The sequence below is a fragment of the Mobula birostris genome, chromosome 2, assembly GCF_030028105.1.
Source record: "Mobula birostris isolate sMobBir1 chromosome 2, sMobBir1.hap1, whole genome shotgun sequence".
Taxonomy (NCBI): Eukaryota; Metazoa; Chordata; class Chondrichthyes; order Myliobatiformes; family Myliobatidae; genus Mobula; species Mobula birostris.
In genome coordinates this window covers 76,837,257-76,959,152 of record NC_092371.1, presented here as the reverse complement: position 1 = coordinate 76,959,152, position 121,896 = coordinate 76,837,257, and the positions used below count along the sequence as shown (strand labels likewise).

Below are 121,896 nucleotides of genomic sequence, written 5' to 3'. Positions count from 1 at the left end.
CTTCTGATTGACTTAGTAGTCTCACCCACCCATCACCATACATCAGGTTTTATTTTAAAAAGAACACAGGTGGCCCTGCTCCCTTTTGCACATCAGCAACCAAGTCTTGACTGCAGTGATGACCTTTAATAACTTTATCAACCGATTCCAGAGGTGTTTTTTAAAAATAATTTTAGTAAAAATAGGATGTACACTGCTCAACTCTTAATTCTTTTATTGGGGAGAGATCCTAACGCTAAAGATAAAAGCATTAGAGAGAGTTGGAGAACTTTTAATTGTTAATGTGCAAAATGTGTTAGGAACAGGGTTTATTTTAAAACCGGGTAATTAAATGGCTTTAATTCTAACACTGTAGAAAGGTTTGCAGCTATGAAAAGTGTTTTTAAGATTGTACAGGAGAGATAGACGAGGAGATACTGGGGAATTAATGGGCGGCCCAGTGGACAACTGGAAAGTCATCGAGTTTGACTGCCTGGAGCAGGTTAGGTCACCAGGGTTTTGGGGGTGCATTACTATAAAAATGATGTCCAAATCCAATAAAGAGCTTTACACCCCCAAAACAATCAGAATTCATCACAGTCCCATTCCTGCGATCACTCCCAGTAAGAAATACAATAGCCTTGCCAGACCCCAATATGGACGGGATATGTAAATGATGTGGGGGGGTGCTAAAGGAACAATAATCTGTGTCAGGCATGTCCGCTTCTTTTTTTAAAGAGAGCGTCCTACCAATTTAAGGGCAGCTTGGTAGCATAGCAGTTAGCATGATGCAGTACCAGGAACCCAGGTTCAATTCCCAGAGCTGCCAGTAAAGAGGCTGTACATTCTCATGACTGTGTGGTTGGTTGGTTAATTAGTCAATTGGTCATTGTAAATTGTCCCGTGATTAGGGTAGGATTAAAATTGTGGGATTGCTGGGTGGTGTGAAGGGCCAGAAGAGCCTATTTTATCTCAATAGAATGAAAAAGTAATAATGTTAAAACCAGTCATTGGATTAAAAACAATAAAATAGGGAAAAAAGGCAGAATCACTGGATAGATAAGACTCCCAAAAATAAAGAGCCAGAGTTTAGACCGTTCATTGTCAGTTAAACAGCTGTGCATTCTTAAGCAAAATAAGATTACAAAGTTTTTGTGTTTTTGGGGTATTGAGGCAAGTTTTAACTGCTTTTAAAGAACAGATTGTTTAGATCAGGATGATTACCTGATGTTTTTGTTTTATTAAGGATGGAAGAGTGGTGGTTGTTGAGAACAATTCAGGATCCATGTGCACTGCTTCTATTGAGGAGAAGAACTAGTATAAACACCTGACAGCTACGGACGATATAGGAGTTACCACTGTCGAGCTCTTTGGTTCTATTATTGGCACAAGAAGAAAGTGGTTTTCAGAGAATTCAAAGGTTTTAGATTTCCTGGGCATCCAAAGATATCAAACCTTTATCATTCAAACTACTCAAGCTGTGTTCAAGAAGTACAGTACTGTGTGCAAAGGTTTTTAGCACCTATATATTAGAATCAGACTCAGGTTTAATATCACCAACATAGCAACCCTAACCCTAATGCAGTACTGCAGTAATTTTATGTATTGCACTGTACTGCTGCAAAAAAAAACAAACAAATTTCATGACATATGTGAGTGATGATAAACCTGATTCTGATCTGGGTCTCTGTTGTGGACTGAGAGTGAGAAGGGGGCAGGGAGAGAGGAATGATAGTTGGGTAAAGGGGAAGGGAGAGGGGAGGGAGCGGGAAGCACCACAGACATTCTGTAATGATCAATAAATTTGGAATCGAGTGACCCCGCCTGGTGTCCCAAAGCTGGTTGTGTCTGCACCTGTGCCAACCACCCACCCACCCTGGCACTCCTTCTCTGCCACCTGTCCCACGCTCCTCCCACAGTGTTCCACCCTCACCATTCTTTGCTCCCGCCAGATTTACTAATCTGCTCTCCACCTCACGTTGACCAATATAGTACTGTGCAAAAGTCCTAGGCAACCTAACCCTATATATATGTGCCCAAGACTTTTGTCCAGTACTGTACATTCAGCATTTTATTATTTTTAATGCATGGTTAAGTTTTTAAAATTGAGTGTTTATCTGTGGTAGTTTCTGGGTGCTTTAGTTTTGGTTCTCTTCCAAGAGGACGAGAGCCTTGTCGTAGGGCTTTGGAGCATGCCTGCCTCAATGACTCAGAGCTATGTTGGCTGGAGTCAGGGCTTCTGTGCTTTGGCTCTTGGTAGAGTCAAACAGGTCAAAGGGTAGAGGCCAGACTAAGAGCGGCCTACTGGTCCTCTGGGTTCAGGGGTTCAGCTCAGGGCTAACAACCCTGACTGGACAAACAAAATTGTCACAGAAACAGCAATGAAGAATCCTTCTACATCCCAGTGCGACGGTATTGCTGAGTCTCCACCCGGGACTTGAATGACTGACAGTAGTGAAAATTGAGAGGAAGCGACTGACACAACAAAGGAAACCCCGAACACCACCAGAGATGGAGGACCTTCCTTGCTGCCCTAAACGCCAGTGGCATAATTGACAGTAAGTCTCTATTGTGGTTTCTTTAATACATTGCTTTATTATTTTCGTGTTAGTTTCAATTTTCCTATTTCATCTCATTTTTCATATTTTGCACTGTTACAAATAAATGTGCATTAACTTTCTTATTTTTGTCTCAGCACATCTGATGATATCTTTTGGTAACTGAAATCGAACAGTCTAAACCCTATATTTTTTGTGCCTCTGTCCAACCAGTGATTCTGTCTTTTTTTCTATTTTATTGTTTTTAACCCACGGCTGGTTTTAACCGTAGTAAGCTTTCCTGAAGTAGACAAGCTCAGAATAGGGGTTTTGTCCTATTCAAGAGCCACTCCTTGTCCTGTTCTGCAGACAACAAATAAGCTCCTGTTGAAGATCAAGGGGAAAAACAGATCTCAACCATCAGGTCTGCCAAGCTCTTTCAGTGACAGGAGGGAAGGGTTCACCTCCAGATTGAACCAAGGAATGGGGCAAAATATTCATCTCCATTGACTTTGGAGTTAGATTTCCAGATAAGATGCTGCAAGAAAGATTACTATGGAAAATAAAAACAGTGCAAGGAGTAATTGGTGGGGATAGAAGATGGATGGGCTCTTAGGAAACAGGGATTGGGCATAAATGGGTCTTTTTTGTTCATGATTGGCAAGGTGTAACAAATGGTGGCCACAGATATCACTGCAGGAACTTCAAATCTTTTATAACAGCAAATGATTTGGATGAAGGCACTGAAGGTATGGTTGCTAACTTCACCAATGACACAAAGATGAGAAGGGAAGGAAGGTGTGAAGAGGACCCAAGGAAAGAACAAGGGGTCATGGACGAATTAAGTGAGTGGGCGAAGATCTCTCTAATGGAGTACGATACAGGGAAAAGTAAAAAAAGAATGCTTTCTGGAAAGAAAAATTAAAAATACATAGAAGATTGTAGAAATCTGAGGGATCTGGGTAATCTTATGCACAATTTGCAATATTTATTTCAACAAAATCTGCTGGAAGGAGTCAATGGGTCAAAACACCGGGGTGGGAGGGGTCCTGTCTTGACTGTATAAAGAGAGGCTTCTTCAGATCCCATGACAAAATAAGTTTCTGTTGAGTGTTAATGGGGAAAAGTAGATCTGATTCAAGTTCCTGGGTGTCAAGATCTCTGAGGACCTAACCTGGTTCCAACATATCGATGCAGCTATAAAGAAGGCAAGACAGCAACTACATTTCACTAGGAGTTTGAAGAGATTTGGTTTGTCACCTAAAACAATTGAAAACTTCTATAGTTGTACCATGGAGAGATTTTGACAGGTTGCATCACTGTCTGGTATGGGGGGGAGTGGGGTTTACTGCACAGGATTGAAAGAAGCTACAGAAAGTCATAAATTTAGTCAGCTTCATCATGGTACTAGCCTCCATAGTATCCAAGACATCTTCAAGGAACAGTGCCTCAGAAAGGCAGCGTTCATTATTAAGGAGCCCCATCACCCAGGACATGCTCTCTTCTCATTGTTACTGTCAGGAAAGAGATACACAAACCTGAAGTCACACACACAGCGATTCAGGAACAGTTTCTTCCCTTCTGCTATTCGATTCCTAAATGGACATTGAACACTATCTCACTTTAAACAAAAAAATATATTATCTGTTTGCACTATCTTTAATCTAACTATTTAATATACATATACACATTTACCGTAATTGATTTATTTATTTATTTTTTTGCTTTTTATATTATCATGTATTACCTTGAGCTGTTGCTGATAAGTTAACAAATTTCACAGCATATGCTGGTGATAATAGACTTGATTCTGATTCTTAACTATCAGGCCACTGGTTTCCTAAGCTCTTTCGGTGATTGGAGAGCTGATTTCACTCCCAGATGCCGGAGACAGGAATAGTGGGGGGGGGGGGGGGGGGGGGGTGGTGTTGCAGGGAGGGTCTGTCAATGTTGAGTTCCTTCAGAAGATTATTGCGTCAGACTCCAGAGTCTGCAGTTTATGTCTTACTCAAGGAACTGAACGCAAAGTAAGGAGGCTATGCTTCAGTTCCACAGGGCAATTGTGAGACAACACCTGGAGTACTGTGCCTAGCACACAGTCTCCATCTTCAGGTGCTAATCTGTAGGAAGCAGTTCAGAGGTTTACTGGGCTAATACCTGGAATAGATTGGACAGGCAAGGCTAGTATCTACTGGTGTTTAGGAGCAAAGAGGGACTTGATTGAAATTAGATGAGGGGAGAAAATAAAAATCACAGAATTATTACATCTCTTTGAAGCTGTGATGCAATTATATTAAATAATCTGATAGAGTTTTTAAAAAAGAGACAGCAGAAAAGGCAAGCGATAAATGCCACATACAGTACATTGACTTCGAGGAAAGCAAACCCATTAGCCTTGTTCCCTGCTCTTTCTCCACAGCCCTGTTAAATTATTCCCCCTCAAATGTCTATCCAATTCCAGGTCCAAAGTCCTGATAACTGTCCCCATCACCGGTTCTGGAACTAGCAGTACATTCCAACTCCCAAGGGGTCACCAACAGGGTGAATGTGGAGAGAACATTTCCTCTTATGGGAAAATCTGGAATTAAGAAGTCACCCCTTTTGACAGACAAGGCTATTTTCTTTTGTTTCCCTCTAAGAGTTTGAGTTCGGCAACTCTTTTCCTATGCCCTGCTCCTAATTTGTGTATCCATATAGCCCCTTCATCAACTTTTTCTTCAAAAAACGCGCCATCTCTCTCTCACAAAAGCAGACAGAACATAATTCTGCACCAGACTGAACAATATCTACCACTGAAGAGATTCAGGGATCTGCACTAAAGGAAACGAACAATGAGCATTCAGAGGTGGAAAATAGGCTAAATTAGTGCTAACTAATCTGCTGGAACTTTTTTTTTTAAGTACGGCAGAAATGGCAAACAGTAAATGCCACTTACAAAGATTTTCAAATGGCCTTTTTCCCTGAGCAGCTGATGATTAAGCTTGAGGCACTGGGAGCTGAATGGAGAGCAAGCTGGATAACTGAAAGTGGGGTGAAAGGTAGTTACAAGATTGGGAGGGGGTCCAGGGCAACAATTGGCTTGGACTGTAGTTTGGGAATAAATAACCAGGGTAGTTACAAGATTGGAAGGGGGGTCCAGGGCAACAATTGGCTCGGACCGTAGTTTGGGAATAAATAACTGAACAGCAACTTGACAGAGGAAGCAGATGAGGAGGAGATGGTGTTTACACCGTGCAGGAATACAAGGTGGTGGAATTAGGGAAGGAGGCCATTCTACTCATACTGTCCATGCCAGCCAACTCTCAATCTATAGCTAAGGACACATTCATGTGTCCGTAAATGTGGATGCCCCCTGCACCCTTTCTAACAGCAAGTTCCAGGTACTCCAACCACACACTTTAACTCTCCAACACTGACTGACAGAGCTTGGTCACCAGCCCTAGGCAGATCCTTCCCACTCACTATGCAATCTATCCTAGGGTTAAAAACCTGAAGACCAGATCACACGCTGAGCAGTTCAGCAGCACTTGAACCTTACTTTCAAATTTGTGCCGATGGAGTAAAATTGAAAGCATTCTACCCCAGAAAACATGGAAAAGAGCAAAAGGAACCTCGAGGAGAGGGTCATTAAACTCAGCATGTTCTCATTCCCACACCAACATGTCTGCTCTCTGCCAAGAAGAGGCTGAATGTGAATTTGAGTACGAGTGCCTCATATTCTGCCTGGGCAGTCTTCAACATGAACACAAACTTCAACTAACCAATTCTATGTCCCTTTTCTCTATCCTCCTGATACACCAGAACCTCATCACCCTCTCTCCTCTCCACTCACCCACTGCCCACACACTCCTCCCACTGGTTCTCCTCCCCATCTCCATCTCCTGATTCCATGTTCCATTTCGCTTTCCATCAGATTCCTTCATCTTCAGTCCTTTCTCACTTCAATCTATCACCTCCCAGATTCAGACACTGTTCCCACTCTGCCCCCGTGGCTTACTTGCCTATCAAATTCTCTCACCTGGATCCACCTACCAGCTCTTGGTCCACCCCTTCCCCTCCATCTTTTCATGCTTGCTATCTCCCCACCCCCATCTTCAAGTTCCGGTACAGGGCCTCGACCTGAAAAGTCCAATATCGATCTACCTGCAGAGATGCTGCCTGACCGCTGAGTTTTCCGATGCTACCTGTGTTATTTGAGCACAGCACGGCAGGCCAGTTAAGCTAATAAAATGCAAGCAAAGCCCTGAGGATCATTTACAAGTTCCATTACACTAGTTAATTTGCTTGTGGAGATGTGCTAGTCTCTATAAGAACGGGTGAAAGAAGGAGAGGCACTGTGGGAAGTCTAAGACAGATATACAAGTACTGAGTGATAAAAAACAGATAGGTTTGAGGTTTCTCTTTTGTAAGGAAAGATCAAACCTCACTTAAACTTATAGTTGCAGTGGGCTGTCACTCATGGGAGAACCCCCCCCCCACACCAGATTAGAGGCTTACACTTGCAACAGATTTGATCATAAATCTATTGGAAGGCACAAGAAATTTATAACTATTTAAAAATTCATTCCAAACTACAACCTAGAGACAAGGAGACTGACTAGAAAACATCCTAGATTCCTTCAAAACTGGGATACAGGAGGAAAATATAGTAGATAGAAAGGTTGCTAAGATGCAAGATATGGAGTGAGGATATAAACACAACACACACTTGATGGACTGAATGGCCTGCTTTAGACTGTAATTTTAAGGAATGGATCACTGGTAAAGCCAGACACGGTTTGGTCCTTAGTTTAATGAGTAACTTGAGCACAATTAACCATTCTGATTTTTGGGTAATTGTTTTGAACTTTAGAGCTGGTGGAGATGAATCAAATCCTGCTTGGGTGAACTACGACGCCTAATGCAAAGTTCAGGGTATGGTGTCTTCTGCAGAAGGATAACCTGACATGTCACTGTCTACAAGACAGGAAAGGCAGGAGGAAAATAGAGTGCTGATTGAGTTTACAGATGAAACCAACCAACATCTCTTCATAAAGACACAGTACCACAGTCTAAGGCCTTAGACCAGGGGGTCCCAACCTGGGGTCCACGGAACCCTCAGCTGATGATAAGGCTCCATGGAACCCCTGCCTCAGACTTTCCCTCATTGCGATCCACGTTAGCGACTACACAAGACCAGAATTGAAACTGAATGGTAAAGGGGCAAATTTGAAACACTCCCTCAGACTAACATGCACACAATTTGAGATTAAAAACTCGCCAGACAAATCCACCTCACTCTGGGAGGGCAGGAGGTACAACACAAACTCAGGAAAAACAGGAAATGGCAAAATGGAAGCAAGATCTCAACGAATGTCTGAATACTTATCTAAAGTGCTGAGTGCTTGAGAAGGGGCTGGTGAAGGACAGTGGGTGGAAGTGCAGGGCACTGCGAAGAGGGGGAGTGGAAGAGAGAATTCTCAAACCTGTAAGACTAAAATATTAATACACAGAGGGAGGCCATTTGGCCCATTGCCCCTATTCTAGAACATGTCTCTCCTCCAAATAGGCTCTGCTCAAATAAACCAAACTGAAAAACTGTGGTAAACAACAGAAATTCTGCAGATGCTGGAAATTCAAGCAACACACATCAAAGTTGCTGGTGAACACAGCAGGCCAGGCAGCATCTGTAGGAAGAGGTACAGTCGACGTTTCAGGCCGAGTCCTGACGAAGGGTCTCGGCCTGAAACGTCAACTGCACCTCTTCCTACAGATGCTGCCTGGCCTGCTGCGTTCACCAGCAACTTTGATGTGTGTTGCTTGAAAAACTGTGGTTCCCAGTCCCCTTCCCACATCTTCGGACCCTTTTATTTGCAAGCGGAGCACTTAGTACTTGGGACCCAGGATGTTGGCAAGGGAGAGTGGGGGGGGGGGGAGGGGGACAACTAGCTTCGCCATTTTATTTTATATAAAAAGTTGCTAAAGCCAGAAGTAATAAATACAGCAGAGGGTTGGAAAGTGAATCCTCTCCATGAAATGCTCTGGAGAATCCCAGCAGGAAAAAAAAGTGCTTTTGAGAAGGTGGCTGGGACAGGCTCCCCGAAGTAGTCCACTACACCAAGAGGGTTCAGGACCAATGAGATCCTTCTGCTGAAATACATCAAGGGGTCAAGATGAAACAGCTGCCTGCAAGAATGCAGATAGACTTCTCTGCCATCATGCTGGAACTCTGAAATTAAGTGGCCCTGATGGGCCGATTTGTCAACCCAGGTTCTGGGCTGAAATACCACTGCAACACAAAATCAGCACCACTTGCCAGAACAGCAGAACGTTTGACCCCCCCCTTCCACCTTGACCTCCAACCCACTTCAATCTAAACACCTCAGCCACAGACTGCTAAGCAAGTGGTCACACTGCCCCTCAGCACTGTTAGTCTTGGGGGTAGTGGGAAAATGAGGAGAGGGACGGAGAAGGGGCTAATCTGCCACCAAGGGAGTCAGTATTAGGAGCACTCATGTGGTAGAGAAGCAGGTTGTGGGGAAGGTGAGTGATGTAGAAACGGGGATCCGAGTCACAGCAGGGCTACACAGAACCAGATTTCAGCAAACCCACAGCCTCTCACACAGAACTCCAAAGTTTGCAAAGTGTCAAAGGCAGATCTGGGGTTGAAGTGGTACACGGACAGTCAGTATGGAGAGGGGTGTGAGGGGGAGGTCTGGGATTGAAGTGGTACACGGACAGTCAGTATGGAGAGGGGTGTGAGGGGGAGGTCTGGGATTGAAGTGGTACACGGACAGTCAGTATGGAGAGGGGTGTGAGGGGGAGGTCTGGGATTGAAGTGGTACACGGACAGTCAGTATGGAGAGGGGTGTGAGGGGGAGGTCTGGGATTGAAGTGGTACACGGACAGTCAGTATGGAGAGGGGTGTGAGGGGGAGGTCTGGGATTGAAGTGGTACACGGACAGTCAGTATGGAGAGGGGTGTGAGGGGGAGGTCTGGGATTGAAGTGGTACACGGACAGTCAGTATGGAGAGGGGTGTGAGGGGGAGGTCTGGGATTGAAGTGGTACATGGACAGTCAGTATGGAGAGAGGTGTGAGGGGGAGGTCTGGGGTTGAAGTGGTACACGGACAGTCAGTATGGAGAGGGGTGTGAGGGGGAGGTCTGGGGTTGAAGTGGTACACGGACAGTCAGTATGGAGAGGGGTGTGAGGGGGAGGTCTGGGGTTGAAGTGGTACACGGACAGTCAGTATGGAGAGGGGTGTGAGGGGGAGGTCTGGGATTGAAGTGGTACACGGACAGTCAGTATGGAGAGGGGTGTGAGGGGGAGGTCTGGGATTGAAGTGGTACACGGACAGTCAGTATGGAGAGGGGTGTGAGGGGGAGGTCTGGGATTGAAGTGGTACACGGACAGTCAGTATGGAGAGGGGTGTGGGGGGAGGTCTGGGATTGAAGTGGTACACGGACAGTCATTGAACTCAGCAGCTCTGAATCTACTTTCCATCACACTCCCTGGCAAGCCCGTACTCTCCAACTCACACCTCACACGATTGGCGCCAGTGGTACGGAGCAGGGACTGAACCTGCCCCCACAGGGTGGGTGGTGCCAAAACCCGTCACCCTCCCTGCATCCACCCGCCACTCCCAGCTCCCCTCCATGCCAGTGTTGGAGAGAGCAAGGTTTTCAGCTGTCAAAATTGAATCAAGCCGTTCTGTGCAAAGCAACAAAGATCGCTAGGAGAGCTGGGAGGCGGAGAAAGTGCTTGCCCGTCAGGGGTCTGTGCTTAGCATAACAGAGTCAGAGCTCAAGATACTCCTGCTGTGGACTGAAGGTGCTTCTGCAGCACTGCTGCGTTAACCTGTGTGGGGTTGGGGCCAAAACACTGGGGAAGGGAGAGGAAAGCAGGGCGCGAGGGCACAAAATATTCCCCACAGATGGAGGAAGCTTAGGGGATCGCCTCCCTTGTATGCAGGGGACGGCTGAACACCAGCTGGAAATAATCGCCCACGTCTCCAAATCCCTCTACGGCAGCCTGGTTCTGACCAGCACAGAACAAGAGATGGTCATCCTCGAGAAATCTACCTGCAACTTGGATCGATCGAGTCAGAGGCAGTGAGGGGGTGAGGGAGGAGAACGGTGGGGGAGGAGGGGAGGCAGTGTCAAACACCTCAAGCACAGGGGCAACACAGAACCGGATTTCAGCAAACCCACAGCCTCTCACTCAGAACTCCAAGTTTTGCAAAGTGTCGAAGTTGCAGTCAAACAGCTCGCTGATGCCCTCGCCCTCGTCCAACCCGAAGTGGTAGTCCTGAAGCAGCGGGGGGGAGAGGTTGATGAATGTGTCGTCAAATGGGAGGGAGGGAAGGATGTCTTCAGGCTGCTGCAGGAGGGAGGCAGCAGAGGTCAAAGGTGAGAGGTTAATGTCCACCAATGCTGGAGGCGAAGTGCCAAGATGCGTCTCTGTGAAGACACAACATTAGGCATCAGTGCACAGTCAGACCTCCACCCACCCCACCCCCAACAACCAAAAGGGAAATCAGGTTAAGCCAAAAGAAAAGATACAACACTGCGTGGTTACAACCAAACTGAAATGCAAACTAATCAGGAAAAACTGAAATAAAGACACCTCTGAGTCAGTACCTGGGGTGAAGGTTGGTCTAAACCTTTGCACTGCAGAGACCCATCAGTGAGATGAAGATTTGCATAATTTGCAATTGTCAAACAAGGCATTCTTATAAATAAAAGGCAGGCACTTCTTTCATAGTGTTAGGGATGCCATAGGAGGTCTGCAGGAATGCCTGAAGTCCTCCAGTAGCAGGTTCAGGAACAGTTACTTCCATTCAACCATTCAGTTAATGAACTAACCTGCACAACTTTCATCACTCCCTTAGTACAGCAACTGTATGAACACTTGGCACTAAAATGAACAATTTTTGTGCTAATTGCTTTTCTCTCAGGCAACAGGCCCTTCCGGCCCAATGAGCCTGTGCTGCGCAATTACACCCATGTGACCAACTAACCTCTTTAGAATGTGGGAGGAAATCCGAGCACCAGGAGCAAACCCACACGGTCACGGGGGAGCGCACAAACTCAGAGACGGCAGCGGGATTTGAACCGGAGACCCACATGGTCACAGGAGAGCGCACAAACTCAGAGACGGCAGCGGGATTTGAACCGGAGACCCACACGGTCACGGGAGAGCGCACAAACTCAGAGACGGCAGCGGGATTTGAACCGGAGACCCACACGGTCACGGGAGAGCGCACAAACTCAGAGACGGCAGCGGGATTTGAACCGGAGACCCACACGGTCACAGGAGAGCGCACAAACTCAGAGACGGCAGCGGGATTTGAACCGGAGACCCACATGGTCACGGGGGAGCGCACAAACTCAGAGCTGGCAGCGGGATTTGAACCGGCGTAGCTGGCACTCTATGAAGCGTTATGCTAACTGCTACACTATGGCGCAGCCCCGAATTTTGTACAATTCATGTTTTCCTTGTGAATGCAGTGTATCTAATGAACTGTGCCTGTGATGCTGTTTGAAAGTAAGTTTTTCACTAACTGGTACATAGGATAAACTTTGACCTTGAAAATTAAAACATTTAGACCTTAAGATATAGGAGCAGAATTAGGCCATTTGGCCCATTGAGTCTGCTCCACCATTTCATCATGGCTGATCCATTTTCCCTCTCAGCCCCAATCTCCTGCCTTCTCCCCGTATTCCTTCATGTCGTGACTAATCAAGAACCTATCAAACACTGTCTTAAATATACCCAATGACTTGGCCTCCACAACTGCCTGTGGCAACGAATTCCATAGATTCATCACTCTTTTGCCCTAGACTTCCCTACCATAGGAAACATCCTCTCCACATCCACTATCTAAATCCTTCAGACTTCGATAGGTTTCAATGAGGTTCCCCCCAACTCATTCTTCTGAATTCCAGTGAGTACAGGCCCAGAGCCATCAATCAGTTCTCAGATGTTAACCCTTTCGTTCCCAGAATCTCCTCTGAATCCTCTCCAATGTCAGCACATCCTTTCTTAGATAAAGGGCCTAAAAACTGCTCACAATGCTCCAAGTGCGGCCTCACCAGTGCCTTATAAAGCTTCAGCATTACATCCTTGCTTTTATATTCTAGTCCTCTCGAAATGAATGCTAAAACTTGCTTTGCTTTCCTCACCACCGACTCAACCAGCAAATTAACCTTTAGGGAATCCTGCACAAGGAGTCCCAAGTCCCTTTGCTCCTCAGATTCTTAAATTTTCTCTCCATCTAGAAAATAGTCCACATTTTTGTTTCTTCTACCAAAGTGCATGACCATACACTTCCCAACGCTGCATTCCACCTGCCACTTATTTGCCCATTTTCCTAATCTGTCCAAGTCCTTCTGCACCCTCTGTTTCCTCAAAACTACCTGCCCCTCCACCTACCTTCGTATCAAAATATTGCCAAATATTTGTCTGTGAGGGGTCAGATGAAATACCCAAGTGCTTCATTTGAAGGACACCATGTCTAGAGTGCAGCACTCCCTCAGTAACACATGCAGACTTCTTTCTATAAAGGACAAAGTGATTGAGGAGCAGAAAAGTGCACAAACCCTGGTCTTGACAGGACGATGGCAAGAGGGTCGTGCCCTGGGAAGTGCTTCCTGGTGGTTCCTGATGGGTGAGCTTGCAGAAGCTGCCCGTCTTGATGGGGCTGACTTTCACAGGGCTGCCGAGTGTCTTCACGGGACTACAGGAGCCTGAGCTGCTCTCGGGACAGAGGAAAACATCCACTGGGCCCTTGCTGCTTTGCAATGAAATCTGCAGTGCCTACAGATGAAGGCACACCCACGAGGTTAAAAAACAGCCATAGAGCAATACAGCATAGAAAAAGGCGCCTCAGCCCATCTAGATGGTGCTGAACTGTTATTCTGCCTAGTCCCATAGACCCGCACCTAGACCCCAACCCTCCACACCCAACCCCACCCCCCCATCCATCCATATACCCATGCAAAACGATTTAATTTATTTAATTTATTTATTTTTTGGTTGATTTGATTGGTTGAGATACAGCACAGAATAGCCCTTCCAGCCCTTCAAGACACGCCGCCCAGTAATCCCCCAATTTAACCCTGGCCTGATCACTGTACAATTTACAATGACCAATTACCTAGCAACCAGTCTTGTCTTTGGGCTGTGGGAGGAAACCGGAGCACCCACTGAAATACTTGCAGTCACGGGAAGAACATACAAGCTCCCGGGTCACTGGTACTGTAAAGCATTGCGCTAACCACAACGCTGCCGGGCCACTTCACAAACTTCTCGTAAAGATTCCAATTGAACTTCCGTCCTCCACATCCGCTGGCAGCTTGTTCCACACTCTCACCACCTTCTGAGTGAAGTAGTTCCCCATAAGTAGTTCACCTTTCACCCTCAACCTATGACCTCTGGTTCTGCTCTCACCCAACACCCATATTCTGCAATCTGTTGCTACTACATCGTGGAGGAGGTACAGGAGCCTGAAGAAACACACTCAACTGAAGGTGTAGAGTCTCTATTGGTTGAGTTAAAAAAATGGCAAGGGTAAAAGGACCCCAATGACAGTCGTATACAGGTCTCCAAACAGCAGCCGGAATGTGGATTACAAATTACAGCAGGATATAGGAAAGGCATGTCAGAAGGACAATGCCATGATAATCATTGGGGATTTTAACATGAAAGTGGATTGGGACAACCAGGTCAGTACTGGACCTCAAGAGAGAGAATTTGTGCAACGTCTAAAGGATGGTTTTTTAGAACAGCTTGCTGTTGTGCCCACTAGGGGATCGGCTGTGCTGGATTGGGTGTTGTGCAATGATCTGGTGGTGATAAGAGAGCTTAGGGTTAAGGAACCCTTATGGAATAGTGATCACAGTATGATCACGTTCACATTGAAATTTGAGAGGGAAAAAATAAAACCCAATGTGTTGGTATTTCAGTGGAATAAAGGAAACTACAATGGCATGAGAGGGAAACTGGCCAAGTTGACTGGAAAGGGACATTTGCAGGAAAGACAGCAGAGCAGCGATGGCTGGAGTTTCTGCAAAAAATGAGGGAAGTGCAAGACAGATATATTCCAAATAAGAAGAAATTTTCAAACAGAAGAAGGACACTACCGTGGCTGACAAGTGAAGTCACAGCCAAAGTAAAAGCAAAAGAGAGAGCATACAAGGAAGCCAGAGCTAGTGGGAAGATAGAGGATTGGGGAGTTTTTAAAAACTTGCAGAAGAAAACTGAGGTCATTCAGAAGGAAAAGATGAATTATGAGAGGAAGCTGATGAGTAATATCAAAGAAGATACTAAAAGCTTTTTTAAGTATATAAAGGGTAAAAGAGAGTCGAGGCTTGATATAGGACCAATACAAAATGACACTGGAGATATTGTAATAAGAGATGCAGAGATGGCAGAGGAACTGAATGTGTATTTTGCATCAGTCTTCACAGTGGAAGATGTTTGCAGTACACCGTACATTCAAGAGTGTCAGGGAAGTGAAGCTTGTGCAGTGAAAATTACGACACAGAAGGTGCTCAGGAAGCTTAATGGTCTGAGGGTGGATAAGTCTCCTGGACCTGATGGAATGCACCCTCGGGTTCTGAAGGAAGTAGCTGGGGAGATTGCAGCGGTGTTAACGATGATCTTTCAAGAATCAATAGATTCTGGCATTGTACCAGATGACTGGGAAATTGTAAGTGTTACTCCACTATTTAAGAATGGTGGGAGGTAGCAGAAAGGAAACTATAGACCTGTTAGCCTGACATCAGTGGTTGGGAAGTTGTTGGAATCAACTGTTAGGGATGAGATTACGGAGTACCTGGAGGCACATGACAAGACAGGCCAAAGCCAGCATGGTTTCCTGAAAGGAAGATCCTGCCTGACAAACCTACTGCAATTTTTTGAGGAAGTTACAAGCAGGGTAGACAAAGTAGATGTGGTGTACTTGGATTTTCAGAAGGCCTTTGACAAGGTGCCACACATGAAGCTGCTTAGCAAGATAAGAGCCCATGGGACTACAAGGAAGTTACAAGTGTGGGTGGAGCATTGGCTGGTCGGCAGAAAACAGGAAGTGGGAATAAAGGGATCCTATTCTGGCTGGCTGCCGGTTACCAGTGGAGTTCCACAGGGGTCAGTGTTGGGACTGCTGCTTTTTACGATGTATGTCAATGATTTGGAGTACTATGAATGGATTTGTGGCTAAACTTGCTGATGATACAAAGATAAGTGGAGGAGCGGGTAGTGTTGAGGAAACAAGAGAGCCTGCAGAGAGAGTTAGATAATTTGGGGGAATGGGCAAAGAAGTGGCAAATGAAATACAATGCCGGAAAGTGTATGGTCATGCACATTGGTGGAAGAAATAAACAGGCAGACTATTATTTAGATGGGGAGAGAATTCAAAATGCAGGGAAGGTACTTGGGAGTCCTTGTGCAAGATACCCTAAAGGTTAACCTCCAGGTTGAGTCAGTTGTGAAGAAGGCGAATGCAATGTTGGCATTCATTTCTAGAGGTATGGAATATAAGAGCAGGGATGTGATGTTGAGGCTCTATAAGGGACTCGTGAGACCACACTTGGAGTATTGTGTGCAGTTTTGGGCTCCTTATTTTAGAAAGGATATACTGACATTGGAGAGGGTTCAGAGAAGATTCACGAGAATGATTCCAGGATGAAAGGGTTACTGTATGAGGAACGTCTGGCAGTTCTTGGGCTGTATTCCCTGGAGTTCAGGAGAATGAGGGGGATCTCACAGAAACATTCTGAATGTTAAAAGGTCTGAACAGATTAGATATGGCAAAGTTATTTCCCATGGTAGGGGATTCTAGGACAAGGGGGCACGACTTCAGGATTAAAGGACATCCATTTAGAACAGAGATGCGGAGAAATTACTTTAGTCAAAGGGTGGTAAATCTGTGGAATTTGTTGCCATGAGTGGCTGTGGAGGCCAAGTCATTGGGTGTATTTAAGGCAGAGATAGATAAGTTCTTGATTAGCCAGGGCATCAAAGGCTGGAGGAACTGAGCAGGTCAAGCAACTTCTGTGGAGCAAAAGGAACAGTCGAAATTTCAGGCCGAGATCCTTCATCGGGTCATAATATAGGATCAGTATACAAAAGTTTGAGCAAATGCATGCAGGCCTTTTCCCCTGAAATTGGGTGAGAATGAACTACAAGTCATTGGTTTAGAATGAAAGGTGAAATAGTTAAGGGGAACTGGATTGGGGTCTTCACTCAGAGGATGGTGCCCTCCAATGAGCATAACTACACGAAGCACTGTTGCAGGAAAGCAGCTTCCATTATCAGGGACCCACACCACCAAGGTCGTGCTCTCTTCTTGCTGCTACCATCAGGAGTGACACCATCAGGTTCAGGTACAATTATTACCCCTGAACCATCAGTCTCCTGAACCAGAGGGGATAACTTCACTTGCCCCATTGTTGAGATGTTTCCACAACCAATAGACTTACTTTCAAGGACTCTTCATCTCATGTTTTCAATGTCCATTGCTTGCGTGTTTGTTTGTTTGTTTATTATTTCTTTATTTTTGTACCTGCAGTTTGTTGTCCTTTGCACACTGGTTGAATATGCAGTCTTTCACTAATTCTATTGTGGTTATTATCCTGTTATGGATTTATTGAGTATATTCACGGGAAAATGAATCTCAGGGTTGTATATGGTGACATATATGCACTTTGATGATAAACTTACTTTGAATTTTGAATGTGGAATGAGCTACCAGTGGAATTGGTAGATGCAGGTTCAGTTGTAAGTTTTAAGAGGAATTTGGATAAGCACATGGATGAGAGGGACATGGAGGGGCTATGGTCCAGGTGCAGGTAGTTAAAAGACTGTTTGTGGCCCTAAATGGTGGAGAAGGTGGAAGTGTAGGGGCAGATGTTGCACTTGTCAAACTTGTAGGGATGAATACCATGAGTAAGATCAGAGGGAAATGACGAGCGGACAAAGGAGTCACATAGAAAATGATCCCTATGGAAAACGGAGGGAGTAGGGAGTGGGAGGAAAGAACTCTTTCCTTAATTGCTTGATTCCTGACTCCCTTTTCCTTCAACACTACCAGTACTTCTTTAAAATTGGCAATTGTTAAATTAACTTATTTCAACAAAACCAATGCTTGCAGGACTTTTCTCCAAGATATCTGGAGACAGCTTAACCACATCAGAGAGCCGGCCACCTCTGTGAGGAGGAATTTGGCTCTGTGTCAAGTTCAGCTCCGTGCACACCATTACTGGGCCTTACCTCACTTGGATCAGTCACTTGCAGCTTAGTATCCGCAGGAGCTTTAATCACCATCACCATCTCTTCAGACAAGTCCTCGATGCTGCGCAAGTCTTGGCAGGTTACATAAGCAAACGTGCAATAAACAAAGGTTAAGGAACATTTTTAGACTGCAAGAACCAGGCAGGTGACATCAGAGACGCGTTCCCAAATTCCAACAGAGCAGCTGGTATTCCTTAATTCAAATAATGAAATTAAATTTAAATTAAAAAGGTGATATCAGTAATGGCTGTCACAAACTACTGAGCTGCTGAAAAACCCTCATTAAATATACAGTATAGCAGGATAGCACAGGGACAGGGCTTTCAGTTAAGCATGTCCATGCTGGCCACAACTGCATCTAAACTAATCTCCTCTACCCTCTGTTCCTCTATTCCCTGTCTATCTAAACCTTTCTTTATCAGTACTATCATATCCTCTCTTTTTTTTAACATTTCCAGGATAATCAGTGCATTCCAGGCACCTACCAGCTCTGTGTAAAAAAACATCTGCCTTACAGATTGCCTTCAAACTTGCCCTCTCTCACATTTTAGTACATAGTATTTCCACTCTGATGAAAAAGACTGATTGTCAGCCTTACCTAGGCCTCTCATAACTTTAAATACTTCAGCCCTCCAATGTTCCACCGTAAACAATCCAAATACTAATTTGACTTAACAACAGCAACCAGCTTTCAGACCTGAGTGTGGATAGTGGATTAAATTCAAAATGCAGCTCGGAGCAGTAAATTGAAGTCCAGGAAACACCCAAATGACTGAGATATCTGCATGCGCATGAAAGCAATAAACATCCCATTGCATCAATGGGACTCAGATGTCAGCACTAAGAGTAAATTATAGACCAGGAGACACCCAAAAGACTGAGATATCTGTATATGCATGAATGTAATCAACACTCCTTTGCAGTAACTAACACTCATTTTCGGTACATTGGTGGGAAGATCTAGTCATTTAAAAACTACATGCAAGTTGAAAGAGGCATTGTGAGGGCATTGTAATGATAGAAACCTTTGATTTTTAACACATAAAAATATGCTCTAATGTTGGATCAAGGAGTGACTCAAAAGGCTGTCAGCTTGTGTTTGTTTCCTAAATAAAGACCTTAATGACTTCTTATCTACCAGATGAGAGTCTGGTGACTTCATTCAACAACAAACCCCGGCAATACCTGGTGAAACTCTGCTGCACTGTCTCCAAATCGTCCACATCCTTCCTGCATTGCAACAACTAGAAATGCACACCACAGTCCCACTGTGACCTAACTGAAGTTTTATTCAGCTGTATCGTGACACACCGACCTTTACACTCAATGCCTGACCAATGAAGGCAAGCATGCTGCATGCCTTCCTTACACCCTTTCCACTCGCGTTGCCACATTCCAGGAGCTGTAGAATTTCACCTTAATATTCCTCTGCATGTCAGTGCGCTTAAGGATCCTGGCATCCCTTAGATTTGAACTAGTGAAACGCACTACCTCAAGCTTGTCTGGATTAAACTCTATCTGGCATTCCTCTGCCAAAATCTCCAACCGATCCACATCCTGCTCTGTCCGTTCCTATCTGCAGCTTGTATCCTCATACCACCTATACATGTTAAATCAGACCTCCTGCATTTCATCCAATCACGTACACATATTACAGATCAATGGCGTCTCGTGATGGGAATACAACATCGCTGCCCCCAACCCTCATGATGGCTGAAGCTTAACTCAGCTCTGAAATAGCCAGCAGGCCACACAGTTCATTAGACGTGGCCAACACCATCAACGTCCTGTGGACAATTAAACTGATGAAATATATTATCCTGCAGGTCTTGTTAAGAACACACAATCAATACACCACCATAATTACACCCAGCGGTACAAGGCTACAGAGGTTAAACTGCAGGTAGCGTAGTGGTTAGCATGATGCTATTACCACTCGAGGTGTTCTGGAGTTTAGAGTTCAATTCTGGCGCAGTCTGTAAGGAGTTCGTACGTTCCCTCTGTAAACTGCGTAGGTTTCCTCCAGGTGTTCCTGTTTCCTCCCACAGTCCAAAGACATAATGGTTAGTAGGTCAATTGGTCATTGTAAATTGTGTGTGGTTAGGCTAGGGTTAAAAAGGTGGGCTGCTGAGCAGCTCGGGGCATTGGGCCAGAAGGGCCTGTTCTGTGCTGTCTCTCTCAATCGGGGTTGCCAACCTGTTTATGCCATGGACTAAAACCATTAAGCAAGGGGTCTGTGGAGCCCAGGTTAGGAACCCCAGCTCTAAATAAATAAGTTAGGACTAGAAAACAGAGCTCAGGGCCATTAGTCCAATGAGATGAACTCAAACCCCAATGCAACAGCTAGTGAATTTCAACGCAAGCAATTAAATACATTTATTAAAAGAAAGGGTAGCCATGACATCAGGGATGTGACCAAAACTTATTTGGTTCAGAAATACCCTTCTTGCAAATGATATGTGACTCCACACATCTCAAAACGATTGAGTCCTTAGCTTGGGGACAAATAGGTAGGGATAGGCAGTAAATACTGGCAGTACCAGCAATGCCCACCTCGTGCAAGTAGATAAAACAATATCCAAAGATCTGTATTACAACAAGAAGTCCCAAGGACTACTCTTGGATCTGCTTTCATTGGAGTCTCAACCTAACATGTGGAGCATCGACATTGGGGTTAGATCAGTGATAAACCCAGACAGCAGCACAAAGCGCATGGTATTTGCAGCTAATGAAGCTCTGGCACTGGTCTAGGGGAAGGATATCTCTGGCTCTCCGCATCCTCGGTCAGTAGTTTGAGCTGTAGAGTGCAGCTCTGGATCAGTTCCTCCAGCTTGCGATCGCTGTCATCCAGCTCAGCTAATTCCTTCACCAGCGCCTGGTACCGGGCAGACATGTCACCATCCAGGAACTGGCTCCCTCCCCTGGAGAGGAAGAGAACAGTGGAGAGATGCCACAGGAGTAGCGGGCAGCGGCGGAAACTAATCGGGGGAAGTCGGTCCCAAGTCACGCCCATTTCAGGAGCCGCAAGGTTATGTGGCAGCTCTATAAAACTGTTTAGACCACACTTGGAGTATTGTGTTCAGATCTGGTCCCCTCATTAGAGAAAGCATGTGGAAGATCTGGAGAGGATACAGGGGAGATTTACCAGGATGTTTCCCAGGTTAGAGATAATGCCTTGTGAGGAGAGGTTACACAGACTAGTGGTTTTCTCTTTGGTCTGAAGGAAGTGACTGTATAGAGGTGTACAAGATAAGAGGCAAGAGTGGACAAGCCAGAGACTTTTTTTTAACCAGGTTGGAAATGGCTAGCACAAGTGGGCATAACTTTAAGGTGACTGGAGGAATCTTTAGGGGGAGTGTTAGAGGTAGCAAATCATAAGCACAAAAGATTCTGCAGATGTTAACCCAGGGTTTTAAAAGACTCAGAGTGGTAGGTGCATGGAACATGCTCTCAGGAGCAGTGATAAGAGGCAGATACATTAGGGACGTTTAAGAAAGCCACAGATAAGCACGTGGATGAAAGGAAATTGGATGGCTGTGGGGGAGGGAAGGGCTGGACTGATCTTAGAGTAGGTTAAAAGTTTAGGTTAAGAGCCTGTATTGAGCTATAATTTTCTTTTCTTTTTGGCGTGTGCCTGTGTGCATGCGCGTCTGTGCGTGTGCGTGCGTGCGTGTCTATGCGTCCATGATGACTTTTTCATGGTTTTTACAAGGCACGGAGCGAGAGAGAGACTATGTGGCGCGCCACTCCTCACACAGACATTTTCATAGTATTTTCCCTTTATTTTACGAGGTCGAGTTGCAATCTCGACACTCAACCCGGCACGGATAGAAAGCGTACTCGGGTGCGGACCCGACTAGTTTCGAACACGGGAACCTCCGCTCCCGGGTCCACCGCCAATGTCATTGTGCCACCAGCCGGCCCGAGCTATAATTTTCTATGTCTGAGAGAAGCTAAACATCATTACCTCCCAGTCTTACCTCACCTCACACAACATCTATCCAACACATTCAAACAGACCAATAAAACCCAGTTGCACCGGCTTGTCAGGAAACACACTTCGACAGCAACATGCGTGAAATGTTGAAAATGGCCATTCAAGATAGGCCTTATCTCTGGATTCCCCGAGCAAGAGAGGAACCATTACTATGATAAAGGTGAACTCTTTATCTCACAACCCAGCCCGTCGTAACACTTTGTTTACCTGCGGTGCACATTCCCTGAAACAGTAACACTATTGTATATTCTGCATTCTGTCACTATCGTCCTTTTGTATTTCCTCAAAGTTCAAAGTAAATTTATTACCAAAGTACATATATGTAAATGTGGATGTATGTAAACATGTGTGTGTTATATATGTACGAGAGAGCGAGAGGTGTGTGTGTGCATAAATATATGTGTTTATGTGTATGTGTATGTGTTTATCACTGACATGTCTTGAAAATTTGTTGTTTTGTTGCATCAGTGTAGAGCAAGATAAAAATTACTTTAAGTCACAATAGAAAATAAATGAAATAATGCAAATGAGGAAATGCGAAGTAGTATTCCAGTTCCCATACACCTTCACCAACCCCCCCCCCACCCCACCTCAGGACAGCCTTAAAGCTCTCCGCTACTTTCTGGTCACCTGACCCAACCAACTGCCCTCCACCACCGCTCTCCTCCGTCTGGCAGAACTGGTCCTCATTATCAATAATTTCTCCTTCAACTCCTCCCACTTCCTTCAAACTAAAGGTGTAGCCATGGGCACTCGCTTGGGTCCCAGCTATGCCTACCTTTTTGTTGGCTACACGGAACAACCTATGTTCCAAGACTGCACCCTAATTGCTGCCCAACTCTTTACGTCAACAACTGCACTGTTTCTGCTTCCTGCACCCACACTGAGCTCACTGACTTCACTTTTACCTCTGACTTCCACCCTGTCCTCAAGTTTGTCTGGTCCACTTCCAATGCCTCCCTTCCCTTTCTTGATCTCTGTCTCTATCTCTGGAGACAGTCTATCTACTGATACTGATCTACTGATAAAGAAGGCAAGACAGCGGCTATACTTTATCAGGAGTTTGAAGCAATTTGGCATGTCAACAAATACACTCAAAAACTTCTATAGTTGTACAATGGAGAGTATTCTGACAGGCTACATCACTGTCTGGTACGGGGGGGCTACTGCACAGGACCGAAAGAAGATACAGAAGGTTGTAAATCTAGTCAGCTCCATCTTGGGTACTAGCCTACAAAGTACCCAGGCCACCTTCAGGGAGCGGTGTCTCAGAAAGGCAGTGTCCATTATTAAGGACCCCCAGCACCCAGGGTATGTCATTTTCTCACTGTTACCATCAGGGAGGAGGTACAGAGACCTGAAGGCACACACTCAGCGATTCAGGAACAGCTTCTTCCCCTCTGCCCATCCAATTCCTAAATGGACATTGAAGCTTTGGACACTACCTCACTTTTTAAAAAAATATGCAGTATTTCTGTTTTTGCACATTTAAAAAATCTATTCAATGTACATAATTGATTTACTTGTTTATTTATTACATTTTATTTTATTTTTTCTCTCTCTCTGCTAGATCATGTATTGCATTGAACTACTGCTGCTAAGTTAACAAATTGCACATCACATGCCAGTGATGATAAACCTGATTCTGATATCTTTCATAAACCCACTGATTCCCACAGCTACCAGGACTATACATCTTCCCATCCTGTCACTTGTGAAAATGCCAGTCCCATCTCTCAGCATCTGCTCTCAGGACAAGGCTTTTCATTCCAGAACTAAGGAGATGTCCTCCTTCTTCAAAGAAAGGGGTTTCTTTCCTCCACTCTCGACGCTGCCCTCAGCCGCATCTCTTTCTTTTGTACACATCTACCCTCACCACATCCTCCTGCCACCACACCAAGGATGGGGTTCCTCTTGTCCTCACCTACCACCCACTAGCCTCCATGTCCAGCACCTAGTTCAGCATAATTTCTGCCATCTCCAACGGGATCCTGCCACCAAGAGCATCTCTCCCTCTCCCCCCCAACACTTTCCACAGGGATCATTCCCTACACTACTCCCTTGTCCACTCGTCTCTCTCCACTGATCTCAGTCCTTTCAGGTGAGCCTGTTGGGATCATCTACTGTATCCAGTGCTCCTGGTGTAGCCTCCTGTATATCGGTGAGATGCAACATAGATTGGGAGACCGCTTTGCCAGAAAAATCAAGATCTCCTGATAGCCACCCATTTCAATTCTACTTCCCATTCCCATTCCAAAACAGCAATCCATGGCCTCCTCTACAGCCACAATGAGGCCACACTCAGGTTGGAGGAGCAACACCTTATATTCTGTCTGGGCAGGCTCCAAACTGATGGCATGAACATCAATTTCTCAATCCTCTGGTAATTGCCCCACCCCCTCACCGTTCCCCAATCCTGTTTCCCTCTCTCACCTTATCTCCTTACCTGCCCATCACCTCCCTCTGGTTCTCCTCCTCTTCCCTTTCTTCCACTGTCTTCTGTCCTCTCCTCTCAGATTCCCCCTCTCCCAGACCTTTATCTGTTTCACCAATCTACTTCCCAGCTCTTTACTTCACCTCTCCCCTTCCTGTTTCACCTATCACATAGTAATTCTTCCTCCCCTCTCCCACCTGCTTACACTGACTTCTCCCTTTCCTTTCCAGTCCTGAAAAATGGTCTGGGCCTGAAACCTCATCTGTTTATTCATTTCCATAGATGCTGCCTGGCCTGTTGAGTTCCTCCAGCATTTTGTGTGAGCGTTGCTTTCGATTTCCAGCATCTGCAGATTTGCTCCTGTTAGTATTCACTGACAGCTCAGAGATCTGCTGGCAGAGGGATAGAAGCTGTACCTAAAATATTGAGTGTGCATCTTCAGCCTGGCTCCCAAGCTCTGGTCTTCCCTTCTCAAGTCTCTCTCTTTCTTCTAAAAACCCACTGCTTTAAAATCAAACTACGGCTCACCTGCCTCAAATCTTCTCAGTGTGGCAACACCCTCGAGCTCATTAAGGAATGGACAACAAGCCACATCCAAAGCACACAGTGGCTCAGATCACCATGGGAAATTTCAAAGGAAATTTATCATCGAAGTATGTACACGTCACCCTGAGATTCATTTTCTTGCAGGCATTCAGTAGAGCAAAGAAATACAATAGGTCAATGAAAAGTTGGACAAACAACAGGAGGCCTGGACAAATAACCAATGGTCGGCCGGTGGCGCAGTGAGATCAGTGCCGGGCTCCAGAACGGAGGTTCCCGAGTTCGATCCAGTGACAGACCACCCCCGTGCGCGCTCTCCATCCGCGCCGGGTCGATGTCGAACTCACAACTCGGCCTCGTAAAATAATACTGCGAAATGTCTGTGCGAGGAGTGGCGCCCCACACAGCCTTTCGAACTGCACCTTGTAAGGCATGCAAATGCCTGACGCTGGCCTCTCAGGTCTGAGTCGACGTCATCATCATCACCAATGCGCAAAAGAAGACAAACTGCGCAGGCAGACAAACAGACAGATAAGTACTACCAGGAACATGAGTTGTAGAGTCCGGAAAGCAAGTCCATAGGTTGTGAAATCAGTTCAGAAGGCTAAAGAATAGAAACCACCTGTAAGGAAGATGACTAAGCAGATCCCCACCCCCTCCAAAGACAATAACACAGAAGCCGTAGGTTACTAGTTTGGTGAGCACAGGGTTAGGACAGAGCACGCACAATGGTGCAATCCTTGCAAGAAAGACACTTCTGCTTTTACTCAGGAACCACTCGATCAATTTGCTCTTACACTGCCAGAAGTGTGTCTATTTTCATACCCACAGTGGTGCTCCTATCGCAAAACAACAACCCCATTTCACAACACAAGTGATTCTGCAGATGCTGGAAGTGCACACACTAAACACACACTAAATGCTGGAGGAACTCAGCAGATCGGGCAGCACCTACGGAGCAAAATAAAACAGTCAATGTTTTGGGCCGAGACCCTTCTTCAGGACTAGAAAGGAAGAGAGAAGATGCCTGAATGAAAGGGTGGGGGAAAGAGGAGGTAGGACTAGCTAGAAGGTGATAGGTGAAATCAGGTAGGTGAGAAAGGTAAAGGGCTGGAGAAGAAGGAATCTGATAGAAGGGAGAGTGGACCATAAGAGAAAGGGAAGGAGGAGGGAACCCAGGGGGAAGCAATAGGCAGGTGAGAAGAGAAGAAGGTCAGAGTAGGGAATAGAGGATGGGGAGATTTTTTTTAAAACGGGAAAGAGTAATCAATATTCATGCCATCAGGTTAGAGGCTACCCAGATGAACACTAAGGTGCTGCTTCTCCACCTTGAGTGGAGGCCATGGACTGACATGTTGGAAAAGGAATGGGAATCGGAATTAAAATGTTTGACCACCAGGAAGCCCCGCTTGTGGTGGATGCGGCAGAGGTGTTCGACAAAGCACCTCCCATTTATACGTCTGAGAAGAGCACAAGCCGCCCCAGATAGTGAAAGGATTCCATTTCTACAAAGGTCCGTCCATTCAGTAATCCTATCCACGAGTCAGAAAATACACCGAAACCACTCGATATGGTAACCATACCTCCACAACAGTGCTGTAATGAATGGTGTCCATGAGATCCATTTAGCATAAACATTTACTCGTTTAGAGCATTGTTTGTCTGTCTGTCCTTTATTAGGTAGTTTTTCATAAATTCCATTGTATTTCTTTATTTTCTTGAAAATGCCTCAAGTCCCGAACCAGCAGGAACTGTTATTTCCCCTTCAATTGATCAGGGTCCTGAACCAACATGAATAACTTCACTCACCTCAACACTGAACTGATTCCACAACCTACTGTTTCACTTTCAAACTCTACAACTCATGCTTTCAATATTATTTATTATTATGATTGAATTTGCACAGATCGTCTTCTTTTGGTTGTTGTCAGTCTTTCTTTGTATGTAGTTTTTCACTGATTATATTGTATTTGTTTGTTCTACTCTGAATGCTTCCTAGAAAATGGATCCCAAGGTAGCTTATGGTGCTAGGTAGGTCCAAGGTAGCTAGGGTGCCTGAGACTTTTGCACAATACTGTAGTGATTTTATGCATTACACTGCACTGCTGCAAAAAAAAAAGAACAAATTTCACAACGTATGTGGGTAATGATAAACCTGATTTTGATATGGGTCTCTATTGTGGACTGAGAGGGGGAAGGGGGCAGGGAGAGGGGAATCATGGTTCACAAAGGGGGAGGGAGCATGAAACTCCAGAGAAACATTCTGTAATGATCAATATACCAATTGCTGGCTATCAAATGACCTTGTCCGGTGTCTCAGGGATGGGTGTGTCCGCTTCCATGCCATCTTCCACCCTGGCACTCTTTCTCTGCCACCTGTCCCACAGCGCTCCACCCTCTCCACTCTGTTCCCGCCAGAGTTACAAACTCGCTTTCCACTCCACGTTGACAAATACAGTACTGTGCAAAAGTCTGAAGCACCTTACTATATATAGTGTATATGTGTGTGTATATACACATACATACACACACACAGTATGTACCCAAGACTTTTGCATAGTAATATACGTACCTTGATAGTAACTTTGACTTCATTGTCTTCTCCTGCCTAGTTACAACGATACAGAATCAATGGTTGGTTTCAGAGGGTTTGATGTATTAGTGGATGTGGCATTATTAAACAGCAACTGCTTGTCCGCTTCCAAATAAATTCTCTTAAGTGACCTCCCACTGTGAAACTGGCAGCCCCTATTTTTAGGAGGTAATGAGGTCTAACTATTGAGGAGAGGTTACATGTAAACAGTTCTTGCTGAATTTAATAATATTTTACATATGTATGAATGTCCGTATATCAGGTATTTACAACACTAGGACAGACTGAATCAATTCTCAGAGGAATTTAATAAATCAGAATCAGGTTGATTATTACTGACATACATCTTGAAATATGTTTTACAATAAGAAATATTTTTAAAAATAAATAGTGAAGAAAGAGGACAAAATCGTGAGGTAGTTTTCATGAAACATATCAAAACTGATGGTGGAGGGGAAAGGATTGTTAAAATGGTGAGCGTTTATCTTCAGGCTCCTGTACCTCCTCTCTGGTGGCAGTAATGAGAAGATGGCATATCCTAGGTGGTGAAGGTCCTCCACGATGGATACCGCCATCCTGAGTCATCGTCTTTTGAAGATGTCCTCGATGCTGGGGAGGCTGGTGCCCATGATGGAGCTGGCTGAATTTACAACCTTTTGTTGCTTTGTCCGATCCTGTGCTGTGGCTCATCCATACCAAACAGTGATGCAACCAGTTAGAATGCTCTCCACAGTGCATCTGTAGACATTTGCTGGAGTCTTTGGTGATACACCAAATCTCCCCAAACTCCTGATGAAATATAGCCTCTGCCATGCCTTTTTTGTAATTGCATCAATGTTTGACCCAGGATAAATCTTCAGAGATGCTGATACCCAGGAACTTGGAACTGCTCATCCTTTCCACCGCTGACCCCTCATTGAGGACTGGTGTGTGTTCCCTCGACTTCCCCTCCCTGAAATCCACAAACAATTCCTTGGTTTTGCTGATGTTGAGTGCAATGTCAATATTGTGACACCACTCAACCAGCCAATTCATCAGTCTCCATGTCACCATCAAGAAGAAATCTGACAGTGTGTGCAGATGATCGAAAGGCCAACACAAGACCACAAGTGGCTTCTTAAGGTGAAGGAAGAGAAAAAAGGTTAAGGAAGAATTAGAGTCTATGACCAAGGTAGAGCTATCAACATAAAGATATGTGATTCAGGGCCAACAGAAGACTAGCACTGGAGATCTCAGATAGTTGCTCAGGGATGGGGAACCAACCATACGATCATCTTTGCCCACTGCTACATCCCTTGATGGACGAGTATAACAGCCGCTGATGTGCCTTCTTTGTAATTACATCAATGTGTTGGGCCCAAGACAGACCTTCAGAGATGTTGACACTCACGAACTTGAAGCTACTCACACTTTCTACTGCTGACCGCTCGATGAGGACTGGTGTGCGTTATCTGCCTTTCCATCAGTGTCCTTGGTACAAGAGAGAAGCCCACTACCTACTCACTGATTGGCCAACAGATCAAATTGGACCCCCGTCCCCCCATCAATCGGGATCACGTGAAGTCGTGGAAGCTCATGGTGGACGGTCGTATGAGCAGCTTGTACATATCACTAATCCTGGTTATGCGACCACTGATGCCAGGCAGCAGGTAGACAATATTTGAAGAGTATTGATAATGGCTGGGGTCATCCATCTTGTAAAAACACTGCCCAGAAAGCAATGGCAAACCACTTCTATAGAAAAAATTGCCAAGAACAATCATGGTCATGGAAAAACCATGATCGCCCACGTCACAGGACATGGCACAAAATGAACAAACAATGCCTTGTTTTGTTTTTGCGCTGTTCTGCTGAACATGGTGGGCATGCTGTGTTAGTACTGGAATGTTTGCCAACACTGCGGGCTGCCCCCCAGTACATCATTAGGTTGTGTTGGCTGTTAAATCAAACGACACATTCCACTGTGTGTTTCGCTATACATGTGATAGACAAATGCCAATTTGAAATTGTGGCTCTGTTAGTGGCCGTCATAGATAATCGGAACTACAATCTGAGCTAGTTTCTAAAGTGGCTCCTGTGACACACGGTTTTTAGATACAGCAAATAATAATTTTAAAAAACAGTAACAGTAGTGTAGCTAGTACAGCTGCTGCTTCACAGCGCCAGCAACCCAGGTTCAATGCCAACCTCAGGTGCTGTCTGTGTGGAGTCTGCATGTTCTTTGTGTGATCATATGGGGCTCCCAGCTGCTCCTGTTTACTCCCACATCACAAAGATGTGCAGGTTGATAGGTTAACTGGCCACGTTAAATTGCTCTTAGTGTGCAATAGGCTAATAGACTTCAGAGCTACTAGTTGGTTAACCATTCAGAGTTGAGATGGGAAGAAATTTCTTTCCTGGGAATTGTGAACCAAATTCTTAGGCAGTGCTTAATAGTCTGCTCACCTGTTTGGGCTTTATCAAGATTATTCCATCAAAGCCTTGGACCAAATAGACAAAACCCCAAAGGAGAAGCAACATTATTAACATAAGAGATGCTGCAGCTGCTGGAAATCCAGAGTAACACACACAAAATGCTGGAGGAATTCAACAGGTCAGAAGGCATCAATGGAGAGAATTCTTGATTTTTCCCAGTACCGATGAAGGGCATCAGCCCAAAACGTCGACTATTTATTCTCCTCCATAGATGTTGCCTGACCTGCTGAGCCTCTCCAGCAGACTGTGTGTGAAGATTGCCTGCCATTGTGATCAAGATAGGGTTTGACTGTAGGGCCATGATCAAAACTGAACTCAGTGACAATCCCAGCCCTAGAGCTTCTCTACCTGGTGTCCTTGGCCCAACAATCTCCAGCTACTTCATCAACTTCTTTGGCATATTCAAAAGACGATGCCTCATGAAGGCGACATCCAGCCACAGTAGCGCAGTGGCTAACGTGACACAATTATAGCTCAGGCCGTTGGAGTTCAGAGTTAAATTCCTGCGTCTTCTGTAAGAAAGTTTGTATGTTCTTCCCATGAGCTCCTGGGTTTCCTACGGGTGCTCCAGTTTCCTCCCACATTCTAAAGACATAGCGTTAGTAGGTTAATTGGTCATTGCAAATTGTCCTGTGACTAGGCTAGGGTAAAATAGGTGGGTTGCTGGGCGGCACGACTCATTGGGCCAGAAGGGTCTGTTCCACACTCTCTCTCTAAAATAAGGACGCTCACCATCTGGGGCTTGTCATTAGAACCATATGGGATGAGATACAGAAACCTGAAGACCCGTACTCAACAATTCAGGAACCTCACCTCCACCATCAGATTTCTGAACAGACAATGAACACCACTTCATTGTTTCCTTTTGTTTTGCATTAATTTTTGTATTTTATAATAACTTCATGTATGGTCACTCCTCTACTGCCAAACAACAACAAATTGCACATCATCTCAGTCAGTGATTAGAATTCTGGATCTGATGAGGTCAGAAGTGAATATATTCCTTAATTAGAGCACAAAATTAGTTGCTCAGTTCTGGTGGAGCCCAAGCCTGTATGCAATATGACCTAGACAAGATTTACCTATGGGCTAAGTGGCCAAGTGGTTAAGGTGTTCGTCTAGTGATCTGAAGGTCGCTGGTTCGAGCCTCAGCTGTGGCAGCCTGTTTGTGTCCTTGAGCAAGGCACTTAACCATACATTGCTCTAATGTCTGTGCAAGGAGTGGCGCCCCACACAGACTTCCAATTTTCACGTAAGGCATGAAAATGCCCGACACAGGCCTCTCATGGTCTGAGTCGACGTTCCCTCTCTCCCCCCCTAAGTGGCACGTAAATGAAAAATCTAAACAACTACAGGATGCTGGAATTTTAAAATTAAAGAAAAAAATCAGAAAATGTTAGAAATGCTCAGGTCAGGCTGCATCTGTGGGAAGAGATAAAGAGTCAAATAAAGGGGTGGGACGGTAGCGTGGTGGTTAGCACGATGCTTTACGGTGCAAGTGATAGGGGTTCAATTCCCACTGCTGCCTGTAAGGAGTTTGTACGTTCTCCCTGTGACCACGTGGGTTTCCTCCGGGTGCTCCGGTTTCCTCCCACAGTCCAAAGTTGTACCAGTTGGTGGGTTAACTGGTCATTATAAATTGTCCTATGATTAGACTAGGATTAAATCAGGGGATTGTTGCGTGGCAGGGCTCAAAGTGCCTGGAGGGCCTATTCTGGGCTGTACCTCAATAAATAAATAAATTTCAGGTCAGAGACCCTTCATCAGAACTGGAAAGAAACAATAATGAAATAACAAATGGGGGGAAAAAGACAAGCTAAAACCAATACATGTCAAAGTTGCTGGTGAACGCAGCAGGTCAGGTCACCAGCAACTTTGATGTGTGTTGCTTGAATTTCCAGCATCTGCAGAATTCCTCTTGTTTGCGAGCTAAAACCAATAGTTTTGTTTCTTCTCTCCCTGGGATGGGACAACACATTCAGCCCAACCTGCCAGGCACGCGTTACTACTCTGCATTACGCAACTCCTACATTCCTTACTCAGTGTTCTCACTCTCAGACTGCTCCCACTCACACAGATGTGCGGATTGCTCTCGCACAGAGATGCGCCAGATAAATTAATAATTTTATATCTGACATTAAAAGACTTCTGAGAGCCAAATGCTTAATGGGATATGCAGGAACGGTGGGCGGTTGAAGTCAGGATATAAATCAGCCAAGGCCCTGCTGGATACAGGCCGAGCTCATTGGGTTGAAAAGCCCTCCTCTTTCTGTAATCGTGCTACTTTACACTTCATTATATCAACTACACTTCACTGGGAGTTTGAGGAGATTTGGGAAGTCACCAAAGACTCTAGCAAATTTTTACAGCTGTCCTGTAGAGAAACATTCTAACTAGTTGCAGCACTGTCTGCTATGGAGGGGCCATTGCACAGCATCGGAAAAAGCTACTGGAAATTGCGAACTCATCCAGCTTCATCACGGGCACTAGCCTCCCCGGCAACGTGAACATCTCCAAAGGGCAATGCCTCAAATAAGTGGCATCCATCGTTAAGGATGCCCTCTTCACATTGCTACCATCAGGGAGGAGGTACAGGAGCAGGAAGACAGACACTCAAACGTTTTAGGAACAGCTTCTGCCTCTCCGTCATAAGATTTCTGAATGGACAATAAGCCAACTCACAAACACTATTTTTTGCTCTATTTATTTAATTTAATATTTATTTACATATTTCTTATAGTTTTATATAAGAAACTATATAGTAATATATATTTCTTATATTTTTAATAGTTTTTATGTATTTCACTGTACTGCTGCCACAAAACAACAAATTTCAGGACATATGTCAGTGATATTAAATCTAATTCTGATTGTTTAAGCAGTGACAGATGTTCACATATGGGATTAAAGCTGTTTGACGATGTCTTTTAATAAAATCGCCCTGGATGCTTACATGGTGGTGCTGGTGGGGAGAGGTGCGTTGCCAAAAGCTCAGTTTATGGAAAAGACACAAAGGAGGAAACTAGTTGATCCAAATACCACAAGGAGAGGAGAAGAGGACTTTACTGACATCAGAAAACACTCCTACAGATATGGAGACTGGACAATATAACAACCTATTGTGAACCAGAGGACACAGCCTCAGAATAGACGTCCCATTAGAACGGAGGTGAGGAGGAATTTCCTTACACAGAGGTGGTGAATCTGTGGAACTCATTACCATGTGTGGGCATGTGGCCAAGTGGTTAAGGCATTGGACTAGCTACCTGAAGGTCCTGAGTTCAAGCCCCAGCCGAGGGAACTTGTTGTGTCCTTGAGCAAGGCACTTAATCACACAGTGCTCTGCGACAACACTGGTGACAAGCTGTATGGGTCCTAATGCCCTTCCCTTGGACAACATTGGTGTCGTGGAGAGGGGAGACTTGCCAGTCTTCCATACAATCTTGCCCAGGCCTGCACCCTGGAGAGTGAAGACTTTCCAGGTGCAGATCCATGGTTCCGCAAGACTAATGGATGCCTTTACATTGCCATGTGCAGCTGTGGAGGCCAAGTCATTGGGTATATCTAAAGCATAGGTCTTTTGTCCTGCGATGAAAAGTATTCAAAACAGTGAATCTTTTGTAAGTTTTCTTCGGAGTTTGTTGAGAGCTAGAGACAGTGAGCAATTATAAGACAATAAGTCACTAGGAGGAGAATTAGGCCATTCGGGCCATCGAGTCTATTCCGCCATTCCATCATTATCCCTCTCAACCCCATCCTCCTGCCTTCTCCCCATCACCTTTACCAATCAAGAACCTACCACCCTCCACTTTAAATAGACCTTTTAAAGAACCTCACATTGTAAATAACGTGCACCAACTCTATTCAACACCAGAGCCAATTTCTACCCTGACCCCATTTCCCGTCTCAGCCCCACCACATTCTTTGACCAACACAAACCGTAGAAGTTTTCTGTCAAATATCACACACCTCACGAAGGACACAGAACCGTACAGCACAGGAACAGGCCCCTGAGCCCACCTTGCCTAGGCCTACCTTGACGCCAATCTAACCAATTCTATCTGCCCTGCCTGAGATCCTTAATCCTTTCACCACTGTTTACTTGTGTGTTTGTCTAAAAGCCTCTTAAAACTGGGCTGTTGGTCCCCTCTCTCGCTGTGACAGCAGCGATCTCTCTCCTCCTCGCTAATGAGAGAGACACAGCCTGTCTGAGATGTCAAAGTATGGGGACGGACAGTAGTCTCTGATGGAATCTGGATCACGTCTCGGGGGCTTTGCTAATTTCTTGCATAGTGGGTGGTAGTGGGGGGGTGTTGATGCTTTTGCTGGAGCACGCGTGGGGGGGCTGATGCTTTTGCTGGAGCACGTGGGGGGGGGTTGATACTTTTGCTGGAGCACGTGGGGGGGGTTGATGCTTTTGCTGGAGCACGTGGGGGGGGTTGATGCTTTTGCTGGAGCACGTGGGGGGGGCTGATGCTTTTGCTGGAGCACGTGGGGGGGGTTGATGCTTTTGCTGGAGCACGTGAGGGGGCTGATGCTTTTGCTGGAGCACGTGGGGGGGCTGATGCTTTTGCTGGAGCACGTGGGGGGGCTGATGCTTTTGCTGGAGCACGTGGGGGGGGCTGATGCTTTTGCTGGAGCACGTGGGGGGGCTTGATGCTTTTGCTGGAGCACGTGGGGGGGCTGATGCTTTTGCTGGAGCACGTGGGGGGGTTGATGTTTTTGCTGGAGCACGTGGGGGGGGGTTGATGCTTTTGCTGGAGCACGTGGGGGGGGCTGATTTTGCTGGAGCACGTGGGGGGGCTGATTTTGCTGGAGTACGTGGGGGGGCTGATTTTGCTGGAGCACGTGGGGGGGCTGATTTTGCTGGAGCACGTGGGGGGGGGTTGATGCTTTTGCTGGAGCACGTGGGGAGGGCTGATTTTGCTGGAGCACGTGGGGGGGGCTGATTTTGCTGGAGCACATGGGGGGGCTGATTTTGCTGGAGCACGTGGGGGGGGCTGATTTTGCTGGAGCACGTGGGGGGCTGATGCTTTTGCTGGAGCACGTGGGGGGGTTGATGTTTTTGCTGGAGCACGTGGGGGGGGTTGATGCTTTTGCTGGAGCATGTGGGGGGGGCTGATTTTGCTGGAGCACGTGGGGGGGGCTGATTTTGCTGGAGCACGTGGGGGGGGCTGATGCTTTTGCTGGAGCACGTGGGGGGGGGGTTGATGCTTTTGCTGGAGCACGTGGGGGGGGCTGATTTTGCTGGAGCACGTGGGGGGGGCTGATTTTGCTGGAGCACGTGAGGGGGCTGATTTTGCTGGAGCTAGTACATGGGAGGCAGCAGGAATGGGCTTTGGGTTCTAACGTTTAGTGTCACTCATTCTCTGGGTTTTGTTTTCTCTCCGCTTGGTGGATGTCAGGTATACTGTATACATCCTCTGGTCTTAAATTGAACCACATGGAGGATCCCACTCTGCTGTGTGTGTGAAGCAGTCTTCCCCGATCACCTCTGTAAATTTAAAACAATCCTTCCTCTTTCTGGCAGCACTACCCTTTCCATCAGACTCAAATCACCTCAACCCTACATTAATCTCTAAATCAGGAGAATACACATTTGGAAATGCTGCAAAACATCTTTATCTGACCCAGTTACCGCTGACATCATTCTATGGAGGACTCATGCCAAGGACAACACCACAAGGCCCGACACCCAGACGAGGCTGCAGAACTCCAGGTGGGTTTAACCAGCTTTGGTCAGATGCAAATAACCACTTTGCTTTCACCTGAAAGGGTTAACATATGAGGAGTGTTTGATGGCTCTGGGCCTGTACCCGCTGGAGTTTAGAAGAATGGGAGAATTGGGGGGGCAGAGGAGTTCTCATTGAATCCTATCATACTTTGAAAGGCCTAGACAGAATCCCCAGCTATCGGTAAATAGCCCCACTCCCTTGTGGGCAACCTCAGGAGAGACGAAGGCCACGGGAGTAAACCCAGAGGGAAAATCCGGAGTGGAGTCCCTAAAGCAGCTGGATGTCACCGAACATCCTTCCGGCAGCTCCTGCAGGCAAACTGGTGCAAAACGTATTGCTTTGCTTTCTTTTGAGCTACACCGGTGAGGCCGAGAAGGGAATCTTGACCACTGGGCATCCCAGGATCTCCAGACCTTCCGCCCAGGCTTGTGTTCTGGAGGGGTCACCCCAGTGCCACCATCCATTGTCCTTCAAGACAGACAGATGTCATCATCATCAGATAGAATGGATGTGGAATGGATGTTTCCTACAGTGGGGAAATGAATCTAGCACCAGGAGGCAAAGCGTCAGAATAGAAAGAACATCCCTTTAGAACAGAGATAAATAGTAATTTCTTTAGCCAGAGGGTGGTGAATCTGTGGAATTCATTGGCATAGATGGCTCTGGAGACTGAGTCAGTGGGTACATTTAAAGTGGAGGTTGATAGCTTTTTGATTAATAAGGACATCAAAGGGTACAGAGAGAAGACAAGAGAATGGGGCTGAGAGGGATAATAAATCAGCCACGATGGAATGGGGGAACAAGCTCAACAGACCGATCAGAAGTGGAGCGAATGATCAGTTTCAAGTTCCTGGGTGTCAAGATCTCTGAGGATCTAACCTGGTCCCAAAATATCGATGCAGTTATAAAGAAGGCAATGACTATACTTCATTAGGAGTTTTAAGAAATTTGGCATGTCAACAAGTACAGTCAAAAATTTCTCTGAACGTACTCTGGAGAGCATTCTGACAGGCTGCATCACTGTCTGGTATGGAGGGGCTGCTGCACAGGACTGAAAGAAGCTGCAGAAGGTTGTAATTCTAGTCAGCTCTATCTTGGGTACTAGCCTACAAAGTATCCAGGACATCTTCAGGGAGCGGTGTCTCAGAAAGGCAGCATCCATTATTAAGGACCCCCAGCACCCAGGGCATGCCCTTTTCTCACTGTTACCATCAGGTAGGAGGTACAGAAGCCTGAAGGCGCACACTCAGCGATTCAGGAACAGCTTCTTCCCCTCTGCCATCCGATTCCTAAATGGACATTGAACCCATGAACACTACCTCACTTTTTTAAAAATGTATTATTTCTGGTTTTTGTATGATTTTTAATCTATCCAATATGTGTATACTGTAATTGATTTACTTATTTATTGTTATTATATTATTATTTTTTCTTCTTCTTCTTCTAGATTATGTATTGCATCAAACTGCTGCTGCTAAATTAACAAATTTCACATCACATGCCGGTGATAATAAGCAACACACATAAAAGTTGCTGGTGAACACAGCAGGCCAGGCAGCATCTCAAGGAAGAGGAACAGTCGATGTTTCGGGCTGAGACCCAACTTTTATGTGTGTTGCTTGAAATTCCAGCACCTGCAGATTTCCTCGTGTTTCTGGTGATAATAAACCTGATTCTGATTGGCCTAATTCTGCTCCTATGTCTTACAGTGTAAATGTTGCAGATTCCACCCCCCTTCCCCACCCCACGTAAAATCTCATTCAACATTTTCCAGGACCTCATGCTTTCCGCAGTTCATGAACACAAAAGACTCTACTGGTGCTGGAAATTTTGAGCAATGCACACACAAAATACTGGACCAGCCCGAGGTCTGGTAGTCCTCCCTTCCTCAAATAAAAGTCAGGCAGTTCACTGGTGCAGGGCCAATCAATAGGTTAGGTTATCAATAGCAGGTCAGGCGGTATCTATGGAGAGGAATAAACGGTCGACATTTTGGGCCGGGACCCTTCATCAGTACTGGAAAGGAAGGGGCCAGAAGCCAGAATAAGGTGGTGGGAGGAGGGGAAGGAGTACAAAGCTGGAAGGTGATAGATGAGGCCAGCTGAGCTGCTTTAGTAAAAACTTTCAGCAATTTTTGTATTTGGGCGTAACCACCTTTCTTGCTATTTAGTCCTGACAAAGGGTCTCTGCCCGAAATGTCCATAGATGCTGACTGACCTGCTGAGTTCCTCCAGCATTTTGTGCTTCTTGCTATTTAGAACCTTTTTTAATCTGCCCAGATATGACCTTATCATCCTTAGACACAGTTCCTGAGGCACAGGAGATACAATCCTCACCAGTGCTACACCCAACCGATTGATCAACCCAGCACCAGTGAATTTTATTTGAGGAGGAAGGGAGGATTATCACATGTCGGGCTGGTCTCGTTAGTCCCTCCTGCTCACTTTTTCCACGACAACAATCAACTTTACAAGCCCCTCTCTCTGCCACCAAGTTGTACTGGGTGCCTAAGAAACCAAGCCACTTTTAAATATTGATTAATAAAGAGTAGGCAACACGGGTCTGAAATGGAAAAAAAAAGCTGCAGATGTTGGAGGTCTGAAACACAAATAGAAAAAGCAGGAAAAGTCTCTGCCAGTCAGGTTGTATCTGCGGAAAGAGAAAGCCAATGTTTCAGTCTCTGAGACCCTTCTGACAGTCTCTCTCCACAGATGCTGAGCTTTTCTAGCATTTTCTGTTTCTGAGGAAACTCAGGTAGACCACTAATCACCGGAAAAACATTTACCATCAGTCATAAGGCATGAAATAGGAAAAACAAAGAGGAAGAATTCTTTCACCAGAAAGCTGCAGTCGAGGTTACGCTACGGGAGGGGTTGGAGGCAGAGTGGGAAAATTACTGCACAAGCAGCCAAGGTTCTGGATCACTACTCCGTGGTCACGAATTCAAATCCCACCCTTTCAGCTGAGGAGTTTAAATTCTTAACTAAATAAATATGGATTTCTTTTCTAGAAATTTAATCAGTTGGGTAGCAGGGTGGAGATATACCAAAGGAGGTGTAAGGTGTTCATTCTCTCCGTTAGCCTGCAGGTCACCTTTGGGCAAGCTGTAGCACCTGCTGAGTACCCCCTCACCCTGATCAGGGTCACGTGAAACCATGGGAGCAGGTGGCGGATGGTCGTATGAGCAGTTGGTACATATCACAAGTCCTGGTTATGTGATCACTGACGCCAGGCAGACAATCTCTGAAGAGTATTGATAATGGCTGAAGTCACCTGTTTTGTAAAGACACTGCCCAGAAAACAGTATTGGCAAACCACTTCTGTAGAAAAAATTGCCAAGAACAATCATGGTCATGGAAAGACCATGATCGCCTACATCATATGACACGGCACATAATGATGATGTCATACAACATGGCACATATGATGACATCATATGACACGGCACATATGATGACATCATACGACACGGCACATAATGAAAGAAAATGAATCTCAGTAACATTAACCATCAAACAGATTATTGGATTATTGTAAAGAATCAATAGATTTATCAATCCCCTTCATCAAGCAAAGCTACACATTACACAGCTTATGCACATTATGTATGACTTTAGACCAATGTTCCCTCTAATTTGTAATGACCAGTGTGCGCAAATTCTTGAGCTGTTCAATTTTTTGCACAGTGACAACATGTGCACCCTGTATAATTTCTTCAATAAAAACAGTATAAATAAGGCAGTTCTAAAATCTGCAAATCATCGCAAACTCAGTGTTGTCAACACTGTCCGCATCAGAAACCGGAAAAGTAAATGTGATTGTGTACAATTGTGAAATATACTTGACATGCCAACAAGGTAGAGGGTGACAGCTTTTTGTGTGCAGTTTAAATTTCTTTGTGCCCTAATAGCAAAAGATGTGTGTCCTCACACACCTTAAGGGGGACATTGACCCAGAGCCAGTAATTTGGTTGATTTCTCACTACCAGCTTTTGCACATTGGTTGCTTGTCAGTCCTTGCTCTATAGTGAATGCCTGCTAGAAAATTAATCTCAGGGTAGTGTATGGTACTTTGATAATAAATTTACTTTGAACTTCGAACTTGCATTCTTGAAGGAGCAGTTAAGGCAGAGATCCCCACATTCCACAACCGAACCGACAAACAGAAGCTTGAAGTATTGTTTAGGATCCCTACCACCCACCCCACAATCTCTTGTGTCACAAGAACATCAGGACTAGGACTGCTAGACTGGGTAACAGCTTCCTTGCATCAAATGCTCCAATTTTGCATTCCCATGCTGAGTCCCGAACACCAAAATGACCCTAAATAGCTGGCTACAGTTTCGCAATTACAAGTTCACACAAAACCCCCCAAATTGCAGCCAATTGCAGAGAGATGTGGGTAGTAACAGGAGTAGCTACTCCTGTCCCAGTGATTATTCCCCATGCTAGTTTGACCTGAAAACATGATAAGAGGAAAATCTTTAATTGTGCCATGGACTGGACATTACAGTGAAATTATCAAAGGCTTTTCTCAATTCAGCATTCTGCAGAGTATGAAACTGTATTGCATTACAATTATTTATTAAATAGAGGTCTTGCCACAAGGAAAGTGAGATGTTTACTATTTACATGTGTAGTGCGCGACATGCATTTTGAATTATATATTATTAACTCAGTTGTAGTAGTATTTTGTTTAGCGTACTGTTGTGGGATATGTTTTCTGGCCACACTGCGGTCCAGGGGAGTGTTGTTTCATTTGGTAATATGTACTGTATGTTCAGCCAGAGGACAGTAAGCTTGAACTTGACTCTTAACTACAAACATGAGAAAGTCTGCAGATGCTGAAAATTCACAGCAACACACACAAAATGCTGGAGAAACTCAGCAGGTCAGGCAGCATCTCTGCAAAAGAGTAGGCAACCAACGTTTCGGGCCGAGACCCTACATCAGGACGGGAAAAGAGTAAACAGTTGATGATTCGGGTTGAGACCCTTGATCAGGATTCTGGAAAAGATCCTGATAAGGCTCTCGGCCTGAAGTGTCGATTGTTTACTCGTTTACATGGATACTCGCTGGCCTGCTGAGTTCCTCCAGTATTTTGTGTGCATGTGTTGCTTTGGATTTCCAGCATATCTCCCTTTGCACACTGGTTGCTAGTCTTCAGTTGTGTGCAGTTGTTTATTGGTTCTATTGTATTTCTTTGCTCTACAGTGAATGCCTGCAAGACGATGAATCTCAGGGTAGTATATGGGTAGATAAATATACTTCGATAATTAATTTACTTTGAAATTTTATGCTCCATCGTTCAAGGAGAAATTAAGGTTGGACAATTAAGACAGGCATCAGCAGGGATTCCCACATCCCAGAACCAAATAAACCACCAGGAGCATACAGGAGAGGCCGATGAACCAGCTGTCAAACAGGAAACAGCCTGGTGGGCTGTACCCAGGAACAAGGGGCCAAACAGCCCACCAGTGACTTGGATCTCTAACGAAAGGAGCAGCACCCCTGCTCAGTACCGGCTACTGCACTTACAGCCACTGAATGTGATTCTTAGATTTCTTGGTGATGAGTTTGATGCCCTCCAGCACGTTAGTGATGTCGTAGATCCTGCGCTTCTGTACTTCGAGGACCTGCGCTGCCCAGTTCAGGTCCAGTACGCCGTCGGGAGACTGCCCCAGCAACTGGATGAAGCGCTTGGTGATCAGGCTGAGGGAGGTGTCGTACCGCGTCTTCTCCACTGGTGACTTCAGGCCTGACAGCGAGAGGACATGCATAGGATTAATAAAACAGACATCCAGCTCCATAGCAACCTCCTCCTCACTTCACCAAACCCATTAGCCATTCCTCCATCTCTCACTCACTGCTGTTAAAGAACATTAGAGCACAGTACGGGCCTTCGGCCCTTGGTGTTGTGCTGATCTGTTATCTTCATGACTACTCTCAACAATCCGCAATTACATGGAGCTTTTTATGATCCCTGGATGTCTCAACGAACTTTACAGCTAATCGAATACTTTTAAAGGGTAGTCATTGCCATAACATAGAAGTATCCTAGTTTAAGATGACACTGCTGAGGGCAAGTGACAGCTTACTGGTGGTTCCCAAAGCAAGAAATAAAACTAAATACTTTAATAATAACACCTTTCCTGTAAAAAAAATTGTGGTAATAAATCACCACAAACAATGAAGAGGCGAGCGAAGGCGAGACTGAGGGTCAAGGCGTGCAGGTTGAATGCAAAGTCGGAGCGAGGTGGAGGCATGTCTGAAGAGAAGTGTTCAGAGCGAGGCCAAGACATAGTCAAGATGGAGTCGGGGTACATGAGGTGGAGAAAAGGACAAGTTTCAGAGCCAATCTTGATTAATCTAAACTCTAGGCCTATTTGCAAAGACCATAAGGGCATAGGAGCAGAATTAGGCCATTTGGCCCATCAAGTCTGATCCGCCATTTAAACATGGCTGATCCTTTTGCACCTCAACCCCACTCTCCGGCCTTCCCCCCCATAACCTTTGATGCCGTGTTCAATAAAGAACCTATAAATCTCTGCCTTAAATACACTCAGCGACCTGGCCTCCACAGCTGCCTGTGGTAATAAATTCCACAAATTCACCACCCTCTGGCTAAAGAAATTTCTCAGCATCTCTGGACACCCCTCTATCCTGAGGCTGTGCCCACTTGTCCTACACTCCCCCACCATGGGAAACATCTTTTCCATATCTACTCTGTCTAGGCCTTTCAACATTCGAAAGTTTCAATGAGAAACTTTGCTTCCTTTGTCAGCCACTGTTGTACTATTTTGCCATTTGAGTATTTGTTTTTGGAATACACTTTTCCTGCACCTTCCTTATTTTTCCCCCAGAGACTCACGCCATTGCGGCTCCGTTGTCAACCCTGCCAGCAGTTCCTTCCAATTTATTTTGGCCAATTCCCCTCTCATACCACTGTAATTTCCTTTACTCCACTGAAATACTGCTACGTCAGATATGTCAGAAAGTTTGAGTACAGGCTGGAGTGTGGTGGCAGGGGTCCAGAGCTTATTGATACAACAGGGACCAGGTCTTAGAGCAAGCAATGACCCAACGTTAGGACAATTTAAGCACTGGGCTGGATGGATTGAAAAGGTAGGGTGTCAGGACCGGAGGTGAGGGCCAGGCCAATTTTGTTGCTGCTCTGTGACATTTACTTCGCTCTCCTTGGCGCTGAGGCCTGCTCTGAGCTTCAAGTCTATGGACTCACTTTCACTCTAAATGTGCTGAATGTGGCAGCTTGCTTTAATTGTTTGCGTGACCTGTTTTCTTTTCCTCTCTCACTGGACATTGGGCGTTTTTTTGGTCCTTTTTTATTAAAAAAAGGGTTATTTTGGGTTTCTTGTTTGGTGTCTGCCTGTAAGGAGACCAATGTCAGGGTTGTATAATGTACATGTGACCGTCTCACCAGAACCCATATCCCAGCTTAGCCTGTCAGCCAATTCTGCTAACAGCCAGAAGACTCAGCGGCCGCAATATACGTCCAGGGTCGATATGATTTGGGGTTCAACCAAACAGGAATGTTAGAAATTCCAATTAAAGAAACCTCGATTTGAGCAAATGCTGTGTAAATACTGCACATACACAATTATCAGTCGGCAAGAAATAACACATTGTATGCAGCATTATAAAGGTAGTATATTTACTAATTTCAGCTTTATCAAACAGTTAATAGGGAAAAATATAAAAGGGCCCAATACAACTAAGCCAGTCTAAATGTGCGCATAAACAGAGGAGATGTCAGGGGCAAGTTGTTTGTTTGTTTTTACGCAGAGAGTGGTGAGTGCGTGGAATGGGCTGCTGGCGGCACCAGCGGAGATGGATATGATAGGGTCTTGGATAGGTACATGGAGCTTAGAAATATAGAGGGCTATGGGTAACCTAGGTAATTTCTAAAGTAGATACATGTTCGGCACAGCACTGTGGGCCAAAGGGCCTGTATTGTGCTGTAGGTTTTCTATGTTTCTATGAACGTTGGAGCTCATTTCTGTAGCTGCTTTACTCACAGTAATATATCCTCATCACCATTCACAGGTAGAACTTCCCTTCATGGACTTTGCATCGCAAAGCGCTCCTTGTATTAAGGTCTTCCCTTCGGATTGGATCCTCCAGGTGTCTTTCCCGATCCTCTCACGGTCTTCCCTGATCCTGTCCTCTCTGCATCTCCCGCCAATAGACCATAAACCCGACTACTGTCTGTCAGAAATTTCACTCCGTCCAGCTCTCTCTAGAATCCTCTCTCCATCCTGCCATCCTGATTGGCAGACACATTTCCAAGTTGGTCAACATGGTTCCCTATCTTTAGCTGAAACCAAAACACGCTTACCAGCAGGACACACTGCTTTTACAGAAAACTGCTAAACTAAAATACCTCACAGAATAGCAGTAGAAACCTTAACCAGGGCATTACACTCTCGCCCCACCAAAAATAGTCACGTTCTCATGACTTCGGAACTTATTAACCCATATTAGTAACACGGTATTCAAATGAAGTTCATTATTTCAGGACCCCTCCTCCCGGTCCATTTATAAGTGGAAGTGATATATCTCACTATTGGGATGGATGCAACACTCTGTTTCCCCAGTGCATCATATGCCAGCCTAACTAGGGGAGGTTTCCTGACTCAGCAACCTCCTTATCTCATCGCCAGCTTCTTCAGCCTCAGACACTTCTTGTGACCGTTCCTGTTCACTTGGGGATGCCTTCCAGTCTATCACTCATACCACCCGGCAATTCAGGTCCCCCAGCCGCCTGACTGAACTCAGCTTCGTCCCTAATTATATTGTTTCACCACCCCTCCCCCACTATTTATTATCACATCTGCCTGTCCACTGGTAGCCCCCTCCTCGTTACATCCAAGTCATGGCTGAGAGATTCAGAAATGTCAATCAATTCTGGGGGAGTTTCCATACTCCCATTTCCTTCTCCTCTGTGTCCATGCAGTACACAGTGGCTGGTCCCTCTTCAGGTCTTTCCGCTGAAACCAGACTGGCAGCAGGTTGCCGTTTCGTTCTCCTTCTGTGCTGAGGTCTCCTACTAGGTGTAGTTTCCGTGTCAGACTCTTGATTAACATGTACTTCCTGCCCTAGGGATAGAAGCCGATTCCAGTGGAGAATTTTGACAGGGACATTCCCATCCTCCGGCTTCATCCGGGGAAACTGGTGAATTTGGCATCTCGCTCTCTACTACGCAAGGTGTAGACACCAACTTATGTTTCCCTAGTAGCCCCAAATTTCTTATTAAAACTCTGTCTCCAGGCATCAGTTGAGAAAACCTAATCTGTTGATATATCTCCTTGTTTCCTTGGTTTTTCTTGGTAGCAGAAACCGCTGCTAGCTCACAAGCTTTTTGCAGTTCTTTCCTCATGTCAGACACATACGTGAGATACGTCTTCTGCTGCAAGTCTTCACCGTCGGCTCCAAAACAGAGATCCACAGGTAATCTTGATTTACACCCGCACATCAAATAGTATGGCGAGTATCTGGTAGCTTCATTCGGTGTACAGCTGTAGCAGTGTACCAAATGGCCAAAATGCTGACTCCACTTGTTCTTTTAGTTGGCATCCAGGGTTCCAAGCATGTCTAGCAATGTCCAGTTGAACCTTTCAGGTTGAGGATCACCTTGAGGGTGATATGGCGAGGTCCTTGGCTTCTCGACTCCAAGCATGCTCAGTAACTCATATATGAACCGGCTCTCAAAATCCCTTCCTTGATCACTGTGTATCCTTCTTAGGGGACCATAATGAACAAAATACTTCTCCCATATCACTTCGCAACCAGAGAAAATCCATACACACTAAATCAGGTGGGTCCGCACTCTGTAAATGAGATAATGGAACAAATCCCATACACAGCATCTTCCTCCAAATGCATCGTATGCACGGTTTACAGTACTCTTCAACCTCAGGCTTTATTCAGGGCCTGATCTTGGATCAATCCGTGGGACTTGTCAAACCCCAAATGACCCGAGTCTTCATGAATTGACTTTAGTACAATCCTCTGGTACTTCTCAGGCAAAACCAACTGGGAATGCCGAGGTCTATCTGGAGGAGACGTGACCCTGTATAAAACTTAGTTGCTCAACTCCGGTTTGTCCCATTCCCTCATCAGCAGGGGTATGGTAGGGTGTTTTGTCTTCTCAGCTTGGGCCATATCCCCTTTGACAACAGATCACTAAATGGCACCTACACAGGAGTCATTTTACTGGGCTGCAGGACTCAAGGTAGGCAACTGCTTCGTATTCAGGTGATCCAAAGCTCTATCAGGCCATAGCCTTGCCTCTGATTTCCCCACCGTGGAAAACTGGAACATTGCTTTAACACCAGAGGCAGGGACGTCCTCTCACTCTCTATCTATTTCCGGCACCTTCTGCAAACGTCAGGTCAGCACATCTGTATCTATGTTCCGACTCTCCAGCCGAAATAATAAGCAGACACCACCAACCAGTGACGAGTGGTGGCACCTAACTTTGCCAAGGTCAGTGGATTGTTGTCAGTCGTCACCTTGAACTTGGCAACATACAGTCACTTAGCATCCACCACAGCCCATTTCAATGCCAGAAATTCCAATTTGTGCACAGGGTAGTTTCAGTCGGAGGAGAACAGGTTCCAGCTGATAAAACAAAGAAAATAGGTGCAGTAGGCCATTCGGCGCTTCGAGCCTGCACCACCATTCAGTATGATCATGGCTGATCATCCAACTCAGAACCCTGTACCTGCCTTCTCTCCATACCCCTGATCCCTTTAGCCACAAGGGTCATATCTAACTCTCTCCTAAATATAGCCAATGAACTGGCCTCAACTGTTTCCTGTGGCACAGAATTCCACAGATTCACCACTCTCTGTATGAAGAAGTTTTTCCTCATCTTGGTCCTAAAAGGCTTCCCCTTTATCCTTGTGACCCCTCGTTCTGGACTTCCCCAACATCGGGAACAATCTTCTTACATCTAGTCTGTCCAATCCCTTTAGAATTTTATACGTTTCAATAAGATCCCCCCTCAATCTTCTAAATTCCAACGAGTATAAGCCTAGTCAATACAGTCTTCCATCAATATGAAAGTCCTGCCATCCCAGGAATCAATCTGGTCAACCTTCTTTGTACTCCCTCCATGGCAAGAATGATGAAGAGAACAGGTTTCAATCCTTTACCTTGGTCCTGATATAGAACACTGCCTGAGGCCCTCATGCTTGGCATCAGTATGCAGTACATACGACAACTGGGGCTTTAATCAGCAATTCTTTTAGTTGAAAGACCATCTCATATTTTGCATCCCTTTCCCCAAAAGGCTCAGATAAATTTAACCTCCTTCTCCTTTCATTCTCCTCCCTTCCCTCTATAGCTTGGGGGGGGGGGGGGTAACCACATAGAAGCAGATGCAAAGAGTGGCTTACTCTGGAGTAGTCCTTCACAAGTCTCAGGTAGTACCCACAAAATCCAAGGAATGAACGTAGGGCACTCACATTCTCGGGCCTTGGCCATGTGGTCACCTCCTCTATCTTGGACAGATCCAGAGCTACTCCATCCTGTGAGACCACGTGTCCACCGTAGTTAACTGACGTCTTACAGAACTGGCATTTGTCCAGTGACGGTTTTAACCCTTCAACTTCACCTTCAGTAGCCTCGTTTCATGCTCCTCCAGTGTTGACCATTCAGGTACACCAGTACCTCAAGCAGGTTCATGTCCCCAACAGTCTTCTCCATGACATGCTGGAAAGTAGCCGGTGCTCCTGATATGCCCTGGGACATTCTTTCAAATTGAAAGAATCCAAGTGGACATACAAATGTCATCTTTTCTTTACCAGCTTCACTGATAATACCTACTCTTTAGGTCCAACACACAAAACGTTTTTGCTCCACTCAGGCAGGCCAGAGCATCCTCCATCTGTGGAACAGCATACTGGTTGGGGATTGTACATCGGTTCAGTGTCTGATAATCAACATACTTGTATCTTCTCATTCTTCCTTCTCACCACCACTATGGGTGATGCATGGGGACTCCTCGACTCAGGGACAACCCCAGCTTCCTTCAGTTTCAGCAGATGCCGCTGAACATCTCCCACCTCCGCCTGCGCTAACTGTCAAGATCTTTCTCTGCCACTCAGATAGTGTGGCAAGTACTCTTGGAGCAACCCACATCAAACTCGTCAGTAGAAAAGACATCTTTGAACTTCAACATTGTCTCCGTTAGTCTCCTTTTCCATTCCTCAGGTACTGCAGAGTCGCCAACATTGAATGACTTACTGTTAACTTTCCCGATCCAGGAAACTGTCTCTCTCCTGGTTTTCTCACCAGAAAACTAGACATTACAGTCACTGGGAAAAGATGTGTCGTCTGCATCCTACGTCTGAGGTGACCCCTCTCTCAGAGATGTTCCTGATAATCACTTTCATCCTGTTTACGAGTACAGCCGAAGGTTTCTGCAGTTCATGTCTCTCTAGCACTGCAGCGTGACTCTTCGTTGTGATCCTCCAGAGCATCCACCTCGGCATCGGGCATTCCAGGGAATTTGCGGTTTCCCATCACTCTAACTACTCCTCAGGACATAACACAATGGGTTTGGACTGGATGTAGCACACAGTTCCTCGTCTCTGCTCATCATCCTACTGAGGAGGAATTTGCACCTTCTCAGAAGCAGTTCTGAACACCGGGTGAATGGACAAGATTTTCAAAAAATTCTCTCCATTTCTCTCCTTGCACGGCCTTCTCACAATAGGAGTACTTGTTCCCACAATAATGGAAGTTTTACCTTTTTCAACCGGATCCAGATAGACCAACACTAATGTATCAAGGGTCTCAGCTACTCCAGCTTCAACGACAAGTAATCATCATAGGGGTAATCATTAGTACCAAGACCCCAAATTTCTAGGGAACTGAGTGGCGTCAATGGTAAATGCGTCAAATACTGGCTGGAGGTTTTTCACTGCATCCTGCAAAACCCCCACTTGTGTGGCATCGGGGATCACTTCAGCAACAGAGGCTGTGACTGAGGACTTTGCTCAGCTGATGGAGGCCTCTCGCTCCTCCATCTTGTTTTCCACCTCTTACTTCTCTGCTGGTACACTTTAGCATTTATCGACCGGTGATGCAATTGCCAAAACCAGTTCAGAATATCCATCAGCCGCTAAAGGACCCATTAAACCTTTTACATCAGACAAGTCCTTTCCCTCACACTGCAGAAACAACTCTTTGCCCCCACCTACCTTCACCCGCTTCTCTAAAAATATGGATTGCCCATGGCGCCACCTCTCCAGGGTCTCCTAACATATCGAGCAGTGCAACTTCATTTACGTCACTGCTAATCTGGACTAACATGACATCCTTACCAGCCGATTGGTCAAACCACGGTTCAGCAAGTGTAACTTTCCCCAATAGTTTTACAGAACTCAGCACTCTAAGTGGCAGTTCTTCGGGGCTTCGAATATCCACCCTGCTCAGACCACATTATTTGAATCGCAGCATCCATAATAAAGTGCCTTAATCACTTCCCCCGACGCTATTTTAACCACTGGCTTAAACACACAAACTGCTTAATCAATCCTAAAACGGCATTCACACAGCATCCCAAACCCCCAGAAATGTAACCCTCTCCCTAGAGCTCGTACGCCAGCATAGCTTGTCATTTAACTGTTAAGAGCCGTGTGACTCAGTGACAGCAAGTCACCTTTCTAAATACACATCTAGGGTCGGTATGATTTGGGGTTCAATCAAACAGGAACATTGGAAATTCTGATTAAAGCAACCACAACTTTAGCGAATGCTGTGTAAACGCTGCCCATACACAATTATCAGTCACCAAGAAATAATAGATTATACACTGTATAAAATTATAAAGAAAGTATATTTACCAATTTCAGCTTTATCAGTTAACAGGAAAAAGAAAATAAAAAAAAAGGGCTCATTACAGTTAAACCAGTTTAAGTGTGCACATAAATGTTGGAGCTCATTCTGTAGCAGTTGGGTGTTACTCATGGCACTGAATTCTCATTACCAATCACAAGCAGAACTTCTCTCCATGGACTTTGTGTAGCGAAGCACTCCCCGTATAAAGGTCTTCCCTTTGGATGCGTCCTCCACGTGTCTTCCCTGATCCTCTCCTCTCCGCAACTCCAGCCAAAAGAGCACAAACCCAATGACTCTCTGTCAGAAATGTCTCTGCCCAGCTCTCTCTCGAACTTTCTCTCCATCCCACCACCCTGATTGGCTGACACAACTTTCCTAAGTTGGACAACATGGCTCCTTATCTTTAGCTGAAACTAAAACACTCACCAGCAGGATACATAGCTTTCACAGAAAACAGCAAAATTAAAATACCTCACAACATAGCAGTAGAAATCTTAACCAGGGCATTACATACATAATACTTTGATAATAAATATAATTTTAACTTTATAACAGCCAAATTGTATACATCAAGCTCCAGTAGCACACAGAAATGCCAAAGGAACTCAGCAGATCAGGAGGAGAATAAATAGTCAACAATTCAAGCATGACCCTTCATCAGACAAGTCGCTTACAGATCACAACATACCTCTACCAGAAGTCTTGCCCTTCCCTTTCACCGCATCCACCTCCACAGCCAGATATTGATGATCGCTCTCCAGATCCAACTTCCTTTTCACCTGCGAGACACGAGAAGAAACCACGTGACAGTCCACTCACACATGGAATAAACTATGGAGAGAAACCAGCCATCTGTCTAGCCGGTTCCTGCTGACACATCCATCCTTGCCCCAAATGTCTCCCCTCATCCATATTTAAACCTGACTGTCTATGCCTTGCCCACACTACCTTCGAACCTGACTGAGCTATCACTTCAACCACTCTCTGTGGCACTTCAAGGTCAATGTTCTTTCCTCTAAGAGATTCCCTACTGGATGGGATGATGGGAAAAATACAGGTTGTTTAAAGTAGTGCACAGGGCTCATATGTCCAAAGATAAACTATCTCGTTATTACTCTTATATTAATCCAATATGTGACAGATGCCAGTCTGAGATAGCTTCTTTAACCCACATGTTTTGGTCATGTCCCTTGTTGGAGAAATATTGGAAAGATATTTTTGATATTATTTCAACGGTCCTAAACATAGACTTACAACCTCATCCAATTACTGCTATCTTTGGACTACCAATGATAGACTTAAATAATTTAACCTCTTCATCACGAAGGATGATTGCATTTCTTCCTTTAATAGCTAGAAGGTCCATTTTGTTGAATTGGAAAGAGATCAACCCTCCTAAGGTATTTCACTGGTTTTCACAAACTATGGTGTGTTTGAATTTGGAGAAAATTAGAAGTGCAGTTTATGACCCTTCCATTAAGTTTGAAAAAACTTGGAGGCCATTCATTCAGCATTTTCACTTGATGTAATTTGATCATTTCCAAACTTGCTTTATCTCTCTGTACTGTTGTTGGAGGGGAATGGAGTCGTCGACACTAACGTTTTCTTCTTTTCCATTTTTAAGTTGTTAGTTTTGCCCAAGCCTTTCAGTTTAGTTGATTAATTTTGTTTTTCTTTGGGGATGGGGTTTATTTTTTTTTGTTTTATTTTTTTTTCTTTTTCATGTTTTTTTTTCCAGTTTTTTTTTGCTTTGTATTATCCGTGGTGAGTTCTACATGTTTGGGAGCTTTGTTAATTTACACTACTTGGTTTTGCAATTACTTTTTTTAAGTGCAACAATATATCTCCTACTATTTGTATCATTGCTATGTTTTGTTTCTGTATTTTGAAGTTAATAAAAAGATTGAAAAAGAAAGGAAAAATACAGGTTGAGGGCTATTTCCAATTCTTCTTGGCTAAGTGGACATAGGTGGGACAGGTATGGAGGGCTATGGTCCAAATATGGCTTGATGGGACTAGACAGAATAACAGTTCGGCTTGGAGACGATCCCTCCAAGAGGACCACAACCTTCTCGTAGGGTTTGGAGGCTTGCGTGTCTCAATGACCCGGACAGCTCCGTTGGCTGGAGTCAAGGCTTTATGCTTCGTCTCTTGGTAGGGTCACCCATGCCAAACAGGTCAAACGGTAGAAGACATACAAGGAGTGTTCCACTGTCCTCCAGGTTCGAGGGTTCAGCTCAGGGCTAACAACCCTGACAGGTCAAACAAAATTGTTACAGAAACAGCAATGAAGAATCCTTCTACATCTGAGTGCGACGGTATTCCTGAGTCTCCATCCGGTACTTGCATGACTGACAGCACTGAAAATTGAGAGGAAAGCGTGAACACCAGCAGAGATGGAGGACCTTCCTTGCTGCTCTAAACACCAGTGGCGTAAGAAGCAGCAAGTGGAATAGACTGTCAAAAGGGGCTGTGTCTGTGTTGCAGTGCTCTAAACCTCTGTACGAGGGAAGGGTTAGATCCATCTTGGAGTAGGTTAAAAAGTTGGCACAACGTCGTGGGTTGACTTTTTCTATGCCCTATTGCCTGTACTGAGAAAACTTGCATCTCCAGGATCTGAATTACAGGGACAGATTGAGTAAGTATTTCTTTATTCCATGCAGCACAGGAGAATGAGTGGGGATTTGATAGAGGCATACAAAATTATAACGGGTATAGACAGGGTAAACGCAAACAAACTTTTTGCAGAAGTTGGGTGAGATTTGAACTACAGGTCATAGGTTAAGGGTGAAAGGTGAAGTACAAAGGTGAAAGAGTTCTGCGAGTGTGGAATAAGCTGCCAGTGGAAGTGAGGGATGTGGGTTCGATTGCAACATTTAAGGGAAGTTTGGACAAGTACATGGACGGGAGGGGTGTGGAGGACTGTGGTCCAGGACGATAGGATGAAGCAGAGTAACTGTGCAATGGACTAGACGGGTCAAAAGGGTCTGCTTCTGTGCTGTAGTGCCCTGTGACCCTGCCTCAACTGGAGAACACCCCTCTTCATTTTGATCAAAGAAGCCACTCCCTCTTCTGCTTTCAGATGAGGACAGTAAACGGGTTTCTGGCTCTGCTACACCACTTTAGAGAGTATTAAATCAGAGGGCAAAAACACGGTGGAATTAAATAGTCAAAGAGAGAAGCCCAGATGAGATCACCTAGCGCCTGCACTGCCGAATTAGCGGAAATTAGTTTGAAATATAACCCCTCACAACACCCAATACTGAAGAGCACTGGATTCCAACCTAGTATCAGTTCACACGGAAGGGAAAGGAGGAGGAGCTAGTGGCTAAACTTTTAATTTTAGTACAACGTATTGCGATGTGGATCAAGGAACAGAATTTGGACCAGGCCACTCCGTTTCTCTCTCCACAAGAAGCTGCCCAACCGGCTGTGCATTGGGATGAACTCCTTTGATTTTATTTAAGACTGTCCGCATGTGTTGGATTTTGCTTTGGAAGGAGTTCATGCAGATGTTTCCTTTATATGTCTTTTCATTCTGTCACTTTCGAGGTGCTGGACCTTGCCGGGGGCATGAGGGGCAGCTGGCCACTACTAACGTTACTACAATGCAGCCTCCGTTCATTCGCTTTCCCCAACCTGCATGCCTTTCTACCACAGCTGAACATTGTGTAAACCGTTTACAACACCTTGTGCAACATTTGAGAAATTGGGATAGGTACATGGATGGGAGGGGTATGGAGAGCTATGGTCTAAATCTAGGTGTAGGACACACTTGTCCTTATTAATTATTGCATTGAGTTCTATAGCCAGGAAGTTATGTTTGAGGATTATAAAACTCAGGTTGAGCCATATTTAGAGAAATGCCTTCAATTCTGGGCACTTCATTACCAGGAGGATGAGGAGGCTTTGGAGGAGTGGCAGAGGTTTATCAGGATGCTGCCTAGTTTGGAGGGCGTGTGCCAATGAGCAGTGGTTAGACAAACTGGGGTCAAACTGAGCAGAGACTTGGCACAAAGTTAACAACATGATGAGCATAGACAGACAGCCAATATCCTTTTCCCCAGGGCAGAAATGACTAGTGCTAGAGGACATGGTTTTAAGGTGGGTGAGGGGTAACATACAAAGAAAATGGGTGGGGCAAGTTCTATTTTCAGGGTGGTGAGGTCTGGAATGCACTAAGAGGCAGATACCATAGGAGCATTTAAGAGACTTTTAGTTAAAAGACTCATGACTACCAAGACAAGGAAGGTACATGGCCAATGTGCAGGGTGGAAGGATCAGGTTAATTGGTTCAATTACTACTGCACAACATTGTGGGCAGAAGGACCTGTCCTGTGCCACGTACACAAAATACTGGAGGAACTCAGCAAGTCAGGCAGCATTTATGGAGGGGAATAAACAACCGGCATTTTGACCCAAAATGGATAAGACCTTAAGATATAGGAGCAGAATTAGGCCATCTGGCCCATCACATCTGCTCCGCCATTGCATCGTGGCCGAACCAATTTACCTCTCAGCCCCAGTCTCCTACCGTCTCTCCGTATCCCTTCATGCCCTGACCAATCCAGAATCTATCAATCTCTGCTTTAAATATACAGTAAAGACTTGGCCTCCACAGCTGACTGTGGCAAAGAATTCCAGATTGATCAACCTCTGGCTAAAGAAATTCCTCCTCATCTCCGTTCTAAAGGGACACCCCTCTATTCTGAGGCCGTGTCCCCTGGTCTTGAACTCTCACATCACAGGAAGCATTCTCTCCACATCCATTCTATCAAGGCCTTTCACCATTCAATAGGTTTCAAAGTCACCCCTCATTCTTCTGAATTCTGATTAATACAGCCCTAAAGCCAACAAGCACTCTTCATGTGACAAGCCATTCAATGCTAGAATAATTTTCCATGAACCTCCTTTGAACCCTCTCCAGTTTCAGCACATCCTTTCTAAGATAAGCAGCCCAAAGCCGCTCACAACTCCAAGTGAGGCCTCACCAGTGCCTTATAAAACCTCAACATTACATCCTTGCTTTGATATTCTAGTCCTCTTGAAATGAATGCTAACATTGCATTTGCCTTCCTCACCACAGACTCAACCTGGAAATTGACCTTTAGGGAATCCTGCACATGAACGGCCAAGTCCCTTGCAATTCAGATATTTCTATTTTCACTCTGTTTAGAAAATAGTCAACCCTTTCATTTCTTCTACCAAAGTGCATGATCATACACTTCCCAACACTATTTCATCTGCCATTTCTTTGCCCATTCTCCTAATCTGTCTAAGTCCTCTGTAGCCTCCTTATTTCCTCAAAACTACCTGCCCCTCCACCTTTCTTCATATCATCTGCAAACTTTGTAACAAAGCCATCAATTCAATCATTACAATCATTGATATATAATATAAGAAGAATAGGTCCCAACACAGACCCCTGTGGAACACCACTAGTCACCGGCAGCCAGTCAGAAAAGGCTCCCTTTATTCCCACTATTGCCTCCTGCCCATCAGCCGCTGTTTCATCCATGCTGGTATCTTCCCTGTAATACCATGGGCTCATAGCTTGTTAAGCAGCCTCATGTGCAGCACCTTGTCAAAGGCCTTCTGAAAATCCAAGTTCACAACATCTACCGATTCACTTCGTCTATCCTGCTTGTTATTTCTTCAAAGAATTCTAACAGGTTTGTCAAGCAAGATTTCCCCTTGAATAAACCATGTTGAATCTTCTTCTTGCCCACAGAAACTCCTGCCCATTCCCCTAACGAACAAATCCCCTTTCACTACAGCATTCCTCTTCTTCCCCCTTCCCTTCTGAGTCTCAGAGGCAGACTCAGTGCCAGTGACTTCCCCCTGTTAGGTCATTTCTCCACCCCTTCCACCCGCTGACAGTATCCAAAGTGATATACTTGTTGTCGAGGGGGATGGCCACAGGAGTACTCTGCACTGGCTCCTTAACCCCTTTCCCCTTCCTGTTCCCCAGTTTCCTGGCTCTTGCCCCTTGGGTGTAACAACCTCTCTATATGTCCCCCATCACCCTTTCAGCCTCTCGAATGATCTGGAGTTCATCCAGTTCCAGCTCCAACTCCTTAACGTGGTTTGTTAGAAGCTGCAGCTGTAGTGGTCAGGGATACTGGAGGTCTCCCTGCCTTCCCACATCCCCCACTATCCTGCCCGGCACTCCACCTAGCTCTGCAGATATTAAGAGAAGGGAAAAAGGAGCTTTTCTTTCCTTTGCTTCTCTGACTGAACACCTGATCACTGAAGCCCTAAAGAGCTGAAGTTTCAAGATTGCCACTCTGACTCTGTGCAAAAAAGAACAGGAAATCTATCTACCTACAGGAAAGATATCAAGAAGTTTTGAGTTCAGGAGTCAGGATGTTATGCTGAAGCTGGCAAGAAATTGGTAAGGCCTAATTTGGAATATCCTGTGCAGTTCTGATCAACTACTTACAAGAAGGATATCAAGAAGATTGAAGGAATGCAGAGGGAATTGACAAGGATGTTGCTGGGACTTGAGGACCTGAAGTACAGGGAAAGGTTGAGTAGGAAAGGACTTTATACCCTGGAGTGCCGGAGGATGAGAGATTTGATAGACGTATACAAAATGATAAGGGTCATAGATGGGGTATATGCAAGCAGGCTTTTTCCACTGCAGTTAGAATGAAAGGTCATGCGTTAAGGGTGAAAGACAAGATGTTTTAGGGAAACCTGAGGGGAAATTTCTTCTCTCAGAGGGTGGTGCGAGTGTGAAACCAGCTGTCAGTGAAAAGCGATGGATGTGGGTTTGATTGCAACGTTTTAACCATAAGACACAGGAGCAGAATTAGGCCATTCATCCCATTGAGTCTGCTCCCCCATTTCATGGGTGATTTATTACCTGTCTCTGCCCCATTCTCCCCGTAAGCATTGGCATCTTGACCAATCAAGATCCTCTCAACCTCCACTTTAAATACACCCACTGAAGTTTGGATAAGTACATGGGTGGGAGAGGTATGGAGGCTATGGCCCAGCTGCAGATTAATGGGACAAGACAGGACAGGCATGGACTAGATGGGCTGAAGAGCTCTGCGACTCTGTAAAAACTTGCTCTCCACATTTCCACCGAAGTTCCACACTCTCACCTTAAATGAATGCACACCCTCTTGTACTTGTTGGGCATGTGGCCAAGTGGTTAAGGTGTTCGTCAAGTTATCTTAAGGTTGCTAGTAAGAGCCTCAGCTGTGGCAGCGTGTTTGTGCCCTTGAGCAAGGCACTTAATCACACATTGCTAGTCTGTGCGAGGAGTAGCGCCCCACACAGACTTCCAATCTGCGTCTTGTAAGGCATGAAAATGCCCGACTCAGGCCTCTCATGGTCTGAGTCGACGTTCCCCCTCCCCCTTGTACTTGACATTTCTAGCCCGGGAGAAAAAGATTCTGACTGCCTACTCTATCTGTGCCTCAGGCATGGGCTTAAACAGCAACAGTAATCAAACATGGCTTTCTGGTTTGGTACTGCCCTGCACAGTTTTCAAAGTCAGCCACTGCAAATCTCAAGAGCATTCTGCAAGCTATTCTATAAAGCTGTATATTGCTCCGCTCTAAAACATGATTGCCCACTTCTCCAGAAGAAATAAGTCATCAAGACTTCAAGGTGGAGGCGTTGCTGACCAGGGACTTAAGAGATGGGCTCAGACCTCTGAAATAGGCCTTCGCATTTAGGCAGAACTGAGACTAATGAATAGGAGAGAGGAAGGCCACTTTCAAATGCAAGACCTCCAGCAGTTTAAAAAGCTTTGGGCAACTAACCAAAGTTTCCTTTTAAATTCATTAAGTGTGTAACATTTTATGAGGCAAGGCATGCTGTGCCACTAAAACTAGGACTGTGATCACTGTCACTGCAGCTCTTGCCTGATCTCAGGCACACCACAGGGGGAGCAGAGAGGGAGACGATGTATTTTCCCTAGGGATCCTGGCCCGGATCACCATTCCTGTTACAACTGAAGGTCTTTTGTTTACTTCCCCTGCGTGCCAGGCAATTACATCTTAGAGCGGCTCAGTGCCTGTGTCAGCCCCTGGGAAAGCACTTGTGCGATGAGCTCCCCGTTTCACTGAGATGTAACACTGCAGCTTGGGTCAGACTGCGTATGGAATATCGTGATCAGTTCTGGGCCCTGTATCTACTGTAAGCAGGGATGTGCTGACATTGAGAGAACTCAGAGGAGGTTCACGGAAGGTTTAACATACGAGCAGTACTTGATGGCTCTGGCTCTGTACTCGCTGGAATTTTGAAGAATGGGGAGAACCTCAGTCTTTTTGAAAGGCCCAGATAGAGTGCATATACAGATGATGTTCCCAGTTGTCCAAGAGTCTAGGGCCAGAAGGCATAGACTCAGAATACAAGCACATCCCTTTAAAATGGAGATGAGAATGAATTTCTTTAGCCCGAGGGTGGTGAGTTGGTGGAATTCGTTGCCACAGACAGCAGTGAAGGCCAAATCATTGGGTGTATTTAAAGCAGAGATTGACAAGTTCTTGATTAGTAAGGATGTCAAAGGTTACGGAGAGAAGGCAGGAGAACGGGCTGAGAGGGATAATGAATCAGCCATGATGGAATGGTGGAGCAGACTCAATGGGCTGAATGGCCTCAGTCTGCTCCTGTGTTGAATGGTCACAGTTCATCCAGCACGCCTCACGTCTGCTGTTCCAGGTTCCAAGGCTCTCAGAGCAAGGCATGCAATGCAACAACAACCACATGCATTTCCATAACGCCTCTGCATGTACGCATGGCAATACAAACATAGGCAAAGAAATACACATCCACAGATAGGCATGCACATACACATCCCTACACTTAACTCAAGCATCTACGTGTACATGCGTGGGCATGCTCGACGGGGACACGTACATGGTCTCCAGGATCACGTGTAAACACACAGGCATGGTCTACAGGACACGCACACTACAGGAGATACACTCAGAGTCATGGGAGAATGCAGCATGCTTACAGGCCCCTCCACCCATTGAATCCATGCCAACCAGTGCCCAACAAGCTAGTCCCAATTTCCTGCGTTCAGAACATATCCCTCCATGTACCTATGCAAGTCCTCTCAGAAAAGCACTACCTTGTTGATGATAAGAGGCATAGATCGAGTGGACAGCCATAGACTTTTCCCAGAACAGAAATGGCTAGCACAGTGGGTGATTGGAGGAAAGTATAGGGGGACATCAGAGGCAAATTTTTTACAGAGACAGGAGTGGGGGGCATGGAAAGCTGCACAAGGGGTGGTGGGAGAGGCAAATACATCAGGGACGTGTAAGAGACTCTTAGATAGAAAGATGGACGATGGAAAAATGGAGGGCTATGTAGGAGGAAAGTTAGATTGATCTTGAAGTAGATTAGAAGTTTGGCACAACATGATGGGCCAAAAGGGCCTGCAGTGTGCTGATCTTTGTTCTAGTCCTGGCAACATCCTCGTAAAACTTCTCTGCAGTGAAACACATCTCTCCAGTGAAAAGGTGACCTAAACTATACACAGTTTTTGAAATACAGCCTTGCAAATGAATTCTACAACTGCAGCATCATATCCCAATTCCTACACTCAGTGCCCTATCTGACAAAGGGCAATGCACTAAACTGTTTCTGCACCACCATCTACCCATGACACCATTTTCAACAAGTCTCTCTGCTTCATTGCTCTTGCCTTACTGTTCACAGTATAAATCCTGAGTCGGTCTGACCTTCCAAAATGCATCATCTCACACTTAACTGTATTGAAATCCAGCTGCCGCACCTCAGCCAACTTACCAACTGATCGAGATCCCCTTGTAATCTACAATGATTGTTCTTCACTGTCAACAGCACCTTTGAATTTCAAGCAACACACATCAAAGTTGCTGGTGAACGCAGCAGGCCAGGCAGCATCTGTAGGAAGAGGTGCAGTCGATGTTTCAGGCCGAGACCCTTCGTCAGGACTAACTGAAGGAAGAGTGAGTAAGGGATTTGAAAGTTGGAGGGGGAGGGGGAGATCCAAAATGATAGGAGAAGACAGGAGGGGGAGGAATGGAGCCAAGAGCTGGACAGGTGATTGGCAAAAGGGATACGAGAGGATCATGGGACAGGAGGTCTGGGAAGAAAGACAGGGCGGGGGGGAACCCAGAGGATGGGCAAGGGGTATATTCAGAGGGACAGAGGGAGAAAAAGGAGAGTGAGAGAAAGAATATGTGTATAAAAATAAGTAACAGATGGGGTACGAGGGGGAGGTGGGGCATTAGTGGAAGTTAGAGAAGTCGGTGTTCATGCCATCAGGTTGGAGGCTACCCAGACGGAATATAAGGTGTTGTTCCTCCAACCTGAGTGTGGCTTCATCTTTACAGTAGAGGAGGCCGTGGATAGACATGTCAGAATGGGAATAGGATGTGGAATTAAAATGTGTGGCCACTGGGAGATCCTGCTTTCTCTGGCAGACAGAGCGTAGATGTTCAGCAAAACGGTCTCCCAGTCTGTGTCGGGTCTAGCCAATATATAGAAGGCCACATCGGGAGCACCGGACGCAGTATATCACCCCAGCCGACTCACAGGTGAAGTGTTGCCTCACCTGGAAGGACTGTTTGGGGCCCTGAATGGTGGTAAGGGAGGAAGTGTAAGGGCATGTGCAGCACTTGTTCCACTTACACGGATAAGTGCCAGGAGGGAGATCAGTGGGGAGGGATGGGGGGGGGGGGGGTGGGAACGAATGGACAAGGGAGTCGACCCGACGCAGACTGGGAGACCACTTTGCTGAACACCTACACTCTGTCCGCCAGAGAAAGCAGGATCTCCCAGTGGCCACACATTTTAATTCCACGTCCCATTCCCATTCTGAGATGTCGATCCACGGCCTCCTCTACTGTAAAGATGAAGTCATACTCAGGTTGGAGGAAGCTAGAGAAGTCAATGCTCATGCCATCTGTCTGGGTAGCCTCCAACCTGATGGCATGAACATTGACTTCTCTAGCTTCCACTAATGCCCCACCTCCCCCTCATACCCCATCCATTATTTATTCTTATACACACATTCTTTCTCTCACTCTCCTTTTTCTCCCTCTGTCCCTCTCACTATACTCCTTGCCCATCCTCTGGGTCCCCCCCCCTCGTCTTTCTCCCAGACCTCCTGTCCCATGATCCTCTCGTATCCCCTTTGCCAATCACCTGTCCAGCTCTTGGCTTCATCCCTCCCCTCCTGTCTTCTCCTATCATTTCGGATCTCCCCCTCCCACTTTCAAATCTCTTACTAGCTCTTCCTTCAGTTAGTCCTGACGAAGGGTCTCGGCCTGAAACCTCGACTGTACCTCTTCCTAGAGATGCTGCCTGGCCTGCTGTGTTCACCAGCAACTTTGATGTGTGTTGCTTGAATTTCCAGCAGCTGCAGAATTCCTGTTGGTTACCTTCGAACTTCATGTCATCCGCAAACTTGCTGATCAAGTCTCGTGTGTTTGCATCTAATCATTCTAATAAATAACAAAGAGGGTCCCAGCTCCGACCGCTAGTGGCACATCACTAGACAGCGGCCTCCATTCTGAGAAACAGCCTTCAACCAACCACCCCCTGGTTCTCACCTCCAAATCCACTCAGCAAACTTTCTATTGATTCCATGGGACCACAGGATATAGGAGCAAAATTGAGTCATTTGACCCATCGAGTCTGCTCCGTTATGTCATCATGGCAGATCCATACTCCCTCTCAGCCCCAATCTCCTGCCTTCTCCCCATTTCCCTTCATGCTCTGACTAATCAAGAACCTATCAACCTCTGCCTTAAAACCACCCAATGACAAATTCCAGATTTACTGCTCCCTGACCAAAGAAATTCCTCCCCATCTCCATTTCAAATGGATGTCCCTCTATTCTGAAGCAATGTTCTCTGGTCCTAGACTCCCCCACTATAGGAAACAGCCTCTCCACCATCACCTAATCAAGACTTTTCAACATTTGATAGGTTTTAATGAGACCCTCCCTCATTCTTCTGAATGTCAATCAGTACAGGCCCAAAGCCATCTAACACTCCTCACAAGCCTTTCAACCCTGGAATAATTCCCATGAACCTCCTCTGAACCCTCTCCAATGTAGGCACATCCTTTCTTAGGTAAGGGGCCCAAAACTGCTCACAATACTCCAAGTGAGGCCTCAACAGTGCCATATATAGCCTCAACATTATATCCTTCCTTTTGTTAAGTAGGGTACCGTGCACAATCCTGATTTGATGGACACAGATGTGAGAAGCACGGAGGAACATCTGGAGAAATTCCTGAAATGCCCGCTTCGCTGCCGCTGCTACTGTGCGATCGAGAATCTCCGGAGGGGAAGGCCCCAAATCCTCGGCTTTGCCTATTGCTTGGCGGCCGGGGCCAGGGTCAAAGCGCTCGGCAGAGATGGTGCTCAGTGCTCAGTGTCGGAGGCCTGGTCGGAGGCTCGAAGTTTTCGGACGGACTCAAGAGTCAGCTGTGGTCGGGTGCTTCCAGAGCGCTGGAGGTTCATGGTAGGGAGAGTTTTCTTCCTTCTACCGTATGCATAAGATGATGGGACTTTAGAGACTTTGAGACTTTTTTTTTTACCGTGCCCATGGTCTGTTCTTTATCAAATTACGGTATTGCTTTGCACTGTTGTAACTATATGTTATAATTATGTGGTTTTTGTCAAAGTTTTTCAGTCTTGGTCTGTCTTGTGTTTCTGTGCTATACTGGAGGAACATTGCATCATTTCTTAATGCATGTATTACTAAAAGACAATAAAAGAGGACTGCGTGTTCTCATAATCTAATGTACTAGTCCTCTCTAACCGCCCAGATCAATCTACCATACAGAACGTTGTCAAAACACTTGCTAAAGCTCAAATAGACACCATCCTCATCTATTCTTAAGGTTACCTCTTCAGTATTTTGTAAAAACATAACTTTCCTCACACAAAGCTATGCTGACTCCTCTAAATCAGACTGTTTATCCAAATGCTAGCATACTAACCCACAGAATTCATTGGAGTAGATTCCCCTGCTCTGAGGTCAGGCTTTCTGACCTGTAGTTTTCCAGTTTCTCCTTGCTACCTTTCCAATACCATAGAAGAACATTAATCACCTTCCAAACATGGAACTTAACCATTGTCTAACGGTGAGGCAAATATCGATGAAACAAGGGCCTCCACAATTCCTTCTTTAGCCTCCCACAAAGAACAAGGACATACATGGCCTGGCCCTGGAGATTTACCCAACTTAACCACTGTAAGGCTACATATACCTTCCTCCCTGGTAATATGAATGTTCACCTAAACATATGCATTTGCTTCCTTCACCTCCTAAGCAATCATGTTTTACCTCAGTAAACACTGAGGAGAATTATCCATTAAAAAAAACCTGCATCTCCTGTGGTTAGAGACATGCACCATACTGCAGATTTGGCCATCTAGCACGCAGCAAGCACACAGGCACGATCTACAGCAGATAGGCACACACAAAGGCATGATCTACAAGGAATACGCGCGCACGCACGCACACACACAGTCATAATCTGCAGGAGAGAGAGACACACACACACAGAGTCATGATCTACAGGAAATATATACACACACACAACTATGTGAAGAGCAAGAGGATAAGAGGAAGAGCTGTAGCTGTAGTGTATATGGATTTCAGCAAGGCATTTGACAAGCTACCCCATGCGAGGCTTATTGAGAAAGTAAGGAGGCATGAGATCCAAGGGGACATTGCTTGTGGATCCAGAACTGGCTTGCCCACAGAAGGCAAAGAGTGGTTGTAGACGGGCCATATTCTGCATGGAAGTCAGTCACCAGTGGTGTGCCTCAGGGATCTGTTCTGGGAACCCTGCTCTTCATGATTTTTATAAATGACCTGGATGAGGAAGTGGAGGGATGGGATAGTAAATTTACTGATGACACAAAGGTTGGCGGTGTTGTGGACAGTGTGGAGGGCTGTCAGAGGTTACAGCGGGACATTGATAGGATGCAAAACTGGGCTGAGAAGAGGCAGATGGAGTTCAACCCAGATAAGTGTGAGGTGGTTCATTTTGGTAGGACAAATATGATGGTAGAATATAGTACTAATGGTAAGACTCTTGGCAGTGTGGAGGATCAGGGGGATCTTGGCGTCCGAGTCCATAGGATTCTCAAAGCTGCTGTGCAGGTTGACTCTGTGGTTAAGAAGGCATACGGTGCATTGGCCTTCATCAATCGTGGGATTGAGTTTAGGAGCTGAGAGGTAATGTTGCAGCTATATAGGAACCTGGTCAGACCCCACTTGGAGTACTGTAAACACGAGGCCTGCTGTGTTCACCAGCAACTTTGATGTGTGTTGCTTGGAGTACTGTGCTCAGTTCTGGTTGCCTCACTACAGGAAGGATGTGGAAACCATAGAAAGGGTGCAGAGGAGATTTAAAAGGATGTTGCCTGGATTGGGAAGCATGCCTTATAAGCGACAGAGGATGAGAGGTGACCTGATAGAGGTGTATAAGATGATGAGAGGCATTGATCGTGTGGATAGTCAGAGGCTTTTCCCCAGGGCTGGAATGGCTAGCACGAGAGGGCACAGGTTTAAGGTGCTTTGAAGTAGGTACAGAGGAGATATCAGGGGTAAGTTGTTGTTGTTGTTGTTTCTGTCTAGGGGATACAAACACATAGAGAATCTGCGGGAGAGGGAGAGGGAGAGAGAGAGAAATACAAAATGATCTACATGAGATACACACACACACACACACACACACACACACACACACACACAGTCATGATTTACAGGACATACACACAGTCATGATCTACAGGAGACAAACATACACAATCAAGATCTGCAGGGGATACACACAATCATCATCTACAGCAGATACATACACACAAAATCATCATCTACAGGGGATACACACAGTCATTACCTTCAGGATATACACACACAGTTAAGATCTACAGGAGATACACACACACAGTCATGATCTACGGGGATACAGACATACAGTCATGATCTACAGGAGATTCATACAGAGTCATGAAAATACACACACATAGTAATGAACTACAGGAGATACACACACAGTCGTGATCTGCAGGGGATACAGACACACAGTCATGATCTACAGGTTACACACAGACACAGTCAAGATCTAGAGGAGATACACACACAAACATTCATGGCCTACAGTGGACACAAACACATTCATGAACTACAGGAGACAGACACACACAAAGTTATAATCTACAGAAGATACACACAGTCATGCTCTACAGGGAACACACATACACAGAGTCATGATCTACAGGAGAAACACAGACACAGTCATGATCTACAGGTGGCACACATATAACCATTATCTACAGGAGATACACACACAGTCATAATCTACAGGGGATATACACACATACACAGTCATGATCTACAGGGGATACACACACACAGTAATGATCTACAGAAGAAAAACACAAGAGAGCCATGATCTTGTGGAGATACACTCACACAATCATGATTTGCAGGAGATATGCGCGCGCACACACACAGTCATAATATACAGGGCATACAGACACATAGTTGAGAGCTACATGATATACACACACAGTCATGATCTACAGGGGATACACACACAGTTATAATCTACAGGGCACACAGACATACAGTCATGATCTCAAGATATACACACACACACATACAGTGTCATGATCTTCAGGAAATAGAGACACATACACTCACAGTCATTATCCACAGGATGTACACACACACAGTCAGGATTTAGAGATACACAGAACCATGATCTACAGGAGATACACATGTACAATCATGATCTATAGGGGATAAACACAGTCATTATCTACAGGAGATACAGACAGTCTAATAATATACAGGAGATACACACACAGTCACGATCTAGAGGAGATGTACACACACACACACAGTCATGATCTACAGGGGGTACAGACACGATCACTATCTACAGGAGATATATACACAGTCATAATCTACAGGAGATACACACACAGTCATTATCTACAGGAGATACACACAGTCAGAGACATTATCTGCAGGAAATACACAGTCATAATCTACAGGGCATACACACACAGTCACGATCTACAAGGGATACACACACAGTCATTATCTACAGGAGATACACACACACAGTCATTATCTACAGGAGATACACACACAGAGTCATGATCTACAGGGGGTACACACATACACACAGTTATGATCTACAGGAGACACACAGACACTGTCAAGATCAAGAGGAAATACACGCGCATTCACGGCCTACAACGGATACAAACACATTCATGATCTACAGAAGAGACACACACAGTCAGGATCTACAGGAGACACACACACAAAGTCATGATCTGCAGGGGATACACACATACAGTGATGATCTACAGGAGATACACACAAACAGTCATAATCTAGAGATATACACACACATTCATGATCTACAAGGGATACGGACACAATCATTATCTACAGAAGATGCACACACACAATCATATCTACAGGAGAAAAATACAAGAGCCATAACCTGCAGGAGATACGCACACACAGTCATTATCCACAGGAGACACACACAAAGTCTTAATCTACAGGAGATACACACACACACACAGTCATGCTGTACAGAAGACACACACACACACAGAGTCACGATCTTCAGGGGATAGTACAGTGATGATCTACAGGAGATACACACAGAGACATTATCTGCAGGAGATACACACAGACACAGTCATGATCTACAGGGGATACACACAGTCATAATCTGCAGGGCACACAGACACAGTCATGATCTACAGGGGACACACATGCAATCATTATCTGCAGGAGATACACACACACAGACATGATTTACAGGAGAAACACACTATCATTATCTACAGGAGCTACACACACAGTTATGATCTATAGGATATATACACACATCAGCCATGATCTACAGGGATACAACCACAATTATTATCTATAGGAGATAACACACACAGTCATGATATACAGGGAATGCATACACACACACCTGTCTGCGTTTTCCATTCATTGTACTGTATAGTCGGATACAAATACAGGTCTGTACAGTTATTGATGGATACAGATTGATGTAAAATACTCAACCCGAATCATGCAGGCTGAACTCCTAGCTGACGAATCACAATGGTACTCCCTCAACCTCCTCTCTCTCTCACACACACACACAGTCAGCTCCAATTACCGGTGGGCGACCCAGGGGCGGCCGCTGTCCCCATTCCGCCGACCCGCGACCCTGGGGAGTAGCAGCGAACAGCAGCACCCTGCGTGCAGCCTCGGCGCCCGCCCGCTCTGCCTCCTCGGCCGCCCCCTCGGCCCGGCCGCTTGCCGGTGAAGAGAAGATCAGGAGCGATTGGCCGAGCAGTCCGCGGGCCCCGTCGGCGGCGGTGGCAGCGGGCTCCGGCTTTATGGCAACCGGGAACGTTTCTTTGGACATTGTCCCTTATAAGGAACGGGGTGCCGCGAGAATGAAAGACTCTTTAAAATGTTATCCCCGTGTCTTTACGGCGGCAAGTTGAGGTCCTGGCTGCAGAGCGGAGTATCTAGGGTGCTTCACTTGGGGCAGCGGACCCAAGCACCGATGCTGCGGTGAAGGGAGAGGGGGTGGGGGAAGCCTCCAGCCCCGCACACGATCCAGGAAGCAGTCAGCACCGGCACTGCTACTTTTACGCGCCAAATATTTGCCGCGAAACAACCCCGCTGTAACAATTCCCCTCCTGGCCACGCCCCGCCCGCCCTCCATTGGGCAGCGTGCTCCTGCCCCCTTCCCTGGATTGGTCGGACTTTGCCTCGCTCACTTGCTGGCCGCGGGCGAAGCCAATCGAAGGCAACAGCTCGACCCTTTCCGGCGACGCTGCGAAGGCGGGTTGGTTTGAAGTTACAGAGGGAAGAAACCAGGAAGTTCAAACCAGAGCTCCCGGCCGCTGCACCGAAGTCAGGATAAGATTTGTTGCTCAGCGGCAGTATTAAAGACATCAGTTAGAAAAAATAAATAAATTATTGTGCAAAAGCGGAGCGGCTGGAGAGTTATTCGGCCTCTTATCCTCTTGTGAGTGGAATAAGCTGTTCCTGAACCATTGAACGTGGGTCTTCAGGCTCCTGTACCCTCTCCTCGATGGTATCGCGATCAGTTATAGAGATGGGCTGAGGAATGTCAAATGGACTCACCTTCAAAGACTCTACAACTCATTTATTTATTTTTGTCTTTTGTACGTTGGTTGTCAGTTTTAACGTGTAGCTTTTCATAAATTCTATTTTATTTCTTTACTTTCCGGTCAACGCCCGTAATAAAAATGCATCCAAGGTCGTATGTGTTAACATATGTGCATTTTCACAATAAATTTATCTGACTTTGATTTTGAAATGGATTTTAACTTAGATAATTGTGAAGTGATTCACTTTGGACAGTCAAACCATGGTAGGACCCATACAGTGAATGACGGGACACTGACAGTTGTGGAGGATTAGAGTACAAATGTACATATCACCGCAAGCAGCTGCACAAGTAGGCATGGGGTTGCAAACCTTTAGGAGCAGAGACATTATTCTGCAGTTATATAGTAATTAGTGAGGCTGTACTTCAAGTATTGGGTGCAGTTTTGGTCACCCTTTTATAGGAAAGACATCAAGCTAGAGAGATTTCTGGACTAAAGGGCCTGGAAGTGGTTGGCAACGTAGGATCTTTACTCCTTGGAGCATAGGAAACTGAGAGGTGACCTCATAGAAGTTTATAAAAATTATAAATTTTGAGGCTGAGAGGGAAAGTGGATCAGCCATGATGAAATGGCGGAGCAGACTCGACGGGCCAAATGGCCTAATTCTGCTCCTATATCTTATGATCTTATATAAAAATTAGGTATATGGATAGGGATGGTCATAGTCTTTTCTCCATGGCTGCGGAGTCCAAAACGAGAGGGCACAGATATAAGAAAGGAGAGATTTGAAGAGATCTGAGAGGTAACTTCTTTACACAGAGGGTAGCAAGTACCTGGGTACAAGTGCAACATGTAAAAGACGTTCGGATAGGTACATCAAGAGGTGGAGCTTGCAGAGTTATGGACCAGCCTGTTCCTGTACTGCACTATTCTATGACACCAGCTATGGATAACCTAACCTTCTCCCACTGAACTTGCTGCACTAAGTGTCAAGCACTTGGCCTTGCTCCAGAAAACCTGAGAAAAGCTTTGTGTTTCATGCCATCCATACAGTTCTTTTCAAAACATACATCGAGATCGTACAATAAAAGAACGTAGCAAAATAGACACACAAATAACTGCGAATGTTGGAGATCAGGAGCAACACATAAAAGTCCTGGAGGAACTCAGTGGCTCAGGCAGTATCTACGGAAGGAATTGGACAGTCAATATTTCAGAATAAGACCCTTCTCTGGTCCTCATCCAGATTTGAGTCTGGATGAAGTTTCTCAACCCAAAACATTGACTATCCATTTCCCTCCATAGCTGATCCTTTAGGCTACTCTAAGTTCAATCTAACCCTTCCGTCCCACATAGTCTTAAAAATCATCCATGTACCTATTTAAGAGTTTCTTAAATGTCCCTAATGTATCTGTCTCTCCTACCAGTCCTGGTAAGATGTTCCACACACCCAACATTCTCTGTGTAAAAAAACTTAACTCTAACATTGCCCCCCACCCCATACTTTCCTCCTATCACCTTAAAATTATGGCCACTTGTATTAGCTATTTCCAACTTGGAGAAAAAATCTCTGGCTGTTCATTGTATCCATGCCTCTGATCATCTTGTACACCTCTATCAAGGCTCCTCTCATCCTCCTTCACTCTCACTTAAGGCATGCAAGATCCTAAGATAGTGTGATAAAATATATATTGAAATATTTCCGCCAGTGGGAGAGGCTCAAATAAGGGAATATGATTGAAGACAAGGTGATATTCATTTAAATCTGAAGAGTAAATGAATTTCTTCATGCAGAGGTTGGTGAACCTCTGGAAATCTCTGCCCAGTCAGATTGTGAAGGCTAGGTCATATCAAAGTTCGAAGTAAAATTTATTATCAAAGTACCTATATGTTAGTAGTGAATCGTGGGCATGCCATGTTGGCACCAATGGCATGGTGATACTTGCAGGCTGCCCAGCAGTCCTCAGACTGTTTGAACATTGATGAAAAACTGCATTTCACTGAATGTTTTGATGTACATGTGACAAGCTAATCTTTATATCTTACCATTTACTACCTTGAGATTCATTTTCTTCTAAGCATTTACAGAATAAAAAAATACAATCTAATTTATTAAAATTACATAATTTATGAAAATACAAAAATGAAGACTGACAAACAAATAACATGAAGGCAAACTGTGCAAATGAAAAATAAATTGTAAAGAGTCCTTGAAAGTGAGTTTAAAGGTTGTGGAATTGGCTCAGTGTTCAGGTGAGTGAAGTTATCCATAGTGGTTCGGGAGCCTGATGGTTTCCAGGGTAATAACTGTTCCTGAACCTCATGGTGTGGGACCTAAGGCTTTGGAGGTGTTTAAGGAGCTGGATAATTTTTAGAAATAAGAGGGAATTGAGGGCTATCTGGAAGGGGTAGATTTGAGACTTGGGACAGATCAGACATGATCGTATTAAATGCCAGGCTGTGAGACTTCTGACCACCCTGACAGTGCCAGTAGTGGTAATACTGTGTATATTTAACTATATGTCACTTTTGCACTTTACGTCCACAGAATACTTCTTCATCTGTTAAGATTTTTGTGTTAATTTAATATTATGTGATATATGTAGTGTGTTGTGCACCTTCATCTCTGAGGAACGATGTTTCATTTAGCTGCATACATGTGTACAGTTGAATGACAATAGACTTGACGTTGAAGTTATAGATACATGCTTTGATAATGCATGGACCTTTGAAATGTTGGGGCATTGCTATCAATGAGCTAACATGGACATGCTGGGCCGACTGATTTCTTCCAGCATCATCAGCAGCATAAAAGTCAATAAAAAGTGGTGGTAGGTACAGCCCGTTCCATCACAAATAAAGCCCTCCCCATCACTCAGCACATTTACAAAGAGCATTGCCACAAGGAAGCAGCATTCACTATCCAGGCTATGACCTTTTCTCACTGATGCCATTGGGGAAGAGGTAGCTCCCACAACACCAGGTTCAGGAAAAGTTATTACTCTACAACCATAAGACTATAAGATACAGGAGCAGAATTAGGCCATTTGGCCCATCGAGTCTGCTCTGTCATTTCATCATGGCTGATCCATTTCCCTCTCAAGCCCAATCTCCTGCCTTCTCCTGTAACCCTTCATGCCGTGACTAATCAAGAATCTATCGACCTCTGCCTTAAATATACCCAGTGAATTGGCCTCCACAGCTCCATTATCTGGCTGAAGAAATTCCTCTTTATCTCTGTTCTAAATGGACACCTCTCTATTTTGAGGCTGTGTCTTCTGGCCCCCCACCACAGGAAACAGCCTCTCCATATCCATTCTATTGAGGCCTTTCAACATTCAATAGTTTTCAATGAGCTCCCCCCTCATTCTTCTGAATTCCAGTGAATACAGGCTCAGAGCCATCAAACATTCCTCATATGATAAGCCTTTCAATCCTGGAATCCCAGAACCAGTGTGGATAACTTCACTCATATCTCTGTACTGACTCCACAATCTATAGATTCACTTTAAAGGACTCCACAACTCAGTATTATTTATTTATTTATTTATTATTTGTCTTCTTTTGCACATCAATTGTTATTTATAGTTGCTCATAAATTCTTTTGTATTTATTGTCCTGTAAATGCCTGCAAGAAAATTAATCTGAAAACAGTACATGGTGACATATGCATAATGCATACTTCGATAATAAACTTACTTTGAACTTTGATAGAACTCTTCTAAGCTGATTGACTAAACAGTACCATCTGTTTGAGGATGGACATCACCCAGTAGTCATATTCACAGCTGACGAGTCAGCAGTTAGCTACCAATACTCACCAATAAAAACCTGCTCCGCTGTTGCTAGGCTGACCTCTTGGGAAGAGCGGCTGTGTTACCAGTTCACAGTACAGCCCAAAACTGTTCCAACCTTCTTTCACTTTCATACAGTTGTGTTGCAGTTTTGTCGATCAAAACAGGTGATAGATGCAGTCTACTGCAATCGGTAAACAGGCAAGGCAGGACATTCTGTTTCTCTGCCTGCACACATAGGCCTGTAAATGTACTCAAGTTTCCACAACAGAAGAGCACACAACATGGAGCCTCAAGGACGTCAATCAATGTATCCTAAATAGAGGATTTTAAAGTAAGTTCTGTTTTGCATCTCTAACACAGGACCTTTAAAACAAAATACTGTTTCTTGTGCTGATTTCTGCCATTGGAGATGAATTGATAGTTGTTTGAGTTGACCTTTACGGAGACTATCGAACTGGAGGAAAGAAGAGACAAGCACATAAAGGCTGTGTGTTTTTCAGTCCACACGAACCACTGACTGGTTTTCTCTACCAACACTCAAAGGAGAGAGGACTTAATTCTGCCTGGCTGCTTAGCCCATGCCACGAGGTCTTATGGGACACAGTCACCCAGCTGATAAATTGGAGATCCACTTGCTCAGAACTTTTTAAAAATAACCATTTTAGCAGTGTTGGAGGGAGCAATGTTTTGTTAAAACTGTTCAATGCTCAACAATTCAGCAATGTTCCATTTTCAAATTTTGAGGGATCTTTGGAATTGCAAGGTAAGTTTTCCACAGGGTCATTGTAGTTAAGGTATTGGTATCCAGAGTTATGGACTGCTGGTCCATAGACACAAGTTCAAATCCCACAAAGGCAGCCGAGGTTTTTATATTCGAGCATTAAATAACTGTAATTAAAATCTGGGTCAGCAATAAAACTATCAAATTGAAATAAAAATCTAGTTTATTAATAACCTTCGGGGGGGGGGGGAAGGGCACAAAAGTCTGCCATCTGCAACCGGCTTGATCTGTGCGATTCAGACCAACGAATTTGGTTGACTCATACCTGCCTCCTCAGTTCAAGGACTACATGGGGGTAGCCCTGGCAGCATTGTCCATACCCCAGGATTGAGTGAGAACGATTTTCTTCCACACACCAACTCAAACTATCAGACAAAATCATCCAATTTCTAATTAAAAATTCATTCAGTTGTTCACCCTGAATCAGCCTTGCTTAGTAGCTAATTTGCCAAAGGCAGTTCTGTAGTATATTATGAACACAAGAGATTCTGCAGATGCTGGAAATCCAAAACAACACACACAAAATGCTGGAGGAACCCAGCAGGTCTGGCAGTATCTATGGAGAGGAATAAGTAGCCAACATTTAGGACCGAAACCCTTCATCAAGACTGAAAAGGTGGGGGAGGGGGAGGGGATGAAGTACAAACTGGCAAGTGATAGGTGAAGCCAGGTGAGGGGGAAGGCAGGTGGGTGGTAGGTGTTGTATATTACCTGAGCCTAAGTGTGATTGAACTGCATGGCATGCGTAGGATTGCAAGAAACCACACATTGACTTTGCGTGGCGACAGTAACGGGCTGTTCCCAACTTTAGAATGTTGGTTGTTGACACAAACAATGCATTTCATGGTATGTTTCCATGTACATGTGATAAATAAATCTGTATCTGCTGTAATACTTCACGACCAAGTCTAAACCTAATCTCAACCATCATCCATCCACAGTTTAACTGTTTGAAAACCAATCTGAAGTGTAAGCTAGGTCACCATTCCTCCTCCTAGCCGGTGACAGCCACAACTGCTCTCTCAGGCTGAGTGCATGAGATGTCTTCATCGACCTACCGCCACATCTTCATCATTGGTCCTCCAGTACATCCATCTACATGGCCTTCCCAGCCAATCAGAACACAAACCTGATTAGATGACTCACCAAAAATTTATTTACATACTTATTTACTTAAGCCGATCACCCCTACTGAGCCATAGACTGCTGATAGCAGCTCCCCAGCCTCTGACCTGGGCCAGTCTTTCAAACTTACCCCAAGTGTAGCCCATCTTTGAAGACCCCTCCTCTCCCAGGGATGAGGTTTTCAGAGCTCCTGCTGGCTTTTCTATAGTTCTGGGTTTTTAACGGAATGGGTTCCTCGCATCATGCCCAACACTCCTCCTTTTGAACCTCTTACTAGCTCTTCCTTCAGTTAGTCCTGACGAAGGGTCTTGGCCCGAAACGTCAACTGTACCTCTTCCTATAGATGCTGCCTGGCCTGCTGCGTTCACCAGCAACTTTGATGTGTGTTGCTTGAATTCCCAGCATCTGCAGAATTCCTCGTGTTTGCGTTTTTAAACTCCTCCTTTTGAAACGGGTTTAAAAAGTTATTTACCCATCTCCAACTGTTTAACATTAGTAAACAAAAGCATTCAAAGAATTAGCCACCATATTTTTTCCAGCAACAAACAATGTGAGGGACTGTGGGAGGAAAGGAATTGCTGATGTTTCAGGTTAAAATCCTGATTATTTCTTCAGAAAAGCCTTTGGAATAATGCAGAGGAAAGAGAGTACAGGAAAGGCCCAAAGCTTTGTTCAGGATTCAAACCACCCATCCCACAATGTCTTTGACTCCCTGCTGACAGGAAGGAGGTGCAGGAGCATCAGGACTCCGACTGGCAGACTGGGGAACAGTTTCTTCCCTCAGCCTGTGAGGCTAACGAATACCCTGCCACCACCGAGGTCTCATCACGAGGACAGCGAGCTGTTTACCTGTGCTACACACTACATGACCTTTAAACTATATTCTACTAACTTATTTATGGCAATATTGTTTTATGTCAAAGTGAATGATATAGGTTTTGAGGATGCACTGGGGTCTGAACCAAATGAACACTGTTTCATTTGGTTCTATATATGTACAGTCACGTGACAATAAATTTGAACTTTACCTGGCTTGATGCTGAATGTTGTCTTATTGCTTTTCCCTGAAGAACCTTGGTACATTTCACTATTCAAAAGTCATTTACAAATGCTGCTCAGGGATAAGCAACTAGGGATAGGCTTTGATTCTTCTTATCTGCTTGATTTGAGTAGAGGTTGGTCAGAATCAGCCTTGAACTTTATCTTCAGTTCCTGGAAACTCCAGGGCATCTGTGGATGGCTGGCAATAAGAAGTGGGACCAAATCCAGTTACAGATGACACCAAGCTGAGATAAGAAAGCACAAGGGTCATTTGAACGGTTGCCCATCGCATACGAAGGCAGTTCTTCATGACGTGAACTGCACAATGAAACCTGTGCGAGAGTTTTTAAAGTGGAAAAGCCTTTGCACTGGGACAGCTCCACTCTCTCACCCTCGAAGGTTAGGTCGAGTGGTACAAACAGTCGTCATACTGGGGTCTTCCTTGGTTGCAGTGGATGACCATGACTTCTTCTGTGCCTTGTCATGCCTTCCATTTTCCAATCTCAATACTTATTACTTATTTATTTACATGTGCTTGCCATCTTATATGTACTATATGTGCCTTGTGCTGTGTGAGACTTGGTACTGTGTTTGCACCTTGGCCCCTGAGCACCTCCGCTCCATCCACAACAGACAGGATCTCCCAGTAGCCACCCACTTCACCTCTGTGTCCCACTCCCATTCAGATATGTCCATACATGGCCTCTTCTACTGCCATGATGAGGCTAAACTCAGGTTGGAGGAGCAACACCTCATATACCGTCTAGGTAGTCTCCAGCCCCTTGGTATGAACATAGAATTCTCCAACTTCCGGTAATTCCCTCCCCCTATTTCACTCTGCCCCCTCCTCCAGCTGCCTATCACCTCCCTCATGGTTCCACCTCCTTCTACTACCCATTGTGTTTTCCCCTATTCCTTCTTCACCTTTCCTGCCTATTTCCTCCCTGCTTCCCCTCCCCCACCCCCACCCCTTGATCTTTCCCCTTACTGGTTTTTCACCTGGCTCCTACCAGCCTTCTCCTTCCCACCCTCCCCCCACCTTCTTTATAGGGTCTCTGCCCCTTCCCTCTACAGTCCTTACAAAGGGTTCCAGCCCGAAACATTGATTCATCATTTCCACTGATGCTGCCCGACCTGCTGACTTCCTCCAGCGTGTTGTGACTGTTGCTTTGATCCCAGCATCTGTAGATTATTTTGTGTTTTAAATGCTGTTTTGTTTGGCTGTATTCATGATAGGTTGATTAACAGTTGAACTAGAACTTATTATTAATTATAACTTATTAATCCATTGTTTCTTTTCTGTATTTGCACAACTTGTCATTTGCACATTAGTCTATCTTTGCTGTGGGCAGTTTTCATTGATTCTATTGTGTTTCTTTGCATCTAATGTGACTGCCCATAAGAAAATGAATCTCAGGGTAGTAAGTGGTGATGTATACAGTATGTATTCTGATATTTACTTTGAACTTTGAAGCGTGCAGAACTGCCTTCCTGACTGTTGGATCTCTTTGTTGATCTCATCTGCCCAGTCCTCTGGGGTTGACAACTTTCTAGGACAACCATGTCCCCACTTCACTGGGATATGAGGCGCACAAGCTACCCTCACCTGGTACAGCCTGCCTGTTGAAGCAGTGTATCGTGATGTGGCCACTGTGCATGCAAATAGCAACTTGCAGCCACAGGTCAGAGGTGAGTGAGTTACCCTACAATGGACACAAGCAGCTGCTTTATCAGAGGTGTTACCACACCATGGGCAATCCATGCACAGAAAAAGAAAGTCCTTTCTGCTCTTTTTCCCCAATCTGTGAAAACAGGACCAGCTACTCAGAAAGGCACAGCCTATAAGATGTGTTAGAACAATTTTGGATTTAGCACACATCACAAATTACTTCACCTGATTTCAGCCACCAATCTTCAGATCTGAACACGAACTGTGGATTAAATCTAAAATGTAGCTCTGAACGATGGGTTCCTAAGAACCGTGAACAACAGTTAATTGAAAGACCAGACAATGCTGATTTAAATTCATTACTTGGGTACATGGGTGCAAAGAGGGAGGTGTGAAGGTGATGTGTAGCTCAAAGGAGGCATTGTAAATGTAGAATTGTCCTTTAATCTTTAGCATATAAAATGTCGAGCAGCGTTGGTTCAAGGAGGCCTTTTTCCTCTGAAAGGAGTCTCAATATGATTGATTTATTTGAATTGAATATGAATTATTTTGTCGAATGAAGAGACTGCTTCATACCTACCAGTACTTCTCTCTGTTGACTTTCTTCACACAACAAAATGTACGCTCTAGGAATACTATTTGTCACCTCTGAATGTTCACGCCACATTGATGATACACAAATAAAACAGACTGAAAACCATTTTTACTATAATGTTTAATAGAAGATTGTTATTGCAATGAGCAAATTCAGTTAATATGACAAACTGAGATGAAAGCCACCTTTGGTGACATGTTAATGAAATTTACATTAAAATTCTTGCCTCAACTCGGTTTTAATATTTAAAATTTAAATAAATGGACACAACAATCATCTAAATTTAAGGGAATTTATTCTTAAATTTGCTAATGGGATTAGTTTGCTAATCCCATACAATCCAAGTATTATCCTGGCAGCTCCAAGAGGACTACAATCTTGTCATAAGGTTTGGAGGCTTGCATGCCTCAGTGACCTGGAGAGCTATGCTTTGGATCTTGATAGGGTCACCCATACCAAACAGGTCAAAGGGTAGAGGCCAGACTAAGAGTGGTCCACTGGTCTTCCAGGTTCAGGGGCTCAGCTCAGGGCTGATGACCCTGAGACTAGTAAACCAAAATTGTTAAGGAAACAGTAATGAAGTATCCTTCCACATCTGAATGTGACGGTATCCCTTAGTTTCCACCTGGGACTTGCATGACTCACTGTGAAAACTAAGCTACTGCCATGATGAAGGAAGAGATGGAGGACTTTTATTGCTGCCTAAACACCAGTGGCATAAAGCAGTAGAGAGTAGTTCTGGTGATCCGGGATTGCAGACCCTCTCTTCCTAAGGTATGGTCCCTGGAACTACTCATGCTATTCTGGGTGTAATCCAGCCAATGCTCTATGTGAGTGTAAAATGAAATTCTTCACCCTGGTATTCTAGTTCTCTCGATTTTCTCTGAATTTTCTTAATTAACAAAAGAACTACAGATGTTCAGAACCTGGAATGAAATGCCAAAGATACTCAAGCAAATCAGGCAGCATCTACAGAAAGAAACCAGCATTAGTCATCAGGTTTCAGGTCTGGGAGCCTTCATCAGAACTCTGACTGCTTCTCTTTCTACAGAAGCTGCTTGACTGGTGAGTATCAAAGTTCGTGAATCAGCTTCAACAGGCCAGAAGCCTCCCCACCAGAGGACATCATCGAAAGGCAGTGGCTCAAGGGGTCTGCTTCTGTGCTGTAGTGCTCTATCACTATGAACCGTGGAGAGCATTCTGACCGGCTGCATCACCATCTGGTAGGAGGCACCAATGCACAGGATCGGAAAAAGCTGCAGAGGGTTGTAAACTCACCCAGCTCCACCATGGGCACCAGCCCCCCTACCATCGAGGACATTTTCTAAAAGTGATGCCTCAAGAAGGCAGCGCCTAACATTGAGAATACTCACCATCCAGGACATACCCTCTTTTCATTACTGTCATCAGGGAGGAGGTACAGGAGCCTGAAGTCACACACTCAACATTTTAGGAACAGTTTCTTCCCCTGCACCATCAGACTTCTTAACGGTCTATGAACCAATGAACACTACCTCACTACTTTCCTCTCTATTTTCCAATTCTTTCTATATATTTCTTATTGTAGGAAATAGAATATTTTTGTATTGCACTATACTGCTGCCAGCAAAACAACACACTTCATGACATATCAGTGATAATAAACTTGATTCGGATTATTTTCAAGCACAATTTATGTTGATGAGAGAGCAAGGGGTGGAATGAGCAAAAGGGATGTCTGTAATGCAGCGGAGACTAAGATTCTCCAGATGAGATAAATGCTGTTGTTGCCCTCGAAAGCAATGCCGTCAGATTTATATATCGTACATTGAAAAAGTGGAATGTCCCATTTGTGCTTAACAACCAACACAACCTAAGAATGTGCCCACAAGTGTCACCGCACATTCTGGCACCAACAGGGCAGGCGCACCATGTTCGGCACACCAGAACAGAACAGAAAAGACCAAGCAACAACAGCAAAACAAGCCCTATTCCTCCCTCCCATTCACATACAAAGTTCTCTGACTCCAGGACAGGCTGGTAAATCACAGCTATTGGTCTGGAGAAAGTACAGAGGGAAATGAATGAGGGCAGTGAAGAGAATATAAACACACTGGAACTACAGAACACGAGCAGTGGAAAAAGTGAAATAATTGAGGAAACAGGAGTATTCAGCAAATCAATAGCAACTGTGGAGAGAGCAAAACTTAGTTAACGTTATATGTGGATAATTTAACTATTCTGCTTACTATCTGTACTTGTTCATATTTTAATAGTTCCCTCATGTCCTCTGCTTCTCACTTTACAGATGTTGCTCCATCCCTTACAGGTCCAACGCAAATAGTCTCGCATTTTGCTGTAGGGATAAATTGGGTAGACAGTCAGAATCTTTGCTCCCCAGGGTGGAAATGTGATGATTTGCATTTAAGGTGAGAGTGGGGAAGTTTGAAGGAGACACAGAGGGCATGTTTTTAACAATCATAGAGCACTACAGCACATAAACAGACTCTTCAGCCCATTTAGTCCATGATGAATTGTTTTCTGTCTAGCCCCATCAACCTGAACCTGGATTGCAGCCCTCCACACCCCTTCCATCCACGTACTGTAACTATGCAAACTTCTTTAATTTTGTAATTGAACCCGCATCCGTCACTTCCACTGGCAGCTCATTCCACACTCACACCACCCTTTGAGTGAAGAAGTTTCCCTTCAGTCATTATCATCAGGTGCCGTGCCCAGTTTGAGCTTTGACTGCCACGGCCCACACACTCCTGTTTCGGGTCAAGTGGATCAATTCATTGGTATTCATTTCCAGTTCTCTGGCTGCTGTCTCCATCATCATTTGTCTTTGTCTTCCTCTTGCTTTCTTCCCTTCAATCTTTCCCATAATTACCGTGCATTCTAACTCCTCTTTCCTAATCACATGTCCAATGAAGTCACTTTGCCTTTTCATGATCTCATACATTATTTCTCTTTTTGTTTGCTCTGTTCATGACATCGTTAGATATTCGTTTCGTCCATGATATTCTTTGTATCCTCCTCAAAAACCACATCTCTGCTGCTTCAGTTCATTTCCTCATGTTACTAGATATTGTCCAACATTCTGAGCCATATAACATAACTGGATAAACATAACATTTCAGTACTCTGAGGTGGGTTGTCATGCCTAGTTTAGTACTGGTCAGTATACTCCTCATTCTCGTAATGGTGTCTTTTGCCATCCCTATTCTTCTTTTGATGTCCAAGTCGTACCTGCCATCTGATGTCACCCAGCTTCCTAAGTAGCAAAAGTTCTGTAATTGTTTTATGTCTTCCCCGTTTATTCTCAGCTTGCGGATAGGATTCTCCTTTTTGGATATCACCATACATTGTCTTTTTGCAATTGATAGATAGACCCATTTTTGCACTTTCTTCAACAATTATATCAATTAAGTTTTGTAGGTCTTCCTCCGTACTTGCAATTAACACAGTGTCATCCGCATATCTGAAATTATTAATGTTTTCACCGCCAACTTTGATTTCCAATATGTCTTTTATTTTTTGTCATATTGTTTCACTGTACACATTTCCTTTCAGTGGACCCTTAAATATTTCACCTTTAACCTATGACCTCCAGTTTTAGCCTCACCCAACCGCAGTGCAAAAGCCTGATTGCATGTGAGAGTGAGGAACGAGCTGCCAGGCAGTGTGCAGTCAATTCAGACAATAAAGGTCTTTGAAGAGCATAGTGCATCTCTATACCGCAGGGTACCGGAGCCATTTGGTATACAGAGACAAGGAGGAAAACAAAGGAATCTAGGGTGACATTTACTATCTGTCAGCTGCTTTACAAATTCTGAAGTATTGTTGGTTTTAAAATATGCAAAATCTATTGACACAATACACCAGGTATGGCCTCACCAACATCTTGTACAATTGCAGTGTGATGTCCTGATAGCACCTACCTTTGCCTCAACTTCAAGTTTATTGTCATTTATGTATATTCCCAAAAGGAACAATATTCCTTCAGACCGAGGTGCACAACACAGTATATATAACTAACACACAACACAAATAAATTAAAAATATGTATCAACAAATTTAGATGATTGGTTAAAATACCAAGTATCCAAGCTGTTTATTAATGGAATGATTACTTGCAGATCCAATAGCGATCTTTGCAGGATACAAGGCGATTGGAGGCTCTGCTCATCGGTGCTTCCTCCTCCATCACTACAACCACCCCCCCCCCACCCACAACCCACCCCGTCAATTTTAACACTGACTTCACTTTCTCAAGTTTCAATTATAACCAACTGTCTCTGAAGGACTTCTGTGCAATACTTCAGGAGGTTCATGTCGAAGTCAACCCAAGCTAGGCCTTTCACAGTGAACAGCAAGGCCTTGGAGAACCAAGGGGCATGGGAGTACACATACATAGTGTACTTACCTGGTGTCACAGGGGGACGAAGAGAGTTGCACGCTGGCCTTCAGCAGACAGGATGCAGAATATAGGACTTGGGGCATCATGTTGCAATTGTACAAGAGCCGTAAACCAGCTTCTTCCAGTTGGTAGAATGGTTTCGCTAAGACTAGGAACAGCAACAAAATCTGTGTAGGATGGTAGCAGGGAAATATGCCGGTGGGGAGCCCACTTTGCACTCAGAATTTCTCCCCCCTGTACTTCCTTAGGCACATATGCAAGAAGTTCCCAATTAGATCAAGCTACCTCTCTGATCACTACAGTAGATGTACACAGTCCTGAAGATTAGACACACACACCAGTCAGGAGAAGTGCCTCCAGTGACCCCCCACCCCCACCCCGTCCCTGCCTCCATATTACCCACCATCTCCCCAGCCTCTGCCAGATCACTAGGTAGGTCATGTGAATTTTGAACTTAATATAAAAACTAAAAAAAAAATCTACGTCCAGTGCTACAATCATAGTTGACACCAAATGATGCCTACAGCAGCATTAATAAAGTATGAATCTAAACCATTATAGCATGAGGGAATGTGAGACTGGTAAGAGTATTCCTGAAAGGAAGTACATTGTCAAGCATGCTTAGTTTGAAACACAAGAGATTCTGCAGATGCTGGAAGTCCAAAGCAAGACACCAAATGCTGGAGCAACTCAGCAGGTCAGGCAGCATCTATGGAGAGGAATAAACAGTCAATATTTCAGGCTGAGTTTCTTTAACAGGACTGGGAAGGAAGGAGGAAGAAGCCAGAATAAGAAGGTGGGGGGTGGGGGTGTTGGGGAGAGGAAAAGTGCTGATGAAGAAGGTAAGTGATAGGTGAAACCAGGTGAGGGGGAAAGATAGGTGATTGTGGGACAGAGATTCAGAACTCAGCAAATCAGACCCAAAACACTGACTCCATAGATGTTGTCTGACAACATAACAACCTCAATTTCAATCTCTCACCCAGGACATGCTCTCTTCTCACAGCTGCCTATCGGCAAGAATGTACAGAGCCTCAGGACTCACACCGCTAGGTTCAGGAACAGTTATTACCCCTCAACCAAAGGGGATCAATTTACTCAACTTGATTTGCCCCATCATTGAAATGTTTCCACATGCTATGGACTCACTTTCAAGGATTCGTCATCTCATGTTCTCAATAACTATTGCTTGCTTATTTATTATTTTATTTACTTATCAATCTATCCATTTATTTATTTTCTCTTTGTGTATTTGTGCAGTTTGTTGTCTTTTGCACAATGGTCGAACACCCAAGTTGGTGTGGTCTTTCATTGATTCTATTAAGGTTATTATTCTATTATCGATTTCAAAGTTCAAAGTACATTTTATTATCAAAATATGTATAAATTATACAAACGAGCTTCTTCTGCTTAACAGACAAGCCACAAAAACATGAAAGAACCCAATTTAAAAAAGGTAATCCCCACAGGAAACTGAATCTTCGACTTGTACATGATGACATATATGTACTTTGAACTTTGACCAGCTGAGTTCCTCCAGCATTTTGTGTGTATTGCTCTGTGCTTAGCCTTTCTGCTTTGGAAAGGTAATTTACCTAAACATACATGTTTAATAAGTGTCAAAGTATCAGAAGTACCTTGAGCCCTACGGTGATGGACTCGTGAGCCGATTGGTAAATTGCATCAAGTAAGTAAAGCCTTCAGGAAGAGGAAAAAAATTAATGTAGTAAATCTGAAAGTACCGTCCTGATTTGCTTTGATTTTCACCTCATTAACCAGTCCTCTTTTTGTTGTGAACCAGAAAGTCCGATAAATCGTGCCAAATATTGCTGTCATCGTAAAGGTAGGACATAGATGACTGGAGTGACGGTTGCAGTGTGTGTGGGTGGTACTCAAACAGCCACAGGACGAGACCCCACACCAACGCAGCAAACAGCGGGAATGGGTCCCGCTTTGTCTCCGGGAAGTAACCCTTCTCGACTGCCAGGCGAGAAAGTCCAAACAGAACGCGGGACAGCAGGTACATATTTATCTGTTAAGAAATAAAACGGAGAGTAGTAACAGGGTGCTTGTGAAAATGAAAGATACCCATCCACAGACGTGGGGGGGGGGGGGGGGAGGAAAATTTGGATTTAGGCACCATTTTGGCCACCAATAAAGTGACTTTTAATTGAGCAGAACAAATCTTTTCCTGAAATAACATCAATCATGTGACTATGAGGGGTATAGAGGACTATGGTCTAAGCGCAGGTTGATAGTACTAGGCAGAATAATAGTTCAGCATAGACCAGATGGGCCGAAAATAACAAACTTACTGAGAATATACATATTGGCCCTATAGGCATTTTGACTACAGACTTTTGAATGATATTTGAGGATGCGTTAACATGTCATCGAATCATAGACCAGTACGTTTGTTATTAATAAAATATTTAAGCACCCTTTGCATTTTTAGCAGATTTTAAGGCTGCAGATCACCCGAAATACACTTGGTTCTGGTTGCACAGCTTGCTTGTACTCTGGTTCAGACTAATGAGTGAGAGATATTGAACCATCTGAATTGCCGAACAATTGGATGCCAGAATATCGGAGTTTTACTGTAGTTTTGAAATACTCATCACCATCATCATGTGTCGTGTTCCATGACTATGATTGTTCCTGTCAAATTTTTCTACAGAAGTGGTCTGCTATTGCCTTCTTCTGGGCAGTGTCTTTACAAGATGGGTGACCCCAGCCATTATCAATACTCTTCAGAGATTATCTGCCTGATGTCAGTGGTCACATAATCATGACTTGTAATGTGCACCAGTTGCTCATACAACCATCCACCACCTCTCCCATGGCTTCACGTGACTCTGATCAGGGGGCTCAGCAGGTGCTTCACCTTGCCCCAGGGGACCTGCAGGCTAGCGGAGGGAAGGAGCACCTTATACCTCCTTTGGTAGAGATGTATCTCCACCCCACCACCTGGACCCCTGATTAACATTGTAAAAAATATTCTTGTTACTTATTTCAATAACTGTTTACCTACACTGCAGACAATCGGAGGGGTGGAGCGAAGTTATGATGGTGCTAAACGACGACTCCTTTGCTTACATCTTCGGAAATAGCTCTATTTCTATTTTTGATTTCTCTTTTGTTCCTTTTCAAGGTGCTTTTGAAGTTCCTGACCTGGAGTTACACTCTTATTTCAGTTCTTTGCAGGAATGGGACCCACTCTCAGGGCCTCACGACCAGCCGCTTTTTGATATCCGAAGGACACGGCCTGGAAAACTAGGTGTCTTCAGGGTGCCGAAATTTTGTGGCTCTGCGGACTTGCTGATTCAAGGCCGGTGCCCCTGACTGAGGCATTGCAGGAGAACACAGAACATCAGGAGCAGCGGGTTAACTGCCATGGGCTGTGTGTCCAAAGGCCTGAGCCTTTCTGGGGCTGACTCTCTGGGTGCAACAGACTTTTAACATCAGAAATCAGCTAAATGTTTGTTACGTCTCCCCTCTCGCTGTGAAACAGGGACACTTCTTTTTCCCTTATTAGGGGGAGAGAGAGAGCCTGTGGTATGTTGAAGTACCGGGTGAACGAGCAGTCATTTGGATTCTGCAAGTCTGTGTCTTTATTGATGCTTTGCTGCACGCTTGAGTGCTCAGCGGAGGGCGCCAATGCATTTTTGCTGGTGGGGGTGGGGGGGTCATTGCCTTGCTGCTGCTTGTGTGTGGGGGGGTGGAGCTGGGGAGGCAGGACTTTGGGGTTCCAACATTTAACTGTCATTTATTCTTTGGGGCATTCATGGATGTTTGCAAAGAAAAAGAATTTCAGGATGTATATTGTATGCATTTCTCTGACATTAAATGTACCTATTGAATTACACATTATAAATGCTGTCAAACAGCATTGAGGTAATTGAAACAAAAAGTTATCTATTTATGTTAAATGAAGATTTAAGTACTGTCCAGGGCACATTGACTAAAAATTTACTGGCAAATAGATTCTTCTAGTAAAATGTAAAACACTGAGATGTAAATAGTTAAATTGCTTCAGCCATGTAGCAGCTCAAAGCGCCACCTCCAGGTAAAATAAGATACTGCGGATGTAAAACAAGGGTGAAGGGCTCTCAACGGTTCCAAATCACGGTTACCGAAAGTTTCAAATGCACCATTGTGCACCACCAAACAAAGAAAATTATTATTTTTTTTTTTACCTGACTGTTAATGTGGTTGTTGTCTCCGAACACCAACCAGCCTCCAACACAAGCTGCCAGGAATGAGTGGAGTTGTGACTTCTCATTCTGCCACCAGCGCTGAACTGCCAACAGAGACTTGTAGGTGAAGACAAAGAGGGCCAGGTTTCGCGAATGAGTATAGGTGGCGAGTGCGATGGCTTTCACTTTGTCTAGAAGACTGAATGCACAACGAGGAACATGAGGATAACAGATAAAATTCTTCCTCTGCTCTCTTCACTGATGTTTTTTACCCTACCCGAGGATAAGGAGAACTTTGTGTTTGTTTCAGTGGCGCATTTACCTACTGGACATCACTTGTTATGGATTTTGCTCTGCTGATGGGAAGTTCTTTGGGAGTATTTCAATTCTAAACAGCCTAACAAACATACCCCACCCTTCCTGTAGGGAACACTCACTGTAAGTGTAGTGGTTAGTGCCACACATTACAGCACCAGCGATCACTGATCCTGCCAATGCCTGTAAGGAATTTGTACCTTCTCCCCTTGATCGCATGACTTTCCTCTGGGTGCTCTGGTTATACCATAAGACATAGGAGCAGAATTAGGCCATTTGGCCCATCGAGTCTGTTCTGCCATTCCATCATGGCTGATTTATTATCCCTTTCAACACCATTCTCCTGCCTTCTCCCTTTGATGCCCTGACTAATCAAGAGAATATCAACCTCCACTTTAAGTAAACCAAATGACTTGGCCTCCAAAGCCTTCTGTGGCAATGAATTCTACAGATTCACCGCCATCTGACGAAATAAGTTCCACCTCATTTCTGTTCTAAAGGGATGTCCATGTATTCTGAGGCTACGGCCTCTGGTCCTAGACTCCCCCACTACCAGAAACATCCACTCTATCTAGGCTTTTCAATAGATTAGGTTAGATTATGAAGACACGCAGTCCTCTTTTTATTGTCATTTAGTAATGCATGCATTAAGAAATGATACAATATTCCTCCGGTGTGATATCACAAAACACAGGACAGACCAAGACTGAAAAAACTAACAAAACCACATAATTATAACATACAGTTACAACAGTGCAACAATACCGTAACTTGATGAAGAAACAGACCATGGGCACAGTAAAAAGTTCAAAGTCTCTTGAATGTCCCACATCTCACGCAGACGGGAGAAAGAAGAAAACTCTCCCTGCCATGCCCGACCACAGCCCGACTCTGAGTCGTCCGAAAACTTCAAGCCTCCGATCAGTCCTCCGACACAGAGTACCAAGCGCCATCTCTATCCGAACGATTCGACCTCAATCTCGGTCGCCAGCAGCAGGCAAAGCCAGGGATTTTGGGGCCTACCCTCCGGAGATTCTCAATCGCGCAGTAACAGCAGCAGCCAACGGGCGTTTCAGAAATTTCTCCAGATGTTCCTCTGTGCTTTCACGTCTGTCTCCATCAAATCAGAATTGTCCACAGCCCCTATTTAACAGAGACGATATCATTTTCACTGGAGAGCTGCACGCGCATGGCGCGCTGCTATCTTCTCCTCCTGGTTTCAATGAGATCCCTCATTCTTCTAAACTCAAGCAAGTACAGGCACAGGGCCATCAAATGCTCCTCGTACATTAATCCTTTCATTCCTATTCCCAGAGTCATTCTTGTGAACCTCCTCTGGAGATCTCCAATACCAGTACATCTTTTCTTTTTTTTTGTAATTTATTTTTTATTGAATTTCATCATCAAACAAACATTTCCATAAGAGGTATTTCAGATACTGTACATATATATTTCTCACAAATCTCCACATAATATTTATCTGAGGTATACACTTATAGAAAGGAGAGGAAAGAAAGAACAATCAAAAGAAGAAAACTATGTACAGAGTAGGGAGTGATTTTTTTTTACAACATATTCATTGACTTGTGAGAATAAAATCAGGCCTATGAGGTGTTATGTAGTTAAACCATTTTTTCCAGCATGAATAAAATTGTTCCAACTTATGATTAACAGATGCTGTTATCTTCTCCATTTTGTAAATGTCCATTGTAATTTCTATCCATACATTTAAAGTTGGGCTCTCCTGTGATAACCATTTCCTGGTAAGAGTCTTTTTACCAGCCACCAGCAGTACATTCATTAAATATTTATCTCTTTCCAACCATTCTTGAGGTATATACCCAAAATATATGGTCTTACTCTCTAAGGGTATTTCACACTTAAAGATGTCTTGTAGGGCATTATGGATCCCACTCCAATAGTCTTTGATAACAGGGCAGTCCCAGAAAATATGATAATGGTTTGCATTCTGATTTCCACAATTTCTCCAGCAAACAGGGACGTTACTATCATAATGGGATTTCTGAGAGGGTGTAATAAAGTATCTTATCAAGTTTTTCCACCCGAACTCCCTCCATTTCTGTGAACTGGTACACTTCCATTGATACCTCCATATTATTGTCCAGTCTTCCTCAGATATTATTATCACTCCTTCCTTATCCCAGTTTGTTTTAATGTATGAAGTCGAATGTGTTTTAAGATTTGACAAACCCTTATACATGCCTGAAATGATCTTACTACTGTTGCCTGAATTATATGCTTTTCTAAAGAGCTCTATCAGACATGCACTCACCTTGGTCACATTTTTAACCATCTTATTAACATACTGTTGCATCTGTAAATACCAGTAAAAGTCTTGTTTTTCTAATAAGTGTTTCTCTTTGAGCATTTCAAAACTGAACAGTGTTCCTTCTTTCATTATATTGCAAATAGCTGTTATTCCTTTAGCTGTCCAGTCCTTAAATCTAGCATCCCGTTAATTCGGCGTAAAATCCGAGTCATATGCACACCATTTAAGAATTGCAATGTCTCTCTCCAGTTCATATTCTTTTATAATAGTTTTCCACATTTTAAGAGTCCATTTCACCCACGGGTTGTCAATATTATTTATGTAACTTTGTAGGTTATTATCAGCCAAAATTGCCTGTATGGGGATGGAAAGTATCCTCTTCTCAATGTTTTTCCATTGAGCGTCATATGATGGGTTGCACCAGCGTATCACAGCTCTCAACTGTGCTGCAAAATAATGATTTCTAAGAGAAGGTAGGCCCCATCCCCCCTTTACTTTGGCTAATTGCAAAGTTTTGAGACAAACTCTAGGCCTTTTACCTTGCCATATATATCTTGATAGCATCTTGTTCCATTCATTGAATTGATTTTGGCTAATCTCTATTGGTAGGGTCTGAAAGAGATATAGTAGTCTGGGCAGTACATTCATTTTAATAGATTTAATCCTTGAACTGAGACCAAGTAAAGGAATTAGGTTCCACCTTAATCTTCCTTAATTTTTTTATATATTGGCTGATAATTGCATTCTGATAATTTTGCCAAATCTTTTGGCATAATGACGCCCAAATATTTGATGGACTGTTTGCCATACCCAAGGATATTTACCTTCAATTTCTCTTGGTGGGCTATAGTTATATGAAAGTAGTTGGGTTTTATCTATGTTGGTCTTGTATCCTGATAATTGGCTATATTGTTCAAAGGACTGCATCAATTTCGGTAAAGAGTATGTTGGTTGTCCTAGATAGATCAAAATGTCATCTGCGTAACAGGCCAATTTATGCTCTGTCCCTTTAATAGTAATTCCCCTGATATCTTCATTTTGTCCGATTTATTGAGCTAATGGTTCCAGATATAATGCAATGAGTAGTGGTGACCATGCACAACCCTGTCTCGTGCCCCTTTCTAGGGTAAAACTATTAGATAAATATCCATTGATTTTAATCCTGGCAGTAGGATTGTCATATAGTGCCTGTATAGTTTTAATAATTGTGTCATGTAGACCAAATCTATGCAAAACTCTACGGAGAAAATTCCAATTAACCGAATCAAATAATCTCAGCGTCCACGCTTATCACTATTGCTTCAATTTCATTTTTTTTATATGATCCATAATGTGAAGTGTCCTTCGTAAATTGTCTTGTGTTTGGTGGTGTTGTATGAAACCTGTCCAATCATTATGTATCAGTGTGGGTAGAAACTCTTCTAATCGTTTGGCCATGATGGAGGTAAATATTCTATAATCCACATTAAGAACAGATATTGGTCTAAATGACCCACATTCCATTTTATCCTTGCCTTCTTTCGGTATAGCTGAGATTATCGCTTTCTTCCAGCTGGGTGGCATTTGTGCCTTTCTCAGGGCCCAATTCAGTGTGGAGAGTAAAATAGGGATTAACTCACTTCTAAACTCTTTATACTACTCTGCCGTACATCCATCTGATCCCAGTGACTTGCTTAATTTAAGCCTACTAATTGCAGTTTTTAGTTCGGCTTCAGTTACATCAGCAGTCATCGTTCTATTTTGTTCTTTGCTTAAAGTGGGTAACTCTAAAGAATTCAGGAAGGTGTCAATTTGGGTTAAGTTCCCCCCTGTAACTTTGGAATATAGAGTTTTGTAAAACATTTCAAAAGCTTCATGAATTTCACTTAGTTTATTTTTTTTATCACTTAAGAACCCAGTTCTATGAATTGTATTTTCTGCTATCTTTTTTTTCAGTTTCCACTCCAGTATTTTCATAGATTTAGATCCACTTTCCTAGTGTCTCTGTTTCAGAAACATTAAAATTTTTCTAATTTCTTGTGTGGCCAAACTATTAATTTCAATCCTAATTTTTAAAATTTCCTCTCATATATCCTATGCCAAACTCAATTTGTTTTTTTTCTCTAGTCCCTTCAGCTTAATTTTCCCTCTTAAGACAGCCTTCAGAGTATCCCGTAGAATAGGAGGCCAAACCCCTCCACTATCACTGAGTTCTAAGTAAAGACCAATTTCTTTTATAATTTGTTCCTTAAAATAGGGATCATTGAGTAGACTTGAATTTAGTTTCCAAACAGTATTCTTTGGTTGTAGGTCAAAATCAACAGATAAATATATAGGTGCATGGTCACTTACATCTATTCTCCCAATTCCACAGGTGATTATTTTGTCTCTATCTTTTCCAAAAGTTATGAAATAGTCTATTCTTGTATATACGGAATGGGGGGCAGAATAATGAGTGTAATCCCTTCTGTTGGGGAAAAGGTCCCTCCATATATCAATCAGACCAACATCCTCAAAAGGAGTGTTAACTTTCTTATGTAAGGACTTTGTTTCATAAGTTTTCCTATTGGAAGAGTCGAACTTTGGCTGTAATTGTAAATTTAAGTCTCCCCCACATATCAAGAGACCTTCTGTTTCTGTTACCATAATATTAGTAATTTTCTGGAAGAAACTAGTATCACTTCCTGGGGGTGCATATATATTCAATAAAGTAACTGGATTTCCATCTATATTCCCCCTTACCAGAATATATCTGCCCTCCTTATCTCCCATTTTGAATACTTTTTCAAAATTTGGCTTACTTGAGATGAGAATAGCAACTCCTCTTCTATGTCCTGATTTATATGAGGAGAAAAACAAATTAGTGAAGCCCATTCTTTTTAATTTTCCATGCTCACTATCACTTAAGTGAGTTTCCTGTAAATATACTACATGGGCTTGTTCTTTTTCATTTTTGATGGAATTTTATTGCGCTTGACTGGATTCATGAGCCCATTGACGTTAAAAGAAATGAATTTTACTTTGTCCTTAGCCATGTGTATTTACCTGTTAGTATATCATTGAAATTTGCAGAATATAACTTAATCAATCTACTCCCTGAACAAATAAGAGCCAAGAAATGCGAATAAAAAAAAGGTAACAAAGGCGTAATTCCAAGGCTGGGGTCTCTAGATGACCCTGGGTTGGGCTGGAAGAAAAGTCTATCCATGGGGGATAATCCCTCCTACCTGTGGGTTGAGGGCCCCCGTTGCAGTACCTAGAAAAGTAAAAAAAAACTACGTCCATTACACAGAAATGATTTCCCTGTGTATTCCTCCCATGTATATATTCTCATTTAGGTGGGGAAAAAGGAATAAATAAATGAATTTTTAAAAAATTGAGTAATATGGAAATCACATTATAACAAGTATTTCTCGAGATAGGTATATCACCGTCTATTTTTGCTCCCGTTTAGTTTATCAGCACTTTTAAAGTTAGCCAAACCTTATGGCTCTTCTGGAGGTCGTGAGGGTTGTCTTCGGAGAACTGACAGTCTCTTCCTAATATCCTTCTCTCGTTCTGTTCCTGTCCCCTGCTTTCTCCGTTCTCTTACTATTTCCCAAGCAGTTCGGGACAACTACTCATCCAGACTTTCTCCTGGTTTGACCACGCTAATGGACAGTCCCGGTTGTTCATGTCTGTAGTCGCCTCTTCCACCGTCTGGTACAGTCATATCCCTTCTTGGTAAAATAGTCTCAGTTTAGCAGGGTACAGGGTTTGAAATTTAATCTTTTCTTCCTTTAATATTTGTTTTGCTTCAGAATACTCCTTCCATTTCTGTAGAGCCGCCGGGGGGGGGGGGGGGGGCAGGGGTAATCATGATCAAAGTATATTAACTTACCATTCCAAAAACCCTCTTCTTACCCCAGGCCCTTCGTAGAATCTCCGCCTTGCTCTTGAATCGAACAAATTTAAGTACAATGGATCGCAGTTTACTTTGCTGTCTCCGGCAAGCCGCTGGGCGAGAGAACGGTGCGTCCTTTCTATTTCCATCTCCATATTCGGGGCAATTTCCAGCACTTCCCGCAGCAGCTTGCCTACAAAGTCTATCATCAACAATCCCTCTGCTCCTTCCTCATATTTTTCCATCGCGATCTTCCCTCCTGGTCAAGCAATTTACTTTCCTGTTGATTTAATATTTTTATCGTCTTCCTTAGTGTCTGTTCCACGTTTTGTACGCAGTCTTCCGCCTTCTCAATTCGAGTCTCTGCCGCCGCTATTTTCTGATTGACGTTGGCGAGTTCTGACTGTATATCATTGAGTTGCTGTTATATATCTTTTTGGACTTCCCTTATCTCTTCCAGAATCTTCATCATATTTGCCGCTTCGCCTGAACAAGGCCCCGCGTCAGCCTCGCCGCCCTGCGCACGTGTAGGAGAGCCACGCGCTGCACCTCTCTCTTCCATAGGCTCCGCAGTGATGCTTTTTTCATCTCCATCCTTTCTTCCCATTCTTGCCCTCCTTATCAAGTCAGATATGTTCGAAAGATCTTAGATTTGATGCATTAACGGGGCAAAATATCTGCTTTTCTGGAGGAGCTGTTGAATTAAGCTGCCATTCTGAACAATGACGTCACCGGAACCCCAGTACATCTTTTCATAGATAAGGGGCTATGGTAGCATAGTGGTTGGAACAATGCTATTACAGCTCACAGCGTTCTGTAGTTAGGAGTTCAATTCAAGCGCCATTCTGTAAGGAGTCGCTGTATGTCCTCCCTGGAATGAGCAGGTTTTCATGGGTGCTCCGGTTTCCTCTTGCAGTCCAGAAACATACCGAGTAGGTTAATTGGTTGTTATAAATTGTCCCGTGATTAGGTTAGGGTTAATTGGGGTTGTGGGGTTGCTGGGGCGGCGTGGCTCAAAGGGCCAGAAGGGCCTACTCAACACTCTATTACTAAATAAGTAAATAAATAAAAAACGCTGCATTCCTCCCACATCCCAAAAATGTAGAGGTTAGTTAGGGTTAGTGATTTGTGAGCATGTTCAGCTGGCACTGGTGGCGTGGTGAAACTTGCGGGCTTTGCCAGCATATCCTCAGACCATGCTGGTCGTTGGTGCAAACGATGTGCTTCAGTGTATATTTTACTGTATATGTGACAAATAAAGCTAATCTCTCACACACAGAGTTACAAAACAACTCGTATTTACAATAAAGAGAAAGGACAGTAGTGTACAGCATCTCTTCGGTACCAGGGTGCAACGTGCAGCTGTGCTCAAACAGGACGTGTGTGGAATACACACACATATTGCCTGCACAGCATTAGTGTGCTGGGCACATTTCACACTGTTATAGGATTAGATCAGCAAGATTAGAACAGGAAGATAGAACTTTTATGACTAAGATCAAATAAAGGCATTGGAGAAATTACATACACCTGAATGAAATAAATTAAATCTAATTGGGCAAACCTCTGGAATAAGAAACACAGGAAATTTCATTTACAAACAGGTAGGGGGTAGGAAAGGGGTTTGTTTTGATGTTTTTATATTGTTCTGCTGAACATTGTGGGCATGCTATGTAAGCATGATGGCACTGGAAGCATAGCAACATTAGCGGGCTGCCCCCAGCACATCCTCAGACTGTGTTGGCTGTTATTGCAAATGATGCATTTTTCTGTATGTTTTGATGTGATAAATAAAGCTAATCTAATCGCTCCGTGTTTAGAGACAAACATGGCAGTTACAACATCAGCGATATAAACTTAGCATACATCAGGTATTTACCTTCCTTTCTTAAACAGCAGAGTCATCACAAGAGCATGTGGGGCTCGAATTTTGGCTCCATACCTTGAAATTTAAAAAAAAAAGTACAAGTCAATATTGTACACAAATAACACACATCAAAGTTGCTGGTGGACGCAGCAGGCCAGGCAGCATCTCTAGGAAGAGGTACAGTTGACGTTTCGGGCCAAGACCCTTCGTTAGGACTAACTGAAGGAAGAGCTAGTAAGAGATTTGAAAGTGGGAGGGGGAGGGGGAGATCTGAAATGATAGGAGAAGACAGGAGGGGGAGGGATGGAGCCAAGAGCTGGACAGGTGATTGGCAAAAGGGATATGAGAGGATCATGGGACAGGAGGCCCAGGGAGAAAGAAAAGGGGGAGGCGGGGAAACCCAGAGGATGGGCAAGGGGTATAGTAAGAGGGACAGAGGGAGAAAAAGGAGAGAGAGAAAAAGCATGTGTGTATATAAATAAATAACAGATGGGGTAAGAGGGGGAGGTGGGGCATTAGCGGAAGTTAGAGAAGTCAATGTTCATGCCATCAGGTTGGAGGCTACCCAGGCGGAATATAAGGTGCTGTTCCTCCAACCTTCATCTTTACAGTAGAGGAGGCCGTGGATAGACATATCAGAATGGGAATGGGATGTGGAATTAAAATGTGTGGCCACTGGGAGATCCTGCTTTCTCTGGCGGACAGAGCGTAGGTGTTCAGCGAAATGATCTCCCAGTCTGCGTTGGGTCTCGCTAATATATAGGAGGCCACATCGGGAGCACTGGATGCAGTATATCACCCCAGCCGACTCACAGGTGAAGTGTCACCTCACCTGGAAGGACTGTCTGGGGCCCTGAATGGTGGTAAGGGAGGAAGTGTAAGGGCATGTGTAGCACTTGTTCCGCTTACAAGGATAAGTGCCAGGAGGGAGATCAGTGGGGAGGGATGGGGGGGACAAATGGACAAGGGAGTCGCGTAGGGAGCGATCCCTGCGGAAAGCAGGGGGGGGGGAGGGAAAGATGTGCTTAGTGGTGGGATCTCGATGGAGGTGGCGGAAGTTACGGAGAATAACATGTTGGACCTGGAGGCTGGTGGGGTGGTAGGTAAGGACCAGGGGAACCCTATTCCTAGTGGGGTGGCGGGAGGATGGAGTGAGTGCAGATGTGCGTGAAATGGGGGAGATGCGTTTGAGAAAAGTTGATGGTGGAGGAAGGGAAGCCCCTTTCTTTAAAAAAGGAGGACATCTCCCTCGTCCTGGAATGAAAAAGCCTCATCCTGAGAGCAGAAATAGTCCAGATAGCTGTGAGAGTCAGTAGGCTTATAGTAGACATCAGTAGATAAGCTGTCTCCAGAGACAGAGACAGAAAGATCTAGAAAGGGGAGGGAGGTGTCAGAATTTTACCAGGTAAACTTGAAGGCAGGGTGAAAGTTGGAGGCAAAATTAATGAAGTCAACGAAATGGCATTTTTGTCTGTAACAAAATGGAACCTGTATTGTACCAGAGTGCTTTGCTACTAGTGATCGTGCAACATTATGCCAATGGACCCTGAGTGTATGATAAACTGCAGAAAGATTAGCGGATTCAGTTACTGAAAGAATGCCAAGTACACTGGTTAAGCAGATGAACAGAATGCACCCTGTCCTTGAACTAAGACACAGGTAGCTTCACTTGTGTATAAAGGAGTGACTATGCAATTTTTTCAAAGCTCTCACCAGCTCTGTATGGTGCTGCCGGTAAAATAAACATGCTTACGACTGAACCACTCGAGTTAATTGTTGTTTGTTATAAGACGTAGTAAAAAGGTGCTCGATAGATTTAAACAGCCATGGAGTCTTCAGTGCCAGCAACATTCGCATCCCACAATATATCAAAACTTCTCCTTGTACAAGCTGGATTCTCAAGCAAATCCCTTGGGAAAATCCTCCTGGATAGATTGTCTCCAGGACAATGAACTCACAGGGCCCTTAACTTCTTCAAATGCAGTTAATTGTTGATTATCGGACAGCATGGAGGGCCGCAATCAAAAGCAGTGTGTGACGTGGTGAGATAGCAAGGACTGACATGCTCATCAATAAAAGAGCCAGAAGAAAAGCCAGAGCTGCATCACCCAGACCATCTTTCTCCTTCACCTGCAGCCACTGTGAAAGAGACAGCCACTCCAGAAAGTGCAAATAGCCCAAGTCCACAACCCCAAGAACCATCAGAAAAAGTGTTACACCATCATCTCTCGAGATGTATGGATGCCACCGCCAATTTGCAAAATTGCAATCCCTCCTGAAGCACCAGAACAGGGAATAGAAACTTCATTTCTGACCCCACAGCAGAGGTGTGTAGCTTCAGCACTACCCCCCCCCCCCCGATGACTGGGCACCACTCACTAACATCCGCAGAACAGTCCATACATTATGTGAACATCTGTTCCATAAATGAAATATCTAAGACCAGGGGTTCCCAACCTTTCTTTTAATGCCATGGACCAAAACTATTAAGAAAGGTGTCTATGGACCTCAGGTTGGGAACCCCTGTGCTAGACAAACCAAAATGCATCAGTTACTGTAGACTACAGAACACAGCAACTCACCTATTAAAAACCTGCTGCAGGAGAAATCTCATTCCCAATTAATGATCTGGAGACCATTGGCTGGATTGAGAGACTGGCTTAACACAGAATGGTTTCTCACATTAAAGGAAAAAACCAGAGACCCAGCGAAGTTTTGGATGGAAACCTGCTGCTTTGGAGGTTTTCCCCACAGCACATGTATACAATGACCACATGAAAGGAATGGTCAAAAAGTACTGAGGAAATCATCACCTACAATACTGCCTGGACAGGAAAAGAAATGGACAGAAGTTGATCTCAAAAAGGGAAGCTTTGATCTCACATGCAAAGCAGATTTGCAAGAGCCATTTCAATGTCATTTTTTTTTAATTTAACAAGTAGCAATATGCAAAAATACAAGCACATGGACACACACTAAAAAAAAAATCAGGTTGACTAAAAATCAAACTCATTCCTACTGATTGCACCTTGGGATCTGTACACGACAACTTCCAGATGCCTACTCTTCCCAGTGAAGCAATCACCACATTCAGCCAGGTTGAAGGAAGGGACAGGATGATGAAAAAGGGATGAAAAATGAATAGGAAATAAAATCTACTTAAAGAAACATTAACATTAAAATCCAAATTTTTCTAAGTGTAACTCCTATCCACAAGATTACTAATTCCAAACCGTGTTTCAGACTTTAGGAATGAGGAAACCAAAGTAGTTGAACTCCAGACATGCATGTAGTATGGTGATGGCATGAATTTTCTCCACAAATTAAGAGTGATTACCACAATTTGAATTACCAAGTGCCGTAGGACAACGTAGTGGTTAGTGTAACGCTAATACACTGCCAGCTTATAAGATTGGAGTTCAATACCCACCACTATCTGTGAAGAGTTTGTACGTTTTCCCCATGACCATGTGGGTTTACTCCTAGTGCTCCAGTTTCCTCCCACATTCCAAAAGTTATTTAGTGATTTGTGGGCATGTTATGTCGAAGCCTAAAGCGTGGCAACACTTGTAGGCAGCTCTCAGACTGTTGGACATAGATGCAAGTAAGACCATAGGACTCAGGAGCAGAATCGGGTCCGTCATTCACTCATGGCTGTTCCTTTTCTCCCCCTCCTCAGCCCCGCTCCCCAGCCTTCTCCCTGTAACCTTTGATGATGGCGTCCAAATAAGAACCTATCAAGCTTTGCCTTAAATATACCCAACAACATGGCCTCCACAGCTGCCTGTGGTAATAAATTCCATAAATTCACCACTCACTGGTTAAAGAAATTTCTTTGCATCTGTTTTAAATGGATGCTCCTCTATCCTGAGGCTGTGCCCTCTTGTCCTAGATTCCCCCACCATGGGAAATATCCTTTCCACATCTACTCTTAGGCCTTTCAACATTCCAAAGGTTTCAATGAGATCCTCTCCCCCTCCATCCTTCTAAATTCCAGTGAGTACAGACTACTATGATAAACCTTTCACTCCCGGAATAAGCCTTGTGAACCCCCTCTGAACCCCCTCCAACGCCAGCACAACTTTTCTTAGATGAGGAGCCCAAAACTGTTCACAATACTCAAGGTGAGGCCTTACCAGTGCCTTATAAAGCCTCAGCATCACATCCCTGCTCTTTCAAGCCCTCTAGAAATGAATGCTAACATTGCATTTGCCTTTCTCACCACCTACTCTACCTGCATGTTAACCTTTAGGGTGTTCTGCACAAGGACTCCCAAGTCCTTTTGCATCTCAGATTTTCGGATTTCCTCATTTAGAAAATAGTCTGCACATTTATTTCTTCTACCAAAGTCACTGGCCGGCTGGTGGCGCAGTGACATCAGCGCTGGACTCCGGAGCGAAGGTTCCCGAGTTCGAGTCCAGTCGGGCTGCTCCCGGGCACGCTTTCCATCCCTACCGGGTTCAGTGTCGAGCTCGCAACGCATAACAAAAAAAGACTGCGCTGTGAGAAGGACGTGGGGGACCACTCACAGAATCTTTCCTCCAAGACAACCACTTGAAAAAGTAGTCACTGAGACTCTGGCAGGGTATGGCACACAAAAAAAAACAAAAAAAAAAACAAGTCATAACCATGCATTTTCCAACATTGTATTTCATTTGCCACTCTCTTGCCCATTCTCCTAATCTGTCCTCGTCCTTCTGCAGCCTACCTGTTTCCTCAACACTACCAGACAAAGATCCTTTCATTCCTACTCGCAGCCTCCTACCAATCAGCCAATCCTCTAACTGTGCCAGTAACTTTCCTGTAATATCATGGGCTCTTAACTTGGTAAGCAGCCTCATGTGTGGCATCTTGTCAAAGGCCTTCTGCAAGTCCAAATACAGAACATCCACTACATCCTTTTTATCTATCCTATGTGTAATCTCAAAGAATTCCAACAGGTTCGTCAGGCAAGATTTTCCCTTAAGGAAACCATGCTAACTTTGTCCTATCTTGTCCTCTGCAAGATCATTACTAATGCCTCTACAACCTCTACCGCTACCTCTTTCAGAATCCTAGGGTGCAGTTCATCTGGTCCGGGTGACTTATGTACCCGAGGTCTTTCAGCTTTTTGAGCACCTTCTCCCTTGTTATAGTAACTGCACTCACTTCTCTTCCCTCACACCCTTCAACATCTGACACACCGCTAGTGTCTTCCACAGTTAAGACTGAGCAAAATACTCATTTAGTTCATCTGCCATTTCCTTGGCCCCCATTATTACTTTTCCAGCCTCATTTTCTAGTGGTCCTATATCCACTCTCATCTCTCTTTTACTTTTTTTTTTACATACTTGAAAAAGCTTTTACTATCCACTTTGATACTGTTTGCTAGCTTGATTTCATATTTCATCTTTTCCATCCTAATTACCCTTTTAGTTGCTCTCTGTAGGTTTTTAAAAGCTTCCCAATCCTCTGTCTTTCCACTAATTTTTGCTTTGTTGCATGCCCTCTCCATTACTTTTACATTAGCTTTGACTTTCCTTGTACATCACAGTTCTTCATTTTTAGAATACATTTATCCTGCACCTTCCTCATTTTCCCCAGAAACTCGTGCCATTGCTGCTCTGCTGTCCTCCCTGCCAGCAGCTCCTTCCAATTTAGTTTGGCCAATTCCTTCTCATACCACTGTAATTTCCTTTACTCCACTGAAATACTGCTATCTTCCAAACAGATGCCTCTTAAATATCTTCCTTCTTCATGAACTATGGCTTTTCCTCTCCCATCGTAAAAGCCTTTGAATGCATCTCATTCTCTGCTCTCGCTCCTTCTCCTCCAAGACAGAATAAGGACACAGTTACATTGGTCCTCACTTTCTACTCCACTGGTCTCTGCGTTCAACAGATCTCTCACCACAATTTCCACATCTTTAAATAGATTCCACCAACAGACACATTTTGACTCTGCTCTGCTATCAGGAATCATTCCCTTTGCAACTTCCTGATCTACTCTCCCTTCCAACAATTACTCCCCTTCAGTGAGCACTTTGAGAGCATAGATCATGAAACAGGGTGGCAGAGGAAAAGGCTGTTCAGCCGGTGATGTCAGTGTTGACCACAATACCAATTTAAATTAATCCCATCTTTCTGCACATGATCTACATCCTTGCTGTTCAGGTATTTGTCTAAATGCAGCTTTTCCCTCAAGCCAAAGGAATCCAGCAACCCAATCCGTGAAGCAGCAATTGGCTTGCACTTCTTCAGATGTAGCACCCTGCTTTAGGTGTTCACATTGATGTAGAGAAAACTGCAAACAAACCAAATGCAGACCAGGTGACACTGTGCACAGCACCTGCATTCACTCTGCAGGAATGACCCTAACTTTGCCATTCCCTGCCACTTTAACTCTTCATCCCACTTCCACCCTGACTGATCAATCTATTGCCTCCTGCACTGTCACAACACAAGTTTGAGAAACGGCAGCTCATTTTTTTTTTGTTTGGGTACACTGCAGCTTCTGGACTCAATGCTGAATTCTATAATGCAAGGAAACTGTCTATATTCTTTTTTTTCCCCTTCTTCCCCCCAGGAGCAGAGAACTCAGGCATATCTACTCTGTATTTTGCACATCCCACATTCCCTCTTCTACATTAGGACCCTCGAACTGCTCACTACAACTCATTGACCAGAAAACCTTGCTTACAACTTGTCCCCATTCATTCTGCTTTCCTCTGCTAGATACACCCTACCCTCCCTGATGCTTAAAAAGCTTCTTTTCTCTCATTCTCATTTCTGATGAGTTACCTCCAACCTAAAATATTTGTTCTGTTTCTCCTCCCACGGATGATGCCTGACTTGTTACTTCTACCATTGTTATAATTTTTGATTATCAACAGCTTTGTTTTGATTTTTACCTCCCTTCATCTATGTGGGTGTTACAGCAGTAACAAACCCCTCATTACTAGAGATCAGATCAGGAAACAGTCACTATGTGTGCCGGACATGGGAGGCTAATCCAAGTAATTTAGCCCTTCCCTGGTGCAGCAACCCCCAGACGACTAACTCCCTTCCCCGGTGCAGACTCCTGGCAACTAACCCCTTCCCCAATGCAGATCCGTGGTAATTAACCCATTTCCAACTACTGACACAGGTAATTAACCCCATCCCAAAGTTGACTCCCTGGAAGTTAACTCCTTCCCCATTGTGAACCCAGAGTAATTAACCCCCCTCCCCAGTGTTGATACCAGTTAATTAACCCTTTCTCAAGTATTTACCACAGGTAATTAACCCTTCCCTACTGTTAACAGGCAGGGTGATGTTGAGCCATGTAATAAACTACCTTGCCTCTCTTAATGGCGCTTTACCCACACAATAAACTCACACCAGCCCGTTGCGGAATCCCTTGACGGCGGCCAGAGCCCCATGGTGCCGGCGCTCACGCAGTAGTCGGTTCACCGCCCGAAGGGCGACAGCCACTAACTGCCCCGACCTCATTTCTTGCGGTTCTGTTACATCGACGGACCGGAAATCTCGATCCAGCACCCAATCCGGTCCGTTAGGAACCGGCATCCAAACATCCGTTCCCATCAGAGGAACAAAGTCCCCAAAACTCTGGGTCCCTAGAAATTAAAGTTTAAATATTTGGCATGTAGGATTTGATCAAATATTATTTGGTTTCAGATTCTATTTTTTACATCCTGACGATCAACACTGAGCAACCTTAGGGATGTGTGCTTAGCAAACTGTTCTACTCTCTTTATACACATGACTGTGTGGTTAGGCATAGATCAAATACCATCTATACATTTGCTGACGATACAACCATTGTTGGTAGAATCTCAGGTGGTGACGAGAAGGTGTACAGGAGTGAGAAATGCCAACTAGTGGAATGGTGTCGCAGAAACAACCTGGCACTCAACGTCAGTAAGACGAAAGAGCTGATTGTGGACTTCAGGAAGAGTAAGACAAAGGAACACATACCAATCTTCATAGTGGGATCAAAAGTGGAGAGAGTGAGTAGCTTTAAGTTCCTGGGTGTCGAGATCTCTGAGGAGTCCTAACATATTGATGTAGTCATAAAGAAGGCAGGACAGTGGCTATACTATATTTGGAGTTTGAAGAGATTTGACATGTCAACAAATACACTCAAAAACTTCTGTAGTTGTACCGTGGAGAGCATTCTGACAGGCTGCATCACTGTCTGGTATGGAGGGGGCTACTGCACAGGACCAAAAGAAGCTGCAGAAGGTTGTAAATCTAGTCAGCTCCATCTTGGGCACTAGCCTACAAAGTACCCAGGACATCTTTCGGGAGCGGTGTCTCAGAAAGGCAGCGTCCATTATTAAGGACCTCCAGCACCCAGGGCATGCCCTTTTCTCACTGTTACCATCAGGTAGGAGATACAGAACTCTGAAGGCACACACTCGGCGATTCAAGAACAGCTTATTCGCCTCTGCCATCCGATTTCTAAATAAACATTGAAGCTTTGGACACTACCTCACTTTTCTTAATATACAGTATTTCTGGTTTTGCACATTTTTAATAATCTATTTAATATACGTAATAGATTTACTTATTTACTGTGTTTTATTTATTATTATTATTTTTTCTCTCTGCTAGATTATCTATTGCATTGAACTGCTGCTACTAAGTTAACAAATTTCACATCACATGCCGCTGATAATAAGCATGACTCGGATTCTGATTTATGTCATAATGTTATGCATTGAAAAACAATCCCTTTGGTCAAGTATCCCATGCTGATCAAGATGCCCATCTCAGGTAATGCTTTTGCCTGTATTTGGCCTATATCCTTCGAAACCATGGGTTCCCTCTAGGGTTGCGAACTGTCCTGTATATTGGGCTAAATTGGTTTGTCCCATACGGGACCGCCCTTGTCCCGTATTTCCCCCGCTAAGGTAGAGCGTTCCTATGAAGGCTTTCGTAAGCCAAAATGGCATGAAGCGAAGAAGCAATTGCCATTAATTTATATGGGAAAATTTTTTGAGCGTTCCCAGGTCCAAAAAATAACCTACCAAATCATACCAAATAACACATAAAAACGAAAATAACATTAACATATAGTAAAAGCAGGAATGATATGATAATTACACAGCCTATATAAAGTAGAAATAATGTATGTACAGTGTTATCAGAATCGGGAAGATTAAGCCAAAACCGATATATGTGTGTGTGTGTGTGTGTGGGGGGGGGGGGGGGAAGAAGAGAAAGCGGCACATACGCGCATGCGCACGTAGGTGCCCGCGAAAGGCTTCATGGTCATAGTAGTCTTTCCTGGGGTAAACACTAATTTTGACTGCTAATTTTGTCCTTTATTTGGGAGTGAGAAAGTTGGCAACCCTAGTTCCCAGTCTGGGGTCCATGGACCTCTTGCTTAATGGTATTGGCCGATGGCATAAAACAGGTTGGGAACTCCTGCAGTAAACCTTCCCTATCTACGTACTTGTCGAAATGCTTTTAAAATATTGTCATTGTCCTTAACCACTTCCTCTGGCAGCTTGTTCCAGATAGCTTCCGCCCTCTATGTGGAAAAACTTGTGCCTCAGGTCTTTTTAAAACCTTTCCCCTCTCATTTTAATTCTCTCATTCTAAGACTCAACCACCTTGCGGGGAAAAAAAGTGTGACCAACCACCTTCATCTTATGCCCCTTGTGGTTTTATAAGGACATGCTTTAGCTTCCTTTGCTCCAGGGAAAACAGTCCCAACCTATCCAGTCTCATAGTATACACCCTCTTCATCGTCCCCTCTACTTATATAGAAGCACTGAAGCACATTTGGCATTATCTGTTTTTATTTCAGGTTTTTGTGTTCTGCAAAACTTTGCTTTTGATTTTACCTTTTACCAAGTCTGGGATTCAGACCTCAGTTATGTAGAGAGGCTGGAGTCAAAGAAGGCAGAGGTGTGCCTACAGTGAACTGGACAACATGCAGGGATTCAGCTTCGAGTCTAAATGAATACACCACAGTTGTCACCGACTTCATCGATACTTGTGTGCATGAGTGTGTGCCTATGAGAACATACCGGACTTACCCAAACCAAAAGCCGTAGATGATCCAGGAGATTCAAAGTCTGCTGAGGGCTAGGTCTGTGGTATTCAAGACCTGTGACCCACTAGGTATGACCTAGGGAAGGCTACTTCAAGGGCGAGAAAACAATTCTGATTAAGGTTAGAGACAGAACCAGTTGCATGTCTGCTTTGGCAGGCTATGCAGGTCATGACTTCCTACAAAGTGAAACCTACCATCATGAATGGCTGTGATGCCTCACTCCCATATGAACTTGACACTTTTAATGCATTACACCATCGCAAGTCCCTGCAGTGTCTGGTGACCCTGTGACCTCTGTCTCGGAGGGCAACGCCAGAACATCTTTCAAGAGGCTGAACCCTCGCAAGGCGTCAGGCACTGATGGGGTACCTGGTAGGGCTCTGAAAACCTGTGACAACCAACTGGCAGGAGTGTTCAAGGCATCTTCAATCTCTAACTGCTGTGGTCAGAGCTTCCCTACCTGCTTGAAATGGGCGACAATCATACCAGTATTCAAGAAGACCAGGGTAAGCTGTTCAATGACCATAAGATATAGGAGCAGAATTGGGCCATTTGGCCCATCGAGTCTGCTCCACCATTTCACCACGGCTGATCCAATTTTCCTCTCAGCCCCAATATCCCTTCATGCCCTGACCAATCGAGAATCTATCAACTTTAAATATACATAAAGGCTTTGCCTCCATAGCTGCCTGTGCAAAGAATTCCACAGAATCACCTTTCTCTAGCTAAAGAAATTCCTCCTCATCTCCATTCTAAAAGGATGCCTCTCTATTCTGAGGATGTGTCTTCTGGTCTTAGACTCTCCCACCATAGGAAGTATTCTTTCCACATCCACTCTATTAAGGCCTTCAACAATTGATAGATTTCTATGAGATCTTCCCTCATCCTTCTGAATTCTAGTAAATGCAGACCCAGAGCCATCACATGACAAGCCATTCAAATCTGGAATCATCATCGTGAACCTCCTGTGAACCCTCTCCAGTTTCAGCATATCCTTTTTGGCCCAAAACCGCTCACAATACTCCAAGTGAGGCTTCATTAGTGCTTTCTAAAGTCTCACCATTACATCTTTGCTTTTATATTCTAGTCCTCCTGAAATGAATGCTAATATTGTATTTGCCTTCCTCACCATAGACTCAAACCGCAAATTAACCTTCAGGGAATCCTACTCATGGACTCCCAAGTTCCCTTGCACCTCAGTTTTTTTATATTTTTTTCTCCATTTAGAAAATATTCTACTCTTTCATTTCTTTTGCATGACCATGCACTTCCCGACACTGTATCCTATCAGCCATTTCTTTGCCCATTTTACTAATCTGTCTGTCCTTCTATAACCTCTCTACTTCCTCCAAACTACTTGCCCCTCCACCTATCTTCGTATAATCTGCAAACTTTGCAACAAAGCCATCAGTTCCATCATCCAAATCATTGACATATAATGTAATCAGTCCCAACACAGACCCCTGTGGATCACCACTAGTCACCAGCAGCCAGTCAGAAAAGGCACCTTGTCAAAGGCCTTCTGAAAATTCAAGTACACAATATCAACTGATTTGTCTATTTTGCTTGATATTTCTTCAAAGAATTTCAACGGATTTGTCAGGCAAGATTTTCTCTTGAGGAAACTATGCTGACAATGGCCTCCAAGTACCCTGAGATTTCATCCTTAATAATTGACTCCAACACCTTCCCAATGACTGAGGTCAGACTAACTGGCCTATAGTTTACCTTCTTCTGCTTTCCTCCCTTCTTGAAGAGTGGAGTGACATTTGCAATTTTCCAGTCTTCTGGAACCCTTTCAGAATCTAATGATTCTTGAATGATCATTACTAATGCCTCCACAATCTCTTCAGCCAATTCTTTCAGAACCCTGGGGTGTACACCATCTGGCCCAGGTGAATTATCTACCTTCAGATCTTTCAGTTTCCTAAGAAACTCTCTAGATATGGTAACTACACACACTTCATGCCCCCTGACAACTGGAACTTCCACCATAATGCAAGTGTCTTCCATTTCATCACATGTACTGTGATGAAATGCTTTGAGAAGTTGGTCATGACTAGAATCAACTCCTGTTTAATTGGATCCGCTGCAGTTTGCTCATCACCACAATACATCTACAGCAGCTGCAATCTCACTGGCTCTCCACTTGGCCTTGGATCACTTGTACAATAGTAATACTTACATCAGGCTGCTGTTTATTGACTACAGCCCAGTACTCAACACAGTCATACCCTCAGTTCTAATCAAGAAGCTCTAAAACCTGGGCCTCTGTCTCCCTCTGTAACTGGATCCTTGACTTCCTCACTGGGAGACCACAGACTGTGTGGATTGGAAACAACATCTCCTCCTTGCTAGCAATCACCTCCGCGCTCAGCCCACTGCTCTACTCTCATTACACCCACAACTAGGCACAGCTCAAATGCCATTTATAAATTTCCTGATAGCACAACTATTGTTGGCAGAATTTCAGAAGGTGATGGGAGGCGTACAGGAGCAAGTAAATCGGCTGCTTGAGTGGTGTCACACCAACGAATTTACATCCGTCCTCAGTAAGACCTAGAAATTGCTTGTGCACTTCAGGAATGGGAAGTGGAGGGAACACACGCCAGTCCTCGTTGAGGGGTCAGAAGTGGAAAGGGTGAGCAGTTTCACATTCCTGGGTGTTAACACTCTGAGGATCTCTCCTGGGCCCAACACATTGATGCAGTTACAAAGAAGGCACAACAGCAACTATGTTTCATTGGGAGCTTGAAGAAAATGGGTATGACACCAAAGACACTCACAATCTCTATGCTGTACCGTGGAGAGCATTCTAACCAGCTGCATGTCACCGCCTGGCATGGAGAGGCCACTGCAGAGGATCGGAAAAGGCTGCAGAAAGTTGTAAACTCAGCCAACTTCATCATGGGGATGAGCCTTCCCAGCACAGAAAACATCTTCAACAGGTGATGCCTCAAAAAGAGGGCAGCCATCATTATGAACACTCCTCAGCCAGGAGATGCCCTCTTCTCATCGCTATCGTCAAGGAGGGGGTGCAGGAACCCAAAGTCTCAACGATTCTTCCCTTTCGCCATCAGATTTCGGAGTGGATATTGAACCCGTGAACACTACCTCACTTTTATTTTTTATTTTTTCCCTTTCTTTATGCACTACTTATTTAATTATTTTATGTGACCTGCTCATTGTAATTTATAGTTTTTAATATTATGCACTGCTGCTGCAAAGCAACAAATTTCACAACATACGCCAGTGATATTCAACCGAGTTCTGATTTTGAATCTTCCAGACTTCTAAGGAAGCAGAGGCGCTGCCATGCTTTCTTCATAATTGCACTTCATATACGTGCTGGGCCCAGGACCGGTCCTCTGAAATGATAACTCCGAGGAATTTAAAGTTGCTGACCCTCTCCACTCTGACCCCCAATGAGGATTGACCAATGGTTTCCTCCATCTGAAGTCAATAATCATCTCCTCGGTCTTGCTGACACTGAGTGAGAGGTTGTTGCTGTGGCACCACTCAGCCCGATTTTCAATCTCCCTCCAAAATGCTGATTCATCACCACCTTTGATTCATCAGTAGAGTCATCAGCAAACTTGAATATGGCATTGGATCTGTGCGGAGCCACACAGTCATGAGCGTAAAGCGAGTAGAGCAGGGAGCTAAGCACACGGCATTGTGGTGCACCTATGCTGATGGAGATGTTGTTGCCAATTTGACCTGAGGATTCAAGGGAGTATTGAGGCCAAGGTTTTGAAGCTTATTAATTAGTTCTGAGGGGATGATAGTATTGAATGCCAAGCTGTATTCAATAAAGAACATCCTGACGTATGCATCTTCGCAGTCCAGGTATTCTAGGGTTGAGTGAAGAACCAATGAAGTGGCAGCTGCTGAGGACCTGTAGTGTCGGCAGGCAAATTGGAGCAGATCCAAGTCGCTTCTCTGGCAGGAGTTGATATGTTTCATTACCAACCTTTCAAAACACTCCATCGCTGTGGATGTAAATGCTATTGGATGATAATCATTGAGGCAAGTTACCACATTCTTCTTGTACAATTGAAGCCTGCTTGAAGCGGGTGGGTACCTCAGACTGCCAAAGTGAGAGGTTAAAGATCTCACTGAACACTCCAGCCAGTTGATCAGCACAGGCCTTTAGTACTTGGCCAGGTACCCCATCTGGGCCGGATGCTTTCCGTGGGTTCTCTCTCCTGAAGGATGGTCTCATGTCAACCCCAGAGAATGAATTCACAGGGTCACTGGGGACTGCGGGAGTTCATGAAGTGTCCTCCAAGTTTTGACAGTCAAAGTGAGCATATAGGGCATTAAGTTCAGCTGGGAGTGAAGCTTTGTTGTCACCTAGATTGCTTGATTTCACTTTGTAAGACATGATAGATTCAGGCCCTGACACAACTGTCAAGCATCCTTCACTGATTCAAGTTTAGTTTGGAACTGCCAATTCACTTCAGGTATGCACCACTCTCGGTGCGTATTGGCTGCTATTGAACTTTGTATTTGCTATATATTGCGTCAGACTTCACTGTGGAAGACACCAGCACTATGGTGGAAGTTCCAAGTGTCAGGGGGCATGAAGTGTGTGAACTTGCCAAACCTAGAAAGAAGGTTCTTCGGAAACTGAAAGGTCTGAAGGTAGATGAGTCACATGGACCAGATGGTGTACACCCCAGAGTTCTTTGAAAGAAGTGGCTAAACAGATCATGGAGACAATAATGATCTTTCAAGAATCACTAGATTCTGGAATGGTTCCAGAGGACTGGAATATTGCAAATGTCACTCCACTCTTCAAGGTGGGAGAGAGGCAGAAGAAAGGAAATTACAAAGTTTCAAAGGTTCATCTTATTGTGAAAGTATGCATGTACAATACAACTCTGATATTTATCTTCTCCAGATAGCCATTAAACACAGAAAAACCATGGGTGTTGATGAAAGAAAAGACATCAACTCTCCCCCCCACACACCACCAACCAGCACAAAAAAGAAAAGAAACAAAACTCACAGACCCCAAAATCACCCCTCCCAGCGGCAAACAGAACAGCAACAATAACAGCCCCCGACACCCTCACTTGCTTAAAAAGAAAATCTAGTTAGTCTAACCTCAGTGGTTGGGAAGATGTTTGAGTTGATTACTAAGATGAGGTCTCATGGTACTTGGAAGCACATGATAAAATAGGCTGTAGTCAGCATGGTTTCCTCAAGGGAAAATCTTGCCAGACAAATCTGTTGGAATTCTTTGAAGAAACGACAAGCAGCATTGACAAAGGACAATCAGTTGATGTTGTGTATTTGGATTTTCAGAACGCCTTTGACAAGGTGCCACAGATGAGGCTGCTTAACAAGCTATGAGCCCATGGTATTACAGGGAAGGTTCTAGCACGAATAAAGCAGTGGCTGATCGGCAGGAGGCAAAGAGTGGGAATAGAGAGAGCCTTTTCTGGTTGGCTGCCGGTGACTAGTGGTGTTCCATCGGGGTCTGTGTTGGGACTGATTCTTTTTATGTTATATGTCAGTGATTTGGGTGACGGAATTGAAGACTTTGTTGCAAAGTTTGCAGATGATATGAAGATAGGTGGAGGAGCAAGTAGTTTGGAGGAAGTAGAGAGGCTAAAGAAGGACAGATTAGGAGAATGGCTAAAGAAATGGCAGAACAAATACAGTGTTGGGAAGTGTATGGTCAAGCACTTCGGTAGAAGAAATGAAAGGGTTGACTATTTTCTAAATGGATAGAAAATACAAAAAAACGAGATGCAAAGGGGCTAGGGAGTTCTTGTGCAGGATTCCCTGAAGGTTAATTTGCAGGTTGAGTCTTGGGTGAGGAAGGCAAATGTAATGTTAGCATTCATTTCAAGAGGACTTAAATGTAAAAGCAAGGATGTAATGTTCAGACTTTATAAAGCACTGCTGAGGCCTCACTTGAAGTATTGTGAGCAGTTTTGGGCCAAAACGGATGTGCCGAAACTGGAGAAGGTTCAAAGGAAGTTCATGAAAATTATTCCAGATTTGAATGGCTTGTCATATGAAGAGAATTTGATGTGTCTGGGCCTGTACTCACTGGATTTCAGAATGATGGGTGACCTCATTGAAACCTATTGAATGATGAAAGTCCTTAACAGAGTGAATGTGGAGGGGGTATTTGCTATGGTGGGAGAGCCTAAATCCAGAGCACACAGCCTCAGAATAGAGGGGCGACCTTTTAGAACAGACGTGAGGAGGAATTTCTTTAGCCAGGAAGTGGTAAATCTGTGGAATTCGTTGCCACGGACAGCTGTGGAGGCCAAGTCTGTATGTATTTTTAAAGCGGAGCTTGATAGGTTCTTAATTGGTCAGGGCATGAAGGGATACAGGAGAAGGCAGGGGCTGAGAGGAAAATTGGATTAGCCATGATGAAACAGTGGAGCAAACTCAATGAGTCAAATGGCCTAATTCTGCTCCTATGTCTTGTGATCTTACGGTCTTATATACTCTAACTCCAGAATACACCCCAATGAAATAAATTTCCCAAAAGTCTTGTCTTTATGCTATTCCTAATGGTGGGTTTGCTTTGCACAAACGAACTTCAATGTTCACTACATTCCTGCAGTATTTTACTAAGCTTAATGTGCTGGGGCGCATTTATTGAAAAGGATTAAAAGTTCACAGTACAAGTAAAGGTTTTTAAAAATTTACTCTATGTTCTATTTTTAGCACAGCACTTGATGTTTTGAATTGCTCCTAGCTGCATCATTTGTATGCCCTGGTGAACTTATTTCAAAATCTAAATTATAGTCAAGAGTTTATTGAGATCTCCTTCACCAGGGTATTAAAAATAGAACAAGGAAAGAAATTGTACCCATGTAATGTGACGCAGTGAGCACACATCATTCTGCCAACTGTACACATAAAATATTGGCTGTGCTGGAGTTAGTTGTAAAAGTTCAGGTTAATTAAAGTACCACGGTGCTTATTTTAGTCACAAGTGTGTAGGATCAAGAGCTCGTAAGCAAGGTCACAATTTTGAGATATTCATTCATACTCTCAGTGGCTACTTTATTAGCTACACCTGTACACTTGCTCCTTAATGTAAATATCTAATCAGCCAATCATGTGGCAGAACTCAATGCATAAAAGCATGCAGACATGGTCAAGAGGTTCAGTTGTTATTCAGGCAAATATTGAATTGGGAAGAAATGTGATGACTTTGACCATGTCATGGAGGCAGTTTGAGTATTTCAGAAACTACTGATCTCCTGGGACTTTCACACACAACAGTCTCTAGAGTTTACAGAGAATAGTGCGAAAAACAAAAAAACATCCAGTGAGCAGCAGTTCTTTGGCAGAAACACCTTGTTAATGAGGGAGGTCGGAGGAGAATGGCCAGACTAACTGTAAGGTGACAGTAACTCAAATAACCACGCGTTACAACAGTGGTGAGCATCTCTGAATTCACAACACATCAAACCTTGAAGTGGATGGGCTACAGCAGCAAAAGACCATGAACATACACTCAGTGGCCACTTTATTAAGTGCAAGAGATTCTTAATACAGTGGCCACGGAGTACACAATAAAGGTCTTGGGCACATATATGTATCCAGGGTGCCGATGACATTTGCACAGTACTGTATGTGCCAATGTGGAGCGGAGAGCGAGTTTGTAAATCCAGCAGGAGAAAAGGTTGTTGGGAATGGTAAAGGTGGAGCCTCGTGAGAGCAGTGTGGCAGAGAAGGAGGTCCAGTGGTGGGGGGTGGTGTGGGTGCAGACACACCCAGCCCTGAGACACCAGGCAAGGTCATTTTGATTCCAAGTGGTTGGTTTATTGATCATTACAGAATGTCTCTCTGGTGCTTCCCACTCCCTTCCCGTTTTCCTAAACATGATTCGCATTCTCAATCTCAGTCCACAGTAGAGACCCATATCAGAATCAGCTTTATCATCACTCATGTACATCATGAAATTTGTTTTTGCAACAGCGACAGCAGTACAGTGCAATACATAAAATTACTACAGTACTGTGTAAAGGTCTTAGACATCCTAGCTACGTATATATATATATATATATATATATATATATATATATATATGCCTAAGAGTGTATATTCAAATTCTTCCATTACTTTGTAAACTTTTCCATCCCCATAACCCCCCAGAAACCTTGTTCTCCTCCAATTCTGGCTTCTTAAACTTCTATGATCGTAAGTTTGTTCCATCTAGGTAATCTCCAACCTGACAACATGAACATTGACTTCTCTAACTTTCGGTAATTTCTTTCCCCTTCCCCTTCTCTCTTTTTCCATTCCCCATTCTGGGTCCCCTCTTACCCCTTCTCTTCTCCTCTTCTGTCCTCTGGTTCCCCTCCTTCTTCCCTTTCTCCCAAGGTCCACGTTCCTCTCCTATCAGATTCCTTCTTCTTCAACTCCTAAACTTTTCCACCTATCATCTTCCAGCTTCTCATTTCACTCCCCTCCCCCACCCACCTAGCTTACCTAGCTTCACTTATCACTTGCCAACTTATCCTCCTTCCTCTTCCTTTATATTCTTATTCTTTCTTCTTTCCCCTTCCTTTCCAGTCCTGAGGAAGGGTCTTGGCCCAAAACTTTGACTAATTATTCCCCTCCTTAGATGCTGCCTGAGCTGCTCAGTTTCTCCAGTATTATGTGTGTCTTGCAATTGTCATAAGACATTTGACCAAACTTTCTGACACCTGACCTGTTATTTTGAAGTAAAGTTCTGATTGATAGCATACTTAAGAAGTGCACTTGGGGCATTCTGCAAGGTTAAAGATACTGTATAAATACAACTGTTTCTTTAAGTATATATTTTTCAGGAGCTGGGTATCGCTGGCAAGGGCAGTATTTACTCCCGAAACATCGACTGTACCTCTTCCTATAGTTGCTGCCTGGCCTGCTGTGTTCACCAGCATTTTTTATGTGTATTGCTTGAAGTTCCAGCATCTGCAGATTTCCTCATGTTTGAGTCATTAAGGAAGCTCACATTATTCTTCTTAGGCACTGGTATAATTGTTGCCTTTTTGAAGCAAGCAAACACAAACAAAGAAACCCAATAGAACCTATTTCAGAAAAGGAAAACCCTCAAGCACCCAATGCGTAGAAAAAAAACAAATTGTGCACAGAATAAAAGTAAGCAAATAGCATTCAGAACTGAAGTACACGAAAGTGAGTCCACGGCCATGAGGCCAGTCATCAAAGCAGCCAATCCGGGAGCCTGTTAGTTGCAGGCCACAGCTTCAGTTCAGTGCAGAGACGAGTAAACCTCAAGGACCAGTGAGTTGAACTCCGGCTTGTCCCTCACCTCCACCCTGTTTGTCACCTCCATCCACAGCAGCTTGAACTTTTCAGTCTGACCCGGCACTTGAATTGGACAAGGAGTAGGTCTTCCCTCGCTCTCAGACCCGGACCCTGACACTTCGATATGCTCTTGGGCCTGGGACCAGCCACTTCGATTTGGCCCATAACTGAACTTTCCAATTCAGCCCAGCGCCTAGATCTGGCAAAACCCAATTTGTTCCTCGCTGTTGCGCTTGGGACCCTGGACTCTGCCTCTCCTTGGTTCTGCCGTTCGAATCGCCTGCAAGTCCGTTCCAGCAGCCAAACATTGGCTCATTCCCCGCTCTCAAGTCTGGACCCTGCTCGGTTCAGCTCGAACACACCATGCTGCAACCACCCTTCACCATCGAGACTTCAGTTCACAACACAGAAATGCCAGGTCGTACAGGCAGTGCAAAAGCACAGCTTCGAAAGGCAAATTACATTACTCATTCTCAAGGAAATGATGAAAACTGAAGTAATTAATAGTTGTATGACGTGGGCGATCACAGTCTTTCCATGACCATGATTGTTCTTGGCATGTTTTTCTACATAAGTGGTTTGCCATTGCCTTCTTCTGGGCAGTGTCTTTACAAGACAGGTGACCCTAGCCATTATCACTACTCTTCAGAGACTGTCTTGCCTGGTGTCAGTGGTTGCATAACCAGGACTTGTGATGTGCACCAGCTGCTCAGACGACCATCCACCACCCGCTCCCGTGGGTTCATGTGACCCCGATCAGGAGGGCTAGGCAGGTGCTACACCTTGCCCAAGGGTGACCTGCAGGCTAGCGGAGGCAAGGAGTGCCTTACGCCTCCCTTGGTAGAGCTGTATCTCCACCACGCTACTCCCACAGTACTTTAGGAATGTTAATTTATAAACCTCAGAGCTCGGTCTATATGTCATTATGTTGCCAGGGTGTGATTTAACACTCAGCACATTAAACCTTGCCCACTTGTTCCATTATCCTCAAGTAGATCATTAAACACTAAACCATGAGGTATTCCGGAACCATCTCACCCGTGACCTTCATCAGTTTATTGCATACAGGTGATATATTACACCCTTTAGGGAGGCCATTAAATGTGACAAATATGGCACAAAGTGACCCCCACCTCTAGTTATATCTGGGAGCATTATTCCAATGTGTATTTAGTCTAGTGACAATGTAAGCTCACCTAAACCTGGCTGATCAAGTCTGTGCCATTACAGAAGGCTGCTTAAATATTCCTATGGCAATGGACACTCTCAGCTCGACTTTCAAAGGTCAAAGTAATTTTATTATCAAAGTATGTAGATATCACTATGAGATTCATTTTCTTGCAGGCATTCACAGCAGAGCAAAGAAAAGCAATAGAATCAATGAAAAATACACACAGAGACCGATAAACAACTAGCGTGCAAAAGAAGACAAACTCTGTAAATACAAAAAAAAATCATAATAATAATAAATAAGTATTGAGAATATGAGTTGTAGAGTCCTTGAAAGTGAGTTAATAGTTCATGGATTCAGTTCGGAGTTGAGGTGAGTGAAGTTATCCGTGCTGGTTCAGGGGCCTGATGGTTGAGGGATTATAACAGTTCCTGAACCTGGTGGTGCGGGACCTGAGACTCCTGTACCTCCTTCCTGATGGCAGCGGTGGGAAGACAATATGGCCTGGATGGTGGGGGTCCTTGATGATAGGTGCTGCTTTCTTGTGGCACCTATCAGAATATAAGCAACGCACTAACACGAGGAAATTTGCAGATGCTGGAATTTCAAGCAACACACATAAAAATTGCTGGTGAACACAGCAGGCCAGGCAGCATCTATAGGAAGAGGTACAGTCGACGTTTCGGGCCGAGACCCTTCATCAGGACATTTAAAAAAAATAAAAAAGCAACATGGTTTTTATTATCCAACTATCCCCATTTTGTTCTCTAAAGAATATTTTTACGGTAAAGGAACGTAATCTAGTCCAGTATGAAGGAGCTGTGGTACAGTCAGAGTCTTTCAGGATCAATGATCAACTTTATTTGCTGCATACATCTACATATATTAGGATTATGCATACAAGGAGCCATGCCTTAGGAACGCGGTGTCCATCATTAAGGGCCCCCACCCCCAGGGCATGCCCTCTTCTCATTGTTTCTGTCAGGAAGGAGGTACAGAAACCTGAAGGCACACACTCAGTGATTCAGGAACAACTCCTTTCTAAAAGGACATTGAACCCACGAACACTGCCTCACTACATTTTATTTCTGTTATTTTGCACTATTTATTTTAACTACTTAATAGACATATATACTTAATGTAACTCAGTTTTTTTCTCTATATTTATTTATTATGCATTTCATTGCACTGCTGCAGTAAAGTTAACAAATTTCTTGACATATGCCGGTGATAATAAATCTGGTTCTGATTCTGATTTGTATATTGGAGGACCTGTCCTGGGTTCAGCATGTAGGTGCAATCGTGAAGAAAGCATGGCAGCGCTGCTCCTTCCTTAGGAGTTTGCGAAGATTAAACATGACGTCTAAAACTTTGACAAACTTCTACAGATGTGTGGTGGAGAGTATATAGACAGGCTGCATCACAGCCTGGTATGGAAACACCAATGCCCTTGAATGGAAAATCCTACAAAAGGTAGTGGATACGGACCAGTCCATCACGGGTAAAGCCCACCCCACCACCGAGTGGGTCTATATGAAATACTGTCACAGGAAAGCAGCATCCTTCATCAGGACCCCCAGCACCATCTCTTCCCATTGCTGCCATTAGGAGCCTCAGGACTCACACTACCAAGTTCAAGAACAGTTATTACCCCATCACCCATCAAGCTCTTGAACCAAAGGAGATAGCATCACTCAGCTTCACTTGTCCCATCTTTGAAGTATTCCTACATCCTGTGGACTCACTTTCAAGGGCTCTTCATCTCACATTCTCAATATTTATTGCTTATTTATTAATTATTATTATTAATTTCATTTTGTATTTGCTCGGTTTTTCTCTGCACCCTGGTTGAATGGCCAAGTTGGGTGGTCTTTCATTGATTCTGTTATGGTTATTATTCTATAGATTTATTGATTATGCCCACAAGAAAATGAATCTTGTTGTATATGGTCACATATATGTACTTTGATAATGCATTTACTTTGAACTTTAAATTTGCTATGGTGTTTTGATGTGAAATGCAACAAAAACAATTATAAAGAATAAAATATTATTTAAGTTTGAGGTTAAAGTACACATATGAAATAAAACATGCATAAATACTAAACACCAGCATGTAAACATAATTATAAAAAATGTTTTAAAGTGTTTACAAAGCAGTGCAGTGGGGAAGGGGAGGGGCTAACTAGAATAGTTGATCAGATTAACTGCCTGAGAGAAGAAACTTTTAAGATGGTTTGAAGTTTTTGTTTTAATAACTCTGTAGCATTTTCCAGAAGGGAGCTTTTGGGAAAAGCAGCTTGCAGGGTGGGTAGTGACCGCAATGATTTTTCCTGCTTGTTTCTTTGTCCTGGACACATGCGAGTCCTGCAGTGATGGTAGACTGCAGCCAATGATCTTTTCAGCTCTCCTGACATTTTCTGTATGTTGTAAGAGCAGACATCCCACCTATCCCGGAAGTTCCGGGAGTCTCCCGCATATTAATAGTGGCTCCCTGATGCCCGCAAATTATATACAATATCCCAGAAATCAATTTTTTGAGAGTAAGCGAGCAAGAGAGCATGATAGCGAGAGCGACCATGAGAGAGAGAGAGCGCGCGCGAGAGCGTGAGAGCGAGCACGCACATGCGAGAGAGAGAGAGAGCACCAGACAGAGTGTTCCAAAAAAAGAAAATATAAAATGTACGTCACCCCAGACTACCCTAAAGTGTACCCCTGCCTAATAGGGGTCAAAAATAATGACAGTGTTGCTCGCTGCACTGTTTGCAACAGTGACTTTTCTATTGTCCATGGTGGGTTAAGACTGTAAAAGACATATTGAGGTGAGTTTAACAGGTGTCAATTGTTCATTAGCATAGCTAACGTTATTTAAACTAGCTGGCTAGCTGCTAAGGAGCTACTCTATTGCAGACATCCCACCTCTCCCGGAAGTTCCGGGAGTCTCCCGCAAATTGATGGTGCTACTTTTCTGAAATGAGTTTTTGCAGGGTGGGATGTCTGTAAGAGGATTCTGTACCAAAGACTTTAATCGCCCATGTCATACACCATGGCACATGAGGATGATGACTGTGCAAAAGACTTTGGAGCCCTAGCTATATATACTGCATCTGCCTAAGACTAGCTATGTATGTGGGCAAAAGTCTCATAGCTAGGACGCCTACGACTTTTGCACAGTACTGACTATAGATTCAAGAACAGCTACTTATCTGCAACCATTCGGTTCTTGAACCAACATGCACACCACTGACCACTACCTCGGTACAACAACACAATGATCACTTTGATCACTTTACACTATGTTTTTTTTACTGTTCCACTTGTAAAAACTGTATACGATTCATGTTTAATTTGGTTTTTTTTTGTGAACGCTCCTTATCTGACATTGTGTGCCTGTGATGCTGCCGTACCTTTTTCATTGCACGCATATACTGACAATAAGCTCGACTTTGACCTTGGAATTTAATGATATTATTGGAGCTCATTTGTACATAGGTGTGTCTGTAAGTCAGGTATTCATATCCCAAGGACGGCCTGAGGAGCGTCTAATGTGTAACTCCAATGATCACATGCATACCAAACCTCGACACTGGGAAGGCTTTTCTCCTACATTCCTTTGTGAGACTGTATTTCTTTCTCTCTTTCTCTGAACTTGCACGAGTGATTACATTTATTTTGTTGTGCATATATAATTTACATTTATGTGTAGGTAGCACTATTACAGCACCAGCCTAAGATCAGGGTTCAATTCCTGCCACTGTCTGTAAGGAGTTTGTACGTTCTCCCCATGACCGCATGGGTTTCCTCCGGGTGCTCTGGTTTCCTCCCACGGTCCAAAGACGTACGGGTCAGGGTTAGTGCGTTGTGGGCAAGCTGTGCTATGTCGGCACTAGAAGTGTGGTGACACCTGCAGACTGCTCAGTGCAGTCCTCACGGATCTGATTTGATTTGACGCAATGACATATTTCACTGTATGTTTAGTGTGCATGTGAGAAACAAAGTTATTCTTTATCCAATCTTGTTAACTTCTGTTTGTCATGTACTGTACTACCGCTGCAAAGGGCTGATTATCAGAGCATTTATACTCTGCCTATGACAATAAACTTCAACTTGAATTTAAGAAATAGGACAAAGAAACACATAGCATTGACATAGACCATCAGCCGAGTGGGTCTCAGTTTGTGCTTATTACTTACTTACCACAGGAAGAGACCATTCGGCCCATTGTGTATAATCTGGCTCCCAGTACAGCAATTGCTTCACTCTAATTCCCATTCTTATTTCTCTGAGAATTTGAGGACATTTAGTGTGTTACCAAAGACTCTAGTAAACTTCCACACTGATACATTGGAGAGCATTCTGACAGGGTACCACAAATCGGTACGGAGGATCCAGTGTTCAGGGTTGCAAGAGGCTGGAGAGGGTTGTAAACGCAGCCAGCTCCATCACGGGCACTAGCCTCCCCACCACCTAGAACATCTTCAAAAGGCGATGCCTCAGAGATGCGGCATCCATCATTAAGGACCCTCATCATCCACAACATGCCTTCCTGTTATTACAGATCAGGGAGGAGGTACAGGAGCCTGAAGACCCACATGCAGTGTTTTCAGATTTCTGAATGGTCCTTGAACCCATGAACACCACCTCAGTGTTCCTGTTTTGCACTACTATTGTAACTTTTATGTATAGTATTATACAGTTGCCACAAAACTATAAAGTTCATGACAAATGTCAGTGATAATAAGCTTAATTCTGATTCTGAATATTCAAGATTCAAGATTCAAAGATTCAAAAAACTTTATTGTCATTCTAACCATACATCAGCTCTGCAGGGCAGAATGAGACAGCGTTTCCCAGGAGCAGTGCAATCCTAACATAACAAACGCAACACTAAATAATAAACATAACAATAAATAGTAAAACACAACAGCCACATGTCAGTTAAAATCAGTTATAAGTGTCCAGTGCAAGTTAGAAGTGTCCAAAGCAGAGTCAGGTGGAGCAGCTATTTAGCAGTCTGACTGCCTGTGGGAGAAAGCTGTTTAGTAGCCTTGTGGTTTTAGTTTTGATGCTCCTGTAATGTTTGCCTGATGGCAGAAGAACAAGCAGTTCATGGAGAGGGTGTGAGGGGGTCGTTAATGATGTACCGTTCTTTTTCTTGTTTTTTTTTTTTTTTTTTTTTTTCTTGGAGGCATCGACTCTGAAAGAGGTCTTGGACAGAAGATAGGGAGACCCCAATAACCTTCTCTGCTCCCCTAACCACCCTCTGCAAGGCTTTTTTGTCGACAGCACTGCAGCTAGAGTACCAAGTTGTGATGCAAAAGGTCAGCACACTCTCAACCACGCCTCTGTAGAATGTAGTTAAGATGTTAGTGGGGAGTGATGCTTGTTTAAGCTTCCTCAGAAAGTGCAATCTCTGCTGGGCCCGTTTCACAATCCCAGTGGTGTTCCTGGACCAGGTGAGATTGTCCGAGATCTGCACCCCAAGGAACTTGATGTTTTCCACTCTCTCCACTGTGGAGCCGCTGATGCTGAGGGATGTGTGCTCAGGCTGAGATCGTCTGAAATCGACGATCATCTCCTTGGTTTCGGTGACATTAAGCATCAAGTTGTTACCCTGCACCAGCTCTCTAGGTGTTTGACCTCCTCCCCGTACATTGTTTCATCATTTTTGCTGATGAGCCCCACCACTGTGGTATCATCTGCAAATTTAATGATCAGATTCTCCTTGAATCTGGCTGTGCAGTCATGTGTTAGCTGTGTAAACAGCAATGGACTAAGCACACAGCCTTGTGGGGATCCAGTGCTCAGTGTGATGGAGTCAGAGATGTTCCTGCCAACACGGACTGACTGTGGTCTCTCTGTCAAGAAATCCAGAATCCAGCGACACATGGCAGTGTTAAGGCCAAGCAGCGACAGTTTCTCGACTAGTCTCTGCGGGATGATGGTATTGAACGCTGAACTGAAATCAATGTACAGGATTCTGGCATAAGTGTATTTGTTGTCCAAGTGAGAGAGAACTGTGTGCAGTGTGGTGGATATCGCGTCGTCCGTAGGGCGATTTGGAGATAAGCAAACTGTAGAGGATCCAACGATGAGGGGAGGCTGAACGTGATATGAGGCTTGACAAGCCGTTCAAACATTTCATCACTATGGGGGTCAGGGCAATGGAACGGTAATCATTCAGACAGGTTACAACCCTCTCTTGCAAGCCCATAACTCCCTTTTGAGTCTCTGGCCACTTGCCTGTAGTGTATATAATATTTAAGTAATATTTGTGTAATCTTGTGTATGTATGTACATATGTGTGTGTGTATATATAGATTAAGCATTCTTGTTCACTTGAATAATTCATTACAGGTTATATGTATAAATATGTGAATTGCATATGACATCACACTACCACAAGATACATGCGCACCTCACTTAAAGTAAGTACAAAGTTAGACACGCATTCCCAGATTCCTCGATCTTCCTTTGAATTAGTTTATTGTTCTGAAGTTACAAAACATAACATTGACATCAAGGTATTTTTAAAATGAACCCAAGACAGATCCCATCCTGTTGAAGTGCAGCGAGGTTCGAACAAAAAAAATACAGCAAGAGACAGTCAAGTTTAAAAATAAAACCAAAGTACATATATGTCACTATATACAACCCCGAGATTCATTTTCTTACAGGCATTCAGAGTAAATGCAAAGAAACACAATGAAAGACTGCACACAACAAGACGCCCAGGCAGCCTTGATGATGTTGAAATCAGGACTCTGCGGAGGTCATACCATCTGACCCATATGTTAAAAAACCTAGGGTGCCTAAGACTTTTGCACAGTATCATACACCAAAACATACAGAGAAACGTGTCATTTGCATTAACAACCAACACATCCAAGTGTCAGTACCTCCAGTTGAACTTTGTCTTTTTGTGTGTTTTCCCCCTAGCTATCAGTCTGTGGTTCTGTATTGCCATGTGCTCCTGTCCCCGCTCCTGCTCTACTCCGGCCCCTGTATTACTGAGTACTCCGTCTCTCACCTGCTTCTCATTATTACCTGTATTGCAGCCACCTGTGTCTCATTGTGCCCCACCTACCACCTGCCTCTCTGTTTATTGCTCAGTGTATTCCAGTCCTGTGTTTTCACCTGTTTGTTATCAGATTGTGCCAGTGAATTTTCCTGAGCCTTTCCAGCATTTGTATCTGTACTCCGTCTGGCTGAATATTGACTCTGCCTGTTTCCTGATTCTGGTTTTTGGATTTTCTGGATGTTTTGATCTCTGCCTGAACTTTGACGCAGACTTTGTTTGCACCTCGGGATTTGTTACTCAATTATTATCACTGTGTGCACGGTACTGGGTCTGTGATTGGATGCCTGCTCCAGCGCCCTGACACCCAGGCACATGCTGGGGGACGACTGCAAGTTTCACCACCCGTTCCAGTGTCAATGTAGCATGCCCACAACACTCAGCAGAACAACACAGAGCACGACAAAACAACAACAGCAGACCAAGCCCTGTTCCTCCCACACATCCACTATCCTCTAACTACAGGCCAGGGCGTCCTCTTTGGCCTCCACCCTCTGACAGATTGACAGATGTTGGGCCTTTGACTTCCCAGTGGACCTTCAGAGATCAATAGACTTGGCCTGCGGCCATTGGGTCTCAACTGCTGGGCTTCCAATCAACCTTTGGGCTTTTATCCGAGCCTCCGAATGACCTTGGTACGTGTCTATGCCACTGGATCCCGTGTACATCTGCTGAGTGTGATCACAGCAGCCCTTATCTTCAATATTCATTTATGAGGAATCTCTATACAGTGAAAGGCAGCCCAAGGAATCACCAAATGAAGTATAGGCATTGAGGC

General features: G+C 44.3%; 2 protein-coding genes and 1 long non-coding RNA gene across 3 annotated transcripts; 1 reads left to right on the top strand and 2 right to left on the bottom strand.

Moving 5' to 3' along the window:
* Positions 1-9,711: 9,711 nt before the first annotated feature.
* Positions 9,712-67,074, bottom strand: LOC140187817 (transcription factor E2F1-like). Its single transcript, XM_072243600.1, has 7 exons — positions 66,619-67,074; positions 50,123-50,213; positions 41,104-41,323; positions 20,552-20,710; positions 17,769-17,883; positions 13,097-13,313; positions 9,712-10,954 (listed from the first exon to the last, which is right to left on the bottom strand). The coding sequence occupies exons 1-7, from the start codon at positions 66,868-66,870 to the stop codon at positions 10,716-10,718; spliced, it is 1,293 nt and encodes a 430-aa protein (XP_072099701.1). The 5' UTR covers positions 66,871-67,074; the 3' UTR covers positions 9,712-10,715.
* LOC140187823 (uncharacterized) lies at positions 32,641-37,307 on the top strand. Its single transcript, XR_011883159.1, has 3 exons — positions 32,641-33,000; positions 35,362-35,550; positions 37,014-37,307. It is a non-coding gene; the product is annotated as an uncharacterized lncRNA (long non-coding RNA).
* Positions 67,075-81,794: 14,720 nt separating the features above from the next.
* pxmp4 (peroxisomal membrane protein 4) lies at positions 81,795-101,080 on the bottom strand. Its single transcript, XM_072243585.1, is given in 5 exon segments — positions 81,795-83,030; positions 85,195-85,393; positions 93,541-93,603; positions 100,885-101,033; positions 101,036-101,080. Coding segments are annotated over 5 exon segments (717 nt in total). The 3' UTR covers positions 81,795-82,769.
* Between the last annotated feature and the right edge of the window lie 20,816 nt (positions 101,081-121,896).

Excerpts from the sequence above, each read along its gene's own strand:
- LOC140187817 (XM_072243600.1), bottom strand. The coding sequence starts at position 66,870 with ATGTCCAAAGAAACGTTCCCGGTTGCCATAAAGCCGGAGCCCGCTGCC. Across the intron at positions 50,214-66,618 it reads CGCCCCTGGGTCGCCCACCG|GTGAAAAGGAAGTTGGATCT; the intron begins GTAATTGGAGCT and ends CGTGTCTCGCAG. Across the intron at positions 13,314-17,768 it reads AAGTGACTGATCCAAGTGAG|GCACTGCAGATTTCATTGCA; the intron begins GTAAGGCCCAGT and ends CTTCATCTGTAG.